General features: G+C 34.6%; 3 protein-coding genes across 6 annotated transcripts in view; 1 reads left to right on the top strand and 2 right to left on the bottom strand.

Moving 5' to 3' along the window:
* Positions 1 to 27,807: 27,807 nt before the first annotated feature.
* LManII (Lysosomal alpha-mannosidase II) lies at positions 27,808 to 90,095 on the bottom strand. 3 transcript variants are annotated; one of them, XM_088227780.1, is made up of 21 exons: positions 90,018 to 90,095; positions 77,052 to 77,255; positions 68,903 to 69,005; positions 67,874 to 67,955; positions 64,407 to 64,592; positions 63,769 to 63,974; positions 63,513 to 63,649; positions 56,806 to 56,939; positions 53,537 to 53,747; positions 50,460 to 50,659; positions 48,727 to 48,859; positions 45,752 to 45,842; positions 42,875 to 43,227; positions 41,218 to 41,357; positions 39,906 to 39,987; positions 38,482 to 38,600; positions 36,937 to 37,088; positions 35,189 to 35,313; positions 33,637 to 33,763; positions 31,411 to 31,520; positions 27,808 to 30,277 (listed from the first exon to the last, which is right to left on the bottom strand). In XM_088227780.1, the coding sequence occupies exons 2-21, from the start codon at positions 77,226 to 77,228 to the stop codon at positions 29,648 to 29,650; spliced, it is 3,498 nt and encodes a 1,165-aa protein (XP_088083906.1). In that variant the 5' UTR covers positions 77,229 to 77,255; positions 90,018 to 90,095; the 3' UTR covers positions 27,808 to 29,647. The 3 variants fall into 3 exon arrangements, with proteins under 3 accessions (XP_088083906.1, XP_088083907.1, XP_088083905.1); XM_088227781.1 differs by lacking the exon at positions 56,806 to 56,939 and adding an exon at positions 58,750 to 58,883; XM_088227779.1 differs by lacking the exon at positions 56,806 to 56,939 and adding an exon at positions 62,834 to 62,967.
* Positions 90,096 to 102,992: 12,897 nt separating this feature from the next.
* On the top strand, positions 102,993 to 128,038 carry LOC148280793 (uncharacterized). Of its 2 annotated transcripts, XM_088227783.1 has the most exons (12): positions 102,993 to 103,319; positions 107,052 to 107,204; positions 109,581 to 109,700; positions 112,751 to 112,899; positions 114,781 to 114,932; positions 116,384 to 116,663; positions 118,879 to 119,064; positions 120,871 to 121,001; positions 122,077 to 122,148; positions 123,022 to 123,169; positions 124,545 to 126,944; positions 127,747 to 128,038. In XM_088227783.1, coding segments are annotated over exons 1-12 (3,978 nt in total). In that variant the 5' UTR covers positions 102,993 to 103,133; the 3' UTR covers positions 127,748 to 128,038. The 2 variants fall into 2 exon arrangements, with proteins under 2 accessions (XP_088083909.1, XP_088083908.1); XM_088227782.1 differs by lacking the exon at positions 127,747 to 128,038 and having other exon boundaries at positions 124,545 to 127,554.
* A 13,040-nt stretch (positions 128,039 to 141,078) lies between these two features.
* Positions 141,079 to 144,179, bottom strand: part of LOC148280794 (uncharacterized) — a 10,999-nt gene continuing 7,898 nt past the window's right edge. The window contains exon 1 of the mRNA XM_088227784.1: positions 141,079 to 144,179. This exon is cut by the window's right edge and continues 7,898 nt beyond it. The gene's annotated coding sequence lies outside the window, so the exon portion shown is untranslated.

Here is a 144,179-nt window from a genome sequence, read left to right on the forward strand (position 1 = left end):
ATGGATTGATCCCATAAAGCTTATGTTCACCCCTTTGGTGGAACTTGATGGAAAATTAATTATTTATGACAATCTAATGGACTTTTAGACAGACGTTAATTGATCTGTCTTGCTTGAGAAGTCAAACGATAATTAATATTTCAAATTCAATGAGAGCATTAACTTTTGTGCGGCCACGGTGTAACACGAGTCTACATAAGACTTCATATATTTCTCTTGTCAATTTAAATAATGAAGTTTTATTTTTTAAAATCATCAAATGGACATTTTTGCATCGGTTTTGAAAAGTAAAATTTCAGTCCAAACACTAATGCATGGAAGTGAAACCTGGAACTGGCAGAGGAAGGATAAAAGCCGAGTAAACGCGGTTAAAAAGCAATCTCTTCGACGAATGTGTGAGAAATCAATGTATGACAGGGTTACGAATGACGAAATCAGGCGCGAGTGTAAATCTGAGTCAAGTATAACTGATACGATTAAGAAAGGGTCTCTGAGATGGTTTGGTCACGTAGAACGAACGGACGACGAAAGAATGGTAAAACAAGTATATATGGTGAAAATGAACGGCAACGTGAGACGAGGACGACCGAGGAAGACGTGGCATGATCATTAAACCTGAATCTTAAGTCTGGTCATGTGAAAAGTAGACAGAACCGAAGGGCATGTATGACAAGATGTATGAATGCGGAAGAAGCTAGGAATGTATGTCAAGATAGATGTGTGTGGCGGTCCATTCTATTTGCCTACCCCTACAGGGAAATAGCGTGATGGTAGTAGTGGTGGTGTATTTTATTATTTATTTTTTTAGTTTGTCGAATGCTTACGTACATAAAGTGAAATTGACCCTTGTATTATTTGCGTCTTTTTTGTTTTAATATTAAAAAAACAAAAAACAACAATTTCAAAATTTAAAAACAAAACAGAAAAATGCTTCTTTCTATTAATTTCACGGTTACAAAAAATATACGGCAATCAGCTTAAATAATACTTGAGTTATCGAATTAAAATCGGTAAATGGGGGATTCGAATACCCCTCTTCGGTCCGGCTAGGTTAAACAAGCCAATGACAGGTCATAAGCCGTGTAGATACCTTGACTTCTATATTCCGTTCTCTAAAATGTTCATTATCTCAGTTTTAAATGGCCACTTCACACACTGTGTACTTTTTACCATTCTGCCTATATTGAAACATTCTTCCATCTCAAGATTGTGACGTTAAAGAGCCGAAACCTTTATTAAGCATTTGTCATTACGCTTAACCAAGCTTTATCACCCCATTTAAAAACAGCAATTATTCATTATTTTTTTATTTTTTTAAATATACGTGTTTAATATTTTTAATTGAATCGGCATTCACTTAGTAGCACTACATTATAAACAATATTTTGAGTTTGTCCAAATTTTTGTGGACAAGCACTGGATTCAACTCCCTGGTGAGATGTTTATATTAACATATTACAACAGAGATAAAGAACATTTAAGAGAAGGTAATATAGAAGTCTAGGTATTTACAGCGCTTATGACCTATCAATGGCTGGTTTAAGTGGCCACTTTACACACTGTGTAACATTCACCAATCTGCCTCTTATCTCTTAAATGTTCTTTATCCCTGTTGTAATATGTTGATATAAACAGCTATCCGGGGAGTTGAATCCAGTCCTTGTCTACAAAAATTTGGACAAACTCAAAATATTGTTGATAAATTACCTGGTCCATGAAGAACTATAGAAATTGAAAAAATAACATTTTCAGGCGTTGCCTAGTATGTAGGTGAAATAATTCAATTAGATGAATCTCACCAGCATAAATAAAGGTTTCAGCTCTTTAACTTCACAAACATCAACAGATGGAAGAATTAAATGGAATATAGATGTTCAAATATAGGCAGAATGGTGAATGTTACACAGTGTGTAAAGTGGCCACTTAAACCAGCCATTGACAGGTCATAAACCCTGTAGATGCCTAGACTTCTATATTACCTTCTCTTAAATGTTCTTCATCTCTGTTGTAATATGTTACTACATTATAAATTATTATCATAAAAAGAATACTTTGTTAATAATGTTACACAATTTTTATTATTTTACAAGAACACTACAACAGTTTCGGGAGAGCACTTTTTTTATTTGTTTTTTATTTATTTATTTGGAAGTTCAACAAGAATACATAAAATGTATAAATTTTTCAAGTAAGCATTACTAACATTCTTTATAAATATCCTCAATTATAGAACTCCACCATCTTTCATAAATCATATAAAATAAGTGTGTAAAATCAATTTAAATAATAATAAAGATTAAGTTTAGTGAAAGATAAGAAAAAAATTGAGCTAAACATTAGAAACTAAATTTATTTTTTAATTTTTTTAAGAAAAGAAAAGAGAAAATAAAAGCATATAAGATGTAATAAAATAGACTAAAATTAATTTACATACACAAAAATAAAAATTATCATCCGTTAATTTTATATCACCCATCGATGGGAGGAATACTCTCCCGAAACTGTAGTAGTGTTCTTGTAAAATAATAAAAATTGTGGAACATTAATAACAAGGTTTTATTTTCACAAAAACAATGTACGTGCTAATTTATTTCAATTTAGTAATAAATTATGACCAATTCTTTCTTTATTCAATCTGTTTTTCGATTGGCATGAAAATATATTGCCAAAACACATTGATTTTTCACCACAAGAGGCCAGGAGGCCCATGGTAGTAGTGAATGACAGCACAAATACCCAGGCTTGAGAAATCTCACATAATTTTTTTGTGTTCTCACCGGGAATCGAACCCGGAACCTTCTCTGCGTGATTTTAGCGTCTCTACGACTACACCACGTTGGCCGCCATTATTATTATTCCTTGTACTTAAATATTTTTTTAAATGCTGTATTTTTTACCCGCCCGGACACGCAAAATTTTATTTATGTACAGCATATTATTTAAAATAATTTGTTTATTTAAATCACTTAAAAAAAACAGTTGATTTCGTATGTTAAAAAGGCACAGAGCCTCGTAGTAAAAAATGTGTAAACAAACAATTGTCGTAGGTCACAACCGACGTAAACACTTGTTGACAAACGAAACTTTTCGTAAACAAATATATTCGGCGTCGTTTCAAGCGCGTCCCGACGCCGGCGTCCGGACGCTTTGAGCTCTAGAGCAGTACTGATTAAGAGGCTGGGTCTTATAAACGTTCACGCCCTCTGGTAGGAACACTCTATACTTTCAACTGCCTAACTGTATAGCTGTTTCTCCGGGCTTAGATATGTATATAATTATATTAAATGTTAACATTAGATTTACGCGATTTTTTTTCATAATTCCGAGAACAAGACACCACTTTTTTTTGTATAAATTTAAGTATTTATTTACGGTCTTTGTCTATTAAAATACAAATTGGGAAATTAAAGCTAGGACAAAAAAAAAATAATAAAAAAATTAAAAATAATAATAAAAAATATAATAATAAAAATTAATAATAATAAAAATAATTTTAAAAAAATAATAATAATAATAATAAAAATAATGAGTTTGTCCAAATTTTCGAATAAAAGAACTGGATTCAACTCCCTGGGGAGCTGTTAATATCAACATATTACAAAAGAGCTAAAGAACATTTTAGAGAAGGTAATATAGAAGTCTTGGCATCTACAGGGCTTATGACCTGTCATTGGCTGGTTTATGTGGCCACTTAATTGAAGGAATATAGATGTTCATATATGGGCAGAATGGTGAATGTTACACAGTGTGTAAAATAGCCACTTAAACCAGCCAATGACAGGTCAAAAGCCCTGTGAATGCCTAGACTTCCAAATTCCTTTCATAAAAATGTTTTCCCTCTGTGTTGAAATAAATTTAAAAATGAATAACTGCCCCGGGAGGAAATCCAGCCAGTCTGCAAGCATTTGGACATAGTCAAACATTGTTGTATATTTTCTAATTAATATTTACGGTTCAATTAAAATGATTACCTGTGAGTTATCTAATCTATATGTATTTTGAATTTTTGGATGTTAGTATCATTTTTTGAATTTTGATAAGCATCATTCAATGAAATAAAAAAAATACATGTAAAAAAGAAAGTCCTTCCTATTAACAGGAATTTCCTAGCTAGTCGGGACCTGAAACAAAGAACCTCTGTACATTTAAAAACCGTAAAATAAAAAAATACCTCTTTTGTAATAGGCGTCAAGTTTTCAGTTCACCACTTGCTTTTGATTTTGCTGTTTTTGCGCTTTTAATAATTTTCATTAAATTTAGAGTGAGAACCGCAAGAAATCGGTAATAGCAAGTCATTGATAATTTGATTCCGAGTTGTTATGAAGTCATCAATCATCGTGCGAACCCCAATTAGGAGAGTTGCTTTTAATTAAAAGTAGTTTAAATTAATTTTAAAGCTTCAAAAATAATATTGACCAAAGTGTTCGAGATTCCAAAACTGTAAACATTTCGACAAACTCAAAATATTATTAATATTCAAAGCATTAACTTTGTAATCCAAAGTTTTAATATTATGTTAATAAAATTTGTATAAAACCACTCACCGACTTATCTGTCTACCGGTTTCGAGACGTAACCCGTCTCTTCGCAGTGAAGCATGTGTCTAACCTGCATGTCGATTTTATATTTTTGCAAATCTACTATGGTGAAGGTGTGTAGTGGTATCTGCATGCTGGTGTTGTGTTGTTGTCCTGACGAAGAGACGGGTTTCGTCTCGAAACCGGTAGACAGATAAGTCGGTGAGTGGTTTTATACAAATTTTATTAACATAATATTAAACTCAAAATATTTTATTTTATTTATTTATTTATTTATATACGGCATTTCTGCCATTTACATAAGAGTGCTTAGAAATAAAAATAAAAAAAATCGAGTATGAAATATTAATATACTCGTACTGTACACATTATTAATTACTTGAAATACATACATATTTTAAAGAAATTATACAATAACAAAATACATTAATCAATCAAATTATAACTATTCCAACCCAATATTCTGAAGATGAATATTTTAGTAATATATCCAAAATAAAACAAGTTTATTGGATTATAATTCTACTTTATTTTTTATAAAATATACAAAGTTTTTTGAAAATGTCCTAACAAGACGAAACGCGTTACAATATACCCTTTGTATATTTAAAAAAAAAAAAGTAGAATTATAATCTAATAAACTTGTTTTATTTTAGATACATTACCAAATTAAAGATGGAATTTTTCCAATTTTCTGCATACACAATAAATAAACAAAAATATTTTGTTGGAATACGTCAGTGCCTTATGCAACAAGAGTACTATTTCTTAAACCATCATTGATTTTAGTGAGATTCTTGAGAATTCTGGATCTTAATGGTGACTTGACAGACGTTGTCCTGTCCAAACTTTCGCTTGCCTGCTATTAGCTGGTTCCGAAAAAAAAATCAATATTCGAATTTAACATCTACCGGGTCCAATTGTGAATCTAAATGATCCATCCACTCAAACACACAAAAAATTTCATCAAAACTTTTTTTCTAAATTTTGGTAAAAAAAAAAAGAAATAATGTCACCTGTTATTTATTTTTGCCTTTTTGGCTTTTAATTTATTCGCAATACGGGTAAATTTTTTGTTTTATCTCTTTATGTGATTAGCTAAGAGTCTTCGTCGCGTTCAAATCAAAATCGTGCAAAATATACTGCTCTGGTGTCAAAATACGTGTTAATAAAGAGAAGTTAGTCCCTATTTTACCCTGAGCCCTCTAAAGTTATGCCATTCAACTCATTCGCAACGCGAATTTAGTCATTCTTCAACCGCCAGCCGGGTTTTGCGTGAGCTTAACATTTAATTTGAAACCAAAAGAAATGAAAATAAAAATGAGTAATTGTGTCGTGAAAGCGTGCAAAAACTGTTCGGATAACAGGAAAAAGCCTTTTAATTGATAAGTGAGTACCTAGGTACTCGTTTATAATTTAACTCTAAAACTATAAATTATTTATATTCAAATATTTCATTTAAGTAGGTACTTGTTTATGGTTAAATTCGAAAACATGAAATAATTCATTTTCAAATATAGAATTCTTTTTGCAAATGTCTAACTCTGCTTTTTTTACCATAAGGGGGGTGTACATTAGGCAGGACTGCGATTTTCTAAAATGTATTAAATATCAGGGTTCGATTCCCGGCGATAACATAAAAATTATGTGACGTAATTCACCACTTGGGCGTCCTGGCCTGTTGTGGTGCAAAAAAAATTATCTTAATCATTTTTTGTTTCGTTAAGGTAAGATGGTCAGTCTTACGCTTCAAGTGCCAGTCCGGGGACTATGAAATATTTGAGTGTAAAAAAAGCATATTTTAAATAAATATTTCACGATGATAACTTAAGTAATTTATTACAGGAGAAATTTTTTTTTAATAAGTCTAGGCATTTACAGGGCTTATGATCTGTCATTGGCTGGTTTAAGTGGCCACTTTACATACACATACACTACATGACATTCACCATTCTGCTAGTATTCGAACATCCGTATTTCTTCAAGTCTTTTATCTGTTGACTTTTGTGGCGTAAAAGAGCTGAAACCTTTATCATGTGGGTGAGATTCATCCGGCTGAACCAACTCACCTACTAGGCAACGCCTGAAAACTATTCTTAAATTTTTATGCTTCTTTTTGTACAATTTAGTTTGATCAACAATGTTTTGAGTATGTCTAAATGTTTGTAGACAGGCTAAATTTTTTTTTTAGGGAAGTTATTTAGATCTAAATATTTATACTTTTTTTTCTTTTCCATATGAACTCCTTACTAGGCATAACCGGAGTCGAGGTATACATTTAAATTATTTTTATATTATGTTCTAGTATTTAATAAATAAATGTATTTTAATATATATCACTGTATGGATATTAACATTAATTATGAACAGCAGACATGCAATAAATAACTCTCTAGGGAGGAAATCCAGCCGGTCTACCAACATTTGGACAAACTTAAAATATTGTTGACTTAAATAATTTATTAACAGGTAAATGTAAATGCCTTAACCCGCGTTTTTCTCTTTAAAAGGCGTTCTGCATATTATGATTACAAACCAAATATTTTTTTATTTAATTTTAAAATTTTGCCGCTCATAAGCGACAGTTGACCGCCATAATTTAAACACCGAACGTGGAATATAGACAGGTTCAAATTATGCTCTCAGGCGTCCGATTGGTGGATATTTTGTGGGCGTGGTGAATCTCTGCCAATAGGAATCCTTAAAATAAAGCCTTTAGCGTAATATTTAAAAATAAATCTTTAAATTAGAATTAGGCATTAGACATATTTTAAATATTATATGGGTTTGTCGCTGGAGGCAAAATTAGCCGTTCACAATGGAGACGCGCTGCCGACGCTGTATAGAAGCGATATGTGGAATAGGAAAATCGAAGATGCTGTTAAAATGCGATCTCTCAGGCAAATATGTGGTAAAACTATACAAATGTTATTTATTTACTTGACAATTGCAGTCTGCATTACTTGACCAGCTGTTTTAAACAACACGTAATGCAAACTATAAATATAACAATATTTTGAGTTTGTCCAAATTTTTGTAGACAAGGACTGGATTCAACTCGCTGGGCAGCTGTTTATATTAACATATTACAACAGAGATGAAGACTATTTAAGAGAAGGTAATATGGAAGTCTAGGCATCTACATGGCCTATGACCTGTCAATGGCTGGTTTAAGTGGCCACTTTACACACTGTGTAACATTCACCATTCTGCCCATATTTGAACATCTATATTCCTTCAATTCTTTCATCTGTTGATGTTATCTAAATCTCTCCTCCTTTCCTTTTTCCTCTTTCCGCTTTTTTCCTTTTTCCCATTGAGTAATAGTTTTGATTTAAGGTAATTTATAAACAAATACGTTTATTTCTATTTTAATATATTTTTAACTTTTTTATCTTTTTTTTTCTAATGAATATGTTCTGTAACTTGAATTATAAAAATAAAACTTTTATTTTATTGGTTGGTTGGAAGAAATTGCCATTTGGCAATAAGCCCGCCAATGTACAAATAACATTATGTACAAAAATTCAATTTTTTTTTTCATAATTTTGACATTTTTAAGAAACCCTTCACAAAGCATGAAATTTCACAAAAATGGGCCGGGCACAGGGTAAATTCTATGTGTATTCGACCGGTACTCAAATTAGGCCCTGAAACCTTTATCATGTGGGTGTAAATCATGAAAATTCATGTTTTCCCTCTCTGTTGCAACAAATTCCGATGATAAAAACTACCTAGGGAGGAAACCAGCTTTTCTGCAAACATTTTGACACACTCAAAACATTAATACTCTTGCCGATTTCTCTTCATTTCCCGTATTCTGGACATTTTAGATACCCCACAGATATAAATAGGGGTGATGCTAATTTCTTCGCTTCTAAAAGAAGTCATTGTTTTACTAAGATCATTACACCCCAATGACTCTTACATGGTCGGGTGACTTTCTCGAGTTAGGGAGGGAAGAAAAATATTACTGGGGGAGATACGGGACATAGTTTTACAGATGTTGGATAAAACAAGCTTTCAATCAATGTTTATTTTAATAAAATATGTAAAAAACACTCTTTTTTTTTTTTCTACCGACCGGTTTTCAAGTTACACTAGCTTCTTTATCAAGGTATACTTAACTGATGAATTTTATCCCATTTTATTTTAACAGTGATGATTAAATATTACAACACTTTTGTACGCAGTAACTTAAAGTTTGCATCCATTGTGTGAAGCCCACAATACATAACAAACATTGAAAGGATTGAAAATGTTCAACGAAATTTTTTTAAATACCTAGATTATAAAAACAATAAAACGCTTTGCACTTACAGGCAATCTGCCAAACAAAGTGGATTTTTTTACCCTTGAAAATGGACGCACTACATCTGAATTATGCTATTTATATAAATTATTAAATAATAAAGTAGACTCTTTCAACCTTCTCTCCAAAATTAATATTAATCTTCCCTTTCGCGCGACAAAAAATAAGTATCTATTCCATCTGCCAGTCTGTAGCACTAACTATGCACAACATTATTTCCTCTGTCGTTCTTGCTCAAACTTTAATGTTAGCAAAACTAGTTGTAAATATTTATGTTTTCTGTCCCCTGCTTAAATAATTATTTGATCTTATCTCCAAAATACGTTAAGAATAGTATAAAATCTGTAAACTTTGTTGTACACAATTCACCAGTCTTGAAGGTGGTAAATTACAATGAGCACTCTGAAGACGATTGTTATTATGTAGTTTGATATTAAGATAAGCATTTTGTATATGATTTTTATTGAAAAACTTTGCTGGTCTGTCTTTAAAAACCGTATACTTTTTATGTTCTTATATCACTGTTGAACAACAGCTTCATGAGTTTTAGAAAAATGTCCTTATTACATATATACTTCTATTGCAAAAATCCAGAATTCAATTTCATTGTCAAAGCTTACATCTTTTTGATCGAATGAGATACATGAAAAATAATTCCTTTTTTCAGGGTATGCCTTATGCCTCCCGCTCGTCTAGGGGCGCGTTCACAATTTCCATTTTGAACTGTGAAATTATTCAAAGGGAGGAAGGCACACACCCCTAGCGTATACGATTATGCATTTATATTGTATTGTAGCGAGGGCGATACAATCTCTAAGAACCAAAACGCCATTTTATTTGGTCGTTTTTACGCAACAGATGGATACACAAATATTAAACAGTATAATTTTTAGTCTAATTGGTATGCAGACAAAATACACCATCCGCTGTCTGCTCATATAACGCATGAAAACATTGCTTATTCTAAATTTTGCCAAATTATGTTTACAAAATATCGTGTTTAATAAATTAATTATCAGTCCTAACATTTAGATGACTATAAGCAAAAACACGAAACAAACAGTCGACAAAAAAGATACGGTTTATAGACAGACCAGCAAAGTTCCTAAATAAAAATCTTACATATAAAATGGTGGTACAATAAAAGGGCGTGTTTGTGTGCATTTGTGTGAGAGTAAGTGTGTGAGGAAAGTTTTTGCACGTTTTTATTTATTTATTTATTTTACATAAACTGCATCAATTGCCTTTAACATATTTTGAAAATAAATATAAATAAAAAAAATACAAATATAAAAACATAACAAAAAATTATAAAATTGCATAACTATAACAATAGTAACAAGTAGGTAAATACACATAAGCAACCAAAAATATTAACGAAACAAATACATAAATATGAAAAAACAAAAAAAGGAAAAACATTTTTAAATATAAAGAAAAGTTTGAGAATAATATTGCGAGAGAAAAAAAGAAATCAGATTGGTTTTATAACTATCAAGTCCAGAACTAGATATATCAGTCTTGTCCTCATACTGATTGCCATATCTATGGAGCCTAGGGATAGGCGAGTGCATGTGATAGTCGGTCCTAGAACTTGCAGAACAAAAAGGAGATCTGTGGCGGGTATGTCGACCAGGTACACGGAAACACACCAACTCCAGCAAATCTGGACAGTCAATCAATGAATTGATCACCTTAAAAAGTAATATTAGGTCAGTTGGGATTCTTCTATCAGAAAGTCTTAAAAGATTTGCTGAAGACGACAATTGATTATAATTAAATAAAACAGCTGGAATGTGAAGTTTAAAATTAATATATTTTAGAAATTTCTTCTGGACGCGCTCGAGTGAATCAGAATGTACCCGATAATGGGGCGACCAGCGACCAGACTGGAGAAATATATTCTAAACGACTTCTAACCAGGGAGCAATAAAGAGACTTGATTGGTGCGATAATTTATTAGTAGCCCTACAAATAAATCCCAACATACCTAGCGCCTCATTATTATTATTGATAATATTATTATTCAAAAAATTATTGAGTGTGTCTATCATGTACGGGCCTATTTTACACGTATTGCGTCAATTCACTCGGTCCGGTAAAATTAGGGTGGGTAGACACATATTTATTATTTTCCTTTTTGGTGTCATTTATTTGGCTTCTACTCGCGGGAGAAAATTTGGCTAAAAGAAATCGAGTGGATATTAGTCGGCCTCATGGTGTACTATTTTGTGCTTTTACTTGCCTATTTACAAATGAAATAATTTAAAAAATAATTATTATTTAATCTTAAATGGACTAATCATCTAGAAGTAATTGTTAATAAACTAAGATATTTAATCTGAGTTCAAAAGACTTAGTATTTACGCACAGCTAAATACGATTAAAATGGTATATTATGAACTTGTACAGTCATAGCTTTCCTATGGAATAATTGGATGGGGGGGAACTTACAACAATCATATTAAACCATTAGAAACTGTTCAAAAATTTATATTAAAAATAATGCTTCACAAAAATCGCACTTTTCCCTCTTTCCGATTGTTCCAAGAAGCTAAACTTTTAGATCTAAGACAAATATATTGTTTTCAATGTTTAAAATATATATTTAAGAACCAAAATTTATTTACAAGTAACTCAAATAGATCAAGTCAAAGAAGGAATCGCGTGTCAGAAATACCACATTGCAAAACAAGGCTCGCACAGAGACATGCATATTTTTAGGCCAAAAAATTTTCAATTATTTTTTTACTGATAATATTTCATTTATTCCAAATTTTCCTTCTTTTGGAAAACATGCACTATCCTGGATTCAAATTAAAGATATGAACATATTATAACAGAGATGAAGAACATTTAAGAGAAGGTAATATAGAAGTCTAAGCATCTACAGGGCTTAAGACCTGTCAATGGCTGGTTTAAGTGGCCACTTTACACACTGTGTAACATTCACAATTCTGCCTATATTTGAACATCTATATTCCTTCAATTCTTTCATCTGTTGATGTTTGTGAAGTTAAAGAGCTGAAACATAAAATCCATCTGGTCCATGAAGAAGTATAGAAATTGAAAAAATAACATTTTCAGGCGTTGCCTAGTATGTGGGTGAAATAATTCAATTAGATGAATCTCACCCGCATGAATAAAGGTTTCAGCTCTTTAACTTCACAAACATAAACAGATGAAAGAATTGAAGGAATATAGATGTTCAAACATAGGCAGAATTGTGAATGTTACACAGTGTGTAAAGTGGCCACTTAAACCAGCCATTCACAGGTCATAAGCCCTGTAGATGCCCAGACTTCTATATTACCTTCTCTAAAATGTTCTTTATCTATTTTGTAATATGTTAATGTAAACAGCTCCCCGGGGAGTCGAATCCAGTCCTTGTCTACAAAAATTTGGACAAACTCAAAATATTGTTGGTAAAGATATGAACTCTTTTTTTCTATGATATATTTTGTTGCTTTTTGACGATAACTCTGTTCACGTCCCATGGTAATAGAGACCCCGGGCCATTTTCTCTCGATAGAATTTGTTTTTGAGTCCTTTGGCTTGCAAACGCTTCAACTTCAGACGATTCCATATCCTTATATGAAAAGAATGTACGACAGTCGAAGACGTAAAAAGGGATCTACCATTTGATTTACAACGCTCTTACTAAACGAATCCACCCCACCAAAGTGGATACATCCATATGCACATTGAGGCATAAGAAAACCTTGTAGTTATATTGCAATTTTTTTAGCTTGTTCAAATGTTTGTAGACAAAAGACTTAATTTCACCCCCTTAAGAGTCATTAAGATTAACAAATTAATTACAACAGGAATAAAGAACATTTAAAAAAGGTAATATGAAAGTCGTCAGGGCTTATGACCTGTCATTATATATTTATTATTTAACACTTTACAATATTTGAGTTTGTCCAAATTTTCGTAGACAAAAGACTGGATTTCACCCCCCCGGGAGTCATTAAGATTAACAAATTACAACAGGGATGGAGAATACCTTAAATTAGGGAATATGGATGTCTAGGCAGTTACACGGCTAATGACCACCGTTTTGCCTAGATTTTAACATCAATATTTCTTGAATTCTTCCATTTGTTGATTTTAGAGAAGGTAAAGAGCTGAAACCTTTATTGTCGTGAAGAGATTCATCTGACTGAATTATTTCCCATACTAGGCAACGCCTGAAAACAATTTTTCATTTTTTAAACATCTTCTTGGACCAGTTGGTTTCATTACAAAATTTGAGTTTGTCCAAATGTTCGTAGACAAAAGACTGGATTTCACCCCCGGGAGTCATTAAGATTAACAAATTACAACAGGGATGGAGAATACCTTAAATAAGGGAATATGGATGTCTAGGCATTTACAGGGCTTATGACCTGTCATTGGCTGGTTTAAGTGGCCACTTTTACACACTGTGTAACATTCACCATTTTGCCTATGTTTGAACATCTATATTTCTTCAATTCTTCCATTTGTTGATTTTAGTGAAGTTTAAGAGCTGAAACCTTTATTGTCGTCGTACCTTTATCATTACAAAATTTGAGTTTGCCCAAATGTTCGTAGAAATATAGATGTTCAAACATAGGCAAAATGGTGAATGTTACACAGTGTGTAAAGTGACCACTTAAACCATCCAATGACAGGTCATAAGCCTTGTAAATGCCTAGACTTCCATATTCCATTATTAAAGGTGTTCTCCATCCCTGTTGTAATTTGTTAATTTAACACTTAATATACATATACAATAAATATACATATAAGGGCGGGCATATTGCCTTAAGGCAATTTCTCCCTACCTACCCAAACCGTTCAGTTTGAGAAAATTATAAATACATGGACATATTGAATCTTACGATTTTATACAAAATTAAAAACAAAGATAAGCAATGTATTAAAAATGAACACTATTTATTACACGAGAAGAGAGAAGATGGGAGGAAAAGAAGAAGGATAAAGTAAATGTAAATAAAGAAGGGGCGGCTCTTACATTAATGGGTAGATTATTCCACAATCGAGCAGATTCTGCTGTGAAAGAAGAGGCAAGAAAATAAGAGCGATGAAAGGGTATTAAAAGGGTTCTCTCGTTACTAGAACGAAGAGATAGTCCGAGTTGTGATAGAGGTTGGAAAAGCTCTCTCAGATAAACAGGCAAAGTGATTATTTAAAATTTTGTGAAGAAGTGATAGAATGTGAATGTTTATTCTATGCCTGATACTGAGCCAGTGTAGTTGCGTGCGATATTCGGTTATCTGTCATTGGCTGGTTTAAGTGGCCACTTTACACACTGTGTAACACCATTCAATACATTTAAACAAACCTTATTATTTTATCTCTTAAAAGACTGTGGTAAATAATTCCTTTGCGCGCGGTGCTGTAATATTGTGTTACCACTAGCAAAAGACGGAATATTCTAAAGTCCAGACATTTGAAAAAACAAACAAAGAAACATACTGTTTAATAATTCCTTTTCCAGATCTGTTTAACACAACACCCGCCACAGAACAGCGTCAACGTCTCTGTCTTCCTTGTAATGAGTTCTATATTCGTGCTCTCTTTTATACAGATGTGTCGCTGAATTAGCGGACATTCATTCTTCGCGTAGAAAGGAAAAATATTTTTTTGTATTAACATCAAGCCATAGAATTAAGAACAGTCCAGAAGGAGTGAAGAATCATATATGAATACACCGGACTGTGTTTAAAAATCCCCCCACTGTCCCCTTTTTCGCTGAGCGCATTCGTGACGTCGTCGCCGCGTAATATTGCGCGATGGGAAAAAACGTAATCATAACACAAATGTAAGGTTAAAAAAAAATCTATTACTTTTTCTAAAATTTTATTGTGCACGTGGAAATATTTATGGACACAACAGGGTTGGAAAGTAAAGGGTCATTTAATAAGAGTAATTGAATGAATGAACTTTGAACTTAAAATGTAAAACAAATTTTATTTTACATAAAACGGATATTTTTATATCGTGTTAAATAAATAATATTCAATGTTTTAAAGATAATGTCGGTCAAATGTCCGCCACATAGTTGTTTAATCCGAGGTCAAATTTGTATTAGTTCTCTTATAAGATTAGCAAATTAAAAAAGTTTGTATTTTAACGTTTACAAACATCCATTATTTTCAATGGATACTGAATTGATAAATTTCCTAACAATTTCTTAATTTCTACAAGTTTACATATTTTGAATGAACTTTAAGTAATGTTTAAAAAAAAATTACTGACATTTGAGACATTTTTGAAAAACGGATTCTTACACAAAATGCACCACTGCTGGTTAGTAGCGTAGAGTTTGACATTTGCAAAAAAAATCTTTATTTGAAAAATTATTATTTCGTGTTTGGAATTTAACCATAAACAAGTACCAAGTACCCTGTGTAATTAAATCCAATATTTGAATTTTAAAATTTTTAGTTTTGGGATTTAATCATAAACAAATACTTAGGTACCTACATATCAATGAAAAGTTTTTTCCGGAAAGTTTTTGCACGTTTTTATTTATTTATTTATTTATTTTACATAAACGGCATAAATTGCCTTTAACAAATATTGAACATAAATATGAAAAAAAAAAATACATATCCAAAAACATAACAAAAAATTATAAAATTGCATAACTATAACAATAGTAACAAGTAGGTAAATACACATAAGCAACCAAAAATATTAACGAAACAAATACATAAATATAAAAAAACAACAAAAAAAACATTTTTAAATATAAAGAAAATTTTAAGAATAATATTGCGAGAGAAAAAAAGAAATCAGACTCGTTTTATAACTATCAAGTCCAGAACCAAATATATCAGCCTTGTCCTCATACTGATTGCCATATCTGTGGAGCCTGGGGATAGGCGAGTGCATGTGGTAGCTGGTTCTAGAACTTGCAGAACAAAAAGGAGATCTGTGGCGGGTATGTCGACCAGGTACACGGAAACACACCAACTCCAGCAAATTTGGACAGTCAATTAATGAATTGATCACCTTAAAAAGTAATATTAGGTCAGTTAGGATTCTTCTATCAGAAAGTCTTAAAAGATTTGCTGAAGACAACAATTGTTTTCACGATACAGTCATTTTTATTTTATTATTATTTATTTGTTTATTGGCGGACTTATACAGTCCATTCTAACAATGGTAAGCACATTTTCTTATACGAAATACAGATATTAATGAAATAAAATTAAAGCCAGGACAAAAAAAAAAAATTACTACCTCAAGACAAGATCTGGTCTATCTTAGTTCTTTCTTTTCTCTTGGTTTCGAATTAAATGTCAAGGTCACGTCGAAACACGGCTGACGATCAAAGAATTACTAAATTCGCGTTGGCATGGGTTGAGTGGCATAATTTTATCGAGCTAACGGTAAATCGCACTTTGAATTTTCTTAATTAACACGTATTCCTGTATTTTCTCCATGGATTATTGGTACTAGAGTAGTGCTTTTTGCATGATTTTGATTTGAGCGCGACGCGGCTTCTTAGCCAATCGCATGAGGAGATAAAACAAAAAAACAAACCCTTATTACGAATATATAAATAGCTTTAAAAAGTCCAAAATAAATAACGCGTGTAGTTACGAAAAAAATGTTTGTTCAACCAGCTAATAGCAAGCAAGCTAACGTTCGAGCAGGACAATATCTGTCGGGTCTGCTCGTCTATTAATAAAAATTCCTCGAAGATATTATGATACGAACTTTTTGATAATTTTATGGACTAACACATCGATTATCTTGCTATAGACACGCATCCCTAGTGTCAAAAATCGATTTTAAATACAGAATGTTTGGAATTCTTTCCCTCTGGCATACCGGAACTGTCGCGATCCGGAAATACCCAGACTGTCTAGCGGGGAAATAGGGGAGGTCGTGCCGGGGAGGCTCGAGGGTTGTATCCGGATAGAGCCATCTGGCCACCGCTTATTAAATTAGCAAAGGGCAATGTAGACGAATTCTCCCTGTGAAAAGAATTCAAGTGTCTGTTATTGCTCTGAACATATTTTTAATATTGTATAACTGGGTATTTCTGAGGGGCCAACATCTCTACAGATACAAAAGATCTAACTTTGATAGATTTACTTATTTGCAGTCTCAATCCTGGGGATTGGTTTGCAGCAAAGTCCTGCATCTCGTCCTCCATTGGTCTCTATTTTCTGCAGCCCTCTTCAGCGCGACATATGAGGCGCAGTTAAAATCTTCGCACACTTGCTCCAAATATTCCCGTCGGGGGCGCCCTCTATAATTTGTCCCCTCAGCCATTCCCTCTATGATGTCATGCAGGAGACCCTCATGGCGCATAATGTGGCCGATCCATCGGGCTCGCCTCTCTGCGATGGTTTTGATTAGCTGCCTACCTTCTTCGATTCTGTTGAGAACCTCGTCATTAGTGATGTGGTCTCTCCAGCAAATTCCTAATATTTTTCTGTAGCACCACATCTCGAAGGCCTCTAGTCTTTTTTTATCTCTTTGTGTAAGGTACCATGTCTCACAACCGTACATCAATATGCTCCATACACATGTCTTGGCAAGTTACTTGCGGAGTTTTAGTTTGATATTATTTTTGTATATATATTTATATTATTTGACTCAAAAATCTTAGATTTTTTGTTAAACGCAAGCCTTGCTCGGTGTATGCGGCAGTCGACTTCTCTTTTTGTCCTCCCATCCCAGGTGATCCTGCTTCCAAGGCACACAAACTCTTTCGCGTTTTATTTATTTATTTATTTATTTATTAACGGACATTGTCCATGTATACAATTTATAAGGTTTAAATATTTTAATAAAAGAATAGTTTAAAACATTTAAAGAAAAAATAAAGAAGCATTGACAAACATAAGGGACATCGAGACAAGATCTGGACTATTTATTTAGTGCTCGTTTAAATCGTTGTAAACTTAAACCAAAAAAGTCCAGATCCTGTCTTGAGTTAACAATACGACAAAGGCGGGTCATTGGAGAATTTAGGCCATAGTTTGTTCTATGCTGATCGATGAACAGTACTTCATTGTTTCTCAATCTACGAGTCGGAATATTGAATTTTACTTGTCCCAGTAATGATGGAACATCGATTATACCATTTAGTATGCCGAACATATATATGGAGTCAATATTAGTTCTACGTTTTTGTAGACTAGAAATATTTAACATTGACTCTATTTCAGCATAAGAATAATTATCTCTCTCTAGTCCGAGCATCCACGCTATTTTTCGAAGCAAGCGATGTTGGACTGATTCAATGCGATTTATGCAATTGACATATAATGGAAACCAGACCAGTTTTTCAGAGTTGCTCCTGACATTACTATATTTATTCGTTGCTCATTACGGGACTCATCTCGGACTTATGCGGTATGCGGTTTGACTTTCCTTCATACAAACAAATCCCCGTGTTTCCTCTACAGATTTCATTATTTTGAATCTTGAAGTAGGACGCACTTAGACATATTTTAATGTGTGCTCGAAAAATTGTCGAGTTGTCGAAATCCGTGAAGTGTGTAAGGCTGAGACACGCATTATCGACAGAATCCAGAAAGGGGCGCTGCGTCGGTTTGGACATGTGGAGCGAAAGAACGGACAAAAGGATCTACGATGCGAATGTTGATGGATGCAGAAAACGAGGAAGAACCAAAAAGACATGGCACGATCGAGTCCATCGAATACTTTTAAAAAAAATTTGGTAATCGTCTATTAAAAAAAAAAAAAAACACATCCGCCGATCTTCCTCATTGTGCGAATCGACAGAATGGTAATAGTTCGCCTCGGTACACGCTGTCTTTGCTACATGAAAGTACTAAAATAATTTATATCATTTGATTGTCTTTGTCGTGTTTTAGGATTAAAGGCCTTCGGTAGATTGTCTATGGGACTTGACCAAGGAAACACAATAGACCGGTTTCGGCTCATAAATTCGTCCCGGCTATAACGCGTCACAGAGAGAGATGAAATCAAGGATGCCACTATAAAAACAAATTTCTTTTTTTTTAAATTTATTTCAACAGAGAGGGAAAATTTTTTGAGAAGGGAATATGGAAGTCTAGGCATTAACAGGGCTTATGACCTGTCATTGGCTGGTTTAAGTGGCCACTGTACACACTGTGTAACATTCACCATTCTGCCCAAGTTTGAACATCCACATTTCCTCAACTCTTCCATCTGTTGTTGAAATAAATTTAAATATGAACAACTCCCTAGGGAGGAAATCCAGCCAGTCTGCAAGCATTTGGACATAATCAAACATTGTTGAATTACTACCTGGTAAAAGAAGAAGTATAAAAATTGAAAAATTGTTTTCAGGCGTTGCCTAGTAGGTGATTTGGTTCAGCCGGATGAATCTCACCCACGTGATAAAGTTTTCAGCTCTTTTACTTCACAAAAGTCAACAGATGGAAGAGTTGAGGAAATGCGGATGTTCAAACTTGGGCAGAATGGTGAATGTTACACAGTGTGTAAAGTGGCCACTTAAACCAGCCAATGACAGGTCATAAGCCCTGTTAATGCCTAGACTTCCATATTCCCTTCTCAAAAATTTTTCCCTCTCTGTTGAAATAAATTTAAATATGAACAACTCCCTAGGGAGGAAATCCAGCCAGTCTGCAAGCATTTGGACATAATCAAACATTGTTGAATTACTACCCGGTAAAAGAAGAAGTATAAAAATTGAAAAATTGTTTTCAGGCGTTGCCTAGTAGGTGATTTGGTTCAGCCGGATGAATCTCACCCACGTGATAAAGTTTTCAGCTCTTTTACTTCACAAAAGTCAACAGATGGAAGAGTTGAGGAAATGCGGATGTTCAAACTTGGGCAGAATGGTGAATGTTACACAGTGTGTAAAGTGGCCACTTAAACCAGCCAATGACAGGTCATAAGCCCTGTTAATGCCTAGACTTCCATATTCCCTTCTCAAAAATTTTTCCCTCTCTGTTGAAATAAATTTAAATATGAACAACTCCCTAGGGAGGAAATCCAGCCAGTCTGCAAGCATTTGGACATAATCAAACATTGTTCTTTTTTTTTATTTGCTGATGACCTTAAAATATTCAAAATTATAAAATCAATTGATGAGTACTGCTTTTTTATCCCTTTTTCTTTCCTTGGTTCCAACCGTCAAATCTACATCAAAAATGTATTGACAGTTTTCTGGTCGGGCGACCACGGAAGGAGGTCCCAACTCCCAACAGAATCCCCGTACGAGGTTTTCGCGTAACCTAAACTACTTAATACCGAGAACGCGTACGATGTTTGCTCGGAGACACTTTTCATATATAGCTCCGAGAGTGTTCAACGTCTTGGATGAGCATATTAAGTTCTTCAAAACAACGTCTATATTTAAGATGAAGATCCATAACTGGATTGTATCGAGGTGTAGAGACCACGGTATGAGATTGCTCCGGGAATAAATGCGTAACATCGCTGCTGTTTTCATTATTATCCATATACGTATATCGTATATGTGTATGTCATCACTGTCATACGTATTATTATATAACTTTTGATTCCATTTTCGACATGTATTATACATTTTTATTATTTTTATTTTTCTATTATTATTTTGTATATTTCGTATATTGTTTTGATTATTTTGCATATTTTTTTTGATTACCTGTATATTGTTTTAATATGTCAATAAATATTTTTGATTTATATATCGAAGAGTCACGACTTAACACGGAATTTTCTAACAAGTCGGGACATAAAAAACATATAATTGTGTCTATGTAAAATTGTGTATTTTGTGCATTAAATAAATAAAAAATAAATAAATAAATTTCTCTCTCCTTCCAAACTCATTATCAGGGCCTCGATTATGATGGGAAGATAAAGACGTCATACCTTCACCTTGACGGTATAGTTGAAGATAAATTCCCTCTGCGATTATTAAGATATACTACCGATCCCCCACCTTCAAGTTTTGGGTAAGTACATCGATATGAAACAAGGGGAAACGTACGTCACGGTACACATATCTATGCTCTAAAATGACATAGCTTTAGTATGACGTCATAGTTAAAGATAAAAGTCTCACGACCGACTACAAAGGTATACTACCAATACCTCCACCATCAAGTTTTGATGTAAGTACATCGGTTTATACCGACGGGTCTAGAAAAATTTGTTGCACCGAGCAATTTTTCCTTTAGTAATGATTTATTAAAAATTTTAATCGTTTTATGGTTGGCACTTTTTTTACTAAAACCCTATTAAAAATATGAGAGAAATAAGTTAGTTTTGAAGTCAAATTAAATTCCGACTTAACTGTCACTTTAATAAAACGAACGCCTAAATGAGAAAATAATTTCGCTACATTCTGTCATGTTAACAAATAAGAGTATCTAGGCGTCAGACACAGATAATATGCGTCAGAAAGTTACTACTCTAAAAAAATAATTTAGTTACTATATTTTTTCCATTTGTTTTACTATCTTTCCGAGTGTATGTATCGAGCAGTGGCGAGCGGTGAGTTTTTGAATTGGTAAGCTATAAAAATTCTGATAAAATGTCCATAGCGGTAGTATGGCATATAAAAAACAAGTCTATTTTATATTTAATAAATAATTCCTAACAAATGGCTCCAGCGGCTAATAGTTTTAGTAAAAATATTTTCTAATGTAGCACAAACATTTGTTTTAAAAAAACATAACTGCAAAAAAAATTGAAACCCCTGTGGACTTGAACCCCCGCCTTCATCATTAGAAAGCATCGACCCAACCGCGCAGCTATTTCGCGTTACGGGCCACACGTCGAAAAAGTCATTAATAAACTGGATAATTCATTAGCGCACCAGTGCATCTTTGGTTAAGTCAGACTATTATAACTTGTCTTGAAATAAAACACTATTTCTTAATAAATGATAATAATTAAATAATTTTAAAGTATTCCTTACCGAGTACGATAGTTCACCAAACAAAACATAAATTACGTTTTAAGAATCATTGTTTCATCGACTTTTATATCACATTATTATTCACAAAACGACATAAATTATGCATATTATAATTCTTCATATATATTAATTCTTAACACTATACACTAGTAACGTTTTTATCATAACTCTAACTAAATTTGAAAAGTTTAAATGGATACTGAAGAATAACCTACAATATTCAACTACTGTCATCGTATGCACAAAAACGAATTACAATCAAAAAACAATTAGCGAATCTGTTTGTTTTTTAAAACCCACTAAAGGATTAATGCTATATAATGGATTAAAATATCAATTCGTTTCGATTTAAATATCCATATATTAATTTATTTTCGTGCAAATTTACTTTCAAACAACCGAAACATAAGTATGATCAATTACTGTCAATTACTTACTTATTATTGTAACTTTCGTGTTGACATACAAAATATATTCGTTATCTCTTTCTTACACATAACGAGTGCGTGTATTGTCACCTCCCTTAGACTGTCGTAAGTCAAATTAATGTATTTTAAAGAATACTAGCCCTTATGAAAAAGTATTGAAAGACTAAATTGCATTAATGAAAGCTGCAAGATTTTACTGTAATCGCAAGTGTAATTTTTCGAACGAGATTCTAAAGTTTTGGGTTAAAGACGTATTTGTGTATGTAGTGATTTTAAAGTGAGCAGATTTTAAGATGAATCTCACCCGTTACAATAAAGGTTTTAGCTCTTTTACTTTACAAAGATCAACAGATGAAAGATGTGACTGGTTGGGTAGCTCCACTGTGTCTAAATGCTATGTAGTTTGTTTTATCAATATTGAGGGAAAGTAAATTTATGTCTAACCAGTTTCTCACCAATAGTTATATTATTTTAATATCTAATTACTTACTTATGATGTAAAATTTATCAAATTCGAACTTTGTACAACCCTGTTCGTGTGTTACGGGAACAGGGGTGGTTCTAGTGGTGGAGGCTGCGCGGTATTAAGGGTTGTCCGGAAGTAAATTATTAGTCGATTATATCTTTTCATTAGAACTAATGGCCGCCCGGTCCACCCTTTCCGTCTCCGAATGAGCCTATTTTCTTAATCTGCTTCGACACATCACCACATAGACAATTCATTAATTGGTAATTAATTGTAAAAGGCTGGAATCTCCAGCATCACATAAATTTGAAACGAGTAAGGTATGCCGATGGGTAGAAAATAAAAATACTATTAACAAATGCAAACATACTGTATAGTAACACATTCTTTAACAATATGTTGAGTTTGTCCAAATTTTTTGTAGACAGGAATGGATTCAATTCCCCGGGGAGCTGTTATTTATTTATTTATTTATTTATTTACGGACAAAGTCCATTATAAACATTACAATTAAAAGAAATTTTTACAAAGGAATAAAAAAATATAAGGAACAGAAATAAGCAGCAAAGACAGATGATAGATTTTTTAGATTAAGTAAAAAGCATAGGCTAACTATACAGATTCTTTAGCTGATTTGTAAAGAAAGACATCCTTACACCATAATAATCAAGATCTTGATGATCGTTCACCCGCCTGATCATTCTGGGCAAAGGCGACTGTGCACCATAATTGGTCCTGTAGTGACCGAGGAAAAGCATTTCATTATTTCTTAGTCTACGGGTGGGAACGTTAAAAAGAATCTTTTGCAAAATTTCAGGGGCATCAATGAGACAGTTCATAATTTTATACATGCAGATTATATCTGCAATGCATCTGCGTTTTTCAAGACTTGATATGCTTAAAAACCTCTCCATATCAGGATATGAATAGTCTCCTCTTTCCAATCCCATCTTCCATGCAATTTTTCTTATAAAACGATGTTGAACTGATTCAAGGCGCTTGATATGAACAGCATAATGAGGGGACCAGATTACAGATGCATATTCAAGAATAGGGCGAACTAAAGAGCAATAAAGTGTTTTAAGTGTAAGCATACTTTGGAAATCAGACGTAGTTCTATTAATAAAGCCTAAAATTTTTAAGGATCTGTTTACTATATTATCAAAGTGTTCCAGAAAAGTTAGTTTATTATCTAGGATCACTCCAAGATCTCTTATAGAGGTGACAATCGAAAGAACTTGGCCATTAAGTTTATAATCAAAAATAAAAGGATGTTTACATTTATGGTATGAAATAATTTTGCATTTATCGATGTTAAGTTCCATGTTATTAGTTTTGCACCAAGTATGAAATGCATTTATGTCTTCTTGGAGTCTGACACAGTCATCAATATTTTTAATTAGCTTAAGTATCTTGTTATCGTCAGCAAAAAGCCAGAATTTTGTAAAAGAAAAAACATTAGCAGCATCATTAACAAACAGATTAAATAGAAGAGGGGCCAAGTGGGCACCCTGTGGTACACCAGAAGTTACTGTTGACATTAGAATATTACAACTGGGATACAGAACATTTTACAAAAGATAATATAGAAGTCTAGGCAATTAAAATCTTCTCCTTATGTTGCTTTTCCAAATTTAAAAGATTACTTGCTAAACTTGTAATTCTTTCTTTATTCTTTATTTTTTCTCTGATGCATTGGCATGTTTTTATACTTTTAAACTACTTTCAATTACTTATATTATATTTCAACAATATTTTGAGTTTGTCCAAATTTTTGTAGACAAAGACTGGATTCAACTCCCTGGGGAGCTGTTTATATTAACATATTACAACAGAGATGAAGAACATTTAAGAGAAGGTAATATAGAAGTCTAGGCATCTACAGGGCTTATGATCTGTCATTGGCTGGTTTAAGTGGCCACTTTACACACTGCGTAACATTCACCATTCTGCCCATATTTGAACATCTATATTCCTTCAATTCTTTCATATGTTGATGTTTGTGAAGTCAAAGAGCTAAAACCTTTATTTATGCGGGTGAGATTCATCTAATTGAATTATTTCACCTACATACTAGGCAACGCCTGAAAATTTTATATTTTTAATTTCTATACTTCTTCATGGACCAGGTGGATTTATCAACAATATTTTGAGTTTGTCCAAACGTTTGTAAACAAGGACTGGATTCAACTCCTTGGGGAGCTGATAACATTTACATATAACAACAGAGATGAAGAACATTTAAGAGAAGGTAATATAAAAGTCTTGACATCTACAGGGTCCATTGACAGGTCATAAGCCCTGTAGATGCCTAGACTTCTATATTACCTCCTCTTAAATGTTCTTCATCTCTGTTGTAATATGTTGATATTAACAGCTCCCGGGGAGTTGAATCCGGTCCTTGTCCAATGTCTCTATCTTGATTCGGTTGTGTATCAGAATTTTTGGATATTGGATGCGTAGATGATAATAACGCCATTGACACTTTAACGATTACTATAAATATGAAGATAGCGGTACGAATATTATTTGTTAATAGTTTATCTCTGGATCACAAAAGGAACTAATTTGTTTTTCAGGAAAATACAGCTGTCAGTTTTACATTCGAATATGGAATTTCAGAATTGTTGCCATGCGGTAGGTACTGCCAGGCTGCCAGTGGCGAATGGTGATTTTATTTACAGGTAAGCTATAAAAAGTAAATATATATTTGTTCCTGGATAGGAGGTACATAATATAATGTAAGTAATATATACCATAAATTGATATTTTTCTGTGATTCTGTGTGATGCAACAACTCTCATCCATGAAATCAACTCAAACGATGTAACTTTGTGATATATTATATTATATAGATATATTATAACTAACTAACTAACTAACCATCACGCCATTTCCCCGGAGGGGTAGGCAGAGAGGATAGAACGCCACACCACTCTGTCCTGGCACACTTCCTTTGCTTCCTTCACATTCATACATCTTCTCATGCACGCACGTCGATTATTCCGACTTTTCACATGACCACTTTTAAGAATTTGTTGTACTTGATCATGCCATGTCTTTCTCGGCCTTCCTCGACTTCTACAACCAGACACATTCGCATCATAAATCTTTTTAGCCGTTCTTTCATCATTCATTCGCTCCACGTGACCGAACCATCGCAAAAGACCATTCTTAATTTTGTCGATAATGCTCGCGTCGTGTCTCGGTCCCGTGTTTTCACGTGGTTTACCAGCAGCAAAAAATTACTTAAAACGTCTCTTGATGTCAATAAAATGCACTTTTTTAGACAGCTGGTAAACCACGTGAAGACACGAGACCGGGACACAACGCATGGTTATATAATCACGCGTTTACACGGCTCCGGGATACAAAGTGTTAATAAAATAAATACTTTGATTGGCTCTTCTGTAAAGTTATTTATTTATTTATTTTGAAGAAACAAACAGTCGGCAATGATTTATTTATTTATTTAACTTTTTGTACATAATGTTATTTGTACATTGGCGGGCTTATTGCCAAATGGCAATTTCTTCCAACTAACCAATAAAATAAAAGTTTTATTTTTATAATTCAAGTTACAGAACATATTCAATAGAAAAAAAAATTAAAAAGCTAAAAGTATATAAAAATAGAAATAAACGTATTTGTTTATAAATAACCTTAAATCAAAACTATTACTCAATGGGAAAAAGGAAAAAGAGGAAAAAGGAAAAAGGAAAGGAGGAGAGATTAAGGAAGAGAAAGGAGATGTTTCTTCAGACGTGATTTAAACAGAGATAATGTAGTAACATATTTGATGGTGGATGGGAGATGATTCCACAGTGGAGCCGCATGGACACTATATGAGTTAGAGAAGAAAGAGGAATTGTGTATGGGTATTAAGAGAGTGCCTTGAGAATGAGAACGAAGAGGTAAACCATGAACTGATAATCGTTGAAATTTTTCACGCAGGTATATAGGAGCGTTAGGACTATGAAGTACATTGAACAGAAGTGAGAGGGAGTGATAGTCTCTCCGCTGTCTAATTTTGAGCCATTTCAGTTGCCTACGATAATCAGAAATGTGGTCATATTTCCCAAGACCAAAAATGTACCTTATGCATGTATTCTGAAGTCGTTCAAGTTTATCGAGTTGCTCACAGCTTAAATCAGTCATGGAAACATCAGCGTAATCTGGAATGGGTAGTAGTAATGCTTGTACCAGGGTGCATTTAGTACCAATGATATAATAACATTTAAAAAAATACAGTTTAAAGACAGACCAGCAAAGTTTCTAAATAAAAATCGTACATATTATTAAAGTGTGTTACAACAAAAGGATGTGTGTATGTGCATTTGTATGAGAGTAAGTGTAGATGTGTGTTTATGTGTATTAGTGTGGGAGTAAGTGTTCAGATGTGTGCATCATCAAATATTAGTAATAAGTTAAGGAATGCTATCTTTGTTTAGTTTTTTTATATTTTACTTTTTGTGCTGTTACATGTTCACTTCATTGCCATACTTACTAGTTCTTTGCTCAATGTATTATTTTTGTGTTTTTTATTATTTTTTATTGTTAACTTTTTATAATCTTATGTTGTAGAAATTCCATTTGTCGATGCGTTTTGTAGCTGCAAGACTTTTTGTGATGTTAGCCATCATATTTTTTTATTATATTTTGTAAATGTTATCAACTATCAAATATCTAAATTTAGTGAATGGGGTCTAGAATTTCAACCGTCCATGCGCTCAGTAGCTGCGAGACTTGTTGTTATCGAACTTCTATTTTTATAAATTTGCTTTTTATTTTATTTTTTTAAATATCACTTAAACTCTAAACTTCATTGTCAAATATTTTTTTTTTATATAAAAATGTAAATAGGGGCTAGATTTCTAATTGTCCATGCGCTCGGTAGCTGCAAGACGTGCTATTATCTATCTCCTATATATCATAATTAAAGGCGAAGAACTAGAATCCCAACCGTCCATGCGCTCTGTAGCTGCAAGACGTGCTGGGATATTTATTTATTGTAGAGCGCCCTTAAGGTGATTTTCACAAATATGGCGCTGTATAAATTATCCAAACATTATTATTATTACGTACTAAATACACGCCAACAGAGCGATCGCTTCGCGCCTAATTTCCACACATTCAACATGTTCAAGGTTGTAATAAAACTATTTTTATATTGAATAAATTTATTAAGAATTTATAATAAAATTAAATTACATTATTTTTAATAGTATTGTTAACCTTTGGTATTGTGTTTTTAAAAAGACAATCATTTCTAAACATACACTGCATTCGAAGGACAGCTGCAGAAGCAGAGAGGTATAAACAAACCTACGTTTCTAGACCTCCCCTACACCACCCCCAACCGACGGCCCCGCGTCTGATATCTAGAAACAGTTTTATCAAAGCCACCGCCCCTATTGATTCGTGATAGAGGAACTGTGTTAAACAAGAGGCTGTGTCCAATACAAAAAAGATAACTATTTCTACGAAGTGGTCGAGTAATTCACATACCTGGGCTCCAGTATAACTGAGAATGATGAGGATCCAGCAGAAATCAGAAAAAGAGTTACTGCAGCCAACAAAACATACTTTTCTTTGCTGCCAGTGTTTAAATCAAGTAACGTCCACAGGAAAACCAAAATTACCATAAACTTAACAATTATTCGACTGTATTGACATATGGGTGTGAGGCGCTAACACTGACAGCAAAGATGGCTGAAATGCTGGAAACTTTTGAACGAAAAGTACTCAGAAGAATCTGCGGACCAGTGAGAGAGAATAATCAGTGGCGCATTCGGTATAACAAAGAACTGTACAATATATACCAGGCCCCGAGCGTCTCGGCACATATGAAGTTGCTTAGAACGCCTGATGAGTCAGTGTCCCTAAAAGAATAGTGAACGGACACCCGGGAGGAAAGAGATTAGTGGGAAGACCTAGGCTGAGATGGGAGGATGAAGTGAGAAAGAATGCAGCGCAGTTTCTCCAGGTGGTAAATTGGAAGACGGCGGCTGAGGACCGACAGAGTTGAAGGCGAAAGTTGCAGGAGGCGAAAGTTGCAGGAGGCCAAAGCTCGATATGGGCTGTAGCGCCATTGGAGAGAGAGAGGAACTATGGCAACTGGATCTTGGATCGATGGAGCGGCTTAGTTAAATCTACGCTGTGGTCTTCAGTGACTGATGCGCTTTGCTCTGCCCAAAACATGAATATCCTGAGCCAAACCACAAAAAGAATGATCGAGTACAGCCCCATCCTCAGTTGTGAGGGAAAAGATGAGGAAAAAAAATGGAAATTCAAAATTTTAGTCGTTTTACCACTTTTTATGGAACGCCGTTAATAATAAATTTTTCGTTTGAACATTTTTAAGAATAAAAACTCTTTTAGACTCAAGAGATAGGACGTTGCTACTAACCAATTTTCAGGATTGAAACTAAAGCAGAAAACCATTTATTGACACGTTTGACCACACAGTTAAAGCTTCAAATGTCTTTTAGCTAGCAACAGACGGCGATAGTCGAAGATTACATTAGTCCCTTTGGGCCTAATTAAATCGACTATCTAGGCCTCACTTAATCGGCCCTCTGGTCTTGGTTAAGGATCGAGATCTCAGACACTCAAAAATTTCAACCCTTTGGGCCTCGTTGTATATTTTTGCTCCGAGCGATCGAAAATTCGGTAATACAGAATAATTTGTCGCTCAAAATAATGTTGGCAAAGCCAAATAAAATATTCAGATATGTCAAATACCCATAAAGACAAAAACTTAGGTTAGTGTGCGATCTAAAAATAATATTACCATGATTGCATAAAAAATTTAGACTTAAGAGTACGGCGTCAGCAGATGAAAGCTAATAATTGGAAAAACCATGCAAAAATTGACCTTTTGAATACGTATCTCCATTGTGGACAGCTACGGGATCTGCATTAAATAGAATAATAATTACATTTATATTAAAATAACAACACATTACATTATTATTATGACTGGTAATGGTTTTATCAAGATTAATCTAAAAATTTAGCTGTTATGATAAAGGTTCTGATCTGCATTGGATTGAGAGTGATCTCCAAGTATCCATCTTCTGGGTCAACTTTCTTTGCAGACTTTTTATCCTTCATGTAGTTCGATTCAGCTGTTGGGTAGTAATCATAATACGAGCGGTCCTTGACAGGTTTCGGAGAGTGGGTTTGGTTGTGAGTTAAGTGTTTCATTTTCTTTTGCATCTGTGAGATCAATCTGCGATTTCTTTCAACAAGATCGTGAATTTCGTCTATTTTTGACAAAACGTCTTCTTTTACCTCGTTTTCTTCCCTGCTTTGAATATTTCGCTCGGCATTTCTATAAACAGAATTATCAGTGACTTCTGGTTCGTCTTTGAACTCTTCCGATTCCCATTGGAAGCGGTTTGAATCCTCGATGTACTGGTTGGCCCCGAGAGTTGTTTCTCTGACGGAAATTATTTGTATTCCTGAGAATACCCGTTTAAGGTTTACCACGGCCGGTAGCGAAAGGTCCGCTGGGTCATCTGTCTTCTGCAAGAAGTGTTCAAGGCGCACAAGAACTGTGTTGTCTTTCCAAGGTTCAACGGTTAGAAGATGGACGTTTGCAGGAAGCTCTTGAGATAATCCGCTGAACTGTAAATCAACAAAAAATAATAGATGTTACGTACTGAATTTATATTATAAACTGGGAACTCATATAAGACTGTAAATATCCAGTTCCTACCCAAATACTTCCTATTACATGTGCTTCTACCATCCTGTGAGGAAGTCACATTTAAAAAGTTGTTTCTCTGATAAATCTGTATCATATACTGAGTCAGAATATTTTGTACAAAGTTAAATTATTATTGTATAAACTGGCTAAATTGTACAGTTAATCATCATCTACACGATACCGGTAGCCTAGCTACAGCAATAGTGAAGTGCTTAAAATAAGAAACAATCGGAAAAACTTTGAAGGTGAGTAACAATTTCCATACAGTCCACTAAACTATAATTCTCTCTGTTATCAGTGCTGATTGTCTAAAAGAGATTGAACTGACCAAACAATAGATTTACATCGATAGTCTTTAAAAATTTAAACAATCCAACTGTACCAATTAGTTAAATTTATTTCAACAGAGAGGGAAAACATTTTTGAGAAGTGAATATGGAAGTCTAGGCATTTACAGGACTTATGACCTGTCATTGGCTGTTTTAATTGGCCACTTTACACACTGCATAACATTCACCATTCTGCCCATATTTGAACATCCACATTTCCTCAACTCTTCCATCTGTTGACTTTTGTGAAGTAAAAGAGCTGAAACCTTTATCACGTGGGTGAGATTCATCCGGCTGAACCAAATCACCTACTAGGCAACGCCTGAAAACAATTTTCCAATTTTTATACTTCTTCTTTTACCAGGTAGTTAATTCAACAATGTTTGATTATGTCCAAATGCTTGCAGACTTGCTGGATTTCCTCCCTAGGGAGTATAGTGGCCACTTAAACCAGCTAATGACAGGTCATAAGCCCTGTAAATGCCTAGACTTCCATATTCACTTCGCAAAAATGTTTTCCCTTTCTTTTGAAATAAATTTAAATATGAACAACTCCCTAGGGAGGAAATCCAGCAAGTCTGCAAGCATTTTGACATAATCAAACATTGTTGTACCAATTAGTGTTCGAAGCCTTAGTCTTAACAAGGATTATCAAAAGAATGGGCAGTAAAAAAACTGGTTAAAAGATTAATCTCTGTAGACATATGATCCTCTTTACTTACTTCGTTTTTGATGAGCTGCCATTGCGAGAAGGTTATGTTGTCGGCAGAAGTGAGGAAGACGGATGGCTCCAACTGTTTCTTAAGCATCAATTGTCTTCTTACAACGGATCCTGAAAAGATCATCAAAATCATAAATATCAATCGAAATAATGATTTGTGTCCCTAAATATCTACCTGTTGACGCACTCCCAGCTATTTTCAGCAGATTTTAAGTACGTTACGTAATTATTTATTACAGTACTAACGGACCCGGCAGACGTTGTCCTGCCCGAACATTGGCTTGCCTGCTATTAGCTTGGAAATATACTTTTTATCGATAAGTAGGTACCTAGGTACTTGTTTGTGATTAAATTCCAAAATTAAAAACGGATAATATTTAAAAATTGAATTTAAATAGGTACCTAGGTACTTGTTTATGGTTGAATTCCAAAACATAAAATATTTTTTTTTTAACATGGCATTTTTTTGCAAACGTCAGACTCCGGTCTTCTCACTAACAGAGGGGTGTACTTATGTAGGAATACGATTTTTAAAAATGTATTGAATATAATTGAATATTATTTTTTTTTTTTTTTTATCCCTCATTGAATACATTTTTGTTATTTTCTTGGGTTAACCTTTTCTTTTCTTTTATTACTTTCTAACTTTCATATTTCATTTACATTTTTTAGATCTTAATTTTAATATGTACTTTTAATTTTCTTACTATTTTTTTTTTCTGTAGATATGAATTGAAATTCTCGATTTACTTTACTTTGTTTAATTTATTTTTTTATCTTGTTTTGATAACATTTATGAGCACACACTATTTATATATGTGTATATTATTTTTTTTTTCTTATATTTAAAATATATTTAAGTAAATTACTATTCTTTAATTTTAATTGTATTATTTTACTCTATTTTCTTACTTAAAAAAAATATATATTTAAACTATTTTTATGTTTATTATTTCATACGTATACAGTATTATGTCTGTACTCTTCTTATTTGATTATTAATTAAAACGAAAACTATTATTGAATAGTTTATCGGGACAAAATAGATCTTAAGACTTTGTTTTCTTCATAATGTATTAATATTGTAATAATATGTATATTTTATTGAATAAAGACTCTATAAAAAAAAATATATATATTATTTTAGTTTTACCAAAAATCCAGTAAAAATAAATAAATGGGTAGACATTATAAGGAATTTAAAGAAAGAGTGTGATTGAGATCGACAAAAAACAAATGCTGTTTGTAAACATTCAAAACTAAACTTTTTAAAAACAAATAACAACAGCTTTTCATTTTTTTGGAAATTCATTCTCCTCGAATGCAACCTTAGTAGATCGATGAATAAAACATTCATGCTCCTTACTTGTTTTTCACATATTAGATTGAAGATTTTAATATCTACAAACACGCACGGCGCAAAGATCTATATTTCTCTGAAAACCGCACGTAAATCGGTTAAGCCGTTTAGGAGCAGTTCAGTGACATCACGCGTGCAGAGGAATTATATATATAAAGATATTCACATAAGCAGGGTTACTAGCGGGGTTCCACAGGGACCGCACCTGGGCCCATTATTGTTTTTAATATTTATAAATGATATAGTTGACATATTTGAAGGAGTCCAAGTATTATTGTTTGCAGATGACATGAAGATTTTTAGGACTATTAAAAATGTTGATGATTGTGCTACATTGCAAAATAATTTAGATAAGTTATCTGTATGGTGTTCTATTAACAACCTTCAATTGCATATAAAAAAATGCCATATTATGAGATTTTTCAGGATAAAAAATCCTATTTTATTTGACTACTCAATTGGTAACACTGCATTGGATTCGGTTACTGAGATGCGGGATTAGGGTGTGATTTTTGATTAGAAATTGTCTTTTATCAGTCACATTAATGATATTAGTAGTAGATCTTTAAGGACGCTTGGGTTTATTTTGCGCATCACTAAAGACTTTAAAAATATAAACACTTTAAAAATGGTATACACCTCCTTGATGAGAAGCATCTTGGAGTATAATTCTACAATATGGAGCCCTTATTATGCCTCTCACCAAATTACCATAGAAAGAGTTCAGAATAAGTTTTTGTCTGTATGTAAATCTGTATGGGACTTTCATCATATGCACTGCAGAATCTACTTATACAAGTTTCAAAAGGTTTATTCTGGCTAAAATAATAAAATGGTCACGTTTTGTACGTAATTCTTTGGCTATACCTTTGTCCTGCTGTTTGCCAACGTAGAGATAGTGAGTTCCCTTCGCCACCAAGCCTCTTCCTCCGTCTTTCTCATCCAAAGCTTCGCCTACTCCGAAAGCATCGTCATGCAGTAATCTCCGATGAACCTGGCAAGCAAAATTTGATACTGTCACATTAGTTTCATTAAGGCATCATGGGTATATTTGTATGAATACTTTCTCAGCAAAATCTCTTTGAAGTTCGAATGATGTAATAACTTATATTTAATCATTAATTAAATCATACAGTATTTATATAAAACAAGGTACAAAAGAACAATTAAAAAAAGTAAGACCAATAACAGATTTCACACTAATGAATGGAGGAGGAGAGGGGAAAAATAATTTAATTCTAAAAAAGTAAAAATATAAATATTACATAAAAAGTTCATAAAAAGGAAACGACATTGTAAAGCTACTCTACTTTCCTCCCTCTCTCTCTGCTTCCATGAACATTTCAATTTAATTGTAAAAAATCACAACCAACAATAAATTTGTAGGTAAATATAAATTAAGAGTTGAAATCAAATGTTTAAAATTAAAAGTAAAAGTTAAAATTAAAATGAAAAGTTTAAATTAAAATTAAGTTAAAAGTTTAAATTAAAAGATAAAATTAAGAATTAAAATTGAAAAGTTAAAATTGAAAGACAAAATTAAAAATCAAATTAAAAGTTAAAAGTCAAGCGGGAGATAAATTTAAAATGTCTTTAACTGATCTGATAAAAATATGGTATTTACAATGTAGTTCGTCGATGTCACTTAAACTGTCATTATAGGTAATCTGTATTCTTCGTAGAGTGCTATTTTTTAAATAATTAGTCATTGAGTTAGGAATGTCGAAGAGTACAGATTGACGAGTTCTACGGACAGGGACTCGATATGAAATGCCTCTAACAGTTTCTGGGCGATCAATTACGTTATTAACAATTTTGTATAGAAAGCTCATATCCAACATGGTACGCCGAGTTGCGAGATTTTGAACCTTGCGAAAATTAGCTGACTCAGTCCTACTTGAGAATGAAACATTATTTCTGAAATCTAATTGTCTAAGAAAAAAATTTTGAATATGTTCAATACGATTTTTGTACGTATTATATTGGGGATTCCAAATCGGTGAACCAAACTCGAGGACACTACGTACATATGAAAAAAAAAGTTTTCTTAATGCGTCAGTTCTTGTGAATATTTACATATAAGTTATTAATTTAAGAATTTTTGGTACACTTCCAATTATTTATTTGACCAATTAGCGCTTTCACCCTCTAATGGGCATCTTCAGACCGGTGAATATTATACAGTGTAAGGATAATTGATATAAAACTAAATATTATCTCAAGTGTAGGTACATTTAAAAATAAGTTGAAAAAAATACAATGCGCAATATTTCAATGGAACAGAGTGAGACAAATTATTGAAACATGTGTTGGCGGTGTACTTTAAGAGAAGATATATGATATTTTTTTATAGCTTACCTGTAAATAAAATCACCATTCGCCACTGATATCTAGTAACTATAGTAATCTAGTATTTTACCATAAGTTCAATTTCTCCGTCCCGAAGAGATGCTCCTCCCTGTGCTCTATCTGTCAGAACCGAAATGTCAAGTTGAGTGGCTGCATCGTGGATTGCAATGGCTGACGTCACGGGATAGTAATTACCTAAAAAAAATCAATATTTTGATTAAATCTTTGTGCCTTATGCATATCAGGATAGAGGTTTGATAAACAGGTGACTCTTTTTCTATTTGATCACTGGGAACACAGGCATGGGTAACGGTGGCGAACGGTGACTTTTTTTATAGGTAAGCTACATTTTTTTTCATAATTTGTACCTGCATGTACATACATACGTATAAGTATTGAAATATAGACATGGCTTCATCGTAGAAACAACTTCATCTCTCCGCTTTGCCTGCTGACAACAAGAAGAAGACGAAATACCTACTTTTTAAAAATAAAATAATTATTACCAATAATCCACTCATGCGAAAATAATTGTTACCAATAAATCCACTCATGCGAAAATAATTATTACCAATAATCTACTCATGTGAAAATAATTATTACCAATAATCCACTCATGCAAAAATAATTATTACCAATAATCCACTCATGCGAAAATAATTATTACCAATAATCCACTCATGCGAAAATAATTATTACCAATAATCCACTCATGCGAAAATAATTATTACCAATAATCCACTCATGCGAAAATAATTATTACCATTAATACACTCATGCGAAAAAAGTATATTCCATTATTTTAATACAGTACGTATATGCAAAAGTTTAAAAAATATATATTCATCCTTATTTCTTGTGTAGCACTGATTGAAAACACACTATATTTATTAATAATTTAAATTTTGAACTGAAAATATTTAGTAATTAACTACTACTACCATCACGCCATTTCTCCGTAGGGGTAAGCAGAGAGAATGGACCGCCACACACGTCTATCCTGGCATACAATCCTAGCCTCTTCCACATTCATACATCCTGTCATACATGCCCTTCAGTTCTATCTGCTTTTCACATGACCGGACTTAAGATTTTGGTTTATCCGATCATGCCACGTCTTCCTCGGTCGTCTTCGTCTAACGTTGCCGTTCATTTTCGCCATATACACTTGTTTTACCATTCTTTCGTCGTCCATTCGTTCTACGTGACCGAACCATCTCAGAGACCCTTTCTTAATCTTATCAATTATATTAACATATTACAACAGATATGAAGAACATTTAAGAAAAGGTAATATAGAATAAAAATTTGGACAAAATCAAAATATTGTTGATAAATTACCTGGTCCATGAAGAAGTATAGAAATTGAAAAAATAACATTTTCAGGCGTTGCCTAGTCTAGTATGTAGGTGAAATAATTCAATTAGATGAATCTCACCCGCATAAATAAAGGTTTCAGTTCTTTAACTTCACAAACATCAACAGATGAAAGAATTGAAGGAATATAGATGTTCAAATATCGGCAGAATGGTGAATGTTACACAGTGTGTAAAGTGGCCACTTAAACCAGCCATTGACAGGTCATAAGCCCTGTAGATGCCTAGACTTATATTATTACCTTCTCTTAAATGTTCTTCATCTCTGTTGTAATATGTCAATCACCGTTCTATTCGATATTTTTTTGCGAACGAGAATACAATGTGTGGCATGTATAGATTCATTTAATTGACCGTCGGACTCTCAAAACCCGCAAAATTGAACACACCTCAAACTCGGAGGACCTGACATGACACATAAAGAAGAATTATTTTCTCTCACCTGCTACTGGTTCCTCTAAAGTTAAATTCCACGTCGGCCTTTGGTTGCGAACTCTCTTCAATAACTGGCGACCATTGGAGTCCGTAAAGAAAACACCATTGGTGTTCAAGTTTGTGCTGAATCTTGAAATCACCTCTTTACCAATCTTGTCGCTGAAAAAACAACAATAAGATTCGAACACAAAACAAGCAAAGAAAATGCCTAAGCTTTTAGGCATAAGACAAACATATTGTTTTCAATGTTTAAAATATATATTTTAGAACCAGAATTTATTCACAAGTAATTCAAATAGATCAAGTCAAAGAGGGGATCGTGTGTTAGAAATACCACATTGCAAAACGAGGCTCGCACAGAGACATGCATATTTTATAGGTCCAAAAATTTTTAATATTTTTTTACTGATAATATTTCATTGATCCCAAACTTTCAACAATTTCCTTCTTTTAAAAAAATCCTGGATTCAAACTGAAGATACAAACTCTTTTTTTCTATGATACATTTTGTTGCGCTTTAATAATAATGAATATTTTTATGTTTTTTTATATTTTTCATTTCCTTTATTTACTATAAAAAAAATACCATATAATCTTTTACATAATATTTTATTTTCTTATGTTATACAAACATATTATAATCAGCTCGGCTCCGCTTGATGACAGTCGTCACCGGAGTTTGCTACGTCCGTTCTCGTATTACTTAATTCCTCACAAAGTGTGTGTCCACCACACACCCGAGATTCTTTTTAAACACCTATTTTAAAAACTCAGTATTTTGCTGTTTTGGGCCCTAGTAAGGTTCCACGACTCGCATCCGTAGAGGAGAATAGGCGTTATACAGGCGTTATATAGGCGTTATATAGGCGACATTTCGTTTTGACGGAGTGAATATTGTTTTACTTACTATATTTTTTTTTATAAATTTACTCATATCAAACACACGCACACACACATATAACTATTTGTTGATTTTTTAATGTTTCCTGTGTGCGTATATACTCTAGGCATTGAATTTATCGCAAGAAAATTTTAACGACTTTCAATTTTTTCGACTTGTTTTGTTGCATTACCATCTCTTCGGATTAACGGTGTTAAATTATTAAGACAACAGTGAACTTGTTTCTCTCTCATATGTTTGAAAGGCTAGTAAAACAGATGGAAAAAATATAATAATTCATTCTTTTTTTAAAGTGGCAACATTTTTTACGCCTAAACACTCTTATATGTTAATAGGGCAAAATCTAGCCAAATTGTTGTATGCATCTAGGCGTTCGTTTTCCAAACTGACGGTTGTGTCCCCTTGTTACATATCGATGTACATACCCGAACGTCAAGGTGGCGGGTCGATAGTGTATCTCCGTAATCGCTAGAGAGAATTTATCTTTTACTATACCGTCAAGGTGAAGGTATGACGTCATAATCAAGGCTCAGGACTCCATTTTAAATTGCTCATTTCGCCTTTTGCGACAAACATGCTTCTGTTTCCGACACTCACCTCATTTTAATATATTTCTCAAAGAAAAAAAATAGTGACAAACAAATTACTTACTCTACTGGTATTGGGCCGACAATCCACTCGAATTCGACGTGTTCAACATTTTTGTATATTCTCACCACTTGAGTGGCCCAGTTGGAAAAGGTTTGGTGCAGTTCTTCTACGAGATGACCCTAAAAATAAATATCATTTTTGAAGTTTCGGTGTCGGCCCGTTTTAATTTAAAATTGACTGAAATTTCAGGTTAGCCAAAACCTGCGGCCTGAATGTGTCGGATTACATTTGGCTGTACTCGGGTGCATCTTATGGCTGTATCTCAGGTTCTAAGATCTTCCATATTTATATTTTTGAAATAGGGAAATATCACATACTACGAGTGCCGATGTGAAATGGATTTTCAAAAAAATAGTTGTGTTTTTGAAATCAACATGGATATTGTGGAGAGATATTTTCATGCAAAATATAAAAAGTAAAATTGTGTAAAAATTCTAGAAATACTTGAGCTCTTTTTATTTACCCAAATATTTAAATTTTCAGAGCATTTCCTGAAAGTCGTAAATAAATTGTGCTGGAAAAAGGAATTAATTATCATAATCCGTAAGGGATAATACATAAATTTTCAAATAAATAAAAAAATGAAAAAAAAAACAATATTTTCTTTAGTCCACTCCTGTCTTACTTTAAAGATCGTAACCATCTCACTTTACACTTCCCATTATTTAAAGAACAACATAACAGAAACACTTGACTCAATATGTGAATATTTTATATTTATTTTGGTTGCAAATTATGTTGGTTTGCATTGTTCAAGTATTGTCACTTCTACATCCTTTGTGCTCACAACCACTGTTCACTTCCCACCTTAGTATCCTTTGATCATCCGCCACATTAGGACCTCGTGTCGTACATCGCGCGTTTATTTTGTTGAACGTGTGCCGCATCATAGACTTTGTTTCCACTAACCACCAGTGTTGAGCTACACCACGGGGCCTATCCTAGTGTTGGTGCCGCTCGCAAGTGACCAGTTGGACCACAGCAATTCCATCAAGAACGAAGATAAGGTTAGTGGTATCCCTTCATAATCCATCTCATATGTTGGGGTTGTGACCAATTGACACTGCATACCGTGCATCGAGGATACTCACAAATTTCATTAAAATTAAATACAGTCCACTCCGCTAAATAATATCGTAGAAGCGCTAGGGCTTCACCCTATTTCTCGCCCTGCATTCGCGTGGGAATTCGTTTTTCCACCATATTTTATTAAAAGAATATAACTTTCGGATCATGATTCTGACAATAACAATTTTTCAATATTATGGCTTTACGCATTTGTACATAACACCATCCATTATTGTTTAAATTTCTTAAATCCATTAGTATGGTGTTTGAAACTAGTGTTTGACGGTGTCCCAAGAGCGACAAAACCGTTTATTGCTCCATTGAACAAAATGGATTAAATATGATATTTCATTTACCTTATAAACCTTATTTACAGGTTTACTTGAAATCGGTTTGGCATCAGAAGACTTCGGTCTGAAGATGTATGCACCCGAAGATCTGAAAGCAAAAAATAAAATATAGGACCGGTATTTTAACAGAGATGAAGGAATCAACAAACCGATAAATGTATTGCGAAAAAATAAATTCAGTATAAGTTGTGCCGGTTATTTTTTTGTACAACAAAAAGGTTAAGTTTATACGTCATTCAAAATAAAACTTTCTGCTCTACAAGATGTTTTGTTTGCTCTTCCGTATTCCGTATAATATTTTGTATATATATTTATGGGCACTTGTAACACTGGAGACATCAGGCTCCAGGTGCCAGGCCTGCCAACACAGAGGCGCAACACGGCGTCACGGTCAATAACGTATTGTCCTTCATTATTTTACAACAAATTAGTCAAAAATTTATTCTCCTTCATTATTTTACAACATACTACTCAAAAACGCATTTTCCTTTATTATTTTATAAAAAATTAGTCAATATTTTATTCTCTTTCATTATTTTATAATGAATTAGTCAATCATGTATTTTCCATCATTATTTTACAACAAATTAGTCAATAATCTAATCTTCATTATTGAACAACAAACTAGTCAATAATGTATTCTTCTTCATTATTTTACAACATACTGGTCAATAATCTATTCTCCTTAATTATTGAACAACAAATTAGTCAATAATGTATTCTCTTTCATTATTTTACTACAACTTAGTCAATCATGTATTCTCCTTCATTATTTAATAACAAATTAGTCAATAATGTATTCCCCTTCATTATTTTACAAAAAACTGGTCCATAATATTTATATTCTTTTTCATTATTTAACAACAAATTAATCAATAAAGCATTCTCCATCATTACTTTTTAACAAATTAGTCAATAATCTATTCTCCTTCATTATTTTACAACAAACTAACCAATAACGCATTCTCCTTCATTGTTTTACTACAAATTAGTCAATAATTAATAGCATCTTCACCAAATGCAAATATCGCGAGCAGCTTTATTTCCTCGATAAAACGCGAACAGAAAGAAATGTCGAAAACTTGTCTACTTGACTTTCCATTTCGAAGGCATTATTAAATATAATAATATATTTTTCTAAAAACAAATACACTATCTTGTAGAGTAGACAATTTTGTTTCGAATGACGTATTTTTGTTTTGTTTAACTTTTGGTGTTCGTATTTAAATTTTAAAAAAACAGACAACTTAAGTCAATCTCTCTTAGTCAATCTTAAGGAGCCTCTGTGAAATAAAATAAAAAAATGAAAAAAATATACCTGTTACGTGGAATTTCATTATTTCCGATTTCACCCTCGTAATATTGTAAGTCTTGCTTTAAAGGTATGGTCAAATTGTATCTAGCGACGAATAGTTGACTTATAAACCCAGTTCCGGCATCGACAGATATTGTTAGATGCTGTAAAAATAAATTAATATCAATATTCATAGAATCAAAATAAACCAGAAGGCGCGTAGAATAGAGTAAGCATGCATCGCACTGTGTCCAAAAGTCTGCCACCCGCCCGCCCGCCCCCCTGCACGACACCCCGTATGCGCGCATGCGTGTAGTGGCCGCGCAATGTTGCCAAACCGTGAACAATACATTATCATAACAATTATCATAATTTGTTATGCTATGTTTTACCACAAAAAATATTTTACCGACTTGACTTTAAAAGCAAACGTGAAAAAAACATTAAATAATCATTTCGTAATTATGTTCAATTAATACCGTTTAATATTATACTAAGGCTTATTAATAGAAAACTGGGTAAAAAAATTGACTACCCTGGCAATACCAACAAAACGTCCGCCCTGTTTTATTTAACAATCTGACAGACGGTAAAATAATTTTCCTCTTTTTTTCTTTTTCCCATTGAGTGATGGTATTGATTTATTTATATTTTTAAATATCTTTAGCTTTTTTAAAAAAATATTTTTTGCTAATGAATATGTTTTAACTTGAAATATAAAAATAAAACTTTTATTTTATTGGTTGTTTGGAAGAAATTTCCATTTGGCAATAAGCCCGCCAATGTATAAATAAATAAATACAACCTTCGGTCAAAAAGGATTGGCCTACTACTCTGTTAAAGTGTACAATCTACTTCCATTAGCCATAAGGACAATTAGTAAGTTCTCCCAATATAAAATTGCAATTAAGAAATGGATAGTGGAGGTGGGTTGCGCACGGATCGATAAGTGGATCAAGCCAAATAGGTAAAATGTGTGTACTGTTTATAAAATTTATTCTATAGGTCTTTTTAAATTGGTTATGTTTTTTATGATTATTTTAGTTTTTTATTGTTTGTTATGTTAATGATAATTAGGTTAATTAGATTCATTGCGTTTATTATTGTTATTATTATGTTAACTTTGTTAGATAGCTAATTTAAGGCATGTTTCACATTTTGTAAAATGTTTCCCTCGGCACGGGACACCTCAGTGTCAACATTATTCTGTATAAAAAAAATAATACAAATAATGTAAAAGTATAAATAAATAAAAAATAAAATAAATGTACAATTAACATATTGCATTATCAAAATAGTAAGGAGTATCTAATACAAAAAAATTCAAATTAAATTACAATTACTATGGCGACTACTTTTCTTGACATTTGGCTTGCCAACCGCCGGCTAAATGCAATAAATAGCGTGTATAATAATTAATGAATAAATAAAAATGCAATTTTGGAATATTTTCCATATTTACACCGGTGAAATTCAAATATGTGATTGCGCAGCAGGATTATACGTCGCGAAACGTAAATATTTTGACATTTAATATTAGGTGTTTACGGAGGTTCTATTGTGAGCGCGAATACGGTAAACAACCATGGTGAGAAATTGTAATCACGTCGCTTATTAGCACGTCGATAGTTATTTGTGATTGAGCTACTGACTATTTTATGAAAAATTTAATTAATATTACCTCATTCCCAATTGAATTTTCATCTTCCAAGGCTTTCTTAATTTTGTTCGTTAATTCTTCAGGGTCTGCTCCGCTCAGCCTTTGCAAAGGCATTCCATCGTTTTTTTCTATCACCAATGGCTTGTCTGACATCATAATTTCATCTACATTGCCGCCATCTTTTTTTTCCAACTTGTTTTTAAAGAAGTTTTTGATGGAGTTAGATTTTGTTGAAATGTAAAAGGACTTGTAGCCTAGCGGTGGAATGATTTCAGCCAAGAATACCAGTTCGAATACAGCGGAGGAATTTCGGTCAGTTAGCTGGTCATACACCCCGTTGGATAGAATCAAAAACTGGGTACTCAGTGACTTGCCTGAAAAAAAAATTATACTTTATTAACAAAATAACAATTGCATTATCTACTACATACACACTTAGGTAATAGATTTCTCTGGATCATGTCTAGTCTGCCTAACTAGGTACAACCTGTTTTAAGGCAGACATTTTTTTAAATTTTTTTTTATTATTTTTTTATTTAATTCCATGTATTACATAGTCTAATATATATTTACAACACAATATTTACATCGATACTTATTCTAACATTATTTATCACTATTATACACTTAGTATCCTAATTTATAATATTAACTGTTTCATATGTACATTTTCATTAATTATATTCACTATTTACACTATTTACTACCTAATATTTTTCACATATATACTTTTTACATTTAATTTTAAATATATTTACATTAATTTCATTTTTTATGCTTTCTGGCATTTCTTCAAATAGTTTTATTCCCTTGTACATGCGGCAGTTCTGGGACATTGCTTTTGATTTCTTTTCCAGTCTTATATTTTTAGATCCTCTTGTTGCATAGTTATGAAAGAACTCATCATTTTTTAGTTTATTTTGAAAATATCTCGGAACTATTTCTTTAATAATTTTGTTTATTTCATTGGCAACATTGAATTTGATTCTTTGATCAATTGTCATGATATCTAGAAGTTGAATCATTTTCTTAACATTTGTTCGTCTCCCACATCTTAATATTATCCTCATCGCTTTGTTTTGTATTATTTGGAGTCTTTTTAGATCTCCTTCATTACTTAAATATAAAATACTGGAGCAATAATCAATGTGGGGAACGATAATACTTTTAAATATCAGCAGAGAGGTTTTAATGTCTAATTTATTCCTTATCCTTCCTAACAGGGATACCTTCTTTGCGATTTTCTTACTCGTATAGTCTGCATTTTTTGAAAAAGATAATTTAGAGTCAATCCAAACTCCTAGATATTTTATACTTTCAACATTCTCAAGAACTTCTCCAACTAATTCAACACTGTTTTTTCAATTTTTATGCAAAAATAAACAAGAACATGACTGCCTACAAGTTAGTTTACTATACAGCCATACAATATTAATTTATTATTTAAGAATTTATTTTGAGTAAATTTTTCGATTCTCCTTGACCTAAACCAAGTAACCATTTTTTTACATTTTCAAAAATAGAATCCGAGTTATGGTTTTACAATGTTTGGGTAACATATTAAATACTTTGGGGCTCAGAAACCTGATTTTTTTTTGCCTAAATTCAGAGTTTGCGGTAGACCCCATGACCCATCCTCTAGTTTGACTTCTGGCAGTGTGGGAGTGTTCCTTTTGGGATTTGGTAGAATAATCTGCTTTTACAAACATTATTATTCGAAAAATATATAATATCCTTATATCTCAAATCACAAATTCCTTCAATTACTTGATGCTGGGGTACCTGAAGGGCTTTTTAAAAATTATACCGTTGATTTTTGAGCAGATTCGAGAGATTTTAATATTGATGTATTAGTGCCTCCCCATCCTATTATGCCATAAGTTATAATTGAGTTACATAAAATAAAATATAGTTGTTTGAGTTTAATTAGGGATAAGATGTTACGTATCGACTTGAAGATATAGGAAAGTTTTCTAATTTTTGTGTCATATATTCTATGTGTTCTGTCCATTTAAAATATTTATCAATAATTATTCCCAAATACTTTATATGGTGTACTGATTCAAGTATTTTAGAGCATATTTTTAATAGAAGGTTTTGTTTAGGCTGTCCCACTGTGGTTTTACTAAATGTTATATATTTTGTTTTGTCAATATTTAAAGTTAAGAGATTGTTATCCAGCCACATTTTTATTATATTGACACCGTTTTGAGCCGCAGAATAAGTTTCATCCCATTTGCCACTAGTAAAAATTAGAGCAGTGTCATCTGCAAATTTATTATGTGTCAGACATTCATTAGTATACAAAATAAACAAAATCGGTCCCAAAATACTACCTTGTGGAACACCAAATTCAATGGTTTTTTCTTCGCTAGTAATATTATCCGATTATCGGTGTGTCAGACTCCCCCCTCTTCGTTTCTCCCCTGCAGAAGTTAGCAACCATTTGTTTTTTTTTAATATTTTATTTTTATAAATTTTATTCTTTCTAAAAAAATATTTTAATGTTCCAATATCTCTTCTTGCTCATACTGATCATCGTGGTTTCGGATGAGACACGGTTTAAAGAACACCCTGTATATACGTAATTTTTCTTGATTCTTTAAAATTATTTCTAAATGTATTCATTAAGATATTCCATTTTGTAATGCACAAATATATGAATAAATCAAATTAAAATTGAAATTTAAATCAGATGGTAAAGCACGAAAAATGTCATATAACTCCATTTATAACAGCTGTTTTCTCTAATGTCGTCATTCAGGGGGTTTGTCAGTATACCGACCACAATACCACCTATCAACTTTTATAAGATATGTCAAAAGCATGAATTTTCAAAAATTTGGCAGTCGACATTTCACTAAATCAATATGAACTCAAAATAAATAAAAATATTACCTTCCGGATCTTGAACCGTGAAATTGTTTCCAGAGACGGGAATTCTGGCATAGTGGTTTAAAACGTGTCCAAGCGGGTTGTATAATGTCACCTAAAAAGTTAAGAAGGAAATAACAAACTGAAATATATAATTTCAACTCCCCCTCACCTTTCACTCCCTACCCTCCACAAACACAAAACACAAAATACCACTTTACATTTGTATATCTGGGTAGTATGTTTACTAGAGATGGAAATATGGACAAGGATATTGAAAGGAGGGTTAGTGCCGGTAACAGAGTTAATGGTGCCTTAAAGTCTGTCGTAGCAAATAAGTGTCTATCGCAAGAGGCTAAATTAGCAGTTCATATTGGAGTTCTGGTACCAACCCTAATGTATGGAAGCGAAGCATGGAGTTGGAAAAAAAGGGACGAAAGTAGACTGAATGCTGTTGAAATGCGATCCCTCAGGCGAATGTGCGGAAAAACAATGTATGATGGGTGCCCTAATGTCGAAATTAGAGCAGAATGCAAGGCTGAGTTAAGCATTACCGACAAAATTAAGAAAGGTCTTTTGCGATGGTTCGGTCATGTGGAGCGAATGAATGATGAAAGAACGGCTAAAAAGATTTATGATGCGAATGTGTCTGGTTGTAGACGTCGAGGAAGGCCGAGAAAGACGTGGCATGATCAAGTACAACAAATTCTTGAAAGTGGTCATGTGAAAAGTCGGAATAATCGACGTGCGTGCATGAGAAGATGTATGAATGTGAAGGAAGCAAAGGAAGTGTGCCAGGACAGAGTGGTGTGGCGTTCTATCCTCTCTGTCTACCCCTCTGGGGAAATGGCGTGATGGTTAGTTAATTAGTTAGTTAAAATACACACACAGATTAATACTTAGGTACTGATAGGGTTAGGTGGAAGGGGGAAGGGAATGTGTGGTGGAGGGGGGGGGATTAAAATTATGTAATAGGATAAAACTTTTTGCTAAATTATGCATTGATAAGGGAGCTTGTGTAGTTTCGAAATAAATAGTTTTTATTTTAATTTTAAAATTTTTCAAAATTTGTTGAGCGTCTGTTGATTTTATTTATTTATTTAACTTTTTGTACATAATGTTATTAAGACATTGGCAGGCTTATTGCCAAATGGCAATTTCTTCCAACCAACCAATAAAATAAAAGTTTTATTTTTATAATTCAAGTCACAGAACATATTCAATAGAAAAAATATTAAAACGCTAAAGATATATAAAAATAGAAATAAACGTATTTGTTTATAAATTACCTTAAATCAAAACTTTTACTCAATGAGAAAAAGGAAAAAAGAGGAAAGAGGAAAAAAGAAAGGAGGAGAGATTAGGGAAGAGAAAGGAGATGTTCCTTCAGACGTGATTTAAACAGAGTAGTTTTAGTGACGTTAAAGAGCTGAAACCTTTATTGTTGTGAAGAAATTCATCTTATCGAATTGTTAAACATACTAGGCAACGCCTGAAAACTCTTTTCAGCTTCTTAACTTCAAAAAAGTCAACAGATTGAATAATTTAAGAAATATCGATGTTCGAACGTAGGCAAAATGGCCAATATTACACAGTGTGTAAAATGACCTCCTAAATCAGCCAACGACAGGCCATAAGCCCTGTAAATGCCCAGACTTCCACATTCCTCTCTCAAAAATGTATTCTCTCTGTTGCGACAAATTTAGATCTGAATAACTCCCTAGGGAAGAAATCCAGCATGTCTGCAAACATTTGGACGTACGCAAAACATTGCTGAATCAGCTAACTGGTAAAAGAAGATGTATCAAAGTTGGAAAATTGTTTTCAGGCGTTGCCTAGTAGGTGAATTGGTTCAGCCGGATGAATCTCATCCACTTGATCAAGGTTTCAGCTCTTTTACATCAAAAAAGTCAACAGATGGAAGAATTAAGGAAGGGTGGATATTTAAACATAGGCAGAATTATGAATGTTTTTTAAGGATAGGTATTATTAAGGATAGCCAAAGTGCTGAAGAAACAAAATATTATAACAACGTTTGGAACTGTGTGAAAAATAAAAAAACATTTATTAAACCCAAAAAAAAGAATCCGCTGGAAATGGAGGCTGTTTATAAACTGAGTTGCGAAGGATGTGAAAAAGTGTTCATAGGACAAACAGGGTGCACAGCAAAGAAAAAGATTGAAGAACACAAAAGACCGTGCAATCTTGGGCACCCTGACAAATCCGCAACAGCGGAACACTTTATAGACACCGGACATTTTTTCGCCTTCGAACCAAAAATTTTACCTAAACCCGTTATTTCTGTGCACGAATAGTAGAAGAGGCAATTGAAATACCAGATTGTAACCCAACAAGTATCGGCACAGCAGCTGACGGTGCCATGACAGAAGAACGACTATGGAGATAGAACAATGGGGAGTGTAGTACCAAAGCAGTTTATAACTAATTTAATACCTGTTGAAAATCGTGAAGAAAAAAGCCTAAATACATTTAAAAAATAGACAAAAACTTATTAAAAACAGCAAGTGAAACTTAAGTGTGCATGTAAATATATTATATTCTTCATCTTTTTTTAACTATGTACTTATCTTTGATAAATTTTAAAAAATATGTAATGTAACCCGCAGACAAGCCTCGGCTTTGCGGGAACAAAATCTCAATTATGTATGTTATTTTATTTGTTAAAATAATTAAAAAACACACACACCCAAATAACATAAACAAAGACGACGGGCTTTAATTAAATTCAACATGGTTCCCAGCACTACATACTAAGAAAACTATTAGAAATGTGCCTACTGCCAACTGCGACTCGGTACAAGTTATTGGTATATAAACACATCATTTTTTTCTACTAAACACACATATTTCCTGAAGATGGCTCCTGCAATGGTAGCTGAAATGTCGGAACAAATTCAACACATAATATCACCAAAAAAAGAAACATATTTATAAAATTCTCAGTTTAAATGTATCCAAACCGTTAAAAAGTAACTTACAATGAAATTTTGTGATTCTTCCGATACGGAGCATTGGGTTATATTTAATTCGCACAGTGTCACTGGCATATATGGAACTGCCTGGCGATCTTCACGATCTCTGGACCTTGATGGTGGTTCTGACATCAAATCACTGAAAAGGGGTAATAAATCATCATAATCTCAACTTAAGAAAGTGCAAGGTCATAAGATTTTTTCGTCTGGAAAATCCAATCATATACGACTACTCACTGAACGATGAAATATTATCATCTGTGTCTAGTATACGAGATTTGGGTATTATACTTGACACTAAACTTTCTTTTACAATTCATATTGAACATGTTATCAATAAATCCTTAAAACTTCTTGAATTTATTAACAGAAGCACAGCTGACTTCCAAAATATCAATACCCTTAAAACTCTCTTCTGTTCCCTAGTTCGCCCGCACCTAGAGTATTCCTCTGTTATCTGGTCTCCGTACTGTGATGTTCACATCAAGAATATTGAATCAGTTCAACATCGATTTTTAAGAAAGATAAGCTGGAGGTTGGGCTTATCCAGAGACCTATATACGTATAATGAGTTAGAAACTACCTTGAATATATCTTCTCTTCAAAACCGTCGAAATAAATCCGACCTTCTAGTCCTGTTTAAAATTCTCGACTCACTCTTTGATGCGCCTGAACTACTGAGCTCAATTAAATAAAATATCCCAACTAGAAACCTCAGACAAAACTTACTCTTTCATACTGATAACCATAGAACTAACTATGGTTTTCATTCCCCTATGCCCAGAATTCTCAGGTCTGCCAACAAACATACCAGTCTTGAGTTCTTTGATAACAAGTTGTCTTCTTTCAAACGATCACTGAATCAAATTCAATTAAAAACACCTGTCTCCCACTTCCACTCCCACTAAGTCTACTTTATACTATTGTGTCTTTCTACTTTCTTTTGTAATAATTTTCTATGTAAAAAAGCCCATTGGGCTTATATATAAATAAATAAATGAAAACACACTGTCTTTCCTACAAACTGATCCTAATCTGATGTTGAATGTCCCGATTATAGCTAGGCATAATCAGTCCGGCGTGTAGTTATCTTTTTTGCACAAGGTTGCAGCAACCAATTGCAAACATTTTTCTTAAATACATTGGCACTTGTGGAGTTTTTTATGGCTGCCGGAAGTTGATTAAAAAATTTCGGAGCCAGGAAGGGAAAGTTCCTTTGAGCTAGCTTCAAGTGAGTGGTTGGGCCGAGGTAATAAATCCTTCCCGCTGATCGCGTCTGTATATTTTGCTGAGTCCTAACTTTATATACAGATTTCCAGAACTTCACAAGTGCCTCCTTGACAAATAACCGCAGCACATCTAGAACTTTACAATAACCAAACAATTCTTTTGAAGGATGGCGAAAAGGTACTTTTTTCATTGCTCTAAGCACGAGTTTTTGTACTTTAAAAACTGGATCCAATACGCTAGCTGCGCTACCCCCTCATCCAATAATTCCATAAGTCGCTGTAGATTGGAAAAAGGAGAAGTAAACACTTTTAAGTAATGACCAATCGATTATGTCGCAAAGCGATTTAAGCTACTACCTTTATAATTGTTTCTATGCATTGATTACTGTTTTTTTTTATCATTTTTTGGCCTGGTTTAGAACGGAGTAAATAACACTAGTTTGGCATTCAAAGCAATAAATGTATAATTGTATGTTTATAATATGATAATAAATAAAATAAAATACGTACTTCAGAGCTTCCCTCGTGGTGATAAGACAATCCTGGACTCCTTGCTCCAATATTCTCGCGTAATCTCTAGCCACATGCTGCTTTTCTGTACCCGTGACCGCGTCGTGATGTTGCATTATGCCCATGGCCGTTCTGAGCATGTTGAGATCTATTTTGTCCTTTTCGTTCAAGTTAGTCATGGCGTATAACTGCTTACAGACCTTAGATAACAAAAAATATTAGAAAATGTCAAACCGATCCACAAAGTATGGGAAACTATACACAAATGTAAAGAACCAACGTAAATATAACTTTAGACCAGTATTTGAGGTGGGATGAACAAATTGAAACTACAACTGGAAAATTTAAGCGCTTGATACATTTTTTTATTCCACTTAGAAATATACTTAAAGTCCTGGACTTAAAACACCTATACCATGCACTGGCAAATTCTGTGTTGACTTACGCTCTAATTGGTTGGGGAGCTTGCGCAAAAACCACCCTAGAACCTGTAGCAATTGCACAGAAATCTTTAATCCGAGTAATTAAAAAAAAAACATCTCGTAATTCAAGTGACTTGCTCTTCAAAGAATTCAGAGTACTGAATATTATTCAACAGTATATATTGAGAACGGTCAACCACAACCAAAATACAAGATACTCTAATAGGGATCTGATACTAAGTGAAGGGGTCAACACTGTTCTGGCATCGAGACAACACTATTACGTAAGCAAAAAGGTCCATAACCTTTTGCCAGAATCGTGGAAAGACGGGAGTGTTGTCAAGTTGCGGAAGGTGTTGACCTCGCTCTTTCGTGACATTGGTCGTAGGGAGTCAGAAAAATTGATGCAAGCCACGGATTGGAGATTCTTACTGGATGTCGAAAATAAAATATGAAAATAAAGAATAATTTTAAAAAATATATGTACAGATGGTAGCCATGAAGTTTCGCATTATAGATAAATTGTCTATGTTTTATGAATGTATGTATGTGTATGCGCATGGGTGTATGTGCGTGTGTGTATGTACATGCGTTTATATGTGTATATATGTATAAATGTGTATGTATATGTATCAAAATGTATATCCGAGTAAGTTTATAATTTATTAGTCTGTGCTTTCTATTAATTTGTTAACTATTATCATATAATGTAATTGCCTAGCTTGAAACGGGTTATGTACACTTGTTAGATGGGTAAAGTGAACGTAAAATGGTATTTTTGATAAAAGGTGTAAGTAAGTAAATTTTAAAAAATATCAACAATGATCAAATACGGCAATTAACAGGGACTATAACTTTTCATTGGACGGTTTAAGTGGTCACATTAGGTACCACAGTTGCTTGCCCACCACATCCCGCACACCGCATCTGAGGACATAAGTCTCCTTGGCGGTGCCCGCATACACGTAAAAGTTTCTCGTTGCCGAACGAGAGAAGCTGACCCAAGGAGCTCTCTGAAATCTGGTAGCACGAAGGTAATCCAGGAGTACATAATATGCACTTCATTGGATCGAAAAAAGAGCGAAATAATTTCTTCACTGACTGGGATTAAATTGATTGGACATTAATTCGCAGAAATGATTACAAAACTTTTAAAAACAATAAGCTCTATGTGACATTCACCATTCTGCCAGGCCCTGAAAATGCCTGGACTATAGATCTTGTGACTCTACTGTGGGTTGCCTAAATATGCTTCTCGTAAGGAGCTTAGGTCATGGGCCAGGAAGCAGAGAGTAGTTCTCTGGCAAAAAGTACCGGGTCAACACCATGCGAAGGAACTGATAAAAGGGTACTATCAATGTTTTTCTTTTGACCCAATAAATCTCAGCCAAAATCAAGTGAGAGTTATCACTAGATTTCGTCCAGGGTACTGCAGGTTGAACAAACACCTTGCTAGAATAAACCTTTCCGAAACTTCTAGATGTAGGTTTTGCAGTACAGATGAGGGGACACCTATACACATTCTATGTGAATACATTATAAAAGAAGCCTCATCCTCGGGGGAGCACTGGTTAAGCCTGAGGATGTTAAAGAGCTTGCTTCCTACCTAATAGTCCGATACTTTACGGATGGGCTTGGAATGGGAGATTTAGCAGAAGGTAAACTCTTGCCTACCACACAGTAGCCAGAATTTTTATAAACCCGAGCTTGGAGGGCGAGAACTATTCACGGGGACCCGTCACAATAAATCTTCACGGGTTGCAGTGACGTCAAGACCTTGCATAGCGCTGACCACCCCCCCTCTAGGAATAAGTTAACATGATTCACACCCATATTAGAAAACTGACATTATACAAGAGTTGAAGAATCGGCACTTCGTTTTGACCGAGTATAGGCTAGAGTTCCAGACAGCACGCATCGTGTTAAAAGTTGCTCCAGCAAAAACAAGGGCGGGTTGCAAACGTTTTCTGCATGCCACCATCTTCAGGTATGTGAACTTTCAAGTTCTTCTTCAGTTCCTCAACAGTTTTCTGAAGCTCACTAAAATATTTTTTGAGAAGGACCGCATCGTCTGCGTACTTCAAGTCGCACAACTTTAGAGGAGTTCACATTTACACCTCGGTCAGGTGGTGGCAATTTCATCATCATCATCATAATTCCCTTTCATGGTGCATAGGGCACTGCATTAGTACACTTATCGCAGCGTATCTTAATCATTTTTGCTTATATAAAGGTAAGATAATCTGCCTTACACTTCAGATACCAGTCCAGATACTATGAAATATTCTAATGTAAAAACATTTTTTAAAATAAATATTTAATAACATCCATGTCGGTAATCGAACCCGAGACCTCTTGTACGGTGAGCAAACGCGTTGACTACTATAACACGAGACCGTTGTGATTTTCATGATATAAAATCCATCAATATGATGAATAAGAATGGGGCGAGGACGCAGCCTTGCTTTACTCCAGTGGAGACCCAAAACCAATCGGTCAAAGAGCTGCCAATTCTCGTTGTCTACGTGTAACGCCTTAATAACAGCAATGGTCTTGAGGTATTCTTTACGCATCGAGAATTGTTCAGAAAGATGGTCGATGCGGATTATCAAATGATTATTAATTTATATGTAAAAAATCCATGTTTAGACTTACCTGCAAAAAACTGTTTGCTTTTCGTTCGAAATATTTCAGAGTAGGCCTCGACGTAAAATATCCCGTCCAGTACGAATTGGGATCTGATGCATAGGGGAAGAAATCGTCTTGTTTAGTGGGGAACTTAACTTTAGAATCGTGTACTGATTTGATGTAGCAAGATGGCGTCGAATAAAATAATCTTACACTTGGTTCCCGCTCATTTGCATATCTGCAAACATTAAAAATGCTAATAAGCGAAGAAGAAATTTGTAGTTGGAAGTTCGTTGTAATTTAGACCAATTCAAAGTAACTTGTGACCAGTTTCATCACTTTAGCATCATAAATCAATGGTTTATTGAACAAGGGTTCGGACTGTCAGTAGAGTCGCAGTGAGTCACATCTTGCTGGAGGGTGTGATTCTATAAAATGCCGCAAACGCCCAGTTGCATTCCACCGGCAACACTACTGACTAGTCCAACTTGTTGGCGTCCACGTCGCGAACCCGAGGCAATGGGATCACACTCATAACGGTGTTATTACAGCGGATAATGAGAGGATAAAAGGAGAGATTCTGGCGCCTCCAAACTAGAAGCGATTAGCTTACGGAAGGTAACCCCGACAGAAAAGACCACCAGAGATGGCAACAGGAAACCACTTTGGTCACCTTTTCCCAGGAATCACTATGGCGAGGCACACCCAATCAGCAGTTGTCCTGGCTGCGGAATATATAACGCAGGGTAGATATGCTTTCGCTGTAGTGATCGCCAACGCCGGGAGACCTAACAAGGCACCGCAAGAAGAAGAATCAATAATATTTTGAGCTTGTCCAAATGTTTAAGACAAGAACTGATTCAACTGAGTGCACTGTGTAGTTTAGAATAATATTTCTGTACCTCAGAGGCAGACGGATGCAAATCCAGAATTTGATGAAATGAAATTTCAGTTTTCGTATCCAGTCCAGATCATGTCCATTGATTTTGAAGAAATGTAAGTCTTACAATGAATGAACCAATGTATTTAGATACTGAAAGTACAAGTTAATGTTATAAATTATTTGAAATCACTTGGAGAAAGTAGATTCTTTAGGCTTGTGTTGAACATTTGACGTTTGGATTTGCATTCGTCTGCCTCAGAGGTACAGATATTAAAACAGAGAAAAATATTTTAGAGAAGAAAATGAAGTCATACATTTACAGGGCTTATTGTGAATATGAAAATCAACAACCTTTGGCAAAATGGTGAATGATACACAGAATGTCAAGCAATGAATTAACCCAGCCCATGACAGATTATAAGCTCTGTAAATGCCTACACTTCCGTCTTCTCAGCAGCCTCTTTGCCGTTGAAAAATCTCACGAAAATTAATTAAACATTAATGAATAAAATATGAAAAAGCAGATGAAAAATGCAGAAACAATAACATGTAATTTGGAGATGTCTGATCAATGAACTGCCAGATAAGTTAAGAATAGTGGAAACACATGCATGTACATATCGTTAGTGATACTGCAATACCATGTCACTGCCAATAGTTTTTTTGACTGGAAAACCCAAAAAGCGTGCTGTTAACAAATTACTTATGATTTTGATCAACCAAAAATACCGCTAGGGCAGTGGTCCGCAAACTCATTAGCCAAAAGAGCCAAAGATCAGCATTACGATGATTAAGATTTCTTTTGAGAACAAAATTTCTTTACATTTCAAAATGTCTCCTCTTCAAAGCCAACAAACCTAATTATGCAGTGAAGATCTCTGTATTTACTTTCTGTTATTAGGAGATTTAACGACAATTGTGTTGATAATATTGATCAGCAATTCCAAAACATTTGAAATTTATCGCGTTTTGATGAATGATACAATGTTAAACAAGTATCGGTCATTCTTATTCTTATTCAAGCTCCTGACGACATTGCGACCTGTGAAGATCTATTATGATGGGTTCCCGTGAATAATTCTCGCCCTCTAAGCCCATGTCTATAATGAACCTGGCTACTGTGTGGAAGGCGAGGGTTTAAATTATGCCAAATCTCCTCCTCCAAGCCCAGATCCGAAAAGCCCTTAAATTTGCGTGTTTAAATGGCAGTCATAGGAAGGCCAATCTGATCATAGCTCAAGTGCAAAAGAGTATTCTAAGTGTGAAACTTTTGATTGAAGTAAATAAAGCAAACCTAACCCCAATCCTTAACCTAAAAATCAACCCTAGAACCTAAACCCAAGTTGCTTGTTTTTTAAACCTGCGAGCTCACACCGTCCTGGGAAACCGTCGATGACGGTCTTTTGACTTTATTCGGCGGAACTAAGGGACGCTTTTTACACGTGAGTGCTGGCCGGTGGCTGGCGATAGAGTCTCCTGGAGGCAACTGGTAATGTCCTAGGGCTCCAGTTAGGAGTGAAAGGGGATTTTTCGAAAATACTCTTGTGTACAACGGTGATAGTTTGAATGGATTTTTGTTGTGAAAGTAAAAGAGTTGAAAACTTCATAAAAGTCAACAGATAGATGAATTAAGGAAATTTGGATTTTTAAACATAGGCAAAATGGTGAATGTTACACAGTATGTGAAGTAGTTACTTAAACCAGCCAAAGACAGGTCATAAGCCCTGTAAATGCCAAGACTTCCAAATTCTTATCTCATAAATGTATTTTCCTCTATTGCAACAAATTTTAACACTAATAATGGCCATTTAAACCAGCCAATTACAGGTCATAAACCCTGTAGAAGCCTAGATCTCTATATTACTTTCTTTTAAATGTTCTTAATCTCTGTTGTAATATGTTAAATTGAAACACTACTGACTAGTCAAGCTTGTTAGCATCTATGTCACGAACCCTAGGCAATTGGATCACATGCATAACGGTGTGATCACAGCAGACAACGAAAGGATTAATGGCAAGTTTCTGGCGCCTCCAAACCAGAACTGATCAGGTAATGATTGATGATGAAATTTAGATCTTTAAGCTCTGCTTAACATTGTTATAACATCATCTACAAGTATGTTAAACAATGAAGGTCATAAGTAAGATCCCTGGGGTACACTGCTAATTGCTACTAATAAGTAGAAGCATTATTTTTCTACATTTTGACTGAAAGAATGATATTATCTAAGCAACTTTTGTCAATTCAAGTATTCCCCGACTAACATCCAATCAAAAAGAAATATAAGCGTTTGTTGGCAGGCTTCATCAAATGCCTTAATTAAATCAGTGTAATGTTAGTACAAAATGTCAGTACGTGGTTTTATATTCATATTTACAATTTTAAGTAATTGAATGTATCAATCAAACTTACTTAATCAGCTTGTCCATATTGTAAAAATACATCTCTGCTTGCATATACGTGAAATCTCCTCCCATTGTTATAATTATATTGTTGGACCGGTACACACCTTGGGCAGCTTTTACATAATCAACGAATTTCTTTACCTAGGACCAAAATTGGCAAGAAAATATATCAACAACGTGATAAAAAAAAACCATGGGCAAAGAACCATTTGACATAATACACAGCTTGATCAAAAGTCAAACAAACAAACGAAGAGGATGGAACACCACTTTGATATGTCTTTGCACACATCATCATCATCATCATTCCATGTCCGCTCCCTAATTAGAGCATATGGTATCCACAAAGAGCCTCTATGCATCTTTATCAGCTGCCAACTTCTTTGCGTCAGATTTTCATCCCGAAGTTCTGACGAACAGTCAGCCGCGGACGTCAAGTGGCCACTTAAATCAGCCATTGGCAGGTTGTAAGCCCTGTAGATGCCTAGACTTCTATATTACCTTCTCTTCAATGTTCTTCATCTCCAAGTATTCCTCCTTTATTTTTTGCATCACTAATTTAGACAATTTCTGTTTGAGGTACATGAAACCAGGAATATTGTCCATGGCTTTGACAAAGTTATGTGAGTGAGAGAAATTCCAAATTCATATTTGAAAACAGGATTTAAAAAAACGACATCAAGTGCACCTATCTACTCGTGAGACAAAAAATATGTTGACCAGTGATTATCCAACAAAGCTGAAAGATTTGAAGATGGACATCATAATTTACTTCTTAAGAAGCAATATAACAGGGACAGGGAACTTCAAATATCCATGGAAATATTTTTTGCTATGAATTGTAAGATTTCCTTTTCCCGTGAATGGAGTTGACCGATACAGCAGAAGTTTTTAAAAAATAAATCAAAATCTGGAGAGAGTAACGTTTGAAATTATTGTTCAAGTTTTAATACGAATGAGAATAAATATAATGTGTAAACTAGCAAACATATGTACATATGTGTAGGATGTTGGCTGCTGAGGGTTGGAGCTTCTACCCCAGTTAGAGATTGACAGAAGATACGGGATTGTTGTTTAATGCATATTTATTACATGGCGAATAAAAATAATCAATTATGTCACGCGAGTGTTACGGCGATGTGGAGTTGAAGTAACTGCACTTAAACTGCACACTGGAACTGACAGATGCTAACTTACTGACTGGGCGTTGACTGCGCCCTGTGGTATCTTTATTGGCCACTTTTTTTGTTCTTCATATCTCCACGGTAGGGACGATGTTAATGTACTGCAGGACGACGCGCTCGTCTTAATGTGCAAAACTGTTGGAGTTGCAGTATAATTTCAGGTGAATTTTTTTTTGCACGAGTGTGTCATTGATTAATGGACTATGAACTCCACATATGTAAATAGTTCAATGGGTACAAGTCTTAAACGAGGAAGAGAAAAGAGTTAGGAAGGTACGTGTCTATGGACGTGATTTAAACAGAGACGATTTTACTTTAAATAGGTGCGTAGCTAAGAGTCTAAGCTACAGTATGTCTTGATGTTTTTTTTTATGTCTGAATTTTAGAATATTCCGTCTTTTGCTTGTGGTAATACGATGTTACATCACCACGCGCATAGGTTTTATTTACCACAGTCTTTTAAGAGTTAATAATGGATGAGTGATGATTCCACAGTCGAGCCGCATGGACACTATGAGTTTGAGAAGAAGGACAAATAATTGTGAATGGGAATTAAGAGGAGAAAAAAGAGATAAACCATGAACCGAAAAGCGTTGAAACCTTTACGCAGCTAAGCGAAGCGCTGGGACAAGACTATTAACTACAGCGAACAGAAGCGTGAAGAAGAAGTAAATAATATTTCCATGTATTTATGATATGTTTCAGTTGCCAACGACAGAAAGATATTATGTGGTGGAGTTTCTATCGATATCAATAGTCAAACTTACTGAATTAATTTGTCGAGATTTTTAAACCACCTGTGGGCGTCTTGGTAATTAAAATCATCTCCCATAGTAATAATGATATTATTGGTTCTGTACGTATCGTTCAGCTTCTCAGCATACGCCTTGAATTTTTGCACCTAAATAAATAAATAAATGAACATTACGAGTCTAGTCTTTCCTATTTATGGTATGTAAGAGGTGAGCCGCCTTACAGGTATTGCTCTTCATATGAAATGAATCACCTATGTTTTGGTACTTGTCTTTTACAGATTAAATCATATTTAAAAACCCTTTTTGTGCTGTTACATGTTCACTTAATTGCCATACTTACAAGTTCTTTGCTCAATGTATTATTATTGGGTTTTTATTTTAAAAATTATAATTTAATTTTAAAAATCATTCTTATGTTGTTGAAATTCCATTTGTCGATGCGTTTTGAAGCTGCAAGACTTTTTGTGATGTTAGCTATCATATTATGTAAATGTTATCAACTATCAAATACCTAAATTTAGTAAATGAGGTCTAGAATTTCAACCGTCCATGCGCTCAGTAGCTGCGAGACTTGTTGTTATCTAAATTCTAATTTTATAAATTTGCTTTTTAGTTCGTTTTTAAAATATCACTTAAACTCTTAACTTCATTATCAAATAAAAATGTAAATAGGGGCTAGATTTCTTATTGTCCATGCGCTCTGTAGCTGCAAGACGTTCTGTTATCTAGCTCATATATTATAATTGTAATATATCATAATTGGAGACGAGGAACTAGAATCCCAACCATCCATGCGCTCTGTAGCTGCAAGACGTGCTGGGATATTGATTTATTGTACAGCGCCCTTGAGGTGATTTTCACAAAAATGGCGCTATATAAATTATCCAAACATTATTATTACTATTATTATTATTAAAAATGTGTTTAGATTTGGTGTTCCTCTGTGGGTAGGTTCCAGTACATTAAATGCATATTTTGGTTTATATTATATAGGGAGCTACACACAGAGCCTATACACGGTTTTCCAGGGCTAGACCACGAAATTTCAGAAGAACATTGTTCATGGTAGGCCTTAAAAAAATCCTAATAATGTTTGTCCAAAGAGTAATTTAAAAAAAAAAAATATTGTTATCCCAAAATGTAGTCAATCCTTGATTTATCGGACAAGCAGTCCTTCCACAAGCCCCTACTCCTCTCCTACCCAGCCGCTTCCCTTGTCCGCGTCTGGTGCGTATCGCTTCGTTGGTCAAATGCGTTTTTATGTCATTTTTTTGTCGGTGAGGCGTAGGGATTTGCGGAAGGAATGCTAGTCCTAGAAATTAAAGGCTTTCTCCATTTTGACATCATAAAAGAATTAATTAAATTACTTTTTGGAGAAAAAAAATAGGGTTTTTTTAAAGCTTACCATGAGGTATGTTCCTCTGAAGTTTCGTGGTCTGGCCCTGAACAACCGTGTATTGCCAGTGAAATAGCCTCTCTTACTTTTTCCTCTTACTGGCTCGCTTGGCCAGCCGTGTTCCTGCAGTACCAGTGCCTCGATTATGAACGCTATCTTCATCTGAATATATCGAGACGGTATACTAAGCTTCTGTACTATCTGTATCTACCTCGGTATGTTTACCTACTTGTCATATCGACACCATATGATCGAAACCAGCCGATGAAATGACCGCAAACAATTATTCCGCGTTTCTTACACATAATTCACATTTATAGTTTAAATAAGCTTCTGTAATAAAATGTGCTCGCTTCAAAGCGATTATAAACTCCAATACATCCCAATTCAAGCAAAAAATGCTCTCTTGAACATGAATTTTACATGACTTGAAAATTACCTAGACGGTACGCTGAACGATCGTCTGTATGTATCTACCGATCGACTACAAAGCCGGCTCCTATGACGTCTCGATACATACACTCGGAAAGATAGTAAAACAGATGGAAAAAATATAATAACTAAATTATTTTTTTAGAGTGGTAACTTTCTGACGCATATAATCTATGTCTGCCGCCTAGATACTCTTATTTGTTAATAGGACAGAACCTAGCGACATTATTTTCACATCTAGGCGTTCGTTTTATTAAAGTGACAGTTATGTCGGAATTTAATTTGGATTCAAAACTGACTTATTATTCTCTCATATTTTAATAGGCTTTTAAGAAAAAAGTGCCAACCTCAAAACGATTAAAAATTAAAAAAAATAATAAATCATAATTAAAGGAAAAATTGCTCGGTGGGACAAAATTTTTAGACACTTTTAATGTGTAGATAAACGTATCGAGGGGTTCTAGACCCGTCGGTATAAAATGATGTACTTACATCAAAACTTGATGGTGGGGGAGGGTATCGGTACTATACCTTTGTAGTCGATCGGGAGACTTTTATCTTTAACTATGACGTCATACTTAAGCTATATCATTTTAGAGCGTAGATATGTGTACCGTGACGTACGCTTCCCCTTGATTCAAATCGATGTACCTAACCAAATCTTGAAGGGGGGGGTCGGTAGTATATCTTTATAATCGCTAGAGCGAATTTATTTTCAACTATACCGTCAAGGTGAAGGTATGACGTCTTTATCTTCCCATCATAATCGAGGCCCTGGGCCGCGATTATAAAGTCTATCTTTATCGGTACATACCGAGACGGTACACTCAACTTCTGTACTATCTCTATCTACCTCGGTATATTCTACCGACTTGTCATCTCGACATCATATGATCAAATGACCCCAAAAATTTAGTCCGCGTTCCTTAGTTTATTAAAATTAAAAACAATTCTCATTTATATTTTAAATAAGCTTCTGTAACAAAAGGAGGTCACTTCAAAGCGATTAAAAACTCCCGCAAACAAAAAATGTTCGCTTGAACATGATGTTTATATTTTATTATTTTTATTTATTTACTTAAGTTAGTTAATATTACATTGTATATTAACTAATATATTTACAATTATAACAAATACTTATTAAATATTTCTTACATAACTACATTATTACAATAAACATAACATTTTTTTTTAACATGACATTTGACCGTACGCTTAACGATTGTCTGTATTTATATGTCGAGTGATTACAAAGCCGGCTCCTATACCGTCTCGATACGTACACTTAGGAAGATAGTAAAACAGATGAAAAAAATAAAATAACTAATTATTTATTAAGTGACAATATTTTTTACACCAAGGTACGCTTATATGTTAATAAGGCAGAATCTAGCCGCATTATTTTTCGCATGTAGGCGTTTGTTTTCCAAACTGACAGTAATATCAGAATTTAATTCTACTTTAAAATTGGCTTATTTCTCGATTATATTTTTAACAGTGCCAACTTAAGAACGATGAAAAATGTATATAAATCGTAATTAAACAAAAAGTTGTTTAGTGGAATACAATACTATCAAGGGGTATTAGAAACGTCGGTACAAACTATGTACTTACATCAAACCTTGAAAGTGGGGGGATCGTTTATGTATCTTTGTAATCGCTCGAGAGAATTTATCTTAAACTATGACGTCAAACATGAAACTATGTCACTTTAGTGCGAAGATATGTGAACCGGGAGGTACGCTTCCCCTTGTGGCCTACTCAAAACATGAAGGGGCGGGTTCGGTAGTGTATTTTCGTAATTGCTCGAGAGAATTTATCTTCAACTATACCTTCATAGTGAAGGTATGACGTCCTTAGCTTCCCATCATAATCGCGGCCCAGAGCCTTCCTAAGTAACTTTGAATCTTCCACTAAATCTCTACAGATAAGCAACTCGCTTTTCATTACAGTCCACAGCTACAGACATATGTATATGAAACCTTTACAAAATGCAAAAAAAGCTACTGTTTTAACTGGGTCAGATTTGACCCACCACAGCTACGCGTGTACTTTTCTGAGCCGAGCTAACGAGGCATTTTTTCACAAAAACAAAATCATATTAAACGTACACACAAGTTAGTATTCAACAAATACATATATATTTGATTTACAACCCTGAAGCCATGCATATCATTGTTCATGCCTAATTAAATTCTCATCGTTAATCAATTGCTATTATGATTGTAAAATGCACATGGTATTTCCTCGATTCATACAAAAACTCACTTTATCAGCTTGTCAAGATTTTTGAACCATCTGTGAGCATCTTGATAGTTAAAATCCTCTCCCATAGTGACAATCACATTATTGGATTTGTAGGAATTTGACAGTTTTTCTGCATACTCTTTAAACTTTTTGACCTAGATTGTGAAACAGTTCATTTAATTCAGTAAACAGCTTCAAATTATCTTTATTATGTTTATTTGAGTTGATTTATTGAAAATAACGCAAGTCCAAAAATCGTTCCCTGAGGTACACCTTTTGCTTACCATACGATTTTATTTGTAAGCATCTACATTTTCTGATTTTCCTCTTTTTAAACTTATTAAAAGTATCAATAATAGTTTAAATAACCTCAAATGATACTCTCTCCTTTTATTGATCAATTTTACTTAGACACATCGATCGTCCAGTACGTTCAGTCCAAAAAACTGGATTTTTTTCTCGCAGATATTTGAAAAATACCATCAAAAAATGAGTAATGTAGAAAAATTTCTACAATATTAAATGGTGATATGACTTTTAAATTTAAAAAAAAACTGTATTCAAGAACTCCATTCTTCAATCTCCAGCCTTCATATGATGCACGAAGATTTGTTTTTTTAGTATTATTTTTAGCATAGTCATAAAATTAGTAAAATTTCTATTTGGCTTTGTTGATTGTGGTATTTTATTGACCACTTACCATTACGTCGACGTTATAATCAGGACTATTGACGTCATCAATGATTGGGTCGTCAGCGCAAAGGACGTCAAAACAAAAGCCAGGTGGGGGGGAGTAAGTGTTGTACATGATTCCAGTAAAAAGATCTGATGATTGTCCTGTGGAAAATGAAATTTCGTTTTAAAAAGTAAAAAAAATACTTAACTCAAAAATTCTTTTTTGTTTAGAATAAGATAATTTTATAAGTTACGCCCATTGAAACAAAACATCCGCTTACCCAAGTCATCGCTTCCTCTCCAAACCATTTCCATCTCCTTGGCATTAAGTCTCCTGGTTTTGTCCTGGTAGTCAGACCTTCCAAGCAGCAGAGAGTCGTATCCCATCCCAGCGAACAGGTTGGCCATCTCGCGAGAGTGGCCGAAAGGGTCGATCTGCCAGCCAGTTCTTGGGCGACCGCACTCTCCGAATGTGTCATTTAGCTTTCTGCAATTTATTTATCAATTAAGGATATCAACAGGAATAAAACCAATGCCAAATATCCACTAAAGAACATAAAAGTATGAATCATTTATGATGTTTCTTCCTGAGTTTAAAGCTGTAAGGACAATACAATAGATAGGACGATATTGTCTCGTTTGAGCTCCGTGAACAGTCTGTACTACGCAGGACATGATGCAAGGACAATACAAAGATAAGGCAGTAGTTTAATTGTCAATTCCAAAAAAAAAACATTTAACTGAACGTACGAAGCGACAGTTTGAATTGTTGTTATATTTTTTTGTGATACTCAGCAGTCTGCTAGTATGTCTTGGGCCTTAAACTTCCCATTATGACCAAGTATTATTGAAAATATTTAGTATATCCAAATGCTCCTTAATTCTTCAACATAGATAAAGCTAAAAGATAGTGTCTCGCCTCAGCCCCCACGAGAACTGGTCAACAATGCTTTGGTAATGAGTGACGGCCTCGTCGTTCATGGACCAGGCTCCCCCGGCAAACTCCAGCCTGCCTTCCGCCACCAGCCTCTGCACTTGGTGACGACGGAGGTCACCTTGCTCTCCCCACCAGCGCCAGAAGAAGGCTGTCTCCACGTAGACGAACCTGCAAAGGAAAGACGTTGATCATTTGAAGAATGAGTTTTGGGAATGCGAATGGTTTTCCAACAATGAGGAAGTTCAGTGATTTTTTAATATTTAGTTAATAGACTTGTAGGATTCATAGTCTATAATCGATGACACAGACGTGCTAAAACGTTCAACTTGAAATAGTAAGTAATCACCGAAGAAAGCAATGTCATCATTTTCTATAGAACCTAATACAACATTATAATGCTAATCGGGGGTACCGATCTGCAGTACATTCACGTTGTCCCTACCATGAAGAAATGAAATACAAAGGAACGTCACATATAAAGAGACTACAGGGCGTGGCAACGCCAGTTAGTCAGCTCAACAAATTCAGTCAGTCCAGATGCTCTCAGAGCTCTGTTCTAAAGAACTTGCATATCAGAAATCTGATTTTTGCTGATGAAACCCCAAATACATAATATATAGGATAACTGGGAATGTATCATAGCGTAGTAGACGGCAAACAAAACAGGATGAGGAAGCAAGCCACGAAATCTATGCAATACGCCAGTTACGGGTGCTATTTTTGATATTACATGTTCAAATTGATAGCTCTCTGAATGTTTGGAGTCTATAAATAGTCCCAAGTGTTTAAAATTGGTATTTTCAATATAGCCAGTTCCGATAAAAATATTGATATTTAAGTTAGTGAGTTCTCAAAAATCATAAACGATGTTTTTTCAACATTCAAACTTGATTTATTTAATCTCATCCAGTCAGCTAAACTATTGACATCTGTCTCCATTATGTTTTCGAGTTTTTTCAGCTTACGATTATGGTAGAAAATAACAGTATCATCAACATACAATTGAAGAATACCCCTTAAACCACACTTAGTATATGAGGAACCAAAGTGGCCCAAGGATTGACCCCTGCGGAACTCCTCAAGTTATCCTAGGTAGATCACTGGATTTTTCTCCAACTTGAACCACGTAAAATCTGTTAGTAAGATAATTTCTAAATGTTTCCAGGGGTATGCCAACTATGCCCAAATATTCCAGTTTACTCAATTGAATTATATTTTTTTTTTATGGATAACTTATACAGCGCCATTTTTGTAATATAATACCTCAAGAGCGCTTTACATAGATAAATAAATGTAATCGAAGCTTTTAAATTTGTTATTTAATTCAAACAAATTATTTTGTTGTCACATGCTGCGGATTTATTCAAATGATTTAGAGAACAAGTGGGTTTTAAGTTTTTTCCGAAACATCACTTCACTCTCACAGCCTCGCACCTCTGCTAGGAGAGCATTCCGTGCAATAGGGCCTGCGACCGCAAATGCACGTTCACTGAATTTAGTGCGCTGCTTGCGTAGAGGTATAATAACTTTTCCTTTCGCCGTAGACGTAGCTGATCTAAGCGTGAGACGCCTGTCAGCTACTTCATCTAGAATGCAAAGATCCCTTAGATATTCCGAAGCAGACTTGTGCAGTGATTTATACATAAGCCAACATAGTTTGTATTCGACCCTCTGTGGAAAACGTAGCCAGTGTAATTCCCAAAGTAGTGGAGTGATATGACTGAACTTAGAGATGCCAAAAATAAGTCTCGCTGTAGCATTCAATACAGACTGTAGGCGAGTCATTTTGTTCATTGGTAGACCGGCGTAAATACCATTTCAATAATCAACTCTAGACACTACAAATGCATTTATTAATTGACGGGCGGCACCAACCGGCAAATTTTTGCGTATGCATTTAATTTGTCTCAGCTGGTAGAAGCATGAACTTATCGTTCTACTAATTCGAGCGTCAAGAGAAAGGTCAGAATTGAGTAAAACTCCCAGTAGTTTAACGGTGGGTAAAGCGGTACTCCCTACATTGGGTAGGGCCGTATCCTGGATCAAATTATCTCGTCTGGCTGAATCTCATGGTCCACCGTATCAAAAGTCCATACAAAGCTGAAGCAAATTCACCATCATACAGTTTTTTTGTAGATTTGAGACTGTTGCACGGTGTGGTTTCAATGTGCTGAGACCTGTTTGGTGTACTGATCTAGTGGCAAATAGGAGCAACTTGGAGGGGTGGGTTCAAAAGTGGGACCTGCTGGGGGCCCATCGATCTCGACCGAGATAGCCCCCGGGCCTACTGCACCAGTAGATTACACATATACGGGAGGTGTTAAGTAAATAGCAGCATTTATCGATACTATTCCTGGCAAATTACCTTTCTTACTCATCCTTCCTCTGACCCATCCTTATGGTACCTACCTAACATCAAGACAGAAGATATTCAAAATTAAAAAATTCGGATTTAGAACCAAAACAAAACAACATTTGTGACTTCACATAAAATCGGATAAAAAGTGTTTGGAATCGTCGCGCGTCGTGGAAAACATTGTTATATTTTATTGTTCATTTTGTGATCCAGTGCCAGAAATTGAAGAACATTCAAATCATATTAAAGGTAGGTATCCATTCCATGTTCCTATCCTTTCTCAAATATTTCCCAATCACAAAACTGAATGAAATTCGATTTTTATTTACAGTCCACCTATTCGTTAACAGGAGGATTGGATCAATGCTGGTCGAGGTGTGGAACTCATGTCTGTGCCATCTTTGTCCCGATCTAAAGGAAGGTGGGAGTAATTATTTCTTTACTAAACAGGAGTCACTAGACGTGTCTGGGGCCTGAGGTTTTTGATTGCGGGTGCCCCTGTCAGTGGACATCTTTTGCTGAGGACTTCCCTGACCACGGAATATACGTCTACTTTAATGCTTTCGCTTGATGAGGTAAAATTCTTCAATAATTACAGTTTGAGTAGGTATGAGTGGTGGCAAAAGTTGGTTCGCTACCAGTAGTTTTTGGGTAAGTCTGCTGCTTTTAGGTGCGCTGCCGGTGACTGGCTTTGAGTGTCACCTGGGGGCGTTTTGGTGATCCAGAGAGTAGTAACTAACGTTTCCTTTCACTGTCGACATAAGGGGGTTTGAAATGGGTGAATGATTCATTTATTTATTTTATTTATACCTCCCTTTGTTCCTACCTTGTAGACGATAGGGGTGGTTTTAGAGCGACAGTGAAAAGGGACATTGAAAATTGTAGATGTAAATATTTTTTCGCGCTTTTCCTTACTGAATTTGGTTAGTAAAGGACAAAATATAATCAATTCGTAATGGAAAAAAATGCTTGCAAAAATGAGTGAATCCGAATAAAGACATGTTGTCTTTAAAACGGATTCGGGTATGTGGTGGATGCTTTCAATGTTATACGGTGTTTACGAATACAGTTCTTATTTTGGCCAATCACTTACTTCCTGTTAGGGTCTTTAATGAGTGCATCAATAACAGAGTCCAAAATATACTGCACACCTGCTGACTGCGTTCTAGTGTTACCTGGAAAATACGCAAAGCATTATAATGACGTACACATAGAAATATAAATACATAATATAGACAGCCCTCAAAAATTATGACACGTAACTCATGCCCAACGCGTATTTAGTCATTCCTTAACCGCCAGCGACCGCCGAGACGTTTAAAATCGAATCCAAAATGCCTGCTTGTGCCATGAAAGTGTGTAAAAACGTATCATAAACTTTGTAAAAAGGATTGTTACTTTTCATTGGTAAATATTTGTTCATGAGTGATTGACAGAACTTAAAACAATTAATTTTATAGATAAGTATTTTTTTGTACAGGACATTGTCCATTAATTCAATTCATGGGGATAAAAATTACAATAGAAGAACAGTTAAAAACATTTTTAAAAGAAAAGAAGCATTGACAAACATAAGGGACATCGAGACAAGATCTGGACTCTTTATTTAGTGCTCGTTTAAATCCTTGTAAACTGTGAGGCAATCAACACAGTTCCTTAAAAATATTGAAGGAATTTTATCTGGACCATAATTGCATTTAGATTCTAGTTGGTTAATACTCCTCTTAATTTGTAGGACTTATTCCAAATATTAACATTACATTTTAAATCATGGATTTTACTGACAAATTATGTGAAGGGCCACTTTTGTTTGAAATTTGAAAAGGCAAATACATGTTTTTTTCTTGATTTAAACTAAGTAAATTGAATTAAATGCAGCCCTGGTATAAAAAAACAAACTTAGTAATCAGAGATGCGTTTTCGTGTTACAACTTTTAAAAATACTTTATAGAGCGCGTCTCTGTTCTTGTTACCGGCTTGCACAACAAGAACAAATTGCACAATAATGCATCCATATTTATCTATTTATTTCAATCTAAGGCTTTTATTTGATCCACAGTCCCCTGAAAGGGCTCTAGTGACAACCCTCACTTGGTTTTGGCATTGTAGTAATGATACCTACTTCCATAATAGTATTGGTCAACTGTCTTCAGCCACCCCACGTCGTCATGAGTATGGGCTACCAGATGGACATTGATGATCCCATCTTTGACCACCGGGCAACTCTGAAACGAAAATAACACAATATTATAATATTCGCCCAAATTTTTGTAGACAAGGACTGGGTTCCACCCCTAGGGAGCTGTTAATATTAACATATTACAACATAAATGAAGTACATTTTACAGAAGGTAATTTTTAATGTTTTTATATTTATTTATTTATTATACGGCACAAGTGCATTTTACAATATAATGAGTTTGTTAGATATACAAAAATTTAAAAACAATATTAAAACATGGGTATAAAAAAAAAATATACAAATACATTATACATGTGTGTAGGTCAGCATACAAAAGATATTAAAAAGTCGGTATATCTTCTGATATATAATTCTTATGTACGTGTGATGTCACTGAACTCCTAAACGGCTTGACCGATTTACGTGCGGTTTTCAGCGAAATGTAGATCTTTGCGCTGCGCGTGTTCGTAAATATCAAAATTTCAATCGAATCTATAAAAAAAAGTTGAAAGCATAAATCTTTAATAAAGTTAGTTTTTGAATGCTAACAACCATTTACTTTTTACGGATCCCAATCAGATTGTTTCCTTAAATTCCTTATACTTTCTACTTATTTATTTCTTTTTACAGGATTTTTAGTAATACTAAAATAATATTAACTGACATTCAATACATTTTTGAAAATCGCATTCATGAATCAAGTGCACTACTGTTGGCGAGAAAAGCCGAGTTTGACATTTGCAAAAAGAATTCTATATTTGAAAATGACATATTTTTAGTGCCTATGATGGAATTCGAAAACTAAAATAAATAATATTCAAATATTGAATTTGAGTAGGTACCAAAGGTAGAATTAAATTAAACAGGTAGAATTCCAAAACATAAAATAATTCATTTTCAAATATAGAACTCTTTCTACAAATGTCAAACTCTGCTCTTCTCATCAACAGGGGTACTGTAAATGTTTTAAACAATTCACCAGTCTTGAAGATGCCTACTTAGGCGAAAGCGCTCGTTGGTCAAAATAATAAAAAGTAAAACCAAACCATGAAGTTTCATTGATAAGTTTATTTATAATTTTATCATTATCATTAACTATGGAGTTTTATCAAGAAATATCCACAAAAAAACATCAATATTATTAGTGTGTTTTGAATTTTGTTTTGGTGGTTACAATTTTTGTACTTTGTTGTATACATAATCCGCTGATAAAAAAAATAACAAACAAAAATTTAAAGACATCTTCTTAAGCTACATATGATTAAAAACAATAATAAATCTATGTCATTGTACCTATATTATCAATGAATAATAAAATAATTTTATTTAAACCGATAAATCTTATCTGCGGAACTTTGAACTTTGTCGGGTCAATAAAACACGCATAATATTTATCTTAATTGTGTAGACAAAGAAAGATTTATCTAACGGGTGTTCGTCTAAGCGACGTGATACAACTGTAATCGAGGTAGTTCGGTCCTACGGAAGATTGGATATAAAAAATGTATTCCTACGCGCGGTAAAAATTAGAGCATCAAATTGGACGGCGAAGTTTCTTGAAAATGTATCGGTTGAGCCGATATTTTGTTTTAATGTATTTTAGCCAGAAGAATCATATGTAAGTAGATACTAACTAATTTTGGTTTTGTGAGGTTGACACGCCTGACGGGACATTGCTGGTTTGGCAACACTGTTTGGCCCGCGCGCTTTCTTCTCTTCGTTTATTCGAATTTTTTGTTCGCCCGCTTTTTGAATTGACAAAAGTATTATCCGCTATTCGCCGTGTAAGTTTTTTATAACTTCACTGTAACTCGCACAACGCCGCAAAATTATCATCAATCCATCGCCGTTCATCATCATCCGCCGCCTCCAGATCCCCAGTGCTCCTGATCACCAATTTCCCTGACAGGGTTAGCTGATCCCTGACAAATGAAATATATTTGCCATAACACAAACTACGGCCTGCATGCGCCAATGCCCCAAATCAAATAAAGGCAGAATGGTGAATGTTACACAGTGTGTAAAGTGGGCACTTAAACCAGCCATTGACAGGTCATAAGCCTTGTAGATGCCTAGACTTCTATATTACCTTTTCTTAAATGTTCTTCATCTCTGTTGTAATATGTTACTTCCTTTCAAGGTAATGTCACTGCATGACATAACCAATACTATTTTAAATACCATAAACTTTTCTGCTCACACAAATTTAAAATACACATTTGGTCATGATATTGACAATTACAACACGCGTTACTCGGGAATCTTCACGTGTCTAAGTTTCGCTCAACAAAGTTCGATTTCGAATATAACAAACTGCCCGATGAGCTAAAATACGAAAAATCGTATAAAAAATCCAGAAGTATCGCAATTAAAAATATTACTTAATTTTTTTTGATAGTGATAGTTATTAATGTAATTTATATAGATGGTGTAAAGTACTGTGTTTTACGTTTCTTATAAAATATTGTTTTCTTACTATTTCGGATGTATTAACTATGTATGATATTATGTATTGTCACAAAAATGTTTTTTTAATGTACGGTCCCAAATGAGTTTCTTGAATAACTCCTGGGAGTATAGTATGTATTTTATTAATAATAAAAAAAATAGAAAAATATGGACAAAATGGTGAATGTTACACAGCGTATAAAGTGGCCACTTAAACCAGCCAATGACAGGTCATAAGCCCTCTAGACTTTGATCAATTTTAATATAGAATCACTACAAAAAAGGCGCCTTACATGTGATTTAATTTTTCTTTTTAATATTCTCAATAATATCGTTGATTCGCCGTATCTTTTACAAAATATTGGTCTTCGTTGTCCCCTTCGCTATACCAGATTAAATTCCCTTTTTTATGTACCAACTTGTAAAAACAATTATACCTCGAATTCATTCATTAGACGTACCTGTAGAAATTATAATGGACTCCGTATGGATGTAGACATTTTTAACTGCACGTTCCATTTATACAGAAAATTTCTTCATGGGGTCGATTATTTGGGATACTTGCTGAATGTGCATCTTGAGCGGTTTATGCTATGTATATGTGCCGCGTGTCATGTATATGTTTGTGTATGTTTTATATGTGCGTTCATGTGTGTGCGTGGATGGCTCGAAATGTATATTCGGTATTTTTATTTATTACCTCCATGTAAAACGCAAATGTCAACAGTTATTATTTTCTCACTTGAAATCCTTATTTATTTATTTTTTTGACACATTTAATATTTATATCTTTTGCATAATTTATGAAAACTTAATTGGCCTTTTTATGTAAAAAAATTGTTGTTTTTAATACATATTATGTATGACTGTATGTTTTCTGAATAAAATAAAATAAAAATAAAAATAAAATAAGTGCCTAGACTTCTGAATTATCTTCTTAAAAAATTCTTCATCTTTGTTGTAATATGTTTATATAGGTAATAATAAAAATTGAATCATCATCTTAGTTGATATATTTCGTCTGTCTTTATATAATTATAGGTTAAGTATTCAAATGGTTATAAATTAATATGTATAAAATTTCTTAATATTGTTTTTTATTTACTATTTTCTTTTCTCGTCTATGTATGTGTATATGCATATATGTGTATATGCATATATGTGTATATACAGGGTGTTTTTTAAACCCTATCACATCCAAAACGACGATGATCAGTATGGGCAAGAAGTCATATATTAGCATATTAAAAAAATATTTAGAACTAAGAAACTTTTTTTAAATAAAATATTTAAAAAAAACAAATGGTTGCTTACTTCTGCAGGACAGAAGTAAGGGGAGCGCGGCTCAGTTTTAGATTCCCTCCTCCCTCTCCTCGCTTCTCCCCTGCAGAAGTAATCAACCATTTGCTTTTTTAAAATTTTATTTGTTCTAAAAAATTATTTTCATGTTCCAATATGTCTTCTCGCTCATACTAATCATCGTGGTTTCGGATGTGACAGGGTTCAATGAACACCCTGTATTATATATACACATGCATGTATGTATATGTGTGTGTGTGTATGCATATGGATGTGTATGTATGTGTGTATGTTTTCATATGTAAATTTATTAAATATCTTTCTTAATTCCCATATACCTATGTTGGGACATTTTCTTATTTTTACTTATTATTGTATATTTTAGTTTTTCTTATGTTATCTTTTATTTTAATTAAATGTTCATACTTTTGTTTCACTGTTGCACTTGAATGCCTTTCTAATAAATGTAAAAGCCCGTAGGGCGTGTAAATCAATAAATAAATAAGTATTAATAACCAATAAAAGTAAATAATAATAAAAGACAAGCTGCGATTGGTTTATCAATTCAGTGCCCTATGCACCATTAGGTGTGGAAAGGGGAATGATGAACATGACAGAGTTATTTTAATAACATGTTTAAAGAGGTTCCGGTGTGCCTACATTAGAGTGGCTTGATTTTTTTTAACAAATCGTGTGAACCAAATATTTTAAAACCACAAAACCTACATTTTTTAATTTAAAAATTAGGACAGTCAACCGCTAACTTAAAAATAGTTCTAACCGCATAATAGTATCTTCTGTATGAATAAATAAAGACAGCATAATATTACATCACCATTATTTACTAAATATTATTGAATATTTGTACACGAGCTGAACCTAACAACGCTCTGCTTGCAATTTATTTTTACTTTTACATTGTACATCATACAGGATTACAATTATTTAAAATAGTGTATTGAAAACTTTTGAATAAAACTCCCATTGGTATCTTTTTCTCTTATATCACTTTAAATTTTATTTATTTATTTATTTATTATCATTATATTACATACACAAAATTATAATTTATGTAAAGTTGCTTTGACTGTCTAACTAGGGCTATTTACCCCGTTCTAAAACAGTCAAAAAAATATAAAAAACAGTAATCAATTTATAGAAACAGTTATAAAGATACAGGATAAAGTGAAAAACAAAGTAAAAAATGGAGTAAAAACATGGTAAAAAATGTAGTAAAAACATAGTAAAATTGTAGTAAAAACATAGTAAAATTGTAGTAAAAACAAAGTAAAATTGTAGTAAAAACATAGTAAAAATGTAGTAAAAACATAGTAAAAAATGTAGTAAAAAAAACGTAGCAAAAAAATAAATTATTAAAATAAAGTAATAAATGCAGTGAAAACATAAAAACAGAATACATAGTAAGAAACATATTTAAAGTCATAATAAAAAAATGAATGTATGTTGTATAGCAAAAAGCATATTTAAAGAAAGAAAAAAAAAAACAGCATATTAAAAAATAAAGTAAAAGATGTAATAAAAATTTTTAAAAATAAATACATAGTTAAAACAAGTTAAAAAGTCATGAGGATCTTAAAAATTAAATCAGCAAAAAAATTAAATCAGCAAAAAATTACAAATTACAAATTACATACATTAATATTATTATTATAAATCAAATTTCTCTTTTGAAATTTGCATTACTACTAAAATCGCTTAAATGAAATATTACAGACTTATCTTGGTTTAAAATCTTCTCCTTATGTTGCTTTTCCAAATTTTAAAGATTTATCGACAAAATTAAGAAAGGTCTTTTGCGATGGTTCGGTCATGTGGAGCGAATGAATGATGAAAGAACGGCTAAAAAGATTTATGATGCGAATGTGTCTGGTTGTAGAAGTCGAGGAAGGCCGAGAAAGACATGGCATGATCAAGTACAACAAATTCTTGAAAGTGGTCATGTGAAAAGTCGGAATAATCGACGTGCGTGCATGAGAAGATGTATGAATATGAAGGAAGCAAAGGAAGTGTGCCAGGACAGAGTGGTGTGGCGTTCTATCCTCTCTGCCTACCCCTCCGGGGAAATGGCGTGATGGTTAGTTAGTTAGTTAGTTACTTGCTAAACTTGTAATTCTTTTTTTATTCTTTATTTTTTCTCTGATGCATTGGCATGTTTTTATACTTTTAAACTACTTTTAATTACTTATATTATATATCAACAATATTTTGAGTTTGTCCAAATTTTTGTACACAAGGACTGGATTCAACTCCCTGGGGAGCTGTTAACATTAACATATTACAACAGAGATGAAGAACATTTAAGAGAAGGTCATATAGAAGTCTAGGCATCTACAGGGCTGGTTTAAGTGGCCACTTTACACACTGTGTAACATTCACCATTCTGCCTATATTTGAACATATATATTCTTCAAATCTTTCATCTGTTGATGTTTGAGAAGTTAAAGAGCTGAAACCTTTTTTATGCGGGTGAGATTCGTCTAATTGAATTATTTCAACTACATATTAGGCAACGCCTGAAAATATTATTTTTTCAATTTCTATACTTCTTCATGGACCAGGTAATTTATCAACAATATTTTGAGTTTGTCCAAATTTTTGTACACAAGGACTGGATTCAACTCCCTGGGGAGCTGTTTATATTAACATATTACAACAGAGATGAAGAACATTTAAGAGAAGGTAATATAGAAGTCTAGGCATCTACAGGGCTGGTTTAAGTGGCCACTTTACACACCGTGTAACATTCACCATTCTGCCTATATTTGAACATCTATATTCCTTCAATTCTTTCATCTGTTGATGTTTGTAAAGGTAAAGAGCTGAAACCTTTATTTATGCGGGTGAGATTCATCTAATTGAATTATTTCACCTACATACTAGGCAACGCCTGAAAATATATTTTTTTCAATTTCTATACTTCTTCATGGACCAGGTAATTTATCAACAATATTTTGAGTTTGTCCAAATTTTTGTAGACAAGGACTGGATTCAACTCCTTGGGGAGCTGTTTATATTAACATATTACAACAGAGATGAAGAACATTTAAGAGAAGGTAATATAGAAGTCTAATATATGTAAATAAAATCAATGTATTGCTGCTCTTACTATAATGTGTCATTAATTTTGAAGATGTTTTTTAAATTGACTTAAATTTATTGTCTTATATTTCACTTAAAGATTCTTCTCGTCGTTTCTTTGAATCCCTCAAAATATGTATATTTAGGTTTTTCCTTTTTTAAAAATAATGTTATTACTATTTTATTTTATTTTTACATCTGAGCATGTTTTTCATTCTTTATTTCAATTCTTAACTTTTAATTACTCTTACAAACTTTCTTCATTTTTAATATTATTTCCATTTGTAAATACTCACTACAAACTACAAACTTTAAAATATCTTTTTTTCACTAAAATTTTAACTTTTAAACAACTTTCATTTATGTTTTTTTTTTCCTTCTCTTTTTTATACTTTCATAATTAACCTTACATATAATTGCTTTATAATATGGAAACTTCACTGGTCCATTAGAGTTAAGTCTAATTGTGTAAAATATTAAACTTTGTAACTGTACTGTATGTTTCCTAAATAAAAGAAACTAAAAATAAATAAAATTGTTTATAATATTTTTTTTAAACAGTATAATGTTCCCTCACTGGGGTGTCCCGTGCCGAGGGAAACATTTTACAAAATTTGACAATAAAAAACTAAAATATTCATAAAACACATAACCAATTTTAAAAGACCTATACAACAAATTTTATAGACAGTACACACATTTTACCTATTTGGCTTGATCCACTCATCGATCCGTGCGCAACACACCTCCACTATCCATTTCTTAATAGCAATTTTATATTGTGAGAACTTACTAATTGTCCTTATGGATAATGGAAGTAGATTGTACACTTTAACCGAGTAGTAGGCCAATCCTCTTTGACCGAAGGTTGTATTTATTTTTTTATTTTTTTGCAGCATACTCGTATAGATTTGAACGAGTGACGTCGTTCAAAGAAGTTCGTTTTTATAAAACTGTTATTTTTGTCGTACATTTTCAGGAAACTTTGTCGTACGATTTTATGCTCTAATTTTTACCGCGCGCAAGAAAACATTTGTTGTATCCAATATCCCGTAGGGCTGAAGTTCCTCATTGCCATTGAATATTCCGTTTTTCCGATTTAAAATCTTACATTTTTTGCATGTGTAGCGACTACACAGAACAGTAACGCGCGGATGTTTTTGGCACAGTAAATAAAGGCTTAATCTGGGGTGAAAATCAAGCAACGAATTTTACTTATCGTAGGTAATGCCTTTGTACTTACATCGTAGCCGCATGTTGATTTTTTACCAGAAAACTGGAGTCTCGTTACAGAATCTCTTTCGTCGGAGTTCGCCTCTTCGGATCGGCTACCTGACGAAGATTCGCCCTTCGTTTTAGGGCGGCCGTTCGTCGTCGTCAAGGCGATCGCGAAAACAAGCATACATGCTAGGAAGCGCATGGTTGAGCTTCTGGCGAAAATTCCTCACTGAAAAAAAAACAAAATCAATGAATCAGTTGCAAAAATAAATCTACATAATCTCTCTTTGCGGAAAAAATATTTCGTTCGCCAATATCACGGTTATATTACTCGAGGCTGATGACTGGAACTCTGTCTTTCAGAAAGCCAACTGCAGTATTAACCAGGGGCGAATCGTCAAAGTAAGCGATTATGCACAGATTACCATTATATTTGACTTTAAATTATAATAATTTATAGTAACCATGTTTATGGGAAAATATATAAAGTAGTTGTTATTTATTATAAATCACCGTTTATATCTTTCTACAAAAAAATATCTATGAAGTGCGCCCAGTCCATTCTCACTGAACGATAAAACTAGCCGATTACCTCAGCTTATTCTTCCATACAAAAAAGTACACTGTATTTTTCGTCTTTAACCCAAGTCGGCTTTTTTAGTACTAAAACAAACTTGCAGATTACAAATATTTTTAGAAGATTCTCTATTTGGAAACTAGTATTTCGAACATTATTTCCGAAGGACTATTTTTCTTTGATGGGATACCGTCGACATATTATGTATCACATAGGACAGGTGGCGTTCGCAGTGGCCGTTTTAGGCATTATTCATTTTAAAAGAAATCGGCCAGAGCTCAAGTCTTGACAGTAGTGTCAATGACAGATCATAATGGAAATATCTGCTGAATGTCATTGTGGTATGTGTTAATAAACTTTTGTACAAGTTTAGTATTCTATTAAAATAGTGTAGATTAAAGCTACGTATATCGCGTGGTTAGTAATAATTGTTGTTTGAGTTGATTTTCACAGAACCACAGAAAAGAAATAATTTATAATAACATTACTTACATGTTATGTAAGTACTTATATGTAGTACAAATTAATGAACATTTTTAATAGATTACCTATAAAATAAATCACCGCTCGCCACTGGTATAAACATGAATAAACAATGAATATATTTTGCATTGGGTCAATCAATTTTAGATTATGGTATGATCGGATAAGCATTTTGTGAATAGTTTCTAGAACTGATTTGAAATGAAATGAAGTTAGTTTTAGATTTATTTAGAGTTAAGTAATTAGTATCTAGCCATGCTTTAACTGTATTCAAATATTTTTCGGATTTTTTCATATGTTCCCTTCCATGTCTTATCTTTGAATAATGGAACGGTGTCATCAGCAAAACTTATAACAGAATCATCGATTAACATATTACAACAGAGATGAAGAACATTAAAGATAAGGTAATATAGAAGTCCAGGCATCTACAGGGCTTATGACCTATAAAAACCTAGATTAACAGCTCCCCGGGGAGTTGAATCCAGTCCTTGTCTACAAAAATTTGGACAAACTCAAAATATTGTTGATAAATTACCTGGTCCATGAAGAAGTATAGAAATTGAAAAAAATATATTTTTAGGCGTTGCCTAGTATGTAGGTGAAATAATTCAATTAGATGAATCTCACCCGCATAAATAAAGGTTTCAGCTCTTTAACTTCACAAACATCAACAGATGAAAGAATTGAAGGAATATAGATGTTCAAATATAGGCAGAATGGTGAATGTTACACAGTGTGTAAAGTGGCCACTTAAACCAGCCATTGACAGGTCATAAGCCCTGTAGATGCCTGGACTTCTATATTACCTTCTCTTAAATGTTCTTCATCTCTGTTGTAATATGTTAATATAAACAGCTCCCCGGGGAGTTGAATCCAGTCCTTGTCTACAAAAATTTGGACAATCTCAAAATATTGTTGAGAATCATCGATGTTTAAATAGCTCAGATCATTTATGTAGATTAAGAATAAGATTGGTCCTAGAATACTTCCTTGAGGTACTCCGTAGGTAATATTGGTTTAGTCACTTATTTTATTATTTATTTTGACAATAAGTTTCAAGGAGCACTAAGCACAGTAATTTTTAATAAAAAATATGTCAATCGAAGCTAAACTGGCAGTGCACAACAGAGTTTTAGTCCCAACACTTATGTATGGAAGTGAAACATGGAACTGGCAGAGGAAGGATGAAAGCCGAGTGAACGCGGTTGAAATGCGATCTCTTAGACGAATGTGTGGGAAATCAATGTATGACAGGGTTACGAATGATGAAATCAGGCGAGAGTGTAAATCTGAGACAAGTATAATTGATAAGATTAAGAAAGGGTCTCTGAGATGGTTTGGTCACGTAGAACGAATGGACGACGAGAGAATGGTAAAACAAGTATATATGGCAAAAATGAACGGCAACGTTAGACGAAGACGACCAAGGAAGACGTAGCATGATCAGATAAACCAAAATCTTAAGTCTGGTCATGTCAAAAGCAGACAGAACCGAAGGGCATGTATGACAAGATGTATGAATGTGGAAGAGGCTAGGATTGTATGCGAGGATAGACGTGTGTGGCAGTCCATTCTCTCTACCTACCCCTCCGGGGAAATGGCGTGATGGTAGTAGTAGTAGTAGTAGTAGTAGTAGTATATGTTTTATCTAAAATAAATTAATTGAATTGAATTGAATTGAATGACTGCGATAACTTAAGCATGTTCAATATTGTTCATTGTGATTGCTCAAATGCTTAGCATGTTTTTAAACACGTCGATAGTCATTTGTGATTGAGCTACTGATATAGTAAACGAACTCATTAACTTGAGTGCGTTTTCAGGTTACAATTTTTTTAAATATTTATACTCTATAGGACGCGCCGATGTTGTAGATAGATATAATTTTTTAATCCTTGCGATAATTTTGATAAACTATTTTCATTATTATTCCTCCGCTCAATCTGCAATAAATTATACATTTCAAACATGTTTTTAATAATTTAATCCTCTTCATTATCTTAAAAATGTAATTGATTATGGTAATATTAAAATTAAGTGCAAAAGAGGCGTGTGATCGATTATGCATTTAATTCAAATCATTTAAGAAGAGATTAGTTTACGATATAATATTTGTAAACAAAGGATTTTTTTTTATCGGTCACATTGCAAATAAAAAACATTGCAATCATCTGATAAAGTCATAATCTGTTATTTCAAAAGAATTTTCAGAGCGCATTAAACTCTCTTTTTATTTAATAGCATAATTATACTTTTTTACAATTTAAAAAAAATTTCACTTGTTATATTTTTACTAAAACTAAAATCCCACCAAGCCACTTTTTGTAGCTTGTTGGTGAAGATTATATTTATACTGACTTAATAATATTATTTACATTTTTAAAAACAATGAATAACAGATAAAAATTAACAGCCGGAAAGATCAGAATATGTTTATACAAATAATAATATTTAAATTTATTTTTTAAATACAAGAAAATAAATGAAAAATTAAAATATTTATACCTAAGTTACTATTCATATTCTATTCAAGAATACTGATTGATAGAGTAAGAAAAGTTACAAAGGATAGAGTGTGGGATATTCAGAGCGGTTTTATGAATGGAAGAGGATGTATGGATCAAATATTTGCTTTACGAAACATGACAGAAAAATTTCTTGCTAAAAACCAAAAGCTTTTCTGCGCATTTGTCGATCTGCAAAAAGCGTTTGATAGAGTTGACAGAGAAAAATTATGGAAGGTGTTATCGGAGTACGGAGTAAGCGTAAATCTAACACGTGCTATTGCTTCTCTGTATAAAGACAGCACAGCATGTGTTAGGGTAAATGGATCATACACATCGTGGTTTGACATTCATAAAGGAGTGAAGCAGGGATGTGTTATGTCACCATGGCTGTTCAACGTGTATATCGATAACTGCATGAAAGAACTGAAAGGCTTAAGAATGGGAGCAAAAATGGGTGATTTAAAAGTCAATTGTCTTTTGTATGCTGACGATGCTGTACTCCTTGCTAATAACAAAGAGGAACTGCAATTCTTGGTAACAAAGGTCTACGATGTATGCAAGAGAAGCGATTTGCTGATGAATGTCGATAAATCGAATGTGATGGTTTTTGAAAGAAATGAAAGTATGACTAAACGTGAAATCACTGTGAATGGAGTTATACTAAAACAAGTAGAGGAATTTGTGTATCTGGGAAGTATGTTCACTAGGGATGGAATGACTGAGAAAGATATTGAAAGGAGGGTGAGTGCCGGGAACAGAGTGAACAGTGCACTTAAATCGACCTTGGCAAATAAATGGTTGTCACAAGAGGCAAAATTGGCAGTTCACAACGGAGTCCTGGTCCCATCCCTGATGTATGGGAGCGAAGTATGGACTTGGAAAAACAGGGATGAAAGTAAGCTGAATGCTGTCGAAATGCGATCTCTCAGGCGAATGTGTGGTAAAACTATGTACGATAGATGCACAAATGTTGAGATCCGTACATTATGTAAGGCTGAGACAAGCATTATCGACAAAATCAAGAAAGGAGCTCTGCGCTGGTTTGGACATGTAGAACGAATGGACAGCGAGAGAACGGCTAAGAATATTTACAATGCGAATGTTGATGGATGCAGAAATAGAGGAAGACCGAGAAAGACATGGCATGACCAAATCCAACAAGTACTTAAAGATGGACATGTCAAAAGTCGGAATAATCGGCGCGCGTGCATGAGAAGATGTATGAATGTAGAGGAAGCGAGATCTGTATGCAAAGATAGAGTGTTGTGGCGTTCTATCCTCTCTGCCTACCCTTACGGGGAAACGGCGTGATGGTTTGTTTGTTTGTTTGTTTGAAGTTACTATTCATATATAAACTCTTGATCGAGTAGCCACTCTCTTATTTTGCTCTTGTTACAATGTGAGTTAAATTTTAGTTCTTTTGGTAATAAATTAAAAATTCTAGGTACCAAATATTTGAGAGTTCTATTTCCATATTTATTACATACTTTTGGTGCTACCAAGCCATCATTAGACGTGAAGCGCTTTTCAAGAGCATATCGTCGACACCAACCCATCACAGCGTAACTCAATTTTTTAATATTTTTTTTTTTTAATAAATTTCATAAAAGGTTAATTCTTTTTTAAAATTCCATTCATATCTACTTTTACACATCTAGTACATGTTATGACCGTAACTCTCAAAAAAGAGACTAACTCTTGTGCTTGGAGAGTGACTTACACTGTTTTAATTGTTTATGTATAAGAGTTTATATCATTTTAAATACGAGTACATGAGAAAAAAAAATAAAAACATAGGACGTATAAAGAAAAAACATAAAACAATAATACATTCTTACATATTACATAATACAGTCCTTAAAATATAGATTGTTTAGAATGACATCTGTCAAACTAATTTCATTCATCGTCATCATCATCAGCCGTCTCTTGTCCAATGTTGAACATAGGCCTCCCCCTTTAGTCTCCATATTTCCCTATCCTGAGCCAACCGCATCCAACCACTTCCTGCAGCTCGTCTTATGTCATCAGACCACCTTGTCTGAGGCCTGCCGACACTTCTTCTACCCGTTCTGGGTCGCCATTCCAGGACTTTTTTAGTCCATCTAAGGTCTGTGATTCTTACTATTTTTTTTATTTTTTTTTATATATTTACAATTTTAAAAACCCGTTAGGGTTACATTAGAAATTTAATATTGTCTAGTCATTTTATGTCTCGTCTAGTCTAGTTAGTTCAGTCATCGTGTGCTTTTTCAGATTGATTTTAAATTTGTCTCCAGTAAAAGCTTTCAAGTAGTAAGGTAGGTCGTTGTAGTGTTTAAGTCCATTATGTAGTATTTTTGACTGTCCTGTGTTTGTTTTTGCTTTTTCAATATGATAGTGTTGTTTTTTTTAATTAATATCCCTGCAGAGATGAGGTAGAATTTTTTCAAATTCAGGATTATGGATATTCGAGCGTTTACAGGGCTTATGACCTGTCATTTGCTGGGTTAAGTGGCCACTTTACGTATTTACAACATTCCCCGTTCCGCTTATTAGCGAATATCGACACAGGTAACATTTTTTTGATTTTTGTATATATGTTATTAAATGAGAAACCATTCACAAGCGTGTTGGAGCGCCATCTATGTATTGATATTGAAGTTAAGTATTTTAATAAGCATATTATTTTATTTTATGTATTTCTGTAGGGATATTATTAAAAAATATATACATACTCCCCCTTGGGAGAAATCCAGATTTGTGTATGTACAAAATACACGTACCAAATAATGATAGTGTTGTTGTTGTCTAGTGTTATATTTGTGTATGTCAGCATTTTTGACTAATATTGTGTCATCGTCTTGTATGTTTCCCAGTGTTATATGACCAGCCCAGCTCCATTTCTGGTTGGCAGCCCTATGGACCACATCGGTGATCTTTGTTCTCGCTCTAATCCATGTATTGGTTTTTCTGTCCCTCAGCGAAATACCCAGCATTCTCTTTTCCATGGCTCTCTGTGTCACTGATAATTTGGGTAATTTTTTTTTCGTGAACACAAAAGTTTCACAGCCATATGTCAGTACAGGGAAAACACAAGCATCAAAAAGTTTCTTCTTTAAGTAAATTAATTACTTCGGAGATTTCAGGATATATGAGAGCTTACCAAAGGCGGCCCATGCTGAACCTCGTCTTCTTTCTATGTCTACCTCTTGATTATCTTTGCCGAGCTTTATTTCATGTCTTAGGTATATATAACTATCAACAACAACAACAAACCATCACGCCGTTTCCTCGTAGCGGTAGGCAGATAGGATAGAACGGCATAACACTATATCTTGGCATACAGACCTCGCTTCCTCTACATTCATACATCTTCTCATGCACGCACGCCGATTATTCCTACTTTTGACATGTCCATCTTCAAGTATTTAATGGACTCGATCGTGCCATGTCTTTCTCGGTCTTCCTCGTTTTCTGCATCCATCAACATTTGCATCGTAGATCCTTCTAGCCGTTCTTTCGCTGTCCATTCGCTCTACATGTCCAAACCAACGCAGCACCCCTTTCTTGATTCTGTCAATAATGCGTGTCTCAGCCTTACACACTTCACGGATCTTGACATTTGTGCACCTATCATACATCGTTTTACCACACATTCGCCTGAGGGATCGCATTTCGACAGCATTCAACCTACTTTCATCATTATTTTTCCAATTCCATACTTCGCTCCCATACATTAGAGTTGGAACTAGAACTCCGTTGTGAACTGCTAGTTTAGCCTCCTGCGATAAACATTTGTTTGCCAAAGTAGATTTTTGTGCACCGTTCACCCTGCTCCCGGCACTCACCCTCCTTTCAATATCTTTATCGGCCTTTCCGTCCCTAATAAACATACTTCCCAGGTACACAAATTCTTCTACCTGATTCAGAATATCTCCGTTCACGCTGATCTCACATTTAGTTATCTATAACTATCAATCTTTTCAATTATTTACAAATACATTCATACATTACATATTAGTTACAAATACAATTAAATATACATACATATACATGTAAGCATAAGTAATACAGAGCATTTAAAACAATATTATTAATTAACAAATTAAAAAAGTCTAAAAAACTAAACTATATAAAATAATAAAATATTACCAGTTATAGAATTATCGATAAAAAAAAGATAATTTGGTATTGGAAATACTTTGAACCAGTTAAAAAAAAAACTACGAAAATAATTTTGAATAACATTAACTTTTAAAAGACTGTGGTAAATAATCCCTTTGCGCGCGGTGATGTAACATCGTGTTACCACTAGTAAAAGACGGAATATTCTGAAGTTCAGACATTTGAAAAAAAATGAAAACCAGAGAGACATACTGTTCAATAATTCCCTTTCCACAATTAATGCAAATAAACATATAATTTTGCTCTGTTATAGCATAATAAATAAAAAATCACAAATACGCCGCTCATGATACGCGCGTGCGTCCCCCATCATTGTCATCAACCGACTGAATACAAAATCTGTTTTAGACGACACCCGCCGCAGAACAGCGTCTCTGTCTTCCTTGTTATGACTTCTATATTCGTACTCTCTCGTATAAGGTATCTGTATGGATGTGCTGTTGAATTAGCGGGCATTCATTATTCGCGTAGCATGGATAAATATTTTTTTATATTAACATTTAGCATAGTTATACAAATTTTACTTTTCAAATCGGGTGTGAAAATGTCCATTTGAAGATTACAAAAAATAAGAATTCATAATTTTAAAAAATAAGAGAGATATATCAAGTCTTGTGTCCTATGTCGACTAGTGTGACATTACAGCCACACAAGAGTTTAAAAAAATATATATATGTATCATTATTTTAAACTAATACTTAGGTAAACAGAATATCTGAGTGGCTCAAAATTAATAAACTTCAGCTTAATGTTGGAAAAACAAAATACACGGAGTTAGGAAGGAAAAAGCCAAACCCAAGGATGAATGTACTTATTGATAATGAAACCATAGAAAAGGTTAATGAAATGAAATATTTGGGGATAATACTTGATTCAAAATTGACATTAAATGCAAATTTTGAACACGTTAATAAAAAAATATTTTTCCTATAGTAGATTGAGAAATAAATTAAATAAAGATACTGCAGAACTAATTTACAAAACAATCATTCTTCCACATATAGATTACTGCTCAACAATACTATTTTTAGCAAACGAAGGAAATTTAAATAAACTAGAAATTTTACAAAATAAAGCGATGAGAATAGTTCTTAAGAAAAATAAATATAGCAATGTAAAAAAAATGAGAGATGAACTAAAATGGTTATCTGTAAGAAGGAGACTTAAATTTAATATGTTGATATTTATACATAAATTTTTTCACGATAAATTACCAAAATATTTTAAGGATAAAGTTGTCTTAAACAAAAGTTGTCATGAATATGCTACTAGACAAAAGGATAAAATAAGACTACCATTATTGAAAAGAGCTGAGTCGCAAAATTGTTTGATGTATAAGGGTTTAAAAATGTATGATGAGATGCCTGAATGTATGAAGAATGAAAAGTGTCTGAAAGAATTTAAAAATAAATGAATAAGTTACTGTATGGAAATGTAAATATATATATAGATGATGTAAAGGTACATAATAGTTTATATTAGTTTTAATATAAGCTAACTTAAGAAATAAATAAAAAAAAAATTAAAAAATATATTATTTATGTATAAAAATATATAATGATGTAAAAAAATGATGAAGAGAAATATTTTGTACTTATAAATTAATTCAAGAAAAGAAACGAAAAAAGAAAAAAAAAACACTAATAAAGAAGTTTAAAACAATTCTTAACAACAGTAACAAATAGTTATCTAGAACTATTACCAATGAAATAAAGAGGAAATAATATTATCTCATCTTAAATGTTCTTCATCTCCGTTGTAATATGTTAATATAAACAGCTCCCCAGGGAGTTGAATCCAGTGCTTGTCTACAAAAATTTGGACAAACTAAAAATATTGTTGAAAATATGCTTATATTATAAGTTTCGATAAAGGCGATTTCGCCGTATACAAATATTAATCAAATTACTTAAAATAATCTGGGAGAAAATACTTAAGCATCAAGAAATGTCAGACCTATCATTTTCTTAAGATAATATTTATCTCTCGCGTGTTTTACTTTAATATTGTTATGAAAATCAGCAAAATTGTACTACCGCGTCGCTGACATTTTTTAAACTTAATCAAATGTACAAATACGACATAGTCATTAATCGTTACATAATATATGTCAAAGACAAAATGTCGTCTGATTATCATTATTAGCACTCAGCAAATTTCAAAGATCATCGTAAAATATATGATATTATGTTCTATTAAGCTAACATCGTCAATATTATTTATTTAGTGTATCATAAATCATAAATTATTGAGAATTGATTTTAATAGTTGGGTATTTTGTACTTCATAATAATGATTGTCGTAGCCTACTTAGCAACACATTAAACAAAATACACAGATTTAATTATGAAGATAACTTAGGAGTACACGCAGTCTGACTTTTCTTAATATTAATTGTTTTAATGAATGGTGCGACACCAATTGTCTTCAACTTAACATTGACAAATATAAAATAATATCTTTCTGGCGACGAAAAAAACCTATACAATTCAACTACAAACTAAAAAATACTTCCCTTTCAATGGTTCGTCAATAAAGGATCTTGGCATTACTTAAGATAGTCAACTCTCCTATCGTGAACACATTGATAATATTGTAAACAAATCTCTCAAACTTCTCGGTTTTATCAATAGAGTGACGGCGGACTTCAAAAATATTAATACCATCAAAACTCTTTATTGCTCACTAGTTCCACCCCATCTAGAATACGCTTCTCCTATTTGGTCTCCATTCTACAGGACTCATATTGACCACATCGAGTCTGTCCAACACCGTTTTCTAAGAAAAGTGGCATGGTTGCTCGGATTACAAAGGGGTAATTATTCCTATTTTGAAAAAGAGCAGTCTCTTAATCTGTCTTCATTGGAGAGACGTAGAACTGAGATGGACCTTATATGCATTTTCAAAATACTTAATGCTTTAAGTGATGTCCCATCTCTGTTGCAAACAATTTCTTTTCATGTTCCCAACCGCGTCACCAGAAGTCAAAATTTGCTATTTATAAAATCTTCTAAGAGCAACTTTGGTTTTTATGCCCCAATGTCCAGAATGTGTAGATTAGTCAATTCATCACACGACTTGGAATTCTTTGGGATAGATCTTCCGGCTTTTCGTAGATCTCTTCGCGACTAAACAGTGTGGGATGAAGTTGGATTGGCATGGTTTGGCTCGAAGTCTTAGGTCTTTCGTTTTTATGAATATATTGTAAACAATTATTGTTTTGCCCTTGTTTGTCTTTGCTTAATAGTTTTATGTTCTTTTTGTTCAGTTTCTTGCATTTATGTTTATTCATGTAAATCACAATGGTATATAGTAGACTCGGTGGGAGTGGAAGCGGGAGAGAGATGTTTATAATTGAATTTAATTCAGTGATCGTTTGAAAGAAGACAACTTGTTATCAAAGAAATCAAGACTGGTATGTTTGTTGGCAGACCTGAGAATTCTGGGCATAGGGGAATGGAAACTGGGAATGGAAAATGGCGGCCTCCGTGGTGTAGTGGTCAAGACGCTTGACTCACGTACGGAAGGTTCCGGGTTCGATTCCCGGTGAGAACACAAAAATTAAAAATGTGATTTTTCTCAAGCCTGGTTGTTCTGTAATGTAATTCACCACTGTAATTGGGCCTCCTGGCCTGTTGTGGTGCAAAAAAAAATGAAATGAAATGAAAAACCATAGTTAGTTCTATGGTTATCGGTATGAAAGAGTCAGTTTTGTCTGAGGTTTCTTTTTTAGATATTTGAGCTCAGTAGTTCAGGAGCATCAAAGAGTGGGTTGAGAATTTGAGCACAAATAACTATCGACGTGAAATAAATAAAATAAATAAAACAAATAAAGTAAATAAAATAAATAAAATAAATAAAATAAATAAAATAAATAAAATAAATAAAATAAATAAAATAAATAAAATAAATAAAATAAATAAAATAAATAAAATAAATAAAATAAATAAAATAAATAAAATAAATAAAATAAATAAAATAAATAAAATAAATAAAATAAATAAAATAAATAAAATAAATAAAATAAATAAAATAAATAAAATAAATAAGATAAATAAGATAAATAAGATAAATAAGATAAATAAAATAAATAAAATAAATAAGATAAATAAGATAAATAAGATAAATAAGATAATTAAGATAAATAAGATAAATAAGATAAATAAGATAAATAAGATAAATAAGATAAATAAAATAAATAAAATAAATAAAATAAATAAGATAAATAAGATAAATAAGATAAATAAGATAATTAAGATAAATAAGATAAATAAGATAAATAAGATAAATAAGATAAATAAGATAAATAAGATAAATAAAATAAATAAAATAAATAAAATAAATAAAATAAATAAAATAAATAAAATAAATAAAATAAATAAAATAAATAAAATAAATAAAATAAATAAAATAAATAAACTAAATAAAATAAATAAAATAAATAAAATAAATAAAATAAATAAAATAAATAAAATAAATAAAATAAATAAAATAAATAAAATAAATAAAATAAATAAAATAAATAAAATAAATAAAATAAATAAAATAAATAAAATAAATAAATAAATAAATCAACTTTTATTTCAGAGGTTAGGGCGTTCTATCACCGCATTTTATTTAGAGTGTCTGGCCTCTGTCGAATAATCTATTTTCCTACATTTGTATGAATAATCTTTTAAAAATGCATATTTTATAGGCCCAAAAGCATTTTATTCTATTTTTACTGATAATATTTCATTTATCCCAAACGTTTAAAAATTTCCTACTTTTAAAAAACAAGCACTCTCCTGGATTCAAACTAATATGAACTCTTTTTTTCTTTAATATATTTTTTTGCCCTTTAATAATAAGGAATATTTTTATGTTTTTTTTTTTTTTTAATTTCCTTTCTTATGTTACACAAAAATATTATAACTGTCTATTTAGTAGGAATAAAAATTCATGAACATTTCTTGTATACCCACGAACAGGCCATGCCTTTGTGGCATTTTTTTATTTACTATTTTCCTGTTAATATATACTTCATTGCTTTGTAATTGTAAAAAAAAACAACAAAAAAAAATAATAAAAATAAATAAAGAAATTTGGTCCTGTTATAGTAAAATACGTTTTTTTTTTTTTAATAAGATAGATATATCAAGCCCCGTAATTATTGTATGTAGACTCGTGTTACACCATGGCCACACAGGGGTTGAATAAAATAAGAGAACGGACACAAATAATAAGCATTGTAAATAAAATGACAATCACTTACATTGTATTCGTCTGCTAGACAAACAGGTCCAAAAGAATCCCGCGCGCGACCGGTCTGGATGAAGTTCTCAAACGAACTAAACTGGACGGAAAAATAATGTCCCAGCGACAGAATATAACGCTATTTTTATTCATTGCGTTAGCGTGCTAATGGAAATTCAATTTAATAAATATTAGGAAAAACAACAGATGTAATTTTATGTAACAAATAATACAATATAGCAAAAAGTACAAATTCATTTAAAGTTTTTCACAAGTAAAACTATTGCAGTGGCTCAATCACAAATAACGATCGACGTGCTTAAAAAACATGTCAAGCATTTGAGCGATCACAATAAACAATATTGAACATGCTTAAGTTATCGCATCATAAGTCAACGCGTGTGTAATCTCTAAGTCAACGCTCGCGTCGGTTTGTTTTTGTTTTCCTCGTAAATAAATACAGTTCACTGGCGAAAAATCGGCGTTTACTTTAGAAAATAATACAAAATATTGCATTTGCAAAATAATAAGGAGTATCTAATACAAAAAATGAAAATTAAATTGCAATTACTATGGCGACTGCTTTTCTTAACATTTGGCTTGGCAACCGCCGCGCCGGCTAAATGTAATGAATATCGTAAATCAAGAATCGCAGCGAAATTCAGACGAACGCAGAAGCACCTATGTATATTGTATTACCATATCATTAGCAACTAATAAAGCAATTTTTGTCTTTATAACGCTCATAAGCGCGTCTGAGCGCGAGAAAGATATATATTATTTTCATATTGCGTATGCTGTGCGATGTCATACCATGGTCTTATTTACTGATACTACACAATGCGTATGTGTAAGTATAGCGCACGCGCCAGCTTATAAAAATCCACCAGTACATTCATGGAGACTGGACCGCTGTGCACGCGCAAACCACGAGCCCACTGCGTGATATCGCACGATTGGCTCATTTCACACCACGGCATGATAAAATACGGTGAATCGATATTTATTGTTTTACAATTATTTACTTATTTGATGCCTGGCAAACGCAATAACCAGTACACCGTGAGACCGTCTAATCTCTAGTCGATTTTATTTTGCAGGATTTTTACCTGAGATTTTTAAATAGAAATTTAAATAATGATTTTGATAAAATTGTCATTTAAATCTATTTTGTTAAGTTTCATTACATTATTTGAATTGGGTTGTGGTCCCGTGTCTAGTGTTGCGGACTCACGGATCAGAGGTCCGAGGTTCGAATCCCACTCTACCCCAACTTGATTTCCATTTTCTAATAGTGAGTTATTTACAACTCGTTGAAAATTGTCACCAAAATTGAAATATTTGGATAAATTATAAAAACGGTAATATTTTTAATTTTTTTAAATAATATATTAACTGGGGTGTTTTTATCGATATTTTCATTAAAATTATTAACTTTGGAGTTTTATGAAAAAAAAGAAAAATATAAATATTATCAAATTTAAATGGGTAGAAACGAATCTAATAAATGTCAATACACAATAATGTGACCGTGCCGTTTAGATTAATATGACATGTGTGAAATGGGCTATTCTCCGTCACGCGGCTATTTTGTTTATTTGGAAATTCTTGTAATAATGAACAGACTTTAGTCTCTTTTTTTGAAAGTTACAGCAGTTATAACATTAAAAAATATGAAAGTAGATTGCAATAGAAAAAAACATGTTTTATTCATGTGTCTACATATATTTAATTAATTTTAAAAAATATCTATGAATATGTCAGTACACCTATTTTTGATTTTCTCAAACTGAACAGTTAGGGTAGGAAAGGACAAATTGCCTTATGGCAATATGCCCGCCCTTATAATGTACTCGCATATAAAGTGTTAAAATTCTAATTCGAATTAATTTATTCCAACATAATAACAGAATATTGAATGGTTAGTCTTTTAAAAATTTATTTTGCATTGTGCCAATCAATTTTGAAGTACGGTATAATCGGTTGGGGTGGTGCGAGTGACACAGTTTTAAATAGTGTATTTGTTGCACAAAAATCCATCATTAAAATAATACTCAGAGTCTCGATACAGACATCTACTGAAGAAATATTCCATAAATCACAACATATATAGATTCAAAAACTACTCTTACTCTAATGAAAGACATAACCTCCAAAATACATCGCATACAAATAATATAATCACTAGATCCTCAACACATAGACAACTTAAACAAATACAAACTAATACCACTTTCGGACAAAGGGATTTTGAGTATCATTCAATTAAAATCTATAACCTACTTACACTATCTATTAAAACAATTAGTAACGAGAAAATGTTCAAAAAGGCTATAAAAAAATGGATAGTAAAGCTAGGTAGAGGTAAAATGGATTGTCTCATTCGCCCATACCAATATTGAATCTACTGCTCCACAAGTGTATAGCTTATGTAAGTTTTTTGTTATTTTTATTGTGTGTTTTGTAGTATAAATAATATAGATGTACATAAATACCTTGTTTTTAAAACTGCCTGAATATTTGTTAATTATCTTCGTTGTTTTAAGTGAGGCTTCTTTGTTTATTCTCGAATGTAATTTTAAAAAAGTATATTGTTAAGTGTCCTCGGCACGGGAAACCCCAGTGAGGTCACATTATTTTTATTATTAATTATAGTTTGTAAGCAAAAAATATGAATAAAATAAAAAATAAATAAATATGTATTATTCTTCTGTACGTGAGATGTCACTGAACTTCTAAACGGCTTAACCGATTTACGTGTTGTTTTTAGCGAAACGTAGATCTTTGTGCTGCGCGTGTTCGTAGATATTAAATTTTTAATTGAATCTGTAAAAAAAATTAAGAAGCTAAAATATTTTTTCATCGACCTACCCAGGGTTACACAAAAAAATTATAGGATTTTGTTTTTTTTCGTTAAAAAAAGTTTGTTATTAAATGTTTTTATGGACCCCAATCAGATTATTTCCTTACATTCTTTAAAATTTCTTCATATTTATTTATTTTTTGTAATACTAAAATAATATTTACTGACATACGATACATTATTTAAAATTGCATTTGTAAATAAAGTGCACCCCTGTTGGTAAGAATAGCCGAGTTTGACATTTGCAAAGATAGTTCTATTTTTAAAAATGAATTATTTTAGTTTTCAAATTCAATCATAAACCAGTACCTACCTAGGTACCTTCTTATCAATGAAAAGTCTTTTTCCAAGGTAATGCAGGCAAGCCAACGTTCGGGCAGGACAACGTCTGTCGGGTCCGCTATTTAATTTATTATTTATTTTTTTTTGTTTAAAAAGAAATATTTGCGTTCTTATGATTTACCCAAATATTTAATTTTGAGGGCCATTCTCGGCTAGTTGTAAATAACTCACTATTAGAAAATGGAATCAAGTTGGGGTAGAGTGGGATTCGAACCACGGACCTTTGGTCTGTGAGTCCGAGACACTAGCCACGGGACCACAACCCGACACATGACACCGCTTATGAATATAAATTTATTAGTGAATTTCTTGATTCAGTCATTTAAATTAGCATTTGTTATTGGTAATTAAATTTAGCGTATTCACAATGCGATTGCTAATAATTCCAACAGTACTCTGAGTAGAATCGAATCAATTTCATGTATCCTTGACCTTGCGCGATTCAGAACAAATTTCATTTTGTTCTGCACACAAAAAAACATGTTTTCCTACTTGTTTCCAGTCTATATCCGCATTTGGTGGTGCACGGGGCACTTTAACTTGTGTACCAATAAGGTTTTACTGTTTTTTTTCAAAACTAAACAAACATACATTAACTTTTTTTTTTTTAATTGACTCAACAAAAAACTATTTCATTCCGCTTGCTTTATTTAAATATCATCATTACTTAAATCAATAGCATTACTCAATGGGAAAAAGGAGAAAAGAGGAAAAAGGAAAGGAGGAGAGATTAAGGAAGAGAAAAGAGATGTTTCTTCAGACGTGATTTAAACAGAGATAACGTAGTAACATCTTTGATGGTGGATGGGAGATGATTCCACAGTCGAGCCGCATGGACACTATATGAGTTAGAGAAGAAAGAGGAATTGTGGATGGGTATTAAGAGAGTGCCTTGAGAATTAGAACGAGAGGTAAACCATGAACTGATAAGCGTTGAAATTTTTCACGCAGGTATATAGGAGCGTTAGGACTATGAAGTACATTGAACAGAAGTGAGAGGGAGTGATAGTCTCTCCGCTGTCTAATTTTGAGCCATTTCAGTTGCCTACGATAATCAGAAATGTGGTCATATTTACTAAGACTAAAAATGTACCTTATGCATCTATTCTAAAGTCGTTCAAGTTTATCGAGTTGCTCACAGCTTAAATCAGTCATGAAAAAAATATCAGCGTGTACAACATAATAGTGTGTTTGAGACAATTATTCACCAAAAATAAGACATTTTATACATTTTTTCATGAACAACATCAAATGATTTTTTTTATTTGATCGATTAACATTGATCAGTTTGTCCCATCTCTAACATTTTGCAAAATGATGTAACCTTGTAAGAACGTCATTAATAATTAGGTTTATTTGAGTTATTTTTAGTTTTAAATCTGATTTTATATAATTAGATAGATCTAAATAACGCCGTGGCGAGGAAATCAAGCCAGTCTGCAAACATTTGGACGTACTCAACACATTTTTGTTATGAAATAACTAAATAAAGCATAAATAAATAAAATCTGGAAATTAAGATCGATTAAAATGTATTTTGTAAAAATAAAATGATATCAAAATAAATTCGTTTCTAATTTAACCAAGTTTGATGACAATATTTTGTCTCGGAATACTGAAAAAACATATTACATTACTTTTACATTGAAAGAACAAATTATACCTCCTATAAATATTTGTATACACACAACAAAATGCCATGAAGGATATCAGTTTTATAATGATAATTGCCTTCAAATTACCAAAAAAAAAAAGATTTTACTGTCTTTTTTCAAAACTAAACAAACATACATACAATATTTATTAGAACTATTTTTTTTAAATTGACTCAACAAAAAACTTTCATTCTGCTTGCTTTATTTAAATATCATTATAACTTTCATATTTAAATTTTGAGTTTGTCCATTTTTTTATAGACAAGGACTGGATTCTATTTTAAATTTTAGTATTTTGGTTTTGTATTTATTTTTTTATCTTTTAATTGCGATATTATTTACTATTTTTTGCTTTTTTTACATTTTTCCAAATATTATTTGAAAACATAAATTAGATGTACTTTTTTTTCGCTCCTTATATTTAAGTAATTAGTAATTATTATTTTACAACTATGTAATTTTACCATATGTTTTGATGTAAAGGATCTTTACCGACAAGCCATATTAATTGGCTTGGTGAGTCCTGAAAAAAAAATGTTTTTTAAAAATATATAAAAATGTAATATAAAAATAAATAAATAAACAAAAAAAAATTAAAAAATCCCTGGGGAGCTGTTAATAATAACATGTTACAACAGGGATGAAGAACATATTAGAGAAGGAAATATGGAAGTCTTGGCGTCTACAGGGCCTATGACCTGTCACTGTCTGGTTTAAGTGACCACTTTACACACTGTGTAACATTCACCATTCCGCCCATATTTTAACATCGACATCCCTTCAATTCTTTCATCTGTTGATGTTTGTGAATTGAATTGAATTGAGTCCAGTCTTTGTCTACAAAAATTTGAACAAACTCAAAATATGGTTGATAAATCCACCTGGTCCATGAAGAAGTAGAGAAATTAAAAAAAATAAGATTTTCATGCGTTGCCTGGTATATGGGTGAAATAATTCAATTACACGAATCTCACCCGCACAAATAAAGGTTTCAGCTTTTTAACTTCACAAACATCGACAGATGAAAGAATTAATGGAATATAGATGTTCAAAAATGGGCAGAATGTGAATGTGTGTAAAGTAGCCACTTAAATCAGCTAACGACAGGCCACAAACCGAGTAGATGCCAAGACTTCTATATTACCTTCTATAAAATGCTCTTGATCTCTGTTATAATATGTTAATATTAACCGCTCCCAGGGAGTTGAATCCAGTCCGTGTCCACAAAAATTTGGACAGACTCAAAATATTTTTAGTGTATATGTTATTAATAATTAAAAATAAAATAAACAAATTATTGCAAGACGTCACTCCTCATTATGTAAACAAGAATTGTTTATTTCTTTTACGTAATGGGAAACGTTAATGTAAATATATGTTAACATACTACGACAGAGATGAAGAACATTTAAGAGAAGGTAATATAGAAGTCTAGGCATCTACAGGGCTTATGACCTGTCATAGCTGGTTTAAGTGGCCACTTTACACACTGTGTAACATTCACCATTCTGCCTATATTTGAACATCTACATTCCTTCAATTCTTTCATTTGTTGATGTTTGTGAAGAACTTCACAGACTGGACTCAATTCAATTCAATTTACAAACATCATCAGATAAAAGAATTGAAGGGACATCGATCTTAAAATATGGGCAGAATGGTGAATTTTACACGGTGTGTAAAGTGGCCACTTAAACCAGCCATTGACAGATCATAAGCCCTGTAGATGCCTAGACTTCTATATTACCTTCTCTTAAATGATCTTCATCTCTGTTGTAGTATGTTAATATAAACAGCTCCCCAGGGAGTTGAATCCAGTCTTTGTCTACAAAAATTTGGACAAACTCAAAATATCGTTGGTAAATATATGTATTTGATTATTGTAAAAAAATGTATTTAGTTGTAATATTGTATTTTAATTTGTTATTAATAAATAAAAAAATTATAACTGTGTTAACTTAAAACATTTAAGTTTGTAAGTGAAAATTCTTAATGGAAGTTCATTGTAATTTATTATATACAAAGACAAGTGATACTTTAATCCACAAATTTGGAATACCTAGTTACCGGTTTCATCGCTTTCGTGACATCTTCGAGGCTGGTATCTTTATTAAGGAGTTCAGTGCATTTATACAAAACAGAATTAAGGATAGAGAACTCAAAATTAAGGGGAACTGCTTGCAAACCCGGCAAAATCCAAAATCTAAAAAAAGTAAGAAATTTATCGAAACTTATTCAGAATACAATTTTTTACAAGATTTATAACATTGTCAGTTTAAAATACGGCTTTGTTTGTAAGAACTTGACTTTTAAATTATCGGGTGTGCTGTTGTTTGTCGGCCTCGTGGTGCAGTGGTCAGCGCGTTTGCCTACCATGCAAAAGGTCTCGGGTTCGATTCCCGACATGGTTGACATGAAATATTTATTTAAAATTTTTTTTTACACTAAAATATTTCATAGTTCCGTGACTGGTACCTGAAGCGTAAGACTGATCATCTTACCTTCATGAAACAAAAATGATCAAGATACACTGCGATTGGTGTACCAATGCAGTGCTCTATGCACCATTAGGAGCGGAAAAGGCACAATGAAAAAATGCATAAATGTTTCAAACATGGCCAAAGTTGGAATGTATATAATTAAATTTAATATTTCACTTCTGTTTCTTGACATAATCATGCTTATGTCATCACTGCTTACGTGTAAAATATTTACTGATTATAATAAAAAAATAAAGTTTAAAAAAAGTTGAAGTTAAGTATTGTATCAGTTTTTTTGTGATTTGCTCAAAATTAAGAAAGATGGATTTTTTGGGTTCGCAAATATTACCATAAATTATATTTATTTTATTTTATTTATTTACATAAACGCGCAATGAGCATTTTTATGGACACATTTATACATAGAAAATTATTATAACAAAATTAGAAAGACACAATGGTATAAAGTAGACTTTGTGGGAGCGGAAGCGGGAGAGAGGTGTTTATAATTGAATTTGATTTAGTGATCGTTTAGAAGGAGACAACTTGTTATTTAAAAAATCAAGAATGGTATTTTTTTATTTTTTTTATTTATTTGGAAGTTCAACAAGAATACATAAAATACATACATTTTTTAAGTAAGCATTACTAACGCTCTTTATATATATTCCCAATCATAGAACTCCACCATCTTTCATAAATTATATAAAATAATTGTGTAAAATCAATTTAAGTCATAATAAAGATTAAGTTAAATAAATAAAATTGAGTTGAACATAAGTACATTTTTTTTTAAGAAAAGAAAAGAGAAATGAAAAACATATAAGATGTAATAAAATAGACTAAAATTAATTAACATACACATAAATAAGGATTAGGCATTTGATTTAAGATACATAGTAATATTTTTTATAATCATTTGCTCTATCATGATAAATGTCAATGTTAACTTTTTTTCTATTTTGTTATAGAGTCTTAACATATTTGCAAGAGGGTTAAAATGTGCCATATTGTTTGTAAAAATTGTATGTGTAAGTAAAGTAAATAAAATTATTTTTATCTTAAGGTTCATTATCAATTTTTTTAGGGTTAACTAATGAGGTGATATAATAATATTTTAATGAGTTTATTTATATGATGTTTTTTTTTTTTTTTTTTTTATTAAAAATACTCGTGTTCTGAACTAGGGTGGATAGGCGATTACACAAACTGTCACACATGAAATGTATAGTATAGAATTTGATACAGATTCTAGCGAGGCGATTCGCCGAATCAGACTGACACGAATCAATATAAAATGATACAACGTATAATATTGTCCGCCTCTAAGGCGGATCTAAGCTCTTGTGGGTATCCAGAGTGCATCAACAGAGTCCCACAAACCAGTTGTAATACTAGAGCTGGTAAAGAACGCGTAGGCGAATTCATACTTCATTTTTATCACAAGTCTTGTCTCTTATTCATCACAACCGAGTCACCAGTAGCTAAATCACAAATAGCTATCGACGTGCTGATAAGCGACGTGATAAAAAATTCTCACCATGGTCGTTAGGGTAGGCCGATATTTTTTTTTTCTGAATTTTGAAATGAAAGGGGTCTAAAAAGTTGTCTTTTGGATTACTCAGAATGCAAGAAATATCAAAAAAAATATTCGATACTACTTTTGGCCCCTCAACCAGAGCTTGAAGTTTTCAAAAAAGTCGATTTTTTGGAGTAAACCGGCTGTCATTTCGTATTTAAGTTAGAAAATCAGTCTAATTAAATGTTATAATGTGCATTAAATCTTATTAAATAAGCATCTAAGGGCGCGAGTTGCACTTTGTTTTGTAATAAATGGGTAGCATTGTTTTAATAGGCCATTGTTTTCGTCAATATTTACCAGGCGCTCGACGGGATTAGTTTCGCGGAGTGTAAACTTTTTCCATTTCGGTAGTTTTAAAGCGCGTTCGAATCTGTAATGTGATTAAGTTATTTCTTTACTAACACAAAATAATTTTATCAATATAGATAATTAACAAAATGTTCTGACAGTGATAAACTTCAAACCTCGGTTGAGGGCCAAGAGTAGTATGGAATATTTTTTTAGATAATTTTTACGTTTAATGTGATCCAAAAGCAACTTTTAGACCCCTTTCACTTTGATGTCTAAAAAAATAAAAAACCTCATACATCATCGGCTCACTCTTAAGGTCGTTTATTGTATTCGCAATCACAATGCAGCATCCGTGAACCCCTAATATTAAATGCCAAAATATTTACGTTTCGCGGCGTACAATCCTGCTGCGCAATCACATATTTGAATATCACCGGTGTAATTATGGAAAATATTCCGAAACTGCAATTTTAATTCATTTATTTATTCAACAATGTTTGATTATGTCCAAATGCTTGCAGACTGGCTGGATTTCCTCCCTAGGGAGTTGTTCATATTTAAATTTATTTCAACAGAGAGGGAAAAAGTTTTCGAGAAGGGAATATGGAAGTCTAGGCATTTACAGGGCTTATGACCTGTCATTGGCTGGTTTACGTGGCCACTTTACACACTGTGTAACATGTCCAAATGCTTGCAGACTGGCTGGATTTCCTCCCTAGGGAGTTGTTCATATTTAAATTTATTTCAACAGAGAGGGAAAAAGTTTTCGAGAAGGGAATATGGAAGTCTAGGCATTTACAGGGCTTATGACCTGTCATTGGCTGGTTTACGTGGCCACTTTACACACTGTGTAACATTCACCATTCAGCCCATGTTTGAACATCCACATTTCCTCAACTCTGATGTCAGCTCTTTCACTTCACAAAAGTCAACAGATGGAAGAGTTGAGGAAATGTGGATGTTCAAACATGGGCAGAATGGTGAATGTTACACAGTGTGTAAAGTGGCCACTTAAAACAGCCAATGACAGGTCATAAGCCCTGTAAATGCCTAGACTTCCATATTCCCTTCTCGAAAACTTTTTCCCTCTCTGTTGAAATAAATTTAAACATTTATTTATTATTTAACATGCCATTCATTGCATTTAGCCGGCGCGGCGGTTGGCAAGCCAAATGTAAAAAAAAGCAGTCGCCATAGTAATTGTAATTTAATTTAATTTTTTTGTATCAGATACTCCTTACTATTTTGCAAATGCAATATATTGTATTATTTTTTATAGTAAACGCCGATTTTTCGCCAGTGAACTGTATTTATTTAGGAGGAAAACAAAAAACTTTTCTTTAATTTAGTTTAGTTATCAAATATTTGTATATAACCACTTACCGACTTTTCTATGTCTACCGGTTTCGAGACGCACCCGTCTCTTCGTCAAGACACCAACTAAACCAACATGCAAACCGACATGCAAAACCCACTATACACCTTCACCACAGTTGCACAAAAATATAAAACCCAACATGACACGCATTTTAATAAGCACATGCACTGATTAGGACAAACATGCACTGATTAAATTATGAAAATACTATTTTGTTTGAGAATTAATAAAAAAAATGAAAAGGGGATGGAGGGAGGGGGTAAGCTTAGTTGGTTTAATAGGGTGACCATTATAGTGGAACATCGTATAAAGTACTATATTGAAAGTTTGTTTGATTATTGATCAAAGGAACATTATTTTTAAAGCTTTTCTATGTGAAATCTAATGGGTTTTTCATGTCGGTTTAATTGGTGTCCTGACGAAGAGACGGGTACGTCTCGAAGCCGGTAGACATAGAAAAGTCGGTAAGTGGTTATATACAAATATTTAATAACATTCATTTATAATTCTTTAATCTCTGGCAAATGCTTCCCCGATATTTTGCGATAAGGCAGCTGCACGTCGGACTGATTATGCCTGAATTAAACAAAGACGATTTCGTTTGTTTTTTTAGAAATAGTATGGGAATTAAATTTTCTGTGTCGATGCGTTTTCCGTTTTTAAAAATTATTTATCATGTTTGTGTGGATAAAACTGGGCCCCTTTTTTAGATTTTCTAATTTATCAAAAGAGCAAAACGATAGAGACGCGCCAATTGTAAATATCTAAAGGGTGTAAATAAATCATTAAATCTAATAACAATAAATTTGTTAAAACTTAACGATAGAAGAACAATTATAGACCTTTTAAATTTATTCAAAATTGTAAATTCAATATGGGATTGCCCTGAACTATTATCTCTCATCAACTTCAGGGTGCCTGGAAGAATGACTAGACAGGTGCCACCGTTTTGTAGCAACAATTCACGGACAGTGTATACTTGTAATGCCGTATTAAACAGACTTCATGAAGTCGGCAATAGTTATTCCCACGTATCGGATATATTTAGTGTAGGGTATTGTTCCTATAGAACAAACCTTTTGAACTTTTTCAAAGATGGTGAATGGTAATTATATTTATTTATTCATGCATTTCATATCCAGTTTTTTGTTCTTTTTGCCCAGTAAAATGAAACAGTACTTATGATTTTCTTGTTGTTTTACTGAAGAATGTTTTATTATTTAAACTTTCTACTGAATATGCTGTAAAATTTTTGGGTTAATTTTTTTTTATAAATCGTGGTTATAATGAAATTTATGTTTTAAAAAAAAATATATATATTAAGCCCAATATGTTAGTTACAATATTTGAGTTTGTCCAAATGTTTGTAGACAAAAGACTGGATTTCACCCCCTCCGGAGTCATTAGGATTGACAAATTACAACAGGGATGGAGAATACCTTAAATAAGGTAATATGGAAGTCTAGGCATTTACAGGGCTTATGACCTGTCATTATGCTTATGACCTGTCATTATGCTTATGACCTGTCATTATGCCCGGTTTAAGTGGCCACTTTACACACTGTGTAACATTCACCATTTTGCTTATGATTAAACATCCATATTTCTTGAAAAAAAAGGAAAAAAAAATTTACTCAAATATGCCAATATCATAAATGTTTGGAAAAGGCAGATTTGCCGTTTATGTTTATAAAATAAAATAAATCATTGCTCTGGTGAAAAAATATAGCATGACATTAAAATACCTTTAAAAATCGTAACAAAGATTATTACTATAATTGTCATAAATATGTTATACGCCAAGTAAATAAAAAATAATGTTGTGCATTCCGAACTTCCGAAAATCTATGAGTTAATACAATGAAAAAAGAAAATTATATATAAATATCACAAACAAAAAAATAAAATAAGTGGATTTGAACAATACCTGTAATATATAAAGGTTTTGTTAGGATTTTTTAAACGTTTGCTTTACAATGGATATGACAAATGTTAAAATCTTTCCATCACTAATTTTCATAACTTTCTGCATTTCGAATATTTAATATATATCGTACTTACCTACTTAATATATTTTTAAAAGTAAATGTAACTAAATGGACCGAAACAATCCGTAAATAAATCAATGATAAAATACTAACTTCTAAATCCAAATGACAATCATAAGCAAACGTCAACTTTCATAAGGAAATTTAAGTTCTCTTAAAATACCCCCATGGTTCTTCCTAAATGTATCATTTTTTGTCATTTCTGCCTACTCCTAGGGAAGCAAAGCGTGGCGCTGTTGAGTAAAAAAATATTAACAACATGACCCGTAAAAAATGTTATATAAGTACGTAAATTATAATGTTTACTTCTTAAGTTCGCTTGCCTGCTTCCGAACATGGCCAACTTGCTAACTTCACTCTCGACCGTGCCGAACTTCACGTTAAACAATTTTGTATCGGAATCTCGCGTACGATTCGGGCTGGCGTCCCTCGATTTGACATGTTGTAGAAGGCACACAGTTGTTTATTTGTTAATATTCGGTCGCCGGCATCCAAGATGGACAGGTTTTTCAACTCGAAACGTCAGAGTGTGACGAGCTACCTCGACATATTCAAAGCTTGCCGGCTGTGCGGCTCTGGCGGCGGGTATAAGATGCCCATCATCCAGAAACTCAATAACGAGGATATTATAGACGTAGAAGCCGAGCTGAAGCAGAAGATCAGAGAGTGCGTCTCTATCGAGGTAATTCAGACACATTTCCAACTCGCGCGCACAAAAAAACACCGCAGAATCTATCTTGTCATTGTAAACTTTGCGTACAAAAAAAACACATTGTGACAAAAAATGTGTGTGTTTACACTGACAATCGAATGATATGAATGTGATTAGTGCATAATACAATTTTACCAATGTATTTCTCGCACTTCCGCAGGTTTAACGACTCCAAAAATGTCTTTAGTAAATCTGTTGTTCTATTGGCATTGTTGTGATAAAAACGAAATGTTTATACTGGCAGTAAATAATAATAATATTTGGCTGATTTATATTGCGCCATTTTTGTGAAGTATCACCTCAAGGGCGCTTTACAATTGTATACTTAAACATACATTGTAACTAAGCTAAAGTTACGTATTATATTTTCTCATTTAAAATTGAGGGTACGATGAGCTAAAGAAGTGAGATTTTAGTTGGGATCTGAACTGACTGGGACTGTCGATGATTCGTAAGTTTGAAGGCAATCGGTTCCAGGCAGAGGGGCCGGCAACGGCAAAAGCGCGATCTCCAAATGTAGTGTTTGGGGAGTGCCGTATTTCGACAAGTTTTCCTCTGCACGAATCAAATGCTGACCTAAGAGTAGATTTTCTTTGACATGTATTTTCCCTAATACAATAGGTATCTTGTAGCCATTTCATGAAGGCATTTAAATACTGTCCAGCAAAGCTTGTATTTTATTCTCTCTGGGCTTTTTAACCAGTGCAAATCTCGAAGATGTTGTGAGATGTGAGAGCATTTTTTACTCCTAATAAGCCTCGCCGCTGCATTGAAAACATATTGAAGTTTATCCAAGGGCATTTCGGGAGATTTGCGTATATTCCATTAGGTAATCTAGACGCGAAATGACATAAGCATTTACAAGAGCTTTAGTTGCGTCTAAAGGAATATTTCTCCGCACGGATTTGATCTGTCGGAGATGGAAGAAACCAGCATGTAGCGTTTTATTGACCTGAGAATGAAGAGAAAGATCTGAATCTAAATGAACACCCATGAATCAGTCATGAATTTTTAAATTATGATTTTTTACTAAAAACATTAAATTTTTTAAAATTACAGACCTTTAAATTTTATTCAAAATTGTAAATTCAATATGGGATTGCCCTGAAATATTATCTCTCACCAACTTCAGGGTGCCTATAAGAATGACTAGACAGGTGCCACCGTCTTGTAGCAACAATTCACGGACAGTGTATACTTGTAATGCCGTATTAAACAGACTTCATGAACTCGGCAATAGTTATTCCCACGTATCTGATATATTTAGTGTAGGGTATTGTTCCCATAGAACTTTTTCAAAGATGGTGAATGGTAATTATATTTATTTATTTATGCATTTACACAGTTTTTTGTTCACTTTGCCTAGCTGTGTGAAACAGTACTTATGATTTTCTTGTTGTTTTACTGTAGAATTTTTTATTATTTAAACTTTCTACTGAATATGCTGTATAATTTTTAGGTTAATTTTTTAAATATAAATCTTGTCTAATTTTTAGGTAATTTTTTTTTTTAATAAATCTTGGGTATAAGGAAATTTATGTTTTAAAAAAAATATAAATATATTACGTCAAATATGTTAATATTATAAATGTTTGTAAAAGGCAGATTTGCCGTTTATGTTTATAAAATAAAATAAAATAGTTTAACATTTGTACTAGGGGTAAGATCACATTCTGTGATTCAATTCGGAGATCGGTCTAAACGTGTCGCTTTTTTGTCGCTGTCAATAGAAGCTCAGTTTTAGATGGATTGAGTTTGAGTCTGTTCGATGACATCCAGTTATTTACGGTTTGGATGCATTGAGACACGCGATTTTTCAAATTGTTTATATCTTCAACAATGTTTGAGTATGTCCAAATGCTTGCAGACTGGCTGGATTTCCTCCCTAGGGAGTTGTTCATATTTAAATTTATTTCAACAGAGAGGGAAAGAGTTTTCGTGAAGAAATTTGGAAAATTGTTTCCAGGCGTTGCCTAGTAGGTGATTTGGTTCAGCCGGATGAATCTCACCCACGTGATAAAGGTTTCAGCTCTTTCACTTCACAAAAGTCAACAGATGGAAGAGTTGAGGAAATGTGGATGTTCAAACATGGGCAGAATGGTGAATGTTACACAGTGTGTAAAGTGGCCACTTAAACCAGCCAATGACAGATCATAAGCCCTGTAAATGCCTAGACTTCCAAATTTCTTCACGAAAACTCTTTCCCTCTCTGTTGAAATAAATTTAAATATGAACAACTCCCTAGGGAGGAAATCCAGCCAGTCTGCAAGCATTTGGACATAATCAAACATTGTTGAAATACGTTTATATCTATTTTTATGTATCTTTAGCTTTTTAATCTTCATTTTCTAATGAATATGTTTTGTAACTTGAATTATAAAAATAAAACTTTCATTTTATTGGTTAGCTGGAAGAAATTTCCATTTGGCAATAAGCCCGCCAATGTACAAATAACATTATGTACAAAAAATTAAATAAAATATATAAATAGTAGGCTTGTTTTTGCGTTTTTATATCAATTTTCGGAAACAGAGTTTCATGTTTGCATGAAAAAATTGATAAAATGGATTTGATCGGTACACGGTCAGTGCTCAGTACTTCCCCTTGTTTTAATTTTATTTAATTACAACTGAAATAAAACCCACACATACACATTTCGTTCCCGCATCGCGTTATGTTCATAGTCAAGTCCATCAGAGATTTAGGAGTTGTTTTGGACTATAAACTGACATACAACGAGCATATAGATAATACAGTAAATAAATCACTGAAATTACTTGGCTTCATTAACAGAATATCCTCTGATTTTACTAATGTCCGTACAATCAAAACTCTTTATTGCTTAACTGTTCGCCCTATTCTTGAATATGCCTCAGTGGTCTGGTCTCCATTCTATGTCAATCGCATAAATCACATTGAATCAGTCCAACATCGCTTGCTTCGAAAAATAGCGTGGATGCTTGGACTAGAGAGAGATAATTATTCTTATGCTGAAATAGAGTCAATGTTAAATATTTCTAGTCTACAAAAACGTAGAACTAATATTGACTCCATATATATGTTCGGCATACTAAATGGTATAATCGATGTTCCATCATTACTGGGACAAGTAAAATTCAATATCCCGACTCGTAGATTGAGAAACAATGAAGTACTGTTCATCGATCAGCATAGAACAAACTATGGCCTAAATTCTCAAATGACCCGCCTTTGTCGTATTGTTAACTCAAGACAGGATCTGGACTTTTTTGGTTTAAGTTTACAACGATTTAAACGAGCACTACATAAATAGTCCAGATCTTGTCTCGATGTCCCTTATGTTTGTCAATGCTTCTTTCTTTTTTCTTTAAATGTTTTAAACTATTCTTTTATTGTAATATTTAAACCTTATAAATTGTATACATGGACAATGTCCGTTAATAAATAAATAAATATGGAAGAAACAGGCATTTGTAGTTTGTGCTTCTCCCGACCCAGGCCGATATCGGTACAATATATTACTTAACCGAATTATCTCTGGCTCGTTTTTCAAATTTGAAAAATTGTTACTAATATTTTTGATATTATTTTTTGCTATTATTTCAATGAAATTCTAGTAGGGTAGGCATTGCTTATGTGCCTTTATGGAACGCACGCCACTGCTTAGAGTTACGCCTGTCACGATCCTCGCTGAAGCCAACTGGAAATATTTGTTTGCCCCAGGTCCACCCCGACGACAGGATGCCGCCCCTGATATGCGAGCTGTGCGTGGACAAGGTGAACGACTTCTACGAGTTCCGCGAAATGTGCAGAGCCACCAACAGCCGGGTGCGAGCCTCCCTGGGACTGCCCCCTCAGACTCTGTCCCAGGAATTGGTAACTAAAATGGCTTATTTCACTCGGGGTGTTCAAATCCACAAAGCTTATTTCAACGCCGTACAATTTCAAATATTTTTGCTTAAATTAACAAGTTACATATTAACATATTACAACAGAGATGAAGAACATCTTAGAAAAGGTAATATAGAAGTCTAGGCTACTACTTTTTTTTGTTTACACCACAACAGGCCAGGAGGCCTCATTACAGTGGTGAATTACATCACAGAACACCCAGGCTTGAGAAAAATCACATTTAATTTTTGTGTTCTCATGTATGGGAGCGAAGTATGGAATTGGAAAAATAATGATGAAAGTAGGTTGAATGCTGTCGAAATGCGATCCCTCAGGCGAATGTGTGGTAAAACGATGTACGATAGGTGCACAAATGTCGAGATCCGTTAAGTGTGTAAGGCTGAGACATGCATTATTGACAGAATTAAGAAAGGGGTGCTGCGTTGGTTTGGACATGTAGAGCGAATGGACAGCGAAAGAACGACTAAAAGGATCTATGATGCAAATGTTGATGGATGCAGAAAACGAGAAAGACATGGCACGATCGAGTCCATCAAATACTTGAAGATGGACATGTCAAAAGTAGGAATAATCGGCGTGCATGCATAAGAAGATGTATGAATGTAGAGGAAGCGAGGTCTGTATGCCAAGATAGAGTGTTATGGCGTTCTATCCTCTCTGCCTACCCCTACGGGGAAACGGCGTGATGGTTTGTTGTTGTTGTTGTTGTGTTCTCACCGGGAATCGAACCCGGAACCATCCGTGTGTGAGTCAAGCGTCTTGACCACTACTCTACGGAGGCCGCAGCAGGGTTTATGACCTGTCATTGGCTGGTTTAAGTGGCCACTTTACACACTGTGTAACATTCACGATTCTGCCCATATTTGAACATCCTGTATCCCTTCAATTCTTTTGTTTGTTGATGTTTGTGAAGTTAAAGAGCTGAAACCTTTATTCATTGGGGAGAGATTCGTGTCATTGAATTATTTCACCTACATACTAGGCAATGGCTGAAAATTTTATTTTTTCAATTTCTGTACTTCTTCACGGACCAGGGGGATTTATCAACAATATTTTGAGTTTATCCGAAACATCAACAGATGAAAGAATTGAAGGGCAGAATGGTGAATGTTACAAGGTGTAAACTGGCCACTTGACAGGTCATAAGCCCTGTAGATGCCTAGACTTCCAAATTACCTTCTCTAAAATGTTCTTAATCTCTGTTGTAATATGTTAATATTAACAGCTTCCCGGGGAATTGAATCCAGTCCTTGTCTACAAAAATTTGAATTTTCTTGCTAACAACGAGGAATTGCAATTCTTGGTAAAAAAGGTCTACGCTGTATGCGAGGGAAGCCATTAGCTGATGAATGTTGATAAATCCAATGTGATGGTTTTTGAAAGAAATGAAAGTATGACTAAATGTGAAATCACTGTGCATGGAGTTATACTAAAACAAGTAGAGGAATTTGTGTATCTGGGAAGTATGTTCACTGGGGATGGAATGACTGAGAAATATATTGAAATTAAAAAAAACTTCAATCAACCATTGCAAATAAATATTTGTCGCAAGAGGCAAAATTAGCAGTTCACTATGGAGTCCCGGTCCCGACCCTGATGTATGGGAGCGAAGTACCAACTCGGAAAAACAGGGATGAAATTAGGTTGAATGCTGTTGAAATGCGATCTCTCGGGCGAATGTGTGGTAAAACTATGTACGATAGATGCACAAATGTTGAGATCCGTACATTATGCAAGGCTGAGATCAGCACTATTGACAAAATCAAGAAAGGAGCTCTGCGTTGGTTTGCAGATGCAGAGCGAATGGACAGCGAAAGAACGGCTAAAAATATTTGCAGTGTGAATGTTGATGGATGCAGAAATAGAGAGGAAGACCGAGAAAGACATGGCATGACCGAATCCAACAAATACTGGAAGATGGACGTGTAAAAAGTGAGAAGATATATGAATGTGCAGGCAGCGAGATCTGTATGCGAAGATAGAGTGATGTGGCATTCTATCATCTCTGCATGCCCTTACGGGGAAACAGCGTGGTGGTATGTTTGTAAATATTGAATTGGGGAAAGGAAATGGAACCATATTAGATATAATGCTGGGGACCAACCATAGAGTAAAAATAGTCACCGGCTAATAGAATCGCCCATACAGACATAAATCATTCTATGATTATCAATTATGAAGTTAACCACACTTCACAGCAATACGACGGGCTGGAGTCGGGAATCGCAAGCGCAAACTGAAACCGTTTGTTACGCATTTGTTGCCAAACTATTATTCTTTAGAATGACGCAGAACCATCATGTATTATCTCTGTTGTCTAAAATGACGCCTTTTGTGCAGAACGACGACTGCATCCTGGGAGTGTCGGGTCCCGTGTTCCACAGTTCCCAGGAGCCGCAGCAGCCCCCGGTGCAGAAGATCACCCTGCGCAAGGATACCAAGGTCTCCGCCAAACCCAAGGTATCGTCTTCCACCTTTACAATACACAGTACAACCTCGTTTTTACGTTCCTCCGTTTTGCACCGAAATATGTATGTCTCATTTTTTTCCATACATTTGCATGCATTTATTTTTGTTTGAAATGTTAAATTCAATATTTGACTGTTCCGAACTGTTAACACTAATTAACTTGCGAGTGCCCGGCCGGATTACTCGATTTAATAAACTCTTCTATATAAATGTATCTACAACTAACTACAGTGCACACTCGCCTATGGGGAGAATTCGTGTGTTTGCAAACGAATACGCAAATGATATAGATATATTTGATACAACACTTTTGAATTTTAAAAGGCAGTGTATCAATTTACTATCTCCCAATTTAAATTCTTAAAAATACCATGTTGTTTTATGTATACCTTTTGTCAACTTATATCTGTATTCTTTATTATTATTTTTCTACATTCTTCTAACTTTAAGATTCTTTTAATATAACTGATGGGAAAAAAATGAACTTCTGTTCTCTCTACTGGAATATATGTATTTTATTTATTTATACCTGGGAAGCCTATTTGAAACCTATTTGTACCTGGGAAGCATGTTTTCAAGAGATGGAAGAGTAGAAAAAGATGTTGAAAGAAGAGTGAATGCGGGCAACAAAATGAACGCAGCACTAAGCACAGTAATTTCTAATAAAAATATGTCAATCGAAGCTAAACTGGCAGTGCACAACGGAGTTTTAGTCCCAACACTTATGTATGGAAGTGAAACATGGAACTGGCAGAGGAAGGATGAAAGCCGAGTGAACGCGGTTGAAATGCGATATCTGAGACGAATGTGTGGGAAATCAATGTATGACAGGGTTACGAACGATGAAATCAGGCGAGAGTGTAAATCTGAGTCAAGTTTAATTGATAAGATTAAGAAAGGGTCTCTGAGATGGTTTGGTCACGTAGAACGAATGGACGACGAGAGAATGGTAAAACAAGTATATATGGCAAAAATGAACGGCAACGTTAGACGAGGACGACCAAGGAAGACGTGGCATGATCAGATAAACCAAAATCTTAAGTCTGGTCATGTCAAAAGCAGACAGAACCGAAGGGCATGTATGACAAGATGTATGAATGTGGAAGAGGCTAGGAGTGTATGCCAGGATAGACGTGTGTGGCGGTCCATTCTCTCTGCCTACCCCTACGGGGAAATAGCGTGATGGTAGTAGTAGTAGTAGTAGTAGTATTTATTATGGATAGCTTATATAGCGCCATTTTCGTAATAAAATACCTCAAGGGCGCTTTACATGGTGATTCTATTGTTAAGTTAATTGAATTGAAGCTTTTAAATTTGTAATTTATTTAAAATAATTTATTTTGTTGTCACGTGCTACGGATTTATTCAAATGATTTAGAGAACAAGTGGGTTTTAAGTTTTTTCCAAAACGTCACTTCACTTTCACAGCCTCGCGCCTCTGCTGGGAGAGCATTCCATGCCGTAGGGCCAGCGACCGCAAATGCGCGTTCACTAAATTTAGTGCGCTTACTATATGTAAGATTAGTGTTATATATTTTTATTTTCTTTTTCTTATTACTTAATTTTAAATTTTTTGCTACTTTTGTGTAAAATATGTCTGTTCTTTATATATGAATGTATGTAAAACATGTAAAAGCCTACAAGGCGTTTAAATAAATAAATAAATAAAAATAAAATTCAATTTTTATTTATTTATTTAACTTTTTGTACATTGGCAGGCTTATTGCCAAGTGGCAATTTCTTCCAACCAACCGATAAAATAAAAGTTGTATTTTTATAATTGAGAAAAAAAATATTAAAAAGTTAAAAATTTATAAAAATAGAAATAAACGTATTTGTTTATAAATTACCTTAAATCAAGACTATTACTCAATGGGAAAAAGGAAAAAAGAAAGGAGGAGAGATTAAGGAAGAGAAAGGAGATGTTTCTTCAGTCGTGATTTAAACAGAGATAATGTAGTAACATCTTTGATGGTGGATGGGAGATGATTCCACAGTGGAGCCGCATGAACACTATACGAGTTAGATAAGAAAGTGGAATTGTGGATGGGTATTAAGAGAGTGCCTCGAGAATTAGAACGGAGAGGTAAACCGTGAACTGATAAGCGTTGAAATTTTTCACGCAGATATATAGGAGCGTTAGGACTATGAAGTACATTGAACAGAAGTGAGAGGGAGTGTCTAATTTTGAGCCATTTCAGTTGCCTACGATAATCAGAAATGTGGTCATATTTCCCAAGACCAAAAATGTACCTTACGCATGTATTCTGAAGGCGTTCAAGTTTATCGAGTTGCTCACAGCTTAAATCAGTCATGGTCATTCTTCCAGGCACCCTGAAGTTGATGAGAGATAACAGTTCAGGGCAATCCCATATTTAATTTACAATGATGTGAAAAGGAGATAGGTCAAATAGTTATCATAAAAATGTGAAACAGTCCGCAATGTAAATGAAAGTTGAAATTTTGTGGTGCCATACTAAAAAAAAGTGATGCCATATAAATAAAATTTCCCAATATTTAGGGAAAAAATCGTTGTATGCATTTTATGCAAAATTTTATTTTCGTGTTTTTAAGGTTAAGTACCCAGATAAAATTATTTTTGCATGTATTTTTTTTAATTCAATAAAAAATAACACATTGCAGTATTGCTTAAAAAAATACTTTTTTTTTTTTTTTTAAATCATTGGTAAATATGAATAATCCCCAATCATGACAGTTCTTAAAATTTTTCTGCAGTATATTTAATAAAGTCTTGTACAATAATTATATTTTAATGAAATTTTATTTTTTCCATACATTTTTCATCTCCTCAGTTTTACACATTGTTGCCGTCTTGAAAAACGTAAAACACGGGGTTTCACTGTAATTACAAGAAAAAAAAATTCCATAACTGTATTTATTTTTAATTTAATATTTAAAAATAAAAAACCAGACAATTACAGGTCATAAGCCCTGTTAAAGCCTAGACTTCCATATTACCTTCTTTAGATTTGAAATCAGTCGTCATCGGGCAATTACCATGTACGCATTGTGTTTTGTAGCCGGTTCTCAATATTGCCAAGAAGATGTCCGACAGACGGAGCACCCGACAGGCGCCCGCCTCGCCGCCCCCCACGCTGCTGGCCGAGAGACCGTCCCGCAGGAGGCAGGCCGAGTCCCCTCTGCCCGTGCCGAGCACAAAGAAACTCAGGTATTGTTCAAGTATACCGACGTTCAATATTTATGAGGCATTTAACTTGGTAACAAAAGTCTACGATGTACGCACGAAGAGCGATTTGCTAATGAATGTTGATAAATCCAAAGTGATGGGTTTTGAAAGGGATGAAAATATTAATTATGAGTTCTGTGTGAACGGAAATATTCTGAATTATAGTGCTTAAAATAGAGCCACTTAACACACTTGAAATAAAGGATTTCCAGTTGTTTAATTTAAGTCTAAAGTTTATCTTAATTATTAACAGAATTTAGTAGAAAATAATTAGATTGCCTTGTAATATTATGTTGAGAGGAAGGGTATATAATAATGAAAGAGTGCTTGATCAAATTCCCATATAGGTTTTATAGTTTTTTAACAAATATTAAACCTATGTCTTAAATTAATTCTTAATATTACGGACTTATAACTAAACTTAATACTACCCAAAAAAACGATCTGGAGGCAGCAGCAACTCGCTGCGGCGAGGGCGCGCGGTTAGCGCGTAGGCGGCGTCGTGTCTGTGGACGACGCGTGGAGCTGCGTGTTGCAGGCGGAGTTGTTTGCGGCGGCAGCGTCCAGCTGCGGCGAGGGCGCACGGTTAGCGCGTAGGCGGACGTCTTGTCGACGACGCGTGAGGCTGCGTGTTGCAGGCGGAGTTGTTTGCGGCGGCAGCGTCCAGCTGCGGCGAGGATGCGTGGTTAGCGCGTAGGCGGACGTCTTGTCGACGACGGCTTGATTAGAATGACTGCTGTCAAACTAATTGCATTAGTGATGGGAAATTACTGATCACTGATCAAATCGATTTTATCAGTTATTTAATGCAATCATGAAACTCTGTTTCCGAAAATTGGAAGACCAAGAAAGACATGGCACTATTGGGTCCATCGAATACTTGAAGATGGCCATGTCAAGAGTCGGAATAATCAACTACAGTAAAACCCCCTTTTTTCGTTTTTCAACGGAGCAAAAAAAAAACTGAGGAAAACATTAAAGTGAGGAAATGAAAAATGTATGGAAAAAATAGGAATTGCATCAAAATAAAATTGATTTGCTACACTATAGTGTACGTATACTTCCAGAAAAATTATAAAAACGGTGATAAGTGGAAATTGACATTATTTTTTCAAACAATGTTAATTGTAATCTGTTTTTTTATTTGATTTAAAAACAGCACGTTAAAATTATTTTATGTGTAAATAAATAAAAAAACTAAAATAGAATTTTGAATTTGCATAAAATATTTTTTGCACCTAAATGTTGGGAAATTTGATTAATACGGTATCACTTTTTTTTCTATGGCATCACTTGAAACAACTATCATATAGATTGCGGCTTTTTGAACCATATTTTTTTCCAACTTTAAATATTTATATTGTTATGTTTTAAACATCGCAATTTAATGAAATTAAAACTATTGTATCTAAACGCTTGTCAACTGCGTATCATGATCTGTACAAGTCAATTTGACGTTTTTGTTCAAATGAAAACTATGACTCAAAGGAAGACACTTAAACAAAAAGGTCTATTACACTGCGCCTGCTTTGAATTTAGGTTAAGACAATAATTTATCCTTTACTAGTTGTTTACTTGTTTTTATTCTTCATTCGCGTGGCACACTCGGTGACGCGCGGGCCGCGGCATCATTAATACGACATAATTTTGGCTTTTTTGACGCATCAAATGAATTCTGAAATTTTTTAAGCGTAAAACCGGGGTGATTAAAAATGTAAAAAACGTTAATTGGGGGGAATATTTGTATGAGAATGTTTGAAAAAAAGTGGTTCCTGAACATTTCGGTGTAAAAAGTGGGAAAATGTAAAATCGAAGAATGTTAAAAACAAGGTTTTACTGTGATTGTATTTTTTTTTGGTGTAGATTTTCCTCGCCAATTCTGCCGAAGCAAGTCCCCCCCCTCATATTGGAAAAGAAAAGAGACAAGAGGAAATCCTCCGAGGTCATATTGGAAGTCAGGAAGGAAAAGGACACGAGGAGAGGAAGCAAGGACTCTGTCGTGGAAACCAGAAGAGGTATTTATTTATTTATATATTCGCCCAATGGGCATTTTAAGGACATATTTATGCATAGAAAATTATTATAAAGGAAAGTAGAAAGACACAATGGTATATAGTAGACTCAATGGGAGTGGAAGCGGGAGAGAGGTGTTTATAATTTAATTTAATTCAGTGATCGTTTGAAAGAAGACAACTTGTTATCGAAGAAATCAAGACTGGTATGTTTGTTGGCAGGCCTGAGAATTCTGGGCATAGGGGAATGGAAACCATAGTTAGTTCTATGGTTATCGGTATGAAAGAGTCAGTTTTGTCTGAGGTTTCTAGTTGGGATATTTCATTTTATTGAGCGCAGTAGTTCAGGCGCATCAAAGAGTGAGTTGAAAATTTTAAATAGGACTAGAAGGTGAGATTTATCTTGACGGTCTCAAAGAGAAGATATATTTAAGATAGTTTCTAACTCATTATATTATGATCTCCGGATAAGCCCAACCTCCAGCCTATCTTTCTCAAAATCGATGTTGAACTGATTCAATATTCTCGATGTGAACATCATAATACGGAGACCAGATAACAGAGAGGAATACTCGAGGTGCGGGCGAACTAGGAAACAGAAGAGAGTTTTAAGGGTATTGATATTTTTGAAGTCTGTTGTGCTTTTGTTAATAAATCCAAAGAGTTTTAAGGATTTATTGATATGTGATATATAGTTGGAAAATTTATATAACGCCATTTTTGTGAAAATCACCTCAAGGGCGCTGTACAATTAATAAATATCCCAGTACGTCTTGCAGCTACAGAGCGCATGGACTCTTCATATTCGTTTGAAAATGCCCTAATAAGGCGAAACAATTGTCACACAGTTTTTATTTTTATATGTTTATATTTGTAAAAATAAAATAAAGTGTTCAGTAGACTCAAATCAGTGTTTGATTTCTAATTATAAGTTTAAATGATAACAATACTTTAAAAAATGTATTCTCGTGGTTTATTTAAATAAAATAATTTAAGGTAAATATTCGTACAAATGAAGATAGATAATTATTATTACTTTGAAATTTGTTGCAACAGAGAGGGAAAACATTTTTGTTCAAACATAGGCAGAATGGTGAATGTTACATAGTGTGTAAAGTGGCCACTTAAACCAGGCAATGACAGGTCATAAGCCCTGTAAATGCCTAGACTCCCATATTCCCCTTCTCGAAAATGTTTTTCCGCTCTGTTGCAACAAATTTAAATATGAACAAATCCCTTGGGAGAAAACCCAGCCACTCTGCAAGCATTTGGACATACTCGAAACATTGTTCAATTATTATTATGTTAGAATATTACATTTTAACAGACAACAATGACCCTGACTTAGCGTTGATACCACAATAACAAGGCCCAAATCAAGTGAGTATAAGGGACAGACGCAATCAATCATTTCTAGAGTATTCATATTATAGATCGTGTCTTGACAATTGCAGGCAAAGAGTTGACCGTCAAATTCAAGGAGCTTCCTCCCCGGTCCAAGGAGGTTCCCCTCCGGCTCAAGGAAGTGCCCATCAAGCTCAAGGAGATGCCGTCCAGGGTCAAGGAACCGTCGTCCAGGCTCAAGGACGCCCCGTCCAAGGTCAAGGACGCGCCGTCCAAGGTCAAGGACGCGCCCGCCAAGGTCAAGGAGACCCCGCCCAAGAAGAAGGAGGTCGTGCACCCCTTCAAGTGCGAGGTCTGCGGCGGCGGGTTCATGAAACAGGTCGCGCTCAGGTCAGTATACTTTGTTTTTTAGCAATGTTGTGTTTACAGTTGTGGAAGCGGGGAGCGCCTATCCCAATCGTAGATGACAGAAGTAAACAGGGTCACGCTTCGCTACATATTTATTCATGTATCATAGGTAGGCAAGCACGCTGACCACTGCACCACGAGGCCGACACATTAATTACATATTGGATAATATAATGTTTTTCTTAGCTATTATTGCGATATGGTGGGACCAAATCAAACTCCGTGCCTTGAGTTTAAATGTGTCAAACTGAGAAAGGCAACTTTGAATGTTTTTTTGCTTCTTCTTGGATCAGGGGTGGTATTCTGAACGCAAAAGCGCACGAAGAAAACGCATTTTGAATGCATATTTTCGTACTTAATACACGCTGTACAATAAATAAATATCCCAGCACGTCTTGCAGCTACAGAGCGCATGGACGGTTGGGATTCTAGTTCCTCGTCTCCAATTATGATATAAAACAATTACGATATATAAGAGCCAGATAACAGCACGTCTTGCAGCTACAGAGCGCATGGACAATAAGAAATCTAGCCCCTATTTACATTTTTATTTTTAAAAATAATATTTGACAATGAAGTTTAGAGTGTAAGTGATATTTTCAAAAACGAAACAAAAAGCAAATTTATAAAAATAGAATTTAGATAACAACAAGTCTCGCAGCTATTGAGCGCATGGACGGTTGAAATTCTAGACCCCGCTTACTAAATTTAGATATTTGATAGTTGATAACATTTACATAATATGATAGCTAACATCACAAAAAGTCTAGCGGCTACAAAACGCTGTTATACGTAATGGGCGTGATAATTTTCAGAAACTTTGTTATTATGTAAATTTACCATTGAAAACCTATTTCTCTTATTAAAGATGTGTTTTCATATGATTTACCCAAAATGTACATTATTTGGGTTATATTATTTGTCGTATATTTGCGGAAAGGCTGGGTTCGAACGTCTAAGACCGTTTTGTAATTAATGAGAAACATCTCGGTGTCAGTAATCTGTTGTTTAGGAAACGGAGCGAAAATGAGTAATCTAACTGTCAGTTGCCTTCTGTACGCCGATGACGCAGTCCTCCTAGCTGACAGCGAAGAGGAACTGCAATCCTCGGTTACAAAGGTTTACGAAGTGTGCAAGGAGAGCGATTTGCTAATGAATGTGCAAAAGTCGAACGTCATGGTCTTTGAAAGAAATGTAACTATGACTGAATGTAAGATTGTAGTAAATGGAGATAGTTTGAAACAGGTCGAAGAATTTGTATATCTGGGTAGTATGTTTACTAGAGATGGAAATATGGACAAGGATATTGAAAGGAGGGTTAGTGCCGGTAACAGAGTTAATGGTGCCTTAAAGTCTGTCGTAGCAAATAAGTGTCTGTCGCAAGAGGCTAAATTAGCAGTTCATAATGGAGTTCTGGTACCAACCCTAATGTGTGGAAGCGAAGCATGGAGTTGGAAGAAAAGGGACGAAAGTAGACTGAATGCTGTTGAAATGCGATCCCTCAGGCGAATGTGCGGAAAAACAATGTATGATAGGTGCCCTAATGTCGAAATTAGAGCAGAATGCAAGGCTGAGTTAAGCGCATTATCGACAAAATTAAGAAAGGTCTTTTGCGATGGTTCAGTCATGTGGAGCGAATGAATGATGAAAGAACGGCTAAAAAGATTTATGATGCAAATGTGTCTGGTTGTAGAAGTCGAGGAAGGCCGAGAAAGACATGGCATGATCAAGTACAACAAATTCTTGAAAGTGGTCATGTGAAAAGTCGGAATAATCGACGTGCGTGCATGAGAAGATGTATGAATGTGAAGGAAGCAAAGGAAGTGTGCCAGGACAGAGTGGTGTGGCGTTCTATCCTCTCTGCCTACCCCTCCGGGGAAATGGCGTGATGGTTAGTTAGTTAGTTAGTTAGGAATTTAATTTGTTCATTACTGGGTACTTTTTGAACGAAATAATTCTGTAAAATCGAACATTTTACTATAGATATATTTATATTTGAAGCTAAAATGTTCTCCGTTTTTGTTGTAATATGTTAATTATGAAAATGATATCACAAAGAGTTGCAATAAAAATATGGTTCGAATGTCACTCCATATTTTTTTTATAAAAAAAATATTTACCGAATTTAGTTGAGCGGTTTCGCTATAAATATTAAGTGAAATGGGCCTAATGTTGTTTTCTTCGGATCGGCTTCCAGACAGCACCAGCTGACGCTTCACACGGCGACCGTGACTCCCGAGAAGATGGGCTGCGCCCCCTGCCGCCAGTGGTTCGCCAGCACCAAGGAGGCCGACGTCCACCACCGCTGGCACCGCACCTCGGCCACCTACTACCAGTGCCACCGCTGCAGCACCGACTTCAAAGTCCTGCTCGGCTTCAGCAAGTGAGCGCCGCGTCTCCCCCACTCGTCCGTCCGTCGATACTTAAACACAGAAGGGCAGAATGGCGAAAGTTACACGGTGGAAATATTGGCCACTTGAACCAGCCAATTTGCCTGGACTTCCATATTCCCGTCTCAAAAATTTTTATTTATTTTTATATTTGGATCATTTATATAGCGCCGTTTTTGTGAAAATCACCTCAAGGGCGCTGTACAATAAATAAATATCCCAGCACGTCTTGCAGCCACAGAGCGCATGGACGGCTAGGATTCTTGTTTCTCGTCTCCAGTTATGATATATAGGAGCTAGATTACACGTCTTGCAGCTACAGAGCGCATGGACAATAAGAAATCTAGCCCCTATTTACATTTTTATTTGACAATGGAGTGTAGAGTTTTAGTGATATTTTGAAAAATAAAATTAAAAACAAATTTATAAAAATAGAAGTTAGATTACAACACGTCTCGCAGCTACTGAGCGCATGGACGGTTGGAATTCTAGACCTCATTTACTAAATTTGGATATTTGATAACATTTACCTATTGAAGCTAGATTACTAATCGTCTTGCAGCTACAAAGTGCATGGACGAGTGAAATTCTGACAACTTAAAATTATCAATAAATTTACAAAAACAAACATTGAGCATAATAGTAAATTTGTTAAGTATTTAAATTTATTTCAACAAAGAGGGAAAAAGTTTTCGAGAAGGGAATATGGAAGCCTAGGCATCTACAGGGCTTATGACCTGTCATTGGCTGGTTTAAGTGGCCACTTTACACACTGTGTAACATTCACCATTTACTACCCTGACAACACTTACGAAATGTCCATTTTGATTTCTTCGACAATCTGACAGATGGAAAAATAATTCAATTTTTAAGTAATGCATTTGCTACTTACGCATTCATTAACTAATTACACATGAAATCTGATCCCATCATATATGAGAAATAGACAAGATGGACGTTTTGTTGTCATGAAAAAAGCTGGTGCAACTTTTAACCTTGGTACTTGTTCATGATTGAATTCCAAATCTAAAAAAAAATAATATTCAAATATTGAATTTGAGTAGGTACCAAAGGTAGAATTAAATTAAACAGGTAGAATTCCAAAACATAAAATAATTAATTTTCAAATATAGAACTCTTTCTACAAATGTCAAACTCTGCCCTTCTCATCAACAGTGGTGCACTCTATTCAGGAATGTGATTTTCAAAAATGTATCGAATGCCAGTTAATATTGTTTTAGTATTACCAAAAATCCAGTAAAAAGAAATAATTTGATTGGAATCCATAAGAAACTAATGTTGTTTGTAAACATTAAAAAACAACCTTTTTACACACAAAAAAAAAAATATCCTTCCAATTTTTTTGTACATGCATTCTCGGCGAATGCCGAGAGCCCTAGTGAACTTTTTTTCTACTTAATAAATTAAAGATTTTAAGGGCTATAAATTTGCTCACGGCAAATATCTACATTTCGCTGAAAACCACACGTACAAACTTTGCCTTATACAGGGTGTTCTTTAAACCCTGTCACATCCGAAACCTCGATGATCAGTATGACCAAGAAGACATATTGGCACATTAAAATAATTTTTTAGAACTAATAAAATTTAGGACTAATAAATTTTAGAACCAATAAATTTTTGGGGGGCGTAGCCATGTGGATACACCGTCAACCACATAGCCACGCCCCCTCGCTTCTCCCCTGCAGAAGTAAGCAACCATTTGTTTTTTTAAATGTTTTATTTTTAACACCCTGTATATATATAGATAGGTAAATATGTTGTTTTTTTTCCCCCAGGCACTTCCAACTTAAGCAGTGTATTCCGGAAGACGTCGTTCCCGATGTGAAGTGTCCCGACTGCGAGAAGCTGTTCGCCACCAAACCCTGGATGGACCAGCACAAGTGTGCCGGCCCGCCTTCCAAAGGAAGTAAGTTCGGTCCGGTCCGGTGCCTCGTACCGGCCACCACTGTGACTTTTAATTCCTCGTCTTCGACCTCGAGCTGGTGTCGTAGCCTAGTGGCTATGATATGCCGTAATTTGCTACACTATAGTGTAAATATTATACTTCCAGAAAAAGTTGTAAAATCTGTGATAATTGAGGATTGTCAATATTTTTTTGACTGTTTTCAAGATTTCACTAAAAAATAAAATTCATATTGTATTTTTTCAAAGAATATTATGTAATCTTACAATATTTGAGTTTGTCCAAATGTTCGTAGACAAAAAACTGGATTTCACCCCCTCGGGAGTCGTTAAGATTAACAAATTACAACAGGGATGGAGAATACCTTAACTTAGGAAATATGTAAGTCTAGGCATTTACAGGGCTTATGACCTGTCATTCTGGTTTAAGTGGCCACTTTACACACTGCAACATTCACCATTTTGCCCATGTTTGAACATCCATATTTCTTAAATTCTTCCATTCTGGTTGAAATCTGGTTGAAATGTCAAATTATACAAATTATACACGTTTTTTTTCTATGGTCAAAACGTTCCTTACAAGGTGCGGGGGATTTAGAGCGAAAACCGGAAATACTACACGTAGATATAAGGAGTGACGTCATTATTTACGATTTTAAAATGAATACTATTTTTAACATTTTTTATTTATTTTGCGTGCGTTTTTGAGATATTTCATCCTACCCCAAAATTTTTAAATATTCACGTGTACACGAAAACATTTTAAAAATTTTCATTCCGGGTTGGGCTGGAATTCCTCATTATGACTTTTTACCGATTCCTTCCTCATACAAACAAAACACGAAAACATCCGTCAACTTCGACTGACGTCGAAATACTAAACTTAACTCGCCGTATGACGTATTCACAAACGTTTCTGTTGTTGCGAGTATACTTTTTTGTACCTGGACGCACGGGATACGACTTGTTGCGTCCGGGCGATAATATCGCAGACGTATCACGTACGTTCATATGGCTGGGACTGTCAAATGATTTGTGTTCTTTATAATTAAATAAAATGAAAATAATTATGTTTCCAGATAAATGCAGCAAGTGTCCTAATACGTACACGAGTAGAGTTTCACTCAAACGCCATGAAAAAATTTGCAAAGGTATGTATTTTTCTTTACTCAATTTAATTTGGATCTAAATTTTTGATCGACACGATAAACATTTGTGATTGAGCTACGGGTCTTTAGAGAGTCTGGCTACCGTATGGAGGTAAGAGCGGCCTCCGTGGTGTAGTGGTCAAGACGCTTGACTCACGCACGGAAGGTTCCGGGTTCGATTCCCGGTGAGAACACAAAAATTAAAATGTGACATTTCTCAAGCCTGGGTGCTCTGCGATGTAATTCACCATTGTAATTAGGCCTCCTGGCCTGTTGTGGTGCAAAAAAATGTAAAAAAAAAAAAGAAAGAGTACTTATTTTGCTAAATCTCCCCCTCCGAGGCCAAATCCACGGTGTGTGACCACTTGCACCGGCAGATCTTGGTTTGAAGACCGGAAGGAATGCGTATTTAACTACGCACTTCTTTCGACTGTTGCGTGGTATTATTGACAACCCTGAAATTATGCGGAGCATTAGCTTTTACGTTCCGGATAATTACCTTAGACAGCGTCAACATAGACTGTTTCACATTCCAATATACAGGACCAACCTGCCAATGGTCATGCCTGTTGGAAGGGCTATCTCTATGTTGAACAATATCACTTTGGACATTGACATTTTTCACGTCTCTGAGGGAGTTTTTCGTTACAAGATTCTCTTACTTTTTTAACATATTATTCTTTGGATATTATGTAAACTAATGTGTTTTTTTTATATGTACCTAATTATTTCTATATGTATGAATTAAGATATTCCATTTTGTAATGTACATATATATGAATAAATAAAATTTAAATTGAAAAATTGAATCTTAAGCTCTGTAAATACCCAAACGTCTGTCCCGAAAGATCAAACTATCTGCCTTTTCCCGTCCAGGAGTTGCTGTGGAGCTGAACCCCAACAATCCTCACCTGGGCGACCTTCGAGACCTGAGCATCAGCGTGGACCGCTGCGACAACCTCATCAGGAACATCAAGCAGGAGCCGGGACTCGTCACCATCAAGTCGGAGCCCATCGACCACTCGTGAGTTGAAACGTGATTTGTTCATTTCTGCTCTTCTGGCCGCCCGCAATGGGCAGCGAATAAATGTGGCGTCGGGAGCAACGCTGGGGAGTTTGTGTGCCTCGAGCGGGATCACGGGGGCCGCGATTATGATGGGAAGATAAGGACGACCATGGCGGTATAGTTGAAGATAAATTTTGAGCGATTACGAAGATACACTGCCGACCCTCCGCCTTCAAGTTTTGGGTAGGTACATCGATATGAAACGAGGGGAGACGTGGGTAAGACTCTGTCACCGAGAGGGTACGTGTCGCTTGATCTGCGTCACCAAAGTGACCGTATCTTTTAAGTAGTTCAATTGACAATATTTTCAGTTTGTCCATATTTTTGTAGACAAGGACTGGATTCAACTCCCCGGGGAGCTGTTAACATTAACATATTACAACAGAGATGAAGAACATTTTAGAGAAGGTGATAAAGGTTTCAGCTCTTTTACTTCACAAAAGTCAACAGATGGAAGAGTTGAGGATGAAATGTGGATGTTCAAACATGGGCAGAATGGTGAATGTTACACAGTGTAAAATGGCCACTTAAACCAGCCAATGACAGGTTACAAGGCTTGTAAATGCCTAGACTCCCATAATTCCTTCTCAAAAATGTTTTTCCTCTCTGTTGCAACAAATTTAAAAAGAACAACTCCCTAGGGAGAAAATCCAGCCAGTCTGCAAGCATTTGGACATACTCAAAACATTGTTGAATTAACTACCTGGTAAAAAAAGAAGTATACAAAATTGGAAAATTGTTTCCAGGCATTGCCTAGAAGGTGATTTGGTTCAGCCGGGTGAATCTCACCCACATGATGAAGGTTTCAGCTCCTTTACTTCACAAAAGTCAACAGATGGAAGAGTTGAGGAAATGTGGATGTTCAAACATGGGCAGAATGGTGAATGTTACACAGTGTAAAATGGCCACTTAAACCAGCCAATGACAAGTCACGAGCCCTGTAAATGCCTAGACTTCCATATTCCCTTCTCAAAAATGTTTTCCCTCTCTGTTGAAATAAATTCAAAGTAGGTTTTTATATTTATAACGCGTGTAATCTACCACTACGAAGATATGAAAGATCCAAATGACACAAAGAGCCATTTAGTTGGCGAACTAACTGACCGAGATGAAAGAAACATGTCTCTAGTTCAAAGTTTCTGACCTCGTCTATGTCTGAGTATGACAGGGTCGTTCGCGAACTACACATCTCTACACGGTACACATATCTACGCACCAAAATGACATAGCTTCACCATAGTTACACCAATGAGCTATGGATATTTACATTTAAATCTGGATGTTTTTGATCCTCATAGTAAAAAGGAAGATTTAAAATTTGATGTGTTTACAGGTACGAAGATTCGACCGGCGACATCGTCGTGAAGCAGGAAATCAAGCAGGAGTACGATGACTACAATCAAGACTACGACGACAACGGTTTCGGCGACCACAACGACAGCGGGGAGTCGGAGGCGGAAGCGACGACGTTCCCGCGCCCGAACCTCGTCATCAACCCGTTTGCCAGGAAGCAGCGAACGGCCGTCGACTCCCTCTCCGTCATATCGCTCCGCTCCATATTCTCCACGCGGCTCTTCAAGAAATCCAAGTCGCACAAGCGCCGGCGGCCCAAGGTCGAGCTGTTCGAAGCGCTCGTCAGCAAGACCGAGCCGATGGACGCCCTCGAGAACGACTTCGACAACCTCGAGAGCGACGTCGCGATGGGCGACGACACAGCGCGCGATGATGACAGAACAGCCGAAGCCATGGGCATGGGCGATGGAACAAACGACGATTTCGACAACCTCGAGAGCGACGCTACGATGGGCGACGACACGGCGCGGGATTATGACAGAACGGTCGAGGATCTGGGCCCGGGCGATGAAACAAGCTACGATCCTAGCATGGGGGACAGAACAAATGAAGATCTGGCTGCGGGCGACGAAACAAATGAGGATCTGGCTGCGGGAGATCGTACAAACGAAGATCTGGATGCGGGAGATCGTACAAACGAAGATCTGGATGCGGGAGATCGTACAAACGAAGATCTGGGTGCCGGAGACACGACAAATGAAGATCTGGGGGCGGGTGACAAGACGAATGAAGATTTAGGAATAGGCGATGGAACAAACGAAGATGTTGGCACGGGCGATAAATCAACGAATGAAGATTCCGGCACGGGCGAGGCAACAAATGAAGATTTAGATGTGGGTGATAAAACAAATGAAAATCCAGACAAGGGTGATGAAACAAGTGAAGTTTTGAAAACGGGTGAGATAAATAATGAAGGTGTGGAGACTAGAGATGGAACGAACGAAGACTCGGTGACGGCTGATGCAGCAAATGAGGGCGGCGCACTTTCAAGTGACAAAATTAATGAAGATTTAGAGACAGAGGATAGAGGTAAAAATATAGAAGTGGGTGATAAAATTAACGAAGATTTAGCAACGGTCGGTGGAATAAATGAAGACCCAGCGGCCGAAGATAGAATTAATAAGGATTTAATGGTAGTTGATAAAGTTAGCGAAGGTTTAGCAATGGTCGGTGGAATAACTGAAGACCCGGCGGCCGCAGATAGAATTAATAAAGATTTAATGGTAGTTGATAAAGTTAGCGGAGATTTAGAGAATATTGCTAAAACAAAAGAGGATCTGGGGTCGGGTGATAAGTGTGAAATAAGTGAAGATTTACCAATTAGCGATAAAATTAATGAAGATATAGATTCAGATGTTAAAATTAACGAAAGCCCAGACTCTGCAGCTACGGCTGAAAGTATAAGTGCCAGTGACGCGAACCAAAATGTTACGACAAACCAAGTAATTAGCGAACACGCCGAGGAACCAGACAAGGTCAATAGCTTACCAGACCAGGAGACTATGTCGACAGAATCTGACAATGGATTCTTCGAGACTGACAAATTGGATGAAGAAATTAACAATTTCGGATCCGTTATACAAATGGCTGTAAACGAGGCGGAAAAATGCTTAGAGGTAGACAAACCTGATAAACCAAGGAACGAAGAGCCATCCGCAGAAACAAAGACTTTAGAAGGTAAACATGATCTCGAAATCGCGGAAGTTACCAAAAGCCGACGAGAAGGCGATCCTGAAAATATGGACGTTGGAAAATGTGAAATTGATCCGGAAGTCGCAGCCCTGCTTCTAGAAGACGACAGCTCTTCGAGAGACGCCCTGAAGCCGACGACGGCCATCGACGAAGATCTAGACTTGGAAATCGATAGCGTTCTCCAAGGAGATCTGTCTCCGTACGTTATGAAGAAGATCGAGGTGAAAATCAGCGCGGACAAGGAAACTGACGTTGGAAAAGCCGTCGCGAATGACGTCAATTCCATCGCGGAACCTATCAATTCTCTTCAGCATAAAACTGTCGAAGAGTTGCCAGCGAAACCTGACGAAGATCCGGCGAAAGCCGACTGCGAAAACGACGTCATGGACCTGATCTCGGACAGCGGCGACGACTGCAACATCGTCGACTCCCCGGAGAAGTCGCGCGTCGGCGAGGAGGACGAGGAGCGCAAGAGGAAGCTCGAGTTCGAGGCTCTCGAAGAGGACCGGCTGCTGCGGGACGACCCGAAGGAGGAAAGTTCCGCGGCGGACGAAAAGATGGACGAGTCGACGCAGTTGGAGAGTGTTATAAAGTGCGTGCAGGACTACACCGTGAGTGCGGAATCTCTCCAGCGGAAGTCCGAGGATTTAGACGCGGTCTCCGACGACGATTTCGAAATGGACTCATAGTGACGATCCCGCAATTCCGGGGACAATATTTTCCATTGTTTTATGTTATCATTTTATATGAGTTTTGCTTCCAAATTCTATTAATATTAAGATTTTTAATTGAATCTTAGGTCTTAAATCACAAAATGTAGGTCAAATTATGTGCCCGTGTATCTAGCGTTAATTTAATACCTGTACTAAGAAATTGACTATGACAGACAATGCTTTCGAAGAATCACTGCTCCCATCATCACGCCGTGTCCCCTCGGGGAAGGCAGAGAGGACGGAGCGCCACTCACGTCCAACCCGACATACATTCCCAGCCTCCTCCGCATTCGTACATCTCGTCGTGCGTGCCCTTATCGTCACCGTTCATTCGGCGTTGTATTATTCGGTCGTTCTGCGTGGCCAAATCATCTGCGGTGACATTTAGTCGAGATGATCTGCGATCTGACTTTTCCTCACACAAATGAATAGCGTAGTATCAAAGACGGACATCTGTCGTCTGGATGGTTTTTAGCCACACTCCCTTTTCAACCCTGATAGATTATTTTTGTTTTCCTAATGTTATGCTTGTGTTCTGAGTCTAATAGTCTGAGAAAAGCTGTTTTTTACAAAAAAATAACAAAATTTTGAGCGAAGCGTATCACAGCGATCAGCTGACGGCAACACACTATCCGCCATGACTAATCGCGTTACCCAAATACCGGCTTCTGATTGGTTGGTTGTACCGGTGTCCGATTTCGGAACTAAACTAGTACGTAGGATATTATATAAATAAAACACGAGTGATACTTTAATCCACAAATTTGGAATATCCAGGGACCGGTTTCATCGCTTTCGCGACATCTTCGAGACTGGTATCTTTATTAAAAAGTTAAATGTATTTATACAGAACAGAGGTAAGGATACATAATTCAAAGTTATATGTAAGTAAATTAAATAAAGTTATTTTTATCTTAAGGATCATTATCGACAAATTTTCTATGGGTTAACTAATGAATTGATATAATGCTATTTTAATGAGTTTAAGTATTTTATTTTATTTATGGTGTCTCATCCTTCGTGAGTGTGGTTTTGTAAATAATGATTTCTGAAAAACAAAGGGAAAAAAGTCATTAGTAAAATTATATTACAATGGGTAAAGTAATGGAGAACGCGCATGTGTTATCTGTTCATTAAGTAATTCTACGTCGGGTTTATTCTATCTCGAAGATGTCGCGAAAGCGATGAAACCGGTCACTGGATATTCCAAATTTGCGTATCACTCGTGTTTTATTTATATAATAAATTACAGTGAACTTCCATCAAGAATTTTCACTTACAAACTTAAATGTTTTAGTATGTAGGAGTCTTTCTATACTTTTCTATACTTCCTACCCGTTTTTGTAACGCATAGTTAGTACCATTCAAAAATAGGAGTCAAAGTCCATCAGAATCGGGTGTTAACTAAATTTCCACCAGAATGACGGTGTCCGTCTTTGACACTACACTACTCAAATATATTTGCGTCACTAGAGCGATGATTCTTTTCACCCGCTGTTGATACATGTCCGCTACACGTAACCCGCGTTGATCGGGAGGGGGGACGCATTCCGGTCATGACCGCTCTAAGCGAAATTTCGCAATCAAGGAATGATTATGGAAACGGAATTATTAAACAGTTGTCTTTTTTTTTATGTCTACGTTCTTTCCTCTCTTTCTCCCTCTCTCTCCTCTCCTCTCTCCATATCCCACTTTTGCTCAATGTAACGCGACCTTGCGACACCGCGCGCTAAGGATTTTTTTAGCACGGCATTTTCTTCTTCCAAGTCGGTCCCTCAATGCTGAGGATCGCGATCACCATGAACACTTCTGATCAGTCTGTTTTTTTTTTTTTTACATTTTTTTTGCACCACAACAGGCCAGGAGGCCTAATTACAGTGGTGAATTACATCACAGAGCACCCACTCTTGAGAAAAATCACATTTTAATTTTTGTGTTCTCACCGGGAATCGAACCCGGAACCTTCCGTGCGTGAGTCAAGCGTCTTGACCACTACACTGTTCCACTCCAGTCTGTCCTCAGCCCGACGAACTGACTCGTCAAGTTTTAGCCCCGTAGCCACCTTTATTTGGTCAGTCTATCTATATGGGATTCTACCCCGGCTTCTCCTGCCTTCAACTCGGCCGGACATTATTGCCTTTGCTAGGTTGTCTGGGTCACGTAAATGCAAGCAATATGTCCAAAGAAAGACAGTATCCTTCTCAAACACACCACTGATAGACGAGTTGTAATATGGAGCTCTTCCAGTATCGATGCATTCGTCCTTCTGGCTGTCCGAGGCACGCGCAGCAGCCTTCTCCGACACCACATTTCTTCCTCTCGTAGGCACGCATGGTCCACGTTTCAGCCGCATATAGGAAAACGGAGAATACCAGGGCTTCCATCAACCGCTTTTTTGTGTTTATTGATATACCTCGATCTCGCCAAATCTTCTCCAAACGGTTCATCGCTTCTTTGGCCATTTGAATCCTGCGACCGATCTCAGGTCTGCAACTGCCGTTGTCGGAGATAAGCGAGCCGAGGTACACAAAGTCACCTATCAGCTCAGGGTCTCGCATCTGTCTTGTCCTCAGGAGACTGCCAGCTCTGTCTACAATCATTAGCTTTGTCTTACTTTTATTTATTTTAAAACCCAGAGCCTCACTCTCCAACTCCATCCGTCTGACGCGGCATTTTATGAGCCTTGTTCATCAGCTCAACTCACCGGCGACAAATTGTGAGGTCACGATCCTCCTGTGAATTTTAAAATTGCGGAACTTTAAAAATCGTACTGATAATTTTACGATACATAAAAAATTAAAACTCAAATTCCACAATGCAACAGTATGCATTTAAGGATTATATAATAAACAGTCAAACTTGGTTATAACGATCACAAAAATAACGAGATCTCCGATACGATGATCAAACATTAGTTGACATTTTAGTTTGCGATTTTCTCCGTACATTTATTCACTTTTATAACGAGCTTCGTCTTCGACATACCGAACAAAAATATTATCAACAGTTGAGCAAAACTCTTCGATCGTTTGAAAACAATTTTTGAAATACAATAAAAAAAACTCTTTTTACGTTTTTCGAGGGAACAAAAAAAAGTGTAAAACTGAGGAAATTAAATAATGTATGGAAAAAATAGGAATCGCATAAAAATAAAATTGCTTTGCTACACAGTGTACATACACTTCCAGAAAAATTGTAAAAACGGTCATATTTTTTCAAACAATATTTTATAAACTGTTTTTTTTTTTTTACTTTCTAAAAACAGCATGTTATAATTAATTTACGTGTAAATAAAAAAAAACTTAATTAATTCATCACATTTATGTTCCCTGAATTTAATTCACGCAGCAAATCATCATCACAATACTTTATCCGCACCTTTTGGTGCGTAGGGCACTACGATTGCAGCGCATATTGATAATTTAATAAGTAAGTCCATTGAGCGAAACATTGTTGCACACAACCACCCTTTAAACAAATGTTCCTCGTCGGGAATCGAACCCGGACCTCGAGCGTGGTGGGCAAACGCGTCAACCGCTACCTCTCTCGCAATTTTCCTCTTCAGAATTTAATCATAGTCGAAACTGTATTCTTCAAAAGTAAAGTTACAAAAAAATTGAGAGTTAAAAATGTTGCCATTGTCTATTGTAAAAAACTCGCCTCTTCAGTTTTCTCATACTTTATTATCTATAGTGGGCTAACGCGCGTGCGAAAGTAATATTCGAAGCAAGCATCTATAGTCGCCTTAACCCGATCATGACGATTTTTTCATTCTTTTAAGGTATGTTTTTCTAAAGGGAAAACATTTTTGAGAAGGCAATATGGCATTTACAGGGCTTGTTATCTGTCATTGGCTGGTTTATGTCGCCACTTTACACACTGTGTAACATTCACCATTCTGCTCGTGTTTCAAAATCCACATTTTCTCAACTCTTCCATCTGTTGACTTTTACGCTGGACAACGAAAAAAATTTTTTTTTGTCACGGAATGAAAAATGCGTCATTCTGATAGTATTTTTTTATCCTGAATTCAAATATGCTATCAGTTTTTCCCTTCCAAGGCTTCCAAGAAACAGCCATTTATAATTTCAATGTTTTCTGCATTCTTAACCGCTCGATATTCAAACATTCCGACTTCCAAGAAACTGCGAGTAACATTTTTGTATGCTCGCCGAGCTGCTTTCTCCGGCGGATTCAATAGTTCCTCAAACTATTCACCGTGCATTAGTGATCATATTCCTGGACCCACAAATATCACTCTATAATTTTTGCATCAAACCAAACCGGGAATGTTGTCCATGGCTCTGACAAAATTCCGTGGCTGACGAAGAAATTCCGAATACATATTTGAAAACAGGATGAAAAACCGGATTAAGTGGTACTCGTGAGACAAAAAGCATGTGTTATTGTCACAAGACAACTCGATATGACGGAACTCTTGTCATGAGTGGGTTAGGACCGAACTCCGTTTTGGCCCGCAGCGCGTAGTCCGCTGCAACGTCAGCTCGGATGAGATATCAAACGCCGTGCATCGGAAGAACTCACTACATTCCATCTCAGCATTTCGTGTCGCCTGCCCACAGCTCTCCGCCAATGCTCGCTATTGTAAATTCCTTCTGTACGAGATAATAGGATGTAACTACTTAATAAATAACTTCAATTGTAATCCGTCTTTCTCATTTAACCTCAAGTCAACTCACGCGCACCCGCCCTATACATACTACTACCATCACGCCATTTCTCCGTAGGGGTAGACAGAGAGAATGGACCGCCACACACGTCTATCCACATTCATACATCTTGTCATACATGCCCTTCGGTTCTGTCTGCTTTTGACATGACCAGACTTAAGATTTTGGTTTATCCGATCATGCCACGTCTTCCTCGGTCATCCTCGTCTCACGTTGCCGTTCATTTTCTCCATATATACTTGTTTTACCATTCTTTCGTCGTCAATTATACTTGACTCAGATTTACACTCGCCTGATTTCATCATTCGTAACCCTGTCATACATTGATTTCCCACACATTTGTCGAAGAGATCGCATTTCAACCGCGTTCACTCGGCTTTCGTCCTTCCTCTGCCAGTTCCATGTTTGACTTCCATACATAAATGTGGGGAATAAAACTCCGTTGTGCACTGCCAGTTTAGCTTCGATTGACATATTTTTAAGCAATTACTGCGCTTAGTGCTCCGTTCATTTTGTTGCCCGCATTCACTCTCCCTTCAACATCTTTATCTACTCTTCCATCTCTCGAAAACACGCTTCCCAGATACGCAAATTCTTCTACTTGTTCGAGACATTTGCTGTTTACATTTATTATGCAGTCAGTAACCTCACTTCCCCTTTCAAATACCGTCACTTTTGACCTACGTTCGTTCATCGCCAATTCGCTCTCCAGGCATACATCATACATTCTAGAGACTATTTGCCGCAAATCATCCTTGCTGCTTGCTAACAGAACTGCATCGTCAGCATACAACAAGCAGCTTACTGACAAATTATCAATTTTTGCTCCAATATCCATACATTCTATCTCTTCCATACAGTTGTCCATGTATAGATTAAACAACCATGGTGAAGCTGTTTTGTACGTAGAAAAATATTCAATCCTAACCTCAAATACAGAAAAAAAATACTCAAGTCGAATTCAAATTAAGACGACTATATACAGAATTGAAAAACTCGACATTTTCCACAAATGAGTGGTATAACTGTTAACTGTCTTCTGTATGCGGACGATGCCGTGCTTCTTGCTAGCAGCAAAGGAGACCCACAATTCTTGGTAACAAAAGTCTACTCTGTATGCAAGAAAAGCCATTTGCTTATGGATGTTGATAAATCCAAAGTGATGCATGGCCCGACCATTATAATCTTATTTTGACGAATTGTGCAATGCTGGGTTTGCCATACAGCGCCTCTAATTCATGATTAAACCGTCTCCTCCACACTCCATTTTGGTTGACAGCACCAAATATCTTCGTTAATATTTTTCTTTCAAATACTAATACCATATTTTCACCTCTTTCGGCCATAACCCAGCACTCGGCACCATATGCAATGCGGGGTCCGGGGAGAGTATTGTAAATAATGGGCTTATAATAATAATGCTTGAAGATGGACATGTCAAAAGTTGGAATAATCGACGCGCGAGCATGTGAAGATGTTTGAATGTTGAGGAAACGAGGTCTGAATGCAAAGACAGGGTGATATGACATTCTATCGTCTCTGCCTACCCCCACGGCGCGTGATGGCTTGTTTGACAATGAGAGACAGAGAGAAAAGAATCACATGACAACATTTAAAAAAAAGTACTTTTAATTGATTATTTATTATGGGACGTTTTTAATTGATAGTTTTACTTATTTTTAAATTTTGTATTGATGTTAGTAAATAACCACTTATCGACTTTTTATGTGTACCGGTTTCGAGACCTACCCGTCTTTTCATCAGGACACTCACTACTCCAACATACAAATACTAAAATACATTTTCACCTTTACCATCATCATCATTCCATTTCCGCACCTATTGGTGCATAGGGCACTGCATTGGTACACCAATCGCAGCGTATCTTGATCATTTTTGTTACATGAGGGTAAGATGATCAGTCTTTCGCTTCAGGTTCCAGTCCTGGGACTATGAAGTATTCCAGTAAAATACCCATTCAAATAAATATTTCCTATCAACCATGTCGGGAATCGAACCCGAGACCTCTTGCATGGTAGCCAAACGCGCTGAGCATCGCCGTAGTATACATAATATTTACGAAAAAATACATAAATCACATGCAGAGTTAAAGGGGGTGCAAACACTACCATGTCCGAACATGTGCTAAAATTAGGTTAATATTATTTAGGGATATGTTGCAGAATATGTGGGTGTGGGGTTAGGAATGGGAGGGGCTAGTAGGTTAAATGTTACACGATTGGTTAATTTTAAAATCAAAAAGTGGGCTTTGTTGAAAAAAATATTTTATTATTTATTATGGGAATATTATGAAAGTGTTTATTAGTATTTGCATGTTGGTGTAGTGAATATCCTGACGAAGAGACGTGTACGTCTCGAAACCGGTAGACATATAAAGTCAATGAGTTGTTATATACTAATGTTTACTAACATTTAAAAAAATGTTTGACTGGAATGTTGATGTTTTGAACGTAAATAATATTTAGTATTAGTCCTGACGATGAGGCAGTAACCTCGAAACTGGCTGACGTATGACGTACGGCACAATAACGCACTGTGACTACGTAACTTCAAAATCAGCATTTTTGAGTTGACTACTAAAAACACATTTTTCTATCTTCCTCCAGGAATGCGACAAATAGACGAGTCACGCATTCAAATCATCATGTGTTTTTAACCCTCCCTCCCGGTGCCTCCCCGGTGCGCGGTGATGCAGTGACTACACGGCACCGTAACGCGCGGGTGTTTTTAGGACAGTAAGGGAAAGTTTAATGAATTACGACTCGTCTATTTGTAGACTACAAATAGAGGAGTCATGCATTCAAATCATCACGTGTATTTAATGAATCACGACTCGTCTATTTGTAGACTACAAATAGACGAGTCATGCATTCAAATCATCACGTGTATTTAATGAATCACGACTCGAGTCATGCATTCAAATCATCACGTGTATTTAATGAATCACGACTCGAGTCATGCATTAAAATCATCACGTGTATTTAATGAATCACGACTCGTCTATTTGTAGACTACAAATAGACGAGTCATGCATTAAAATCATCACGTGTATTTAATGAATCACGACTCGTCTATTTGTAGACTACAAATAGACTAGTCATGCATTCAAATCATCACGTGTATTTAATGAATCACGACTCGTCTATTTGTAGACTACAAATAGACGAGTCATGCATTCAAATCATCACATGTATTAAATGAATCACGACTCGAGTCATGCATTCAAATCATCACGTGTATTTAATGAATCACGACTCGTCTATTTGTAGACTACAAATAGACGAGTCATGCATTTAAATCATCACATGTATTTAATGAATCACGACTCGTCTATTTGTAGCATGGATCCACGAATGGAGGAAGATACAAAAATGTGTTTTTAGTGGTCAACTCAAAAATGCTGATTTTAATGTTACCTAGTCGTGGTAATCACCCAACAATATGTCACACCACAAAATAAAAAAACGGATTCTATGCTGAAAATATATTATGACTAAATTTAAGAACATCTTGATATTTTATTAATGTGTATTGAATAAAAAAATAATTTAGTGTTTGATAGATCGTTTGAAGTCACCGTTTATCTTGTGAATTAAATAATATATAAGAATCTTATTCAGTTTAAAATGATTCAAATAAAAAGATTTGATGTATATTTTAAGTGATTTTTTTCATTCCTGAACCTCGCCCAAGCTGCAGCGAAGAGAATTTAACGGAGGCCGATTACAATCTGATGATACGAAAGCCATTCCTTCACCATGACAGTATACTTGACGATAAATTCTCCCGAGCGACTGCGAAGATACACTATCGCCCCTGTATCTTCCAGTTTTGAGGTGAGTACATCGGTAGCCATAGAATTATGAATGTATTACAACAGAGATGAAGAACATTTAAGAGAAGGTAATTTAGAAGTCTAGGCATCTACACGGCTTATGACCTGTCATTGGCTGGTTTAAGTGGCCACTTTACACACTCTGTAACATAACGAAAAAATAACATTTTCAGGCGTTGCCTAGTATGCAGGTGAAATAATTCAATTAGATTAATCTCACCCGCATAAATAAAGGTTTCAGCTCTTTAACTTCACAAACATCAACAGATGAAAGAAGTGAAGGAATATAGATGTTCAAATATGGGCAGAATGGTGAATGTTACACAGTGTGTAAAGTGGCCACTTAAACCAGCCAATGACAGGCCATAGGCCCTGTAGATGCCTAGACATCTATATTACCTTCTCTTAAATGTTCTTCATCTCTGTTGTAATATGTTAATATAAACAGCTCCCCAGGGAGTTGAATCCAGTCCTTGTGTACAAAAATTTGGACAAACTCAAAATATTGTTGAATTAAGAATGGTCTAGAAACCGCATACGCACATCAAACAGAAGGCGACTAAACTACTCGTAAATGAGTAGGTTTACATTTTGACCCATCAGTTTCTTTGTAGACGTCGCTCAGTACGCAACTCCTGATTTGAATTCAACTATGCCGTGTTGTGTCCTTTTAAAGTGTAGAAATACTGCTAGGATCTTAAAGAAACAGGATGGGATCACAGTTCATGTGTAATTAGCAAATGAATGTGTAAGTAGCAAATGCATTACTTAAAAGTTGAATTTTTTTTCCATCTGTCAGATTGTCGAAGAAACAAAATGGAAATTTCGTTAAGTGTAGTAATTTTTTTTACCCTACTTTGCTCATCTAATGAAAATTGGACCTCGGATTTAACAACTCTGAGGTGGACATTTGACCGACATTATCTTTAAAACATCAAATATTATTTGATATGATATAAAAATATCCGTAGTATGTAAAATAAAATTTGTTTTATATTTTAAGTTCAAAGTTCATTATTTCCATTACTCTTATTAAATAACCCTTTACTTATTTTCTCTGTTGCGTCGAATCAAATTTCCGCGAGCACAATAAAATTTTAGAGAAATAAACGGATTGCTTTTTTTACCTTACATCTGTGTTATGATTATATTTTTTCCATCGTGCAACATTACGCGGCGACATCACGAGTGCGCGCGGCGAAAGTGAGGAATAGTGGGGGGATTTTCGGACACAGTCCGATGTATTCAAATATGATTCTACGCTCCTGGACTATTCTTAATTCTATGTCGATAGCTATCGAGGGAACCCGTACATCACGGCAAGTGCATCTACGCTCTGCACTGCTATTCTGAACACTCGCAGCCGTAGAAAACACTAATATAGCGCGTATTTTGTTTATTATGTAAATACGAGCTATAAAAGCTTTTTCTACAGCCGAGAGTGTTTGTACAAAATGGTGTTCAAGAGAACACTCTTGCTTTGATGGAGGAATTTCAGCCCTACGGGAAATTGTATCATTAAATTGTACGGCAGTTTCTTGACAATTTACAAAAAAATATTCTAATAAAAACAAACCACTTTGAATGACGTCACTAGTTTATACGAATCAACCGATGATAAGAGAGCTATGAAAGCTATCCGGTTTACTTACCGTCAACGGACCAATCGACAGAACTGGCTGAGAATAAGCAGAAGAGAATCTCCGACGTCACATGCGGAGTAATTTCAGGAGTACAAACTTTAAAAAATCATAGCACTGGTAATATGAAAAACGTCTTCGGAGAAGTGAAAATTGACAATGCCCAAAGTGATATTGTTCAACGTAGAGATAGCCCTTCCAACGGGCATAGCTAGCCAGATATGAAGCAAAGTGTAAATGCGTGCAAAAAAAATATCCGTAAGTTAATCTCTCTGGGGGTAGAGCAGATTCAGAATGCCACCCCTGAACGGGGCGACGACGATGGCCATCTCCAAATCTGTAAAGCGGAACAAATTAATATTCACTTAAAATGAAAAGCCAGCATCATGTTCCAATATAAAATATATTATTTTTACAAAATGTAACATTTTTTTTATAAATTTACAATTTGAGTATGCATAATATGTATAATAATTCCCAAAACACATCTTTGAAAATTTCAACATGCTTTGTCTTGTTTTAAAATATTACAAACATTAAGAAAATATCCCTCATTTTAAAAATCAATACTAGGGGTCAGTTGTACCAAAAAAGTTTAAAAAAGATCAAATTTGAATGATAGTCATCTAAATGAGAACCACAAAAAAGTCCTTTTTTATATCTTACTTCTTGCAGTCCAACTGCCTTAATTAACTAATCCATAATATAACGTAGTCCCGTAGCTCAATCACAAATAACCATCGACGTGGTAATAAGCTATGTGATAACAATTTGTTGTTCACAATGCAACATCCGTGAACACCTAATATTGAATGTCAAAATATTTACATTTCGCGACGTGTAATCCTGCTGCGCAATCACATATTTGAATTTCACCGGTGTAAATATGGAAAATATTCCAAAACTGCTATTTTTATTTGTTTATTTATTATTTATCGCGCTATTTATTGCATTTAGCCAGCGGTTGGCGGGCCAAATGTCAAGAAAAGCGGTCGCCATAGAAATTGTAATTTAATTTTCACTTTTTGCATTAGATACTCTTTACTATTTTGCAAATGCAATATTGTATTATTTTTTAAAGTAAACGTCGATTTTTCGCCAATGAACTGTATTTATTTACGAGGAAAATAAAAATCAAACCGACACGAGCGTTGACTTAGAGATTACACACGCGTTGACTTATGACTGCGATAACTTAAGCATGTTCATTATTCAACAATGTTTGAGTATGTCCAAATGCTTGCAGACTGGCTAAATTTCCTCCCTAGGGAGTTGTTCATATTTAAATTTATTTCAACAGAGAAACATTTTTGAGAAGGAATATGAAAGTCTAGGCATTTACAGGGCTTATGACCTGTCATTGGCTGGTTTAAGTGGCCACTTTACACACTGTGTAACATTCACCATTCTGCCCATGTTTGAACATCCACATTTCCTCAACTCTTCCATCTGTTGACTTTTGTGAAGTAAAAGAGCTGAAACTTTCTTTTAAGTGTACGTATATTGTTTAGAAATATTTATAATTAGTATATGTTTTAATAATAATAAGATTTAAGTTAATCTTGAGACATTCATTTATTATGTTTGTACTATTTTAAGACAAAAATAATAAAAATTATTCACGTGGATGAGATTCATCCGGCTGAACCAAATCACCTTCACAAAGGTCAACAGATGGAAGAGTCGAGGAAATGTGGATGCTCAAACATGGGCAGAATGGTGAATGTTACAGTGTGTAAAGTGGCCACTTAAACCAGCCAATGACAGGTCATAAGCCCTGTAAGTGCCTAGACTTTCATATCCCCTTCTCAAAAATGTTTTCCCTCTCTGTTGAAATAAATTTTAACATGTTCATCATTGTTCATTGTGATCGCTCAAATGCTTAGCATGTTTTTAAGCACGTCGATAGTTATTTGTGACTGAGCTACTGAGATTATAAGGCGCTGGGTTAGGTTCAAGGGAGGGAAGAGTAATATGCTCGTATTCATTTACAAGCACGTTTATTTCCACCCCAATGTAGGGAGTACCGCTTTACCCACCGTTTAACTACTGGGAGTTTTACTCAATTCTGACCTTTCTCTTGACGCTCAAATTAGTAGAACGATAAGGTCATGCTTCTACCAGCTGAGACAAATTAAATGCATACGCAAACATTTGCGGGTTGATGCCGCCCGTCAATTAATAAATGCGTTTGTAGTGTCTAGAGTCGATTATTGTAATGGTATTTATGCAGGTCTACCAATGAACAAAATGACTCGCCTACAATCTGTATTGAATGCCGCAGCGAGACTTATTTTCGGAATCTCTAAATTCAGTCATATCACTCCACTACTTCGGGAACTACACTGGCTACGTTTCCCACAGAGGGTCGAATACAAACTCTGATGGCTCATGTATAAGTCACTGCGCAACTCTGCCCCGGAATATCTAAGGGAACTCTGCATTCCAGACAACTAGCTGACAGGCGTCTCACGCTTAGATCAGCTACGTCTACGGCGAGAGGAAAAGTTATTATACCTCTACGCAAACAGCGCACTAAATTCGGTGAACGCGCGTTTGCGGTCGCAGGCCCTACGGCGTGGAATGCTCTCCCAGCAGAGGCGCGAGGCCCACTTGTTCTCTAAATCATTTGAATAAATCCGTAGCATGTGACAACAAAATAAATTATTTTAATTTAATTACAAATTTAAAAGAATCACTATGTAAAGCGCCCTTGAGGTATTTTATTACGAAAAAGGCGTTATATAAGTTATCCATAATAATAATAATCCCTTTGCCCAACCAAACCTTTTTTCTGAATACCAAAGATCGGCAAGGTAAGATAAAGCTTGATATGAAAACTAGTGATAGTCATTTTTCTAATAAGAATCTTTTGACATTTTGGCACGAACTCTGATCAAAGGCGGTTTATAATATGTAGGGACAATGTCCATAGATCGACAGCACACACTGGGAAAATGATTTTTACCAAAAATCTAGAGCATCGACCGAAAAAGCAATTTATCATTTTCTATTTGATACAATACGTAATATTGTGCGAGACAAACACAATTACACGCAGAAAATTGAAAATTAACTTTGTTTCTCGTCGTCTCCGACTGGGTAGGAGCTCCTACCCTACGCTCTACAACCGACAAAATCCTGCACAAAAAATATTTTAAAATCGGGATTCATTTTAAATATATCTTCTATTCAATACTAGCACCAAAAGATCTAGCAAGATCCTCTCTAGCGGACGATCTTATCTCATCTCACGCGTGCGCTACTCCTCACCGTGAATATTTCATTTTGCGCGAGTTTTAACTCTATTTGGGTGAAAAATACCAAAACGTAGTGCAACTCGAACGAGAGAAAACGTTTCAGAGATAAATTTTAAAAAGTGTACAAAAAACAATATACATAACAGGGAAATATCGCGTTTTTTTTATTTTTAAAGTAATGTGTACAGTAAAAAAAAAAATTCAGTGCTTTACTAAGCTACTGCATAAAAAATATTTTTTAACTTGTGATTTTTAATTCCCGCAAAAACAGTCATTGCATTGGCCACGCCCCTAATACGTCACAATTCATGTTAATATTAAATTTTGTTCCTGACCGTTCAAATTTTAATAGAACGTCGTCACAAATCCAGGTGTCCGGATGTTAATTTTTATTTTATTTTTTGAGAAAAATAAAATATTTGCTTTCTTTCGATTTACCCGAATATTTCATTTTGAGAGCCATTTTCAACGAGTTGTAAATAACTCACTATTAGAAAATGGGAATCAAGTTGGGGTAGAGTGGGATTCGAACCACCGACCTTTGATCCGCGAGTCTGAGACACTAGCCACATTGAAATTTATGCTTATGTAATAATTTTTATATGTAATATCCTTTAATAATTCAACACGGGCCTCATGGCCTCATAGAGGATACATTATTATTTCTTTTTTGGATTATGTAATCTTTATATAAATAAATGGTGAATGTTACACAGTGTGTAAAGTGGCCACTTAAACCAGCCAATGACAGGTAATAAGCCCTGTAAATGCCTTTTTTTTTCTTTTCTTTTTTTTGTTAAAAAATAAATATTTGCGTTCTTATGATTAACCCAAATATTTAATTTTTAGGGCCATTTTCAACGAGTTGTAAATAACTTACTATTAGAAAATGGGAATCAAGTTGGGACAGAGTGGGATTCGAACCACGGACCATTGGTCCGTGAGTCCGAGACATTGACTTCCTTATTCCCTTATTTAAGGTATTCTCCGTCCCTGTTGTAATTTGTTAATCTTAATGACCCCCGAGGGAGAAAGTTTTCAAGTAGTCGGTCATTGTAGTGTTTGTCCATTATGAAGTATTTAGGACTGTCCTGTGTTTGTCTTTGCTTTTTTAATATGATAGTGTTGTTGTTGTCTGGTGTTATATTTGTGTATGTTAGCATTTAGTGAAGTCCGAGGGGGTGAAATCCAGTCTTTTGTATATGAACATTTGGACAAACTCAAATATGGTAATGAAACCAACTGGTCCAAGAAGAAGTTTAAAAATTTAAAAGTTGTTTTCAGGCGTTGCCTACTATGGGAAATAATTCAGTCAGATGAATCTCTTCACAACAATAAAGGTTTCAGCTCTTTAACTTCGCTAAAATCAACAGATGGAAGAATTGAAGAAATATGGATGTTCAAACATAGGCAAAATGGTGAATGTTCTTTTAAAGCGTAGAAATACTGCTAGGATCTTAAAGAAACAGAATGCAGTCACATTTCATGTGTAATTAGCAAATGAATGTGTATGTAACGAATGCATTACTTAAAAATTTCTTTATTTTTCCATCTGCCAAATTGTCAAAATCAAAGTGTTTTGCCAGGGTAGTAATTATTTTTACCCTACTTTGCTCGTCTAATGAGAGAACTAATGAAAATTGGATCTCGGATTAAACAACTCTTTTGTGGACATTTGACAAAACATTATCTTTAAAACATCAAATCTTATTTAACATGATATAAAAATATTCATTTTATGTAAAATGAAATTTGTTTTAGATTTCAAGTTTAAAGTTCATTGATTCAATCACTCTTATTAAATGACCCTTTACTCATCTACTCTGTTGTGTCAATCAATGTTTCCGCGAGCACAATACAATTTTAGAGAAATTAACAGATTGCTTTTTATTAAACTCACATTTGAGTTATAATTATATTTTTCCGATCGTGCAACATTACGCGGCGGCATCGCGAATGCGCGCGGCGAAAGTGGGGCATAGTGGGGGCATTATTGGACACAGTCCGATGTATCCAAATACGATTCTACGCTCCTTCTGGACTATTCTTTATTCTATGGTTTACATGTTAAATTCACATCAAACTAATACTAAACTCGCCTATACAAGAACACTAGTCATTTTATCACTTTCTTTAGTTAAATGACAATACTTAAAGTTATTATTAGATTACAATATTGATATTAACACATTTTACGCGAGCTTCGCTACAGTATAATATTTAAGGCAGTGGGCAAAAACCAGCCGGTTTTAATATTATACAGAAATCTATATATATAAAAACGAATCGCCGTGTTGCGTCTTGCAAAAACTCTAAAAAGGCTGGACAGATTTGCGTGCGGTTTTTTGCAAATTTGGACGTTGATCTGTTCCATGTATCCGAAGGGGTTTTCCGGAGCAGGATTCTCCCACTGTTTCGACAAGAGCCTCTTTATGTATTTATGTCTACGTCCCGTCCAACGCTTAGATCAGCTACGTCTACGGCGAGAGGAAAAGTTATTATACCTCTACGCAAACAGCGCACTAAATTCAGTGAACGCGCGTTTGCGGTCGCAGGCCCTACGGCGTGGAATGCCCTCCCGGCAGAGGCGCGAGGCTGCGAGAGTGAAGTGATGTTTGGACAAAACTTAAAACCCACTTGTTCTCTAAATCATTTGAATAAATCCGTAGCATGTGACAACAAAATAAATTGTTTTAATTAAATTACAAATTTAAAAGCTTCAATTAAATTAAATTAACAATAGAATCACTATGTAAAGCGCCCTTGAGGTATTTTTTTTACAAAAATAGCGCTATATAAGTTATCCAAAATAATAATAATAATAGTTTTACCACACATTCGCCTGAGAGATCGCATTTTGACAGCATTCAGCGTACTTTCATCCCTGTTTTTCCAAGTCCATACATCAGTGACGGGACCGGGACTCCGTTGTGAACTGCCAATTTTGCCTATAGTGACAGACATTTATTTGCCAAGTTTCCAGGCTAACAAAATAAGGATTCCATACTGGAAATCCATATTCGCGAGTAGGTCTGATATAGGTGTTGCATATTTAAGTAGCTTATTCAGTGTTATACATTTGGAAGACGAGGAGTCATGGGAAGTCGAAAACTATCAATTGGATGAGACGTTTAAAAACCATGCCACGAAACGGAGCGCAAATTGAAAAAAAATTCATGATTTTCTTACAAAATCAATTACAATTGTTTTCACTCATTTTTAGGGACAAAACTTTTCATCGCTGCACGAGACAAAACGCTCCAATAATGTACAAACGACGGCACCGCTATTTGACGTTCTGCTCACAATCAACGCTCTCGAGAAAACCGGCGCCATCTGGTCTGCACGGGCGCTCTAATGACGTCATCCACCCATGACGGCCCTTGGACCACTTAGGAAACCACAGCTTCACTAAGACATATAATAAGATATAAAAATAAGGAAATTACAGCTAGCAGTTAACCTTACAAACTTACGTACATACTATTTCATTTGAGTCATAAATTAGTCTAAAAATTAATCTATTTAAAATACATTATCCTTCATATTCGTTTGTTACAATGTAAATCTACTGAACACTCGGGAAGCACATTTTTCATAGCACACAATGGGGTATTTTCACAAATCGGCTTTAATTTCATAAGTTATTTAAAGAAAAATGTTCGGGAAGGCCAAAAATGCGTAGACTCATCGTCCGAAAAGAATTTGTAAATTTAAAATGTAGATTATCTGGATGTACCGTCTGAAATTGAATTATGATTGA

The sequence above is a fragment of the Micrasema longulum genome, unplaced genomic scaffold (assembly GCF_059751315.1).
Source record: "Micrasema longulum isolate JH-2025_06_02 unplaced genomic scaffold, ASM5975131v1 h1tg000539l, whole genome shotgun sequence".
Taxonomy (NCBI): Eukaryota; Metazoa; Arthropoda; class Insecta; order Trichoptera; family Brachycentridae; genus Micrasema; species Micrasema longulum.

Excerpts from the sequence above, each read along its gene's own strand:
- LOC148280793 (XM_088227783.1), top strand. The coding sequence starts at position 103,134 with ATGGACAGGTTTTTCAACTCGAAACGTCAGAGTGTGACGAGCTACCTC. Across the intron at positions 107,205-109,580 it reads AGACTCTGTCCCAGGAATTG|AACGACGACTGCATCCTGGG; the intron begins GTAACTAAAATG and ends CCTTTTGTGCAG. Across the intron at positions 112,900-114,780 it reads CCGAGCACAAAGAAACTCAG|ATTTTCCTCGCCAATTCTGC; the intron begins GTATTGTTCAAG and ends TTTTTGGTGTAG.
- LManII (XM_088227780.1), bottom strand. The coding sequence starts at position 77,228 with ATGCGCTTCCTAGCATGTATGCTTGTTTTCGCGATCGCCTTGACGACG. Across the intron at positions 50,660-53,536 it reads AAGCAAACAGTTTTTTGCAG|GTCTGTAAGCAGTTATACGC; the intron begins GTAAGTCTAAAC and ends TTGTTATCTAAG. Across the intron at positions 43,228-45,751 it reads CACGGTTCAAGATCCGGAAG|GCAAGTCACTGAGTACCCAG; the intron begins GTAATATTTTTA and ends TTTTTTTTTCAG.